The following is a 139,286-nucleotide window of genomic DNA, read 5'->3' as shown; positions in this document are numbered from 1 at the left end:
TATGATCCTCCCGTCGAGGTCAAGAATGTAGACGGACTGCCCTAGCGCCTGCAGCACCCTGGGGTACTGCCTCTCCGGCAGCCCGGAGCTGGTGCCGGCGTCTCCGGCGCCCGTGGCGCGGCCCTCCCGCTGCAGCGGCGACGCGTGCCGGAACGACGCCGACCCACGGGCCCACGCGCGCGGGCCGCCCTCGAAGCCCCCGGACAACCGCCTCACCGGCGGCGTCCCCTTGGCAGGCGGCGGCGGCGGCACCGGCGCGCCGCGCCTCGGCGACACCGACTGCGAACGCCGCCGCTCCCCGACACCTGGTTTGAGCTTGCACATCTCCTGCTTGAGCTGCGCCTGCCCAACTTCCAGCTCCCGGATCTTCTTCAGAAGCTCCTCCCCGCTGGACTCCATCCCCGCCGGCGCCGGCGTCCTCACGACCACAGACGTGGAGTCGTCCTCAAACCGACCCAACCGCCGGCATCACCGCCCTCCCCGAGCGCGCCAGAGCCGCCGCCTCCCCTCTCGCCTTCTCAGAGAATGCTCCTCGGAGCTCGAAAGGCCGCTCCTTTGCCCGTTCCCGAGGCAGATTCTACGCCAAATGCAGCAAAAACCTCGAGCCTCTCGCTTCTCCGAGATCTCCAGCGACGATTTCTCGGACAGAAACTAGCTGAATCGAGGAAAAATACGATCTTTTCAGGGGAGCAGTTCTTGGCCTGTGCTTGGAGGAGGAGATGGAGCAAATTGCTGTGGAATCTATCTCTCTCACAAGTCACACACGCATCCTGATGGAGATTGAATAAAATAATAATCGAAATGGGGAGAATAAATGATAGGGATAGAAAAATAAGGGATATGGAGAGAAATGGTGACTTGGTGAGGAGTTCTCTTGTGATTGGTGTGCTTAGCAATAAAAAACAGTAAGGGATGCTTGCTGGCTTGCCTAATGGCATTTTATGTCTCTGGTCTTAGTTTTTGTTAGGCATTTTGGAATCTTCTCAAAATATTTTCTGCCCATTTTTTGCTTCTGCAATTTTCTTTTTTATATTGTTTATTGGTTACGTGTTGATCCACACAGGGGCTGTCCCTGTCCCTATCCATCTACCTTGCAGCCAGTGGCAACCTGTGTTGTCATCTTGAGGAGGAAAAAATTTGCAATTGGCAAATTGGTTGGTGTGTACATCTAGGTCTATTTATAGGTAATTTGGCTCGAGGTACTTGATCTGATCCGACAAAAAAACCTAATCTGATTAATACATGGGTTAGGTTCGTGCTTCAAAATATAGACCCGTAGTTTCAATATGGCCAAGCTCGGGATTCAAACAAATCCAAATCCTGAAAAACCTAACCCGACAAAAAAAAAACCTAAAAAAATCCAATCTCAGGCCAGGCTCGGGCTTAGCAACCTAGCCCGACGTCGGACTCAGGCTGGGCTCAGCCTGCGGGTTTCCTATCGAACTTTTTAAAATCTGACCTGAAACCCGGTCCGACCTAACGTTTGAACAGACCTACCTATATCACAAGTGCTTTCTATTCTCATCTGTTCAACCGGTGTTGCTACCATTTTGGGATAGGGTTAGTGCTTGGCTTTTTACTGTTGCTACCTTTTGTTTTGGTGCTCATTTAAGTGATTTGTTTGGTTTGTTTTTCTATGGTGTTTTAGGTGTCTTTGATCAGCACTCAAACTGCTTCTGGAGCTGCATGCTTTGCCTGCCACAATTTTGGTCATCTTTTCTCAATTGTGATGTTATTGGTATGCTCTTTTTCATGTGGTGGATATACTTTTGACCAAAAGATCTAGCCATGCCCATGTCTAGCTCTATCAATAGCTAAGCAAGATGTGCCAAGAAAAGGAGATATATGAATATTAGTTCAACTATCATGGGATGGGACAAAGTTCTGATTAGCTACCTCTTTAATACTCCATGTGATCTGGCTTGAATTCTAGTTGATAAACAAAAGTTGATGCTTAATCAGTTAGGCTACCATAGTAAAGTATAAAAAAAGGATCTCCTTTAGAAGAAAAAAAAAAAAACTGTAGCTTGTTACTAATTAACTCCTTGCGTTTTGACAAGCAAACTATCCGCGATATCCTTCTTTAAAATTAGTTATCTCCGGTATTGAACAATAATTCCATGTACATAAATATGCTTTCGGTCTTCGAATTTTCACAAAAATGTCAACCAACTACTCAGCTTTCATTTTGATCAGTGAGCAATAATTTTAAGTCTTGCAGCCAACTTCTAGAAGATTAAAATGCATTTTTGTATCATCTTGCACTGCCGAAAATAATTTATAAATTGCATAGATGGTCATCATCATGAACTGTGGTTATTCGATTAGTCGTTATATAGTAATGATTTTTTTTTTGACAAAATTGTGTTTGTTTTATCCTAGCTAAAATAGTCAAACATCATCTGCAGGTACATTGAACTGTTCCCAAAGCCCTTTTCTCAATCCATATAAACATCTAGCAGTAACAGTTAGAAGAGAGACTTTGTCCAAAAATTAATCAATCTGTGGGACCGATCTCTTTCAGTTGTCAAGTTTGCCATGGATTCCCTAGATTGTCCTCTCACAAGAGCATATTCCCACCCAAAAACATGGGATAGCAAGCGTTAGCTTTGCATCAGTATGAAGCAACCCTTCCTTGGTAGCGTGCTGCTTCCGGACGCAATTCTTTCTTTTGAAATGCATCCATGAAACTTTTGCAGTTCAACTATCTGGATATAGTGTCCAACAATTGATTTATCTAGAAAAAATAAATACTCCATCCGCAAATAGTTTCCACTGTTGACTTTACTATTCAATATTTAACTATCAACTTTAAAATATTTATGTAACGCCCCAAAATTGTAGTCCCAAAATCACTGTATGATGGTATTTTACCGTGTATATTTGCGCATTTTTCCGCATACATACATATATAAAAAAAGAAAAAAGACAGGCGGGCCATTTTCTTTAGGCCGGCCCGAGCCGGCTCAGCCTCCTTCCCTTCTCTGTTCCCTGCCGCGCGGCCCAGACGGCCTCCTTATCCTTGCGCTGCTTGCCCTAGAGGGGAGGTGCCGGCCACTATGCCCCTTTCTTCTCCCTCGCGTGCGCCGCGCGGCCCTCGTGCCACGCCGCTGGCCAAGCTGACTCGCTCCTCTCCCCTCTCCCTCCTTTTCCCCCTCCTCTGCTGCCTGGGCCGGAGTGCCCAAGCGCGTGCCTCGATCGTGCCGCGCTCGAGCCGCTCCCGAGCCACGCCGCCCTCTCTCGTGCGCGCCCATCCTTATCCCCTCTTGATCTTATCTTCTCCTCCCCCAAAAATCCAGAGGCTAGATCCAGTTTCTCCGTAGTAGGAGCCCTTCGCCACCGCTATAAGGCCGGGAGGGAGTGCCCCATGGGGGGCGAGGAGATCGGCGAGAGAGAGAGAAGAGAGAAAGAGAGAGCTCTCGCCGCCTTGATCCACTGCTTTGTCGTCGCCACTTTCGCCTCGCCGAAGCACCATGGCCGTTGCTCTAGCCGGTGGGTCTCTGCAATAGCCCCCTTCCCTCCTTCTTGCTGCTATAGGGGCGTCAGTCAGCCTCCGTGTCGTGCCATGCGATGAGGTGTTATGGCTGGCTGGCCCTCGTGTCGTGTTGTGTGATGGAAGTGCTATTTTTCTATTGCGTGACGTGGTGTTCATAATTGAACTCGGGCGCCGTAGTTCTTTTGCTTGGTGGTTGTTGCCGATGGCGCTTCGTGCCCGTGTCCGTGCAAATAGGTGTGGTCCCGGTCGATTCTTCGTGACCGCGGCCGTGGAGATGGAGGTGCTGTGATTCGGTTTGGTTGTTCTTCATTCTGTGGTATGTGCCGGTCGGCCCTCGTTGTCGCACCGTGGAGATGGAGATGTGTTGTTTTGGATGGTTGTTCTTTTGTTGTGGTGAAATTAGGACGGCCTTTGTGCCATGATCGTCGAGATGTGCTCGGTATCTTTTGGTTGGTTTGTGTTGTGGCTGCTCATTGCCGTGGAAGTGTGTTTGTGCCCGGCTTGATTTCTCCCCCTCTGTCCGAGCTATGATATGTTGCCGCCGACCGGGAGTCGGTACCGCCATGCGTATACCACCAGGTGGGGACCTGAGCGTCGTCGTGCCATGTTCTGGTGTTGTCAATTGAAGCCTTTGCTACACCTTTTTTCTTTCGTGTTGGTTGTCTTAGTGATATGTGGCTCACCGTGTTTAGGAGCCCGGCTGTCAGCCCTTTGATCTCTATTATCATCAGTGTGTGGGTATGTTCATGTTTTGGCTGGCGTGTCTTAATGTCTGGCCATCTCTCTGTGGCTGGCTCGCCACCCTCGCGCTTAGTTATGATCCATCTCATGGTCTAATGATGCCAGCCAGGAAGGATTATGTTGGCCCTTGTGTGTGCTCTGGCCGGTTGTGTGCCGTGGCTGTCGTGTGTGCCTACCGTTGGCTGGGTGGGCCGCGCCGCTGGCTGGGTGAGTCGTCCTGCCTTCGACTGTGTCTAGCCCTTTGCTTTTGATCTGCACAGTTCTGGTGTGCTTGTTGTTTTCCTAGCCATTATGTTTGGTCTGTCGCCGATGTATATTCCGGCAAGTGCATTGTGTTCTGTGGCGTTCTCGGTTGAACTTGACTGATGACGACGCATGTGTTGTTCAGCCATGTGGGTGTTGCAACTACGTTGTGACCTGGTTGGTGCACCATTGCATTCTCTAATCCTCATGGTTCTATGTTGTTTCAGTATTCAGTTGGCATATCCTGTCAGTGCCTTGGTGTTTTCAGTGACTATTTGTTGCCCTGAGGTCTTGAGGCCTGTATAGTTGCTGATCACCGCTGGGATGTCATGTTGCTTGGGCCAATTCTATTGTCAACTGCTACTGTTGTTGGTCCTTTGAGGCTTTTGGTTTCTTCTGTTATCATAATTGGCATCTTTCCAATTGGTTGATTGTTCAAATGATTGACTGTGGGGGTTAACTTTATCAGTTTGCCTCCCCTTTAGTTGATGACTGCTCTAGTGGTGGTTTGATGTTTATCAGCTAGACAGTTATGTCACATTGTTGCTGATTTTGGTCATTATCAAATAGCTGATTAATGATCTTTGATGTATGGTGGTGAGATTGCTAGCTCTGACCATGCGCTATTATCATCCCTTTTTGGCTTTGATGCTCAGCTGATGAGGCCTGTCCATACTTGCCTTGTGCTGACTTATGGCTGATGATGTCCTTGTTATTATCATCAGTGGCTATCATCTGTTGTTGATGCTTGGTGGCTCTGTTGCTATGAGCCCTCTTACTGTCTTATAGCCTTGGTGGCTTGATTCATTTGAGGCTCACTCGTGATCTCCTTGTGTGGCATGTGCCTTTGTGGCTCATTACTTGATGCCTTGGTGGCTCCTGACTTTGTGGCTCTTTTGCCTTTGTGGCACTTTACCGCCTTCGTGGCTTGTCGCCTGTGTGGTTGGGTTGCCTTTTTTGCCTTCGGAGTTGGCCAATAGGACGAATCTGAGGTCCGAGTAAGTTAGTAAGCTAAGAACGGCGTTGGGCTCCTGGTCGCGGCCTCACTGCCGCACTGGTTGTAGCTATGTGTCATGCTGTGCTCCTAGCTCGCCTCGATTACACACTATTCTGAGGCTCTTTAGCCGATGATGACTCGGGACACATAAACAGTCCATAAGGCTCATGCTAGACTAATACCCTATTTCCTCTACTACCGTTTCGATTCCTGACGCAATCACTTTGCTTGGTCTATGTTGTTTGAGACTACAGCCTTGCAGACCCGGAAACGGCATCTATATGACAACCGCCAGCACAGTTTAATTGGAGGTTGCCCGAGAGACGGGGGTAATTAACCGGAGGCTTCACGAGGCCACAGGAACAAGGACGAAGTGATCGCCAGAAGATTTAGTCAGATAGCGTGTGCACATGTGTATAGAGCAAAGTGTCGTAATCGATGAAACTTGTACTTTATGAGTTCAATGATGAATGAATAAAGTTCAGTATTTCCATTATATTGCTCTGATGTTCTTTTGTATACGATGGTATATTGGCACGCCTGTGATTGTTACATTCAAATCAGTATAAATTCGAACGCATGTTTTGAATCCGTTAAACAAAATGGCACACTCGGTGGGACATGGTTCTCCTCCCATCTTTGCTACGCTGTGCTGGTCTTCAGGATGGTCTCCCGAGTCTACAAGTGTTGCTTGCAAAAGAGATCGTTGGGAAAATACTAACCAAGAGATGGTGTGGTTGAAGGTAGATTCATCCATGCCTGCGACTCGGTTCCCATGATCCTGCAGTTCGGGACACTCCCTCCCGTGGCCATCCTCTAGCACGAGGGTGCAATCTACTCCTGGATTACAAAGGAGCCAGCTGAAGGTCCTGTAATGAACAAGGATCAGAAGAGAGCCTTCTCACAGATCAAGGATGAGTTCCACAGCGTCATCGCTGAGGCAAAGGCTGTGTTGGAGGGGTTCTCTCTTGTTAAGAAGTCTGAGGCTGAGCTGCCGTGGCCTTAGACGCAGTTTGTGAAAACTTACGTCGAAGCATCGCCACTGCTTGTTCAAGTGGAAGACTACACGCACGCCGGAACTGCCGGCGGAAGATCATCAAAGCTCATAGACTCCGACAGCGGATCGCCTCTCGTCTTACGCTAGTTGACACTACAAAAGAAGAAGTGGCTTCAAGTGAGGCCATTCCCCGCACATGGACTCATCATGCGTCTCGAGCCAGGCTCCTCGCTCGGAAAGCTATAGTGGAAGAGTTTTTGTCTCAATGCCTTGGAAGGAGGTGTAGGCTCTGCAACCCCAGTCTAGCTGGCTGTCAGCACTGGGTGCCTTGCTTCCACATCGGTATGACGTCCGACCCATCTTCAGCTAAAGACACAAACTAGTTCGTCATGCTTCCAAGTGAAGTGCCGGCGCCTCGCCTAGATGAGCTGCAAAGGCAGCTACAGCAGCTTAGAGACCAAATGAATGATCTCGAGAGATAGTTTCACAGCGCTCCTGCAACAGTGACTCCGCGAACTGGGGGTAATACCCGTCCTGCAAATCATCATGAGCAACAAGACAGGCATGCCGAGGCCACTCGGCTAAGAGGCCCTCCACCTTCATCTTATCAACCACGCTAAATGCGACCGCCTACTAGATGGGACCCAGAGTCACGGCATCAAGAATATGCAAGAAGGCATTTTGGGCGCAATCAGAGGTCCCCCTATGAGGCGGCTTATGCCAGTCATGAGGTCCCTTGGCGTGAGGCTCCTACTCGATCAGTACGTCATCCTACTTCACCTACAAGATACTCTACCCCGTATGCTCTCAATAAGAATCAATGGAGGCGTGAGAGAAGAAAGAGGAACCACGTACATGTCTGTGTCTAGGCAGATGGCCAAGTCCACCCGGAGGATGGGACATTGAGTGTTCGGGTTGTGATTTGGTTTGGTTGTTCTTCATTCTATGGTATGTGCCGGCCAGCCCTCGTTGCCGCGACCGTGGAGATGGAGATGTGTTGTTTTTTTTTTGTTATTCTTTTGTTGTGGTGAAATCCGGCTAGCCTTTGTGTCGTGATCGTCGAGATGTGCTCGGTTTCTTTTGGTTGGTTCGTGCTCTGGCTACTCATTGCCGTGCAAGTGTGTTTGTGCCCAGCTTGATTTCTCCCCCTCTGTCCGGGCTATGATATGTTGCCGCCGGCTGAGAGTCGGTACCGCCGTGCGTATACCACCGGTTGGGGACCTGAGCGTCATCGTTCCACGCTCTGGTGTTGTCAATTGAAGCCTTTGCCACACCTTTCTTTCATGTTGGTTGTCTTAGTGATCTGTGACTCACCGTGTTTAGGAGCATGACTGTCAGCCCTTTGATCTCTATTTATCATCGGTGTGTGGGTATGTTCATGTTTTAGCCGGTGTTTCTTGATGTATGACCATCGCTCTGTGGCTAGCTCGCCACCCTCACGCTTAGTTGTGATCCATTTCATGGTGTAATGATGGCGGCCAGGAAGGATGATGTTGGCCCTTGTGTGTGCTCTGGCCGATTGTGTGTTGTGGCTGTCGTGTTTGCCTATTGCTAGCTGGGTGGGTTGTATCGCCTGCTGGGTGAGCTGTGCCGCCTTCGAGTGTGTCTATCCCTTTGCTTTTGATCTACACAGTTCTAGCGTGCTTGCTATTTTCCTGGCCATTATGTTTGGTCTATCGCCGATGTATATTCTAGCAAGTGCATTGTGTTCTGTGGCGTTCCCGGCTAAACTTGACTAATGATGGCGCATGTGTTGTTCGGCCATGTGGGTGTTGCAGCTACGTTGTTCCCTGGCTGGTGCATCGTTGCATTCTCTGACCCTAACGGTTTTGTGTTGTTTCAGTATTCAGTTGGCATATCCTGTCAGTGCCTTGGTGTTTTTAGTGACTATCTGTTGCCCTGAGGTCCTGAGGCCTATATAGTTGCTGATCACCGTTGGGATGTCATGTTGCTTGGGCCAATTCTATTGTCAGCTATTACTATTGCTGGTCTTTTGAGGCTTTTGGTTTCTTCTATTATCATAATTGGCATCTTTGCAATTGGCTGATTGTTCTAATGATTGACTGTGGGGGTTAACTTTATCAGTTTGCCTCCCCTTTAGTTGACGACTGCTCTGGTGGTGGTTTGATGTTTATCAGCTAGACAGTTATGTCACTTTGTTGCTGATTTTGGTCATTATCAAACAACTGATTAATGATCTTTGATGTATGGTGGTGAGATTGCTAGCCCTGACCATGCACTGTTATCATCCCCTTTTGGCTTTGATGCTCAGCTGATGAGGCTTGTCCTTACTTGCCCTATGTTGACTTATGGCTGACGATGTTCCTGTTATTATCATTAGTGGCTATCATCTGTTGCTGATGCCTGGTGGCTTTGTTGTTATGAGCCCTCTTATTGTCTTATAGCCTTGGTGGCTTGATGCCTTTGAGGCTCACTGGTGATCTCCCTGTGTGGCATGTGCCTTTGTGGCTCGTTACTTGATGCCTTGGTGGCTCCTGCATTTGTGGCTCTGTTGCCTTTGTGGCACTTTACCGCCTCCGTGGCTTGTCGCTTGTGTGGCTGGGTTGCCTTTGTTGCCTTCGAAGTTGGCCGATGAGGACGAAGCCGAGGCCCGAGGAAGTTAGTGAGCTAAGCACGACATTGGGCTCCTGGTCACGGCCTCGCTGCCGCACCGATTGTAGCTATACATCGTGCTATGCTCCTAGCTCACCTCGATTACACACTATTCTGAGGCTCTTTAGCCGATGATGACCCGGGACACATAAACAATCCATAAGGCTCATGCTAGACTGTTATCCCGTTTCCTCTACTGCCATTTCGATTGAGACTACAGCCTTGCAGACCCAGAGACGATATCTATATAACGACCGCCAGCGCAGTTTAATCGGAGGTTGCCCGAGAGACGGGCATAATTAACCGGAGACTTCATGAGGCCACGGGAACCAGGACGAAGTGATCGCCAGAAGATTTAGTCAAATAGCGTGTGCACATGTGTATATAGCAAATTGCCGTAATCGTTGAAACTTGTACTTTATGAGTTCAATGATGAATGAATAAAGTTTAGTATTTCCATTACATTGCTCTTATGTTCTTTTGTATACGACGGTATACTGTCAAGCCTGTGACTGTTATATTCAGATCAATATAAATTCGAGCGCATGTTTCGAATCCGCTAAACAACCACATCAAAGAAATAAATGGGATAAAAATTTTACAAAGAATAAATAAAAAATGCAGAGAAATGAGAAAAAGAAAATGAAATATTAAAAAACTCTCTCAGCCCATCCCCTATCTCCCCCCCCCCAGCTCAGTCCGGCCCGCCCTCAGCTCACCCTAGCTTCCCTCCCCCTACCTATGGCCCACACGCTGAGCCGAACCACTCCCTCGGCCTCTCCTTCCCACGCGCGCACCCTGGGACGCGTCCGCGACGGCCCGCCCTTGCGCCCCACCCCCCTTCTCCCTCGCTACCATGCCGGCCCACCCATCATCTTCACCTTCCTTCTCTCGCCGCCCCTTTCCATTTCTCTGCCCCTATGACCAATTCGAAATCATGTCGATCTCGCGCCCACCAAAGGAAGGACATCGCCATGTGGACCAATGTAGGGAAACCGCGAATGGAGAAAAGAAGCAAGGATCATTTTGCGCGATGAAATCAAGCTCGAAGACCCAGAATCCCTCACAAAAATATCACCCGCAGCTCACACTTAGCCTGACCCCGATTCGTGCTCCCCAGCCTATATAAACCCCCGAGACCCTCCCCTAGAGCATTGCCAGCCCTTCCACTCCATTTCCCCTCGAAAACCAGAGCAAGAGCGCCGCCAAGGAGCCTCGGCAACGAGCTCGAATCGCCATCGAGCCACTTCGTCGTTGCCACGTCTCTACGTGTTGCCCCGACGCCGTCGTGTGTGTCAAACGAGCTCACCGTCGTCTCCTCATCTTCTTCAACCGCTTGCTGAAGCTCCCCAATCACCGCAACATCGTCTCTGCCTTCTTCGACAAGCGTGCCACCACAAAAGTTGTTGGCGTCGACTTCAAATCGCCAAAACACAAGTAGAATCAAACTCCATTGTCTGATCTTGCAGCAATGGCTAGGATTAGATTGCGATAGCAACTCATAATCCCCATGAGCACCCACGCTAGCCGGCCACATGTGCAATTTTGTCCCACATGGTGCCCAGTCAAGCCTCATCAACACACCCAGTCAACTTAGTGACGTCAGCTTGCGTAATGATCACCTTTTTGTATAGGAAAATAATCCATAAAATTAGATAAATCCAAATTAGGGTTTTATTAATAATAAATATTAGGAAAAATCTTTAATAATTATGTTAATTATTTATATATGTTTTACCATAATAAAATAAATTTTTTAACAAATCTGGAATAAGTTTTTAATGTTCAAATAGGTTTTATTTAATGTTTTTAATTCTGGAAAAATAGTAAATAATTAGGTTAAATCATAAAATGGGTTTTATTTAGTAAAATAATTTAATAATCTATTTTAATTTTTAGGGTTTCTTTAATTAAGAATAATCCTTTTTAATTTTAAATAATTGCTAGAAAAATCAAAAAATCTTAGAAAAAATCCTACGCCCTTCTTTTACCCTTCTAAAGCTATATCTTCACCATTGAAACTTTGATCTAATCAATTCCTTCACTAATAATTCACCAAAAATAATAAAAATAATAAATTGAGTTGTCTTGTGTGATTTTGGTTCTTTCTTTGTTCTTGGTGTTTATTGCCTTGTTTTGTTTTTCTATTAGGTGCCGATGTCCAGGAGCAGGAGTTTGCAGGTTTCTAAGACCAAGAGTTTGAGGAGCTAGTTGAGCAATAGGGTGAAGGCAAGTTGTCATTGATGCATTTTGATCCCATGTTTCTAAATGTTTTTCGTTTTGCAAAGTTGCATGCTTATAGTTATCGTTCAGAAACTCAAGATAGGCTTGACTTAGTTTTCTCCATATCTACCTTGTCCTCTCAATTTTGGTGGGATCAAGGGTAGAATTTCTTTGCCATGCTTAGGAATTAGATCATATACTTGGTATAATAATCTTGATAACGGTTCTATGCAACGAGATAAAATTGTGATAATATTTTTAACAACATGAAACTTAGGGTCTAAGTAAGTTTGGCATGTTAGTTGGCCTATGATGTGTTCTAGGAAAATGTGGACTTGTCAGATAATTGATGATTTCCCTAAGTTCGATGACGATGGTCTTGCTCGGACCGATTTATGGTGCGATCGGATCGATACAACCATAGGACTGGTATGAGACGGATCTGGCTAACTAATTAACTTTCTCCCAACATTTTGTAGACCAGAGGGTGGAACAGGGAGCATATGGAATTTTCCTTGAACCGTATGGCACGGGCTTCCGTTGTTGAAGCTGTTGGTCATGTAGCAGTGGAACCTTAGCGGGTAGATACTTGTTGGGAGAAACTTTGTAAACGCCTTGCAGTGATATTCCTAGGTGCACAACTCGAAAGTGTGTAAGTGTTTCGCAAACACGAACATAACGGATAATCATGTCTTGTGGGTAAAGTGTATAATCTTTGTAGAGTCTAAAACTGATTAATCAGTCGTGCTCGTGGTTATGAGCACCGAAGAATACCACACATTATTAGAATTCACTGGAATTGGTTTGGGATGGTTAACTTTGCTTAGTGGTTCATTCATGATTGCGGGAACCATGTTGAGGTGCTTTATGTCAAAAAGGTTAATTCTTGAGGTCGGTTACATTCAGTTATTTACTTTTTTTTATTAAATGGTTTATTAAATTCTACCTTTATGCACATAAGCTCATGTAAGCTTTATTATTGTGGATGCCTTCATTACACCTTTTACCATAACATACGGAGTACAAGACGTACTCACATTTGCTATAACCATAATGTTGAGTCGGGGAAGATTCTGAAGACTTTTCTAAAGATAGAGAATTCTGAGGAAGTGTTCTACATCGACTGCATGCGGGAATAGGAGAATAAGAGACTACGCTAGCTATGGTTTAATTTGCTTTTTCAACCTCGATGGTCACCTTGTAATAATGGATAATTACATTAAGTTGTGACGCTATGGTTTGTTATCATATATGAAGTCATCATATGTTTTTATTCCTGGCTTAATATATAGCATAGGTATTGGTCTATCTTTGGACCGAACCCGACAATTTAGTTGAGTGAAAAATGCATTGTCAAACTTCGATCAAAAATATTTTAAGAATATTGTATAATTATCATTGTTTGCGTACATATTATGTGAAACTAACGTTAAAATTTGAAAATGAAGTCAACAGTGATATATTTGCAAACAAAAGTAGTGAAGATTTAGGCTACAACCGCATACCCAAATCATAAAAATATAATTTCTTAAAAATAAATAAACCAACTAGCAAAACAGATATCAGCAGATAGCAATTGCCATGCTCACCGAATTGCGCAATATGGACCACCAATTCTCTTTTCTTTTTCTCTGGCATGAATTGCCACACTCACCAAATGATTTTTATTTCTTTTGACCGCTCCTCGTGCAACATGTCACTTCAGTGACTGAAAGTATCAAGAATTGGGAAGAAAATTCAGTTATCAGCTCCAATTTTTATTTTTGGCCATTTGCATGGTTGGCAATTGCTATGCAAAAAAGTATCTCATCTCCAGATCCAATTATGCAGTTTGAATCGTGAGGCTTTGGCCACAGCTGCAAATCTGAATCAGCAGAGACCACATTGCACTGCTCTTCGCCACTCTTTTCCGGCCTTTACAGCCCCCCTCAGCCAACCACTTGATCAGCTGCCACACTAAAAGGACTACAACCACAAGCTGCTCCATGGATGGAGAGATCCTCTTTGCATCTTCAGCAAAGCTGGCATTTTTCAAAGCAGCAAAGGCATCACGAGCCAAAGGGAAAAGCAATGGAGGCTGCCTGGAGGTGTCACCATCCATGGGCAGTGTAGCTTTCATCAAACAAACCAAAAGAGGAACAAAATGCCTTATGAGCATCATTGGCTGTCGATAAATAGCAACAAATCATCATCTCAAGAACTGTCTTTTCTTCGCCATCAAGGAAGCAGAGGCACGGGTCGGAGGTCGGCAACAGTTGAGCACCGATTAGAAAAAAAAGAGATTTTTCTCTTGATAAAAGGAGTAGTAAGGCAGGCTGCCAATTTTACAAACATTGCATTTCTGGCTAAAACACTGGGATTAAATAGAGCGAGCTATTCCCTGAACCTATGATACACTACAATCTTCTGAACACAGAAGGTGAACAAACCAAAAGTGAGAAGCTTACAGACCCAACACTACAGGAATGATGAGATGAGACCTAGGGGCTACAATTGCAATGCCTGTAACCTCGGTACCAGATTGGACGGGTTTGCATGCTGTAGTCGCTCGTTGTGAAGGAGGAGGATGTTAATGTTGCCAGACTCTCTCAACCAGGCAGCCACCACAGCACTGGGTGACACAAACCTTCCAATGTTAAAGCGCTCAACCTGAAACGGTGCTCCAATTGAAAGGAGCAATGCCTCAATGACCCGGCGGAGAGTGCTTGAACCAGCTATCTTGCTATGTTTTCCCCATCCTGTCAGAATGCTTTAGAGACAAACAAAACATGGCGTCAGTTCAAGTAAAGCCAAGAGCTCAACATCCTACTATTCCAGATTTGCACAAATGAATGATCAATGGAAGTGAAACAGACAAAGCAGAAAAGAAAATGTTATAGCATCAAGTGCTAGATATCAAGGATCAAGTACCTTAAAAATTCAGGCATGGCTCTTCCTTCCAAGACAATAGAGCGCACATTCAAGAGCCATGAATGAACCATTGCTTGAGCTGCCCCACATGACATAAGGTGCAGGTCCAAGCAGAACTCACTCCATGTGTTGTCCCAAACACGACGGTTTACACCTTCAAGCACAACTTGCTGAGCTCCTTGCCTCTGAAAATGGTCAGGAACACAAATATGTCACTAAAGACCACTAGGCCAGATTATACCAAAAAATGTACTTATTTGGGAAGTATTTAAATAATTCATGCAATGAAAAGGGAGACTGGAAGGATGGGAGGTGACATAATTGAAGCCATCAAAAGCTAAATCAAATATTAAAAATTCTTTTAAAATATAATTTATCAGTCGAAAATAAGATTACAACTGAACATTAGTGAACTTCTAATATTTTAATCTCTTGAACAACAACAGTAATTGAACAGATATACACTAAGCAGCGAACATACCTGGCCAAAATGCCATAGAACATCAGTAAGAGCATTGTAAAAGGCAGAAGATGCTGGAGAATCTATGCGTTCCAGCTGATTAAAGAGGGACCGTGCTTGAGTCCAAACTTCTCGATGGCCCATCAGAAGCCCATACGCAACCCCATATACAAAGTTATCAAACAAGCGAAGCTGTTCCAGTAAAAGTGCTGCATCTTCAAAACTATTACAGTGACTGCAAGAACAAGATTAAAGCAAATAGTTAGAAACCACATAGAACTTCGGAGGCACACATATATAAAAGGTGATTTCCTAGAAAAAATTGCAGGCCCGTCTTTCAGCTTCGTGTCATTTTTGTTTTGAATAACACAAGGATACATTTAGCAAATTAGTATAGCCTCTTTTCTAGCATAATAAAATGATAGGTTGTAAAAGGAAAAAGTCTACATAACCCTCTGAACTATCGACTGGTAGTATACTTAAAACCTCAAACTATAAAACTAGGTATTGTGGCCCTTAAACTTTGCAAAACCGTTTACTTAACCACCTAACCTGGTTTCTGAGGTTGTTTTCGCCTCGTTGGCGTCCACGCTGGCACTGGTTTTGCCACACAGGCGGGGATGGGCACTGGGACTTCGTGTCAGTGGCCGTTGGGTCCACTGACGAGGCTAGTGGCGCGGATGGCGAGAGAGAGACACAGAGAGAGGGGCGGAGGGAAGTGACCAGGGAGGAGGTCAAAGGGCGCCGGGGTGAAGAGGGGCACGCCGGAGAGGAGTAGCTCGCCGGTGAAGGCTCTTCGCGTTAGGGAGAGAGGGGTGGCTAGGAGAGGGGGCTCACCGGGTTAGTCTTCCGGCTGAGCGGCTAGCTGCACGAGCCAGCTGCACAGTGCCGCCATGGCCGACCGGCATGGCCAGCTCTCGCCGACCCAATCGGCCCAGCCGAGGGCACGAATAGCTAGAGCATGCCGTGGGGAAACTGTCTTGGTGGGTTATGGCTGGCGGGTCTTGCCGGAGGGTGGCCGACGATGAGCACGATGATGGTGGTGGCTCGGTCATCAACGGAGAAGATGAAGGAGAGGGAGATTTGGCCGGCTAAGGGCGGGGGAAGCTCCAGCGCACTAAGGGGAAGCCAGTCAAGGGGTTCTCGAGCTGAGGGCCTAGCCGTGGCCCGGCCGACGGCGTGCTGCTGAGCCGCGGCAGCACTGGGTCACAACGGAGAGGCGCGCCATTGTCGGGCCTAAGGGAAAGAGACGAGCGCAAAAGAAGGAGAGCGAGGGGAAGCTCAGCGTGTGCTTGTTTGGCCGAAAGAAGCGCGGCACCGGCGGCTCGACATGCGACCAATCGGGTGGTGGCCAGAGTTGGGGAAGAGGCTTGGTCTGGTGGAGAAGAGGACGAAATCGGGCCGGGGAAACGATGCAGAGTGTTGATCCCCTTGGTTTCACATAGTGGGGCTACAGAGGAACAGGGCTCAGGTGCGGCGGATTTGGCTCGGAGGCATGGGATTTAGCCGGCGGTGGTGCGTGCTGCTCTAGACGCTAGTGTTTGCTTTATTCGGCTGTGGAGACCGGGGCGGCCACTGACATGCGATCCCAATGCACATCCTCACCTGTGTGGCAAAACCAGTGTCAGTGTGGATGCGAGCGAGGCGACAACCTCAAAAACCAGATTAGGGGGTTAAGTACACAGTTTTGCAAAGTTTAAGGTCCACAATACCTGGTTTTGTAGTCCTGGGTTTTAAGTATGCACCAGTCGATAGTTCAGGGGCTATGTAGACTATTTCGGTTTTAAAATAAAGAGTAATTTTGTATATCCATGAAACACAGGAAGGCTGAAGTTTAACCAGTGCAAAAGTAAATCCATATTGAAGGTATGTAGTTTAAGTTGTCAAAAAAAAAGTTTCAGCATAATGTAGCACCAAATATTGAATTTTTGACTAGTGTATTGCCACGAGGGTGTATTGTTATGAGCAGAAAATGGCTAGAAAACTGGCAGATGCAAAGCTAGAACCACATTATTATTAGAAGGCTCAAACGAAACAATGAAGATGTACCTGCAAGCATTCAGGATGGCAGAAAATGTTACAATATTTGGCCGTACGCCCTGCTGGACCATCTTCTGAAATAATTCTAGAATGAAAAATAATTCCTGGGACCTCCTCATCCGAACATCCGTGGCAAAGCGCCCTCCTCTTGTCGCTAGATTAGCAGCCCTTACAATCTGGCCACCATAAACCCCAACAATCTCAGGATCCTCCTCAGTAAGAATCTTAGACTTTCCAAATGCATCGATAATTGTGTTGTAGGTTACAACATTTGGCTTGATACCCATCTTCGTCATCTCATCAAGCAAGGACAAGGCACACTCTACCAAACCATTCTTGGCCAACGTATCAATAAAAGAGCTGAACAGAACAACATCTGCCTTTAGGCCAGACTCCTTAAAGTCTAAGTAGACATTAAATGCATCTCCATGCATTCCTGCCTTTGAATAGATATCTATCAAAGTTGAGTATGTCAGTATACTAGGAGCTACGCCTTGAGCCCGCATATCTTGAACAAGGAAAGAGACCATGTCCAAGCGTCCCTGCTTTCCGTATCCATTAATCAAAGAATTGTAAGTAACAGTGTCCTTTTCAATACCCAAATTCTCCATCTCTTCGCACACAGTAGCAATTTCGTCATACTTCCCTGTCTTCAAATATATAGCCAACAAGCTGTTGTAGCAAACTCGGTCCAATCGAATTCCCAGAGACTTCATCTTCTTGCGCAACTTGAGTGCTTCATCATACTTCTCCAGCTTGGAGTATCCATCCATCAATGTACTGTATGTAACAACATTTGGCTTGACATTGTTCACTTCCATATCCAAGACAACCTGCATAGCCAGCTCCATGTTGCCACACTTGCAAATTGCATCGACAAATGTGTTGTACGTGTAAATGTCACGCCCACTGCCAAGATGGATCATTTCATCAAAGACAGCACGAGCATCCTCCAAATGCCCAGCGCGGCTACATGCTGCAAGAATTGAATTAAACGTCTTGCGGTCTGGACAGAGCCCATCCTGCAGCATCTGACGGAAATATCCCAGTGTGAAACTAAGGTCAACACCGCCTTTCCCGCATGCATCGATCACCGCATTGTATGACACCGTGGTAGGCCGCAAGCCTGCACCCTTCATCGACTCAAGCACCCCCATGGCCTCAGTTGCAAGCCCACTTCTCGCATAAGCTGAGATGAGTGCCGAGTGGGCGAACACCGTGTTGCCATAGCCCCCCGCAATGCCAGTATCAAAAGCCCTCCTTGCAAGGTCTGGCCGGCCCATCTTTCCTAGTGCACCAATGGTGGCAGTCAGAAGCTTGCCTTTGTCGACAGCACCACCACCAACAAGGGATAATGCAGCGTAGAACACTTCAAACGCGCGGAGTGCGGATTTGTCCCTGTCACCAAGCTCCCGCAAGATCTGGCAGTAGTCCTCAGGAGCAACTAGCTCACCCCGGAAGGACGAAAGGGCCGCACCGAGTGCTCGCCGGTCTTCAGGAGCCACACGGAGCAGCTTGTCCACACAGCGCCCCGCGGCGGCCGACGACGCGCGCCCACGGTCCTGGGCACCAGGGCCGCGGCTGCGTTTGGAGATGGTCTTCGTGGTCCGCGCGCGCCGGAAGTCCGGGCCGAGCGCGGCCGCCGCGGCGCGCTGTGGCTGCACCCACGGCGCACCGGGGCCGACGAAGATAGGATTCTGGACGGGTGGGCACGCCGCGGAGGGTGACGCCGCGGCGAGGAAGGGCGGCGGGCACAGCGCCGCCGCCGCGGCCGACGCCGAGGGCGGCGGCGCCGATGCGTGCAGCCGCGCGGTGGCCGTGGCCGTGGCCGTGGCGGCCGCGGCAGCAGAGTGGTGCGCCGGGTGGTGCGACGCCGCGTGCGCCTGCGACGGCGTGAAGTGCGTCGCCATCCCGGCACCAGCAGCCTCCCAGCAAACCACGCAAGAATCACCTCCTCCTTACCTCTCCTCCTCAACCCGATCAAAATCCAACCAAGCTCCAATTTATTTTCTCCACAAATCACCAATTCCACAACTCCTAATGCCCCCCCCCCCCCCTAAATCCTAATCCAATCGAACCAAGCTAAACTGGAATCGAATCTCCGGATTCTCGGGCTGGAGACAGTACCCCACACACAAAGCTCCAAAAAGGCGGGATTTTTACGGCTAAAACAGGGCCCTTCCCCTTCGGAACGACTGCGGGGAGGACGACGATTGGGTCATCATGCCGGTGGCGATCGATTTCGCGATAAGATTAGGAGATTTGGCGACGGATTTCGCGAGGCGGGGATTGGGTGGCTGGGAAGGACGCGCGCGTGGCGGGGGTGGGTGGGGAACAGGGAAAGGCAGGAAGGAAAGAGATAAGAGCATCTCCAAGGTTTTATATATCTCTATATAGTTAAATTTAGATATTTAAAAGAAAAAAATAGCTCTAACAGACTTTATATTTGCTTAAAATTTACCGAACTCTATCCAGCTTTTCTCTCGCTATTTTTATGAGTGGACGTCAACTCCCTATATACGTCATCTCCCTCTCCCGTTCGCTCTCGCGTGCTCACCGTGTTGCGTGGTACGTTGACTCCATCTTCCTCAATTTTAGTGAAATCCACCGTCGCACACCACCTTCATCACCGGCATCATAAGCCCCATGGGCTCCGTCGTGAGTTTGTTTGTCGATCCTCACTGCTTTCTTGTCCTCTCCTCATAGAAAAAAGTTGAGCTACACTCATCTTCCTCGACTCTAACTGTGGACCTCTCTTCATTATCATCGTCGAATCCTCCTCATCTTGTGAGCCATTGGTTGACTGCTTCCACCCATGGCTTGCTCAGGTCCATGCACACCCACTTGACTCCCTCTTATTGTGGATCCGCAGCCGATACCGGTAGATTTGAAGTTTCCCTAGCCGTCGATCTCTACCACTGCCATTGAAGTTATCACCGTCGACCGATCACTCCGAAGCTTTTCCATGGCAACTGAGCTCGTGGTGAGCTCAACTAAGCCTCTCTAAAGCTCTCCAACCACCTTTCCAGTTTCCCCAAAGCTCATTTTCTTTCCGCGATCTGCGCCAAGCGTCGTGGTTGCTCTCGCTCGCCGCCGAGCAAGCTCCAAGCTCCGGCCACCGGGTTGTCCTCCCAGATATCCCATATGCCGATAAAAAAGAAAAGGAGAGAGGAGATATATGAGAGCTAGGACTCTGATACGTTGAAATATAGAAAATAAGATATCGAGAGAGGAAAAAAAATTTAAAAAAGAAAAGCGAGCAAAAATTGGACTGGAGTGTGGGACCCACACCTCGGAAGATTTCCTTCCCAAGCTACACGTTTCGTGCTGCTTGTTTCAGAGGTTGAGTCCCTCTGGTCATCGTGGCCCAGTTGCCGTGGGAGATTGAGGGTGTTGACGTCTCGTGAGGACCGAGGAGGCGTGTTGCTTCGGGGACGCCGAGGAGAGAGAGGCGGAGGTGGAGGTCAGGGAATGACATGTGGGGCCGGAGATGCAGGGCAGGCGAGCTGCCGGGCCTCGTAGGCGGGCGATTGGGTGACTGCGGCGGCTGCTGGGCTGGCAAAGTGCTACGGCCACTCGTCTTTCTGCTCACTGCTGTTTGGGCTTACTTGGCAAATCCAGGGCGAAGCTAGAATAAAATTGGTGACGGTGCACAACATTGCCATACATATAGAATAATATCTAATTTTAAAGAAATACTATCAATTTTAATTGCTTTATATGTACTACTCTTTTCTTAACCTGGTGCTTGTGCATCATCTAACATCAATGTGGCGTCACTGTGGATAAATCCTGTAAGAAATTGTATAAGCTCCATTTGATTTCCTTGAAATTCCATAACTCAAGAAGCTCTCGATGGTGCAACGGTAGGGGTGCACCGTTGCACCCTACCGGCTAGCATTAGAGTGCCTCACTCGCTTAATGAAATCCTAGTAGGCGTCCTCCTCCCTCGATGCTTTTTTTCTTTTAAAGAGTCTTTATTCCAAATAGTCTATTGTTTTGGTACATCTCCAAATCTTGATACCAAATTAATTACTCGAAAGAGATGGTGTTTGTGAACATGAAGAATGCAAATGGTTATGTCTAATTCCGACTGTCTGTACTTTGATAGCATGGACAAGGACAAGAGACATGAAGCGTACGCTCTAGAGTGCTAAGATACAGGGATACTCTTGTGTTTAATGTTCCTGCAACATGTTAGTTAGCGTCACAAAGCATGTACATATATTTCGCCTAGCTTATCATAGACTTGGATAAATAACCATGAAGACACGACAATTAATTAGTTTAACCGTATGTCCAATAATTTCAGTTTTGAAAGATAAGCGACTTTAGCTTAATCATTTTCGGAACCGTAGCATCGAATAGCATGGCCAATGGAATGGTTAATTAGCTGTGATCCTGGAGTACATATGCCCCTTTTGACAGTGACAAGTACAAGATTATGAGAAAACTTATGTACCAGATGTGAGCATGCTCTTTAATTAAATATATAATTTGTCTTAGGTCTTATTTGTTTAAACTCGCATACCGTGGATTATGATCATAATCTGTAAACTGAAGTAAACAGTTATGTAATCCGGTTTTTAACAATACAGCCCTTAGATTGTAATAATACATCAATCTAACTTCTACCAGCTTATATAGATTATGTAATCCAGCTTTTTCAATTCAGCTCTTTATTATCCACTATCTATATACTGCTTTTCATAATCTCCAGTTGAAACGGAGAGAACCTTAGACATTTTTGCAACCTTATTTTTTAGAATCCAATGGTATGCAAAAAGTGAGGCATTATCTATATAGTTCGCCTAGTTTACCCCATATATATATATATATATATATATATATATATATATATATATATATATATATATTAAATGAAGCCATAGACTTATATAAGCAGAACCGTGAATGACATTATTGTTCAGCTAGCGAATTTGCTTGTTCATGCACAATATTGCAAGCTTACAATAGAGTTACTATTTCATATTGTAATTTTTGTCTGTTGCAGCCCCTTCGTGATTTTGACGGTTCAAACCATGCACAACTTTTGTAAAAAAATTGTCTCTACAGACTACAGTTCATCGTCCGCGTCAGTTGAGAGCCGGTTTATTAGTTAACTAAACGAGGGATAGAACTACATAGCAACAGCACACTTGCAAAAAAGCCTGAGTTCTTCAAAATCACAATGGCAAATGGATCTTTTCATGTCCAGCAACAACGGTGGAAAAATACACCGTTCTTGTAAATTTATATTTATCTATACTCCTATAAAATACACAGATTATGGCAAATTCAATCGATCTCCATCGTCTATCCAAGTTAATCAAATGGTTACCGTGCAAAGTTAGTCCCGTTCTTCCTTCTAGAAATATATGTAATCTCCTATTATTTGTAAATCATATTTAGACGTCCAATATTTATTTTTCATATATTCTAAAAATATATTTAATCTCTATTATTTGCTTTTCATATCTAGACATTCAATATTTATCTTTCATATATTCACCGTCGAATTTCTCTAAAGGGTGTATCGTTTCTCACACTTTACCTATATTGCTAGCTTTCTGGAGAGGATGCGTCGCCAGCTTAATCCTCCTAACAACATTGCTACGTACGAACAACTCTAGATAATATGATCTCCTCCACCCTCCTATTTAGTACTCATCATTCTAATCTCTCTTGAAATTAATGATTTGTGAATTTTGTGTATACAAATATCTCTTTTATTATACTATATTATTTATTTTTTTAATTTATTATATCTTAAATTGATTCTACTTATGTGAATATGTAGAGGTTGCTAGTAACATCTAGATGTCAAGTTTTGAGGATATTTAGAAGCTTCCACGGTTGATTTCCCGAAAAACGATATATTCGTGCGGTGCCAATGGATCTAGATCGATGACGGTGACCATGAGTTGGTGAAGTGACTTCACACGACGTGAAGAGACAAGAAAGAGCAGCCGCTGACCTCTTCACACGTGTTCCAGAAAGGCACACGTTTGAGGTGCAGGCTTGCACCTGACAAACTTTACTCGGTCACATCCATGCACGAATTCCACGAAAAAAAAGATGAAGTTCGCAACGCTGGAGAGGGGGAGAAAAATTGCGCCGTCACCCAACGCCTATGGCATCGACGAGGACACCTGATTCGGTATAGGCTACGAGGATATACTCTCCCCGTCGTAAAAACATGACGTTTTGCACGAGGTATAATTTTGAGTAATACTTAGTAGCTTTTAAAATAACAGAGCTTGGAAACGTTACAATTATATGTGTAAATTTGTTTTAAAATATATTTTCATAATATAAAAAATTATTAGATTTTATAAACATATCTTGACAGAAAATAATAATAAAGCTATGTATTGGAAAATATGTCTTATCTAAATGCCATACATTTATGGTTGAATGGAGTATATAATTTGTTAGGTTGTTACCTCCTAAAGAATGAAAGATAAATGAATCAGCAGCATCAAAGAGAACAAGACCTTAGTTGTAGGTTTAGAAGAAATACACATGTTGATGGAAACTCTTGTGAGAATTTCCATATACAACAAGAATGGTTTCTGTCCTATAACATCCCATGGAGTTCCCCCAGTTCCAGATGACATTTTCTTAACTGTTGCAACAGCATTTCTTGCTCTAATTCTTCTTTTTGGCACAATATCCTAGCTCTAATTCTGGGTTTCCCTCTTATCACAAAACAATAGAAAATCTTCATCCGTCCGATCTACATCAGATGGCTGATAGAGCCGCTCATATCTCCTCTCCTTCCCCTCCCTCTGTCTCTGCTCCATTCCAGCAGCTGGAGTTGGCAGCTTGCCGCCTCCTCAGTCCTCACTCTTTCCCCTGGTTTCCCCTCCTCAGGCTCTGGCCCTGCGCCCCCGCCTCCGCCTCATCAAGATAAGGCTACAAGCCCATGCGTCAAGAAGCTTCCAGAACCTTCCGCTGAGCCCGAATCCACTGCCGGGGCCCGATACTACGGAGGCTGCATGAGTAGTCGCGCCGCCGCCGTCGCAGCAGCAGCAGAGGAGCCATGGGGATGGTCACCGTCGCTGCCTTCCTCGCCTCGCCGCAGACGACCCTCGGCCGCCGGCCCCTCGCCGGCGCGTGGAGTCTGCGCCTGAGGCCCGCGTCCCCCGGCGTCGCCGCGCTCAGGTGAGTCGCTGCTTGCTGCTTGCCGGGTCGCGCTCGCGCCGCAAAGGCGGCTCCTTTGGGTGCTCTGGTGCGCGAGGAGTTGGTAAATGGTAAAATTCCTTCTTTCTCGCAGAGACCAGGAGTAGTTTGCTAGCATGAGAAATCCAGGGCGGAGAGATAGATGTGCAAGTTTGGTTGTTGGGATTAGGGGAAGTTGCTTCCTTGGGATTTGGTGACATAAACCTTGTTAGGTTCTTGGCATGGGAAGGATGAGAATTTGATCAATTACTTTTGCCCATTTGGATGTTGGTGTGGGAATTCGGAGGTGAAGAGGTGATGGGCCTGAACGCCTGATGGGTGATGGCTACACTGATATGTAGGATGCAATTTGAGGTAGTGATCATCTAAGCATGTTCCTTGTTGATCAATTTTTGTTGTGGATGCTGGGCTGCTGGCTCTTTGTACCTTTTTTGCTTGGCCTTTGTGTCGGGGTGCTAGCCGGCTAGTTATGGAAAAAACTAAACTTAGTTGCCTTGCATGCGTGTTAATATGTTCGTTTGTGGACATAAATGTGTTGAACAGCGAGTTCGATCGAGTCATGAGAGAGGTTAATTGAATTGCAAAACCTGTATAGCATTGGGTGTCCAGCTGATCGAGCTCATGACTTTGTTGTTTATTTTCTTGTGTTAGAGAATGATATGAGGAACCAAAGAATTGATTTGCTCTTGAAATGTCTATTGAGTTAAGATTTTGTAGATCATTTACGAGCTGTGTATTTTTTTGCCAGGCTACACAGTTTTTTCCCAAAGTGTTACGTTACAAACATTGAGGTTGATGTTAGTAATGTAAATAAACAATTTACGAGCTGTGTAATGTAAACATTGAGGTTGATGTTACACAATTTACGAGCTGTGTAATTTTTTTGCCAGGCTACACAATTTTGTCCCGAAGTGTTACGTTACAAACATTGAGGTTGATGTTAGTAATGTAATTAAAGAAGAGGCTTCCGATGATCACCCATCATTGCCACCGGGATTGTCCATTCCAGTTGTTAATCTTCGAGGAGATGTTCTAGATTCTAGTCCTTTTCCGCTGCATGATAGGGCTTCCTGTCCTTCTGATTTTGAAGAGTTGCCAGTATGAACCTTCTTCCCTTTCCAATGTTCTTTGTCGAATATCTTCTTTTGTCCTCGTCTAAAAATCACTGTTTATAAATGTAGGTCTTATCTGAAGGAGAGCAACATACATTGGCATCAACTCCAGCTCATCCTGCTGGATTATATGGTAAGGAAGTTTTTTCAAAATCATGTTATTGGATAATCTTTATTATTTGCTACACATTTTTTGGACGAAAGTAGATTCATATTATGGGTACCTGATTACTATTTTCAAGGCCTAGTATGTGACTAGCAGGAGCAATCACCGTGTCTGACCCCTAAGGATTCATTTTTACTTTTAAGATCTATCTGTTGTGGCACTTAAAACACTCTTTAAATATCATATGACATCGGTGCAGCTCTATATGCTAGTTACTTATTTGGTAACTTGGTGGAACAACTGTGGAATTTCGCTTGGCCTGCTGCCCTGTCAATTCTTCATCCAAGCCTATTGCCTGTGGCTATTGTCGGTTTCTTCACAAAGGTACGGCCATTGTACTAAATTTAAGGGATACCTTTCATATCAATAATCTAATTAATTTTATGATGTCCAGCTCTCAGTCTTTATTGGGGCACCAATAGTTGGCAAACTCATGGATCATTTCCCTCGAATACCCATGTACACAGCACTGAATGCTGTGCAGGTATTTGTCTTTATCTTCTCTAGTTTCTTATATCATGGCCAAAAGCCAAAAAAAAAAAAAAGACATGTTGTTATGTAGCCATGCACAACACAGTAAAAACACTTTAATTGTTGCCAATTCTTTGAACTGGATCTGCCAGGTAGCTACTCAGTTGATATCAGCTGCAATGGTTATCTATGCTCTCAAAAACCTGAGCCATGCTTCTACAACAGCTGTGGTTATGAGACCTTGGTTCATTGCACTAGTGGCAGCCGGAGCTATCGAAAGGCTTGCAGGATTGGCACTAGGAGTTGCCATGGAGCGGGACTGGGTTGTGTTGGTAGGGTTGCTAATCCTCATACTACCTTTCTAGACTGCTTCTCTGTTTGACCGAACTATTGTATATTCCTTGAGATGGAACTAAAAAATTTGCAACGGTTACAAATGGAAAACTTGTTGTCACAAAATGCATTTGAGATTTCAGAATAGCTTGCATCTTGTTGGCTTTGATCAACTTCTTCCTTACTGGCCCTTTTCTCTGTGAAGTTAGCAGGAACAAACAGGCCCGTTGCATTAGCTCAAGCTAATGCTGTGCTTAATCGACTTGATCTTCTTTGCGAGGTGAGTTTTTCTCACACTCTCAAGCTTGCATATCAGCATCTTCTTTGATTGATGGAGACTTCAGCACACAATAAGGCTGATCATTTGGACGGCCTTGTTTTCTTAAAATTTGTCTGTTCGCAAATCTCTGCACACAGTATATTGTTTTGAGTGGACAAGTTATAGTTGATAACCATTCGGGTTGATTGCAGACAGTTGGTGCTGCAGTTTTTGGCCTTCTGCTGTCCAAATACAATCCTGTGACCTGTTTGAAGATCGCTTGTGGTCTAATGATATGCAGTTTCCCTGTTCTGGTATAGCACATTTATCTTCTGTACTCTTGAAACTTGAATAGCCAGGCGTAGCGTATTCACAGGGTGCTATATGGACTTTTCAGGTTATGTTGGGTCAACTAATTAACAGCGTCTCCTGCCATACACTTGATTCCTCTAGAACTGCCACTGATGAATCTATTTGTGTTGATCTATTGGATGTCCGCAAGATAGGTGAGGAACTTTCATATGATTCACTATTTAATTTCACCTCTGTAGATGGTCTAACATTCTCTTTAACCTTCAGTTCAAAATAGCTTGAGTGCTATCAGACATGGCTGGAACGAGTATAAGCAGCAGACAGTTCTACCTGCAAGTGCAGCTACCGTGTTCCTAAATTTAAATGTAGCACTTGCTCCCGGTGCCATAATGACTGCATTATTGATGCATCGTGGTAGGTTTCGCTTCTCCGGTTCAAATCTATATAACTCCCAGGAAAGTACCTTTAACATATTTATCAATTTTGAACAGGTATTAGTCCGTCCATTGTTGGTGCTTTCAGTGGATTGTGTTCTATCATGGGCCTTGTTGCGACATTCATCTCCTCAAGCCTGGTGAAAAGAGTTGGAATTCTAAAGGTTTGACCTATACTTTGTTGGTTCCATTTTTATTATTTCCTTGACAGTTGATGTGAATGGCTAATGTTATACCAGGCGGGAGCTGCTGGATTGATATTTCAAGCTTCACTCCTGTCAGTTGCTCTCACAGTGTATTGGGCTGGTTCAATTTCACAACGGACACCTCTACTTATCTTCCTCACTTCCATTGTAAGGATGAAATCTTAATTACACATCCCCCTTTTGATAGAATTTAGTCAAACACTACATACTAATCCTTGTGCCTGTTCTGTGTCAATTTGCAGGCGTTATCTCGGTTGGGGCACATGTCTTATGATGTTGTGGGGACACAGATCGTCCAAACAGGTGTCCCTGCTTCGAAAGCAAATCTTATCGGAGGAATGGAGGTTTCGATTGCAAGCCTTGCAGAGTTAGTCATGCTTGCAATGGCTATAATCGCAAACGATGTCTCCCATTTTGGCTTCTTGGCGATCCTGTCCGTGTCATCTGTTGCTGGGGCAGCTTGGATGTTCTGTCGGTGGTTAGCAAATCCCACAGATGAGCAGAGGGAACTCTTTATGATCGATCCCCTTTACCAAGTTCAAGCAATGTAACTATTAATTTTCTGTATTTTCCATTACTTTATTAGGATATCAGGGTTCAAAAGTATTTGACCTTCATACTAGAGTTACTTGACAAGTGATAAATATGTCTATGAATCTCATTCTCTGGTAAGATATTTGCATCACTGTTTTTTCACTTGTCTATTTATCTAAAACTGAAACTACAAATATAAAGGTCCAAAGAAAGTATTATAATCAGTCCTAATAAGATGTTTCATCATCATTGTACAAGCAATTATGCATAATTCGACCTTCAGACCTCCTATGACTTAGTGACATATAATTCTGATCTTATCTTGCAGATAGTAGATGAAGCAGGATGCTCCAACACAGCCAGGAAAACGGTTGGCACCTAGTTGGCTGCTGGTGCTTTTCGGGTCTGCAATACCCTTAAGATGATGTGAAGATATGTTGTGACATTTAGGTTCAATACGACATACACTTAGGACAGAAGCATTTGCTACTCTTAGTCTCAGCCATGCACAATATTCAATTGTATACTCATTTATCTCCCCACCTGTACAGTACATCTACTATCAGTTTAATCGTTGCTTGTTATAGCTGATGTAGAACAACATTAACAGCCAATTTTAGTAACAAAATCAATAAAATTTGACACACCCCTCCTTTCCTCTATTGCTCTGTTACTACAAATGTGTAACTGTATATTTTAGTGAATTTTCTGTCTTCTTTCTTTTGTCCTTGTTGTTGCATTGCTCGTGGAGTGGTTAATCTAAACACTGTCTGGTTGCTTGTGTAATTAACCTAGGTAATCACTGTCAAGCTGGTGCTGTGGTGTAGTCGGTTATCACGTTAGTCTTACACACTAAAGGTCCCCAGTTCGAGCCTGGGCAGCACCAACTGATTCTTATTGTTTTTTCCCTCTGAGCAGCTCCTTCTACAATGTAATTCAATTGTAGCTTGGTCATTTCTGATGAGTATGAACCTGCTACCATTTCAATTTTCGACTCAGTTCCTCTTTGCGTAAACACATGAAATAGAAACCTGGCCTTGTGGAGTAGGCTACTGTTTTTTTTTATTATGCAGTAAGCCAAATTTTCCCCTTTTTTTGCAAGTTGGTACCTGTGTCGGACCCCTCCTTTGGGGTCATCTCGTGTAGTTTATATCAGTCCCTGGATCAGTAGTTGGTACGCACGAACTTCAATAGAAATAGATATTATAGACATACATCGAATAAATACGATAATAGAGTATAACACAGAGTTCATTACAACAGAGGTCCGAAGGCATAACAAACCCTCAAAGCACAGCGGAAACACATAAAAACGACCCATGCCCTACAGGCAGCTTGAGGGCAGACGAAACCAGCTTCTCTAATCTTCATCTTCTCTTTCGACGAAGTTGGCCTCTGGATCATCTGGATCCACAATTAGCAAGTGTGAGTACATAAGGTACTCAGCAAATCCTACCTCAAAGGGGGAAAATTAGATGCTTAAGGGTAGATCAAGGATAAGGCTGTAGAGTCTTTTAGGTTTTGCGGAAAGCTAGTTTTGTTGATGCAAGGTTTATTTTTGCAAAGGCTAACTTTAATAAAAACACTTCCAAAGAGAACACGTAAGTTGAGCTTATAGGGGGCTTATAGGGGGGTTGACGGCCCTAGGGGAGATACATCCGTCCCGCCAGTTCCTACAAGTTTTTTTGCCAGCGGACACACAGTCCAGGAGGCTTAGGGCACAAAGCTAAAACCCTTCTTTTCGAAAACACGGGCACACAGCCCACTCACACACCAAGAAGATACTCACGCTGGAAAGCTAATCATTGTGACCAAACCATAGCATGTCCTTTACCAAGGACACGGCTATCCGGATAGGTTTAACACTCTGCAGATGTTGTACACTTTACCTACAAGATATGCACAGGCTCCCACCTTAGCAACTGGTGAAGCTGTCATAACGAGACGCAACGACCTCACAACGAAGCCACAATATCCACCCATGGGGCACTAAGATACCAAGGGCCTTAGAAGATTCACGGGAAGGACCACTTAGCAATCCCAAGGCTTTGACATAGCCTCAACAATATCACCAGCCGGACCTTGGGCTACGCACCACCCAAGTCTTCTCATGGTCCCCATTGCCACTACCGGCCTCCGGGTGGGTACCGCACTAAGTCAGAGGGGTTTGGTCAAGTCCTGCCCATACAGGCTATGTGGTTGTACGAGTTGATACTAGGTGAGATGTCACAGCGAACCGGTCCTTATACGACCGAGGCAAGAGTCTCCCAGCAAGAACACTACAAAGACGAACCTTGCTCCAAAGTAGTTCCCACCTTTATGGGGCACCTTACTCACCCTCGTCAACACTACTCTAGAGTTTTCCCAAGAACACAAGTTTTACACGCACACGCACCAAGCACACATCACTTCACATTGAAAAGCATGATTATCATATGTAAATAATCTAGTTCTTTCTTTTGAGCAAAACAATCCTAAGCATACTAGTAAACAAGTATTCATCTGAACAATTATTATAGTTGATGTTGGGAACCTTCTAGGATTTCAAAGGAATAAAGGTAACAATGACAAGGCATGGGATAAACAAGCTGGGTCATAACTATTCTAGCATTTCTTTAAAATCACAACTACTAATCTAATCATGCATACTCCTATTGTTTGAAACAACGGCTCTACGGGTTGTATTTAAAAACATAGGATCAACATGATCAACGATTGTAGGACTTGCCTTCGTTGAAATCCTCGCCTGCTCCTTCTTCAAACTCCAGGTCCTCGGGGTCTTCCTCGAATGCTCCTTCCTCTAATAATCGCAACAACGACAAAGGCATACACGATCAATCAAATGATTAAAACAATAACCAAACAATTTACAAAAATTATGAAATTGACATGATTGGGTAGATCTCGAATTTAGATGAATATCGGTGGAAGAATCGTTGAAAACGGAGTTAGGACGGAGGAGAAACGGGCTCAGGCTCAGCGGAGTCGGCTCAGCTCAGCTGTCGGTGGGCTCGACGGCTCGGCTCAGCTCGGCTAAAAAGGGCCCACCTGTCGGTTGCAGAGAGAGAGAGAGAGAGATATAAGAGAGAGCAGAGAGAGGAGGGGGCCGGCTCGGGCAGCTGAGAGCACGAGGGGGAGAGAGAAGGAGGGGCGACGAGGCGGCGGAGGCGCGGCGGCGGCGCATCAATGGCGGAGCCTCACCGGTGGAGGGCGGTGGCGGAGCACACCGTCGGCGGATTTGGCTAGCGGGCGGGGAAACGGCTTCGGCCCGGCGACGGGAAAGCGGCGGCGGCCGGCCACGGGAGGGCGGCGGGAGCGGCGACGGAGGCCCAGGTACGCCCAAGGGGAGGGAAAGGAGGGAGAGGGAAAGAGAGAAGGGGGCCGGGGAGGGGCTCACCGGCGGCAGCGCTCGGAGTGAAGCGGCAAGGCGGCGGAGGGGCTCGGAGAGAGAGAGAGAGGGTGTGAGGTGGGGGAGGGGTGACACTGTTCACCCCTTTATATAGGCCGACGACCGGCGGGTGCGCGGGGCGAGGGGCTGCGCGGCGTGGGGCGCGAGGCGGCACGGGGCGTGAGGACTGCCGGTCGGCGACGCGACAGCACGGCGCGGCAAGAGGGTCACAGGGAGGGACGGGAGAGATGGAAGAGAGAGAGAGAGAAGAGAGAGAAAGAGGGAGATGGGGAAATAAATTTTAGAGATTTGACAACCTGAATCTGAACTGTTTGTCTCATAAGCTATTAGTTTCTGAAAGTAATGCCTGGCATGTTCTGTTCCCCAGTACATTCTGATTATATGTTGTCTTCCTTCTAGAACAGAGTATGCATTGTAGTTGTATGCATGATAAGGTGCTTTTAGTCCCCGGTATCGGGATGTTGTGTAACCTAATGTAATTTTGTTTCTTTCCTCCGTCTTAATACAAAGATGCGCAGCTCTCCTGCGTATTCGAAAAAAAAGATATAGAATTTATTTTGCATTTGGACAAAGTTAAGCTTGGAACATTTGGTCCAAAGTTCTGTTATCTTTTTTTCTTGCAGAGATATGCAGTTATGCACCAGCAGAAATAATCATTTTTATAGAACACGCAAGAGAGCTGCGTATTATTGCATTAAGAGAGAAAAAACAAAAGATAGTCTTACAAACCACACACACTTACAAAACACACCCGAAATGATATGGAAACAGCGCGCCTTCAACCAAAAGAAATAAAACAACCCTTAAAAAACTGAGAAAGATGAACCGAGCTACAACTGCGCTAAACCCTTAGCACCAGCATCAGCCCACATTATGGCCTCCTCACCAGCCTTCTGGAGGACAACAAACAAACTTGGAGCCGCACCATTAAACACACAATCGTTGCGGTGCTGCCAAATCAGCCAAGCTCCCAAAATTACCAAGGAATTGAAACCATTTCGCAATGGCTTCGAGATCCTTGCGCTTGCTTGCATCCACCAAGAACAGAATCTATTGTCATTGGCCTGTGGAGAAACATCAAGCACGCTGAAACGTCTAAACAGGGGAAACCACACCTGTCTAGTAAAGACACAATCCGTTAGGAGATGCTGAATTGTTTCATCCTCTTGATCACAAAGCGGGCAGGACGCCGGATGTGGAAATCCCCTCCGCGCCAAACGATCTGAAGTCCAACATGTATCATGCACCACCAGCCACAAGAAAAATTTGCAACGCGCCGGAGACCAAGAATTCCATATGAGTTTCCAAGGTTCAAAAAGAGTAGCACCATGGAAATAAGCAATATATGTTGACTTGGACGAGTACTGACTCGACTCAGAATGTCACCATTGATGCACATCAGGGACACCCGGCATCAAAGTGATGTTAGAAACCAAATCCCAGACATCAAGGTACTCAGAGATGGTAGCAACAAAAGGAGCACCTTGAATGTCAAGAACCCAACATAAATCAGTTAAAACATCCTTCACAGTGCGCGAATTTTTTATCCGCTTGGGCACAAGGGCTGAAACTTTAGGAGCCAGGTCACAAATTGCCTTTCCATCCACCCATCTATCAGTCCAAAACATAGTATTATTCCCTTCTCCAACAAAGGTTATCACCGAAATAGCAAATAAGGCATGAACATTGGGGTGCAGGGACAACTTGAAACCAGCCCACGGCTTGTCCGGCTGTGTGTTTTGCAACCACAACCATCTCATACGTAAAGCCCAGCTCAAAGAAAAAAGATCATGTATACCAAGACCCCCCAAGATTGCGTGGGCGACAAACCTTCCGCCAGGCGATCAAACAGTGCCCCCCTTTAACCTCCTTCCTGCCCTTCCATAAGAAAGTTGATCGCCTAGGGAGGGAGATCCAAAGCTATGGCATGATATATAGGGACCGAGGTCATGACCACCTGGACAAGAACCGAGCGGCCAGCCCAAGTCATCAGCGCCGCCTTCCAACCAGGAAGCTTATCTGCAATCTTTTCAATAAGCGGTTGGAGTTGTGCTTTTGTTAGTTTCTTGAGAGAGAGGGGCAGCCCCAAATAAGAGCAGGGGAAAACCTTCATGACACAAGGAAGATGCTCTTGAACCACTGACAGTTGATCTCAGTACATTGAATTGGCGACACACAACTCTTCTGAAAGTTTGTCTTGAGAGTTTGTCTTGAGGCCCGAGGCTGTACCAAAGAGATGCAAAATGACCTTTATCATTTCCAAATCACTGATAACCGACTGCAAGAACAACACTACATCATCAGCGTATAGAGACACACGGTGCTGTAGATTTCTTGAAGAAAGTGGCTGCAATAGTCCCTCAATGCTAGCTTGATGAATCAAAACACCTATCACATCCATAACCAATATAAACAACATTGGAGACAATGGATCACCCTGCCGCAAACCTCGTTGATGAAAAAACATGTCCCTGGGAACACCATTTAACAACACACTAGTAGAAGAACTTGATAAGAAATTGCAAATCAAATTGCACCATACCGGTCCAAAACCAAGATGACGAAGAACCTCCAATAAGAATGGCCAAGAGACCGAATCAAAAGCATTTGAGATATCAAGTTTTAGGAGGATCCTTGGATTTTTTTTGTTGATGCAAGAACCTTGCCGTTTGTTGAACAAGCAAAAAATTATCCTGAATACATCTACCCTTCACAAATGCACTTTGGTTCAAGGACACCATCTGTTGTAATCTGCTTGCAAGGCGATTAGCCATTAGTTTGGTTACCAATTTTGCAAAACTATGGATAAGACTAATAGGGCAAAAATCATGAACACGAACTGCCTCATCTTTCTTTGGCAAGAGTGTGATGTAGGCCGAGTTCAACAGATTCAAATTCTTAGTATTTCCAAGCTGAACAGCCCTTATTGCAGCCAAAAGATCAAATTTAATGACATGCTAGCAAGACTTGTAAAAGTGCCCGGTAAAACCATCCGGGCCCGGAGCTTTATCCGAAGGCAACTGCTTAATTGTTGCCCAAACTTCCTCCTCCAGGAAGGGGATGATGGTTGATGCATGTGTTTCTGACAGGGTTTGCCACTGCAACCATGGCCTATACTAGATGCCTGGTTGAAGTTTCTGCTGCTTTCAGAGCTGTAGAGGGGGAGCAAGAATTAGCTGAACATACTTCCTTTTAGTCGCTTGGATCGCACCGTCGAAACAGGTCCCGATTGGTGCTCATTAAATTTTTCTCGGTTAAGAGTGTACTCTTCTTGAAAATCATCTATGCCCAAGTAGCCAGGGTTATTCTCTATCGGTGGTAAGTTCACATCATGCAGGCAAATTCTGAATGAAGTGCTTTCTGCTGTGCAATCAATCCTTTTCAGTTACAATGCAAGTACAACTAGAAGTACAAGCACCTCATGTAACTTTGGTTGCATGAGCTTCACACTGAAGTTTTTCTGAGACCGGAAGGATGATCACGTGGAGCTATCAAAGTCACAAAGCTGCACGGCAAAATAATAATAATAATAATAAAAGTGGCCTTGCATTCTACACTACTTCAGCAAAATCTGGAATGGAAATATTGCATGGTTTTCGACACAGAAAGAACACTTCTTGAACATTGAAACACAGAGATGTTTGGCCAATTACACTGTGATTACATTCCTCGCAGGTGGTCTCAACTCGCAAGAAGTTTTTCAAAGTTCAGAAAAGGATAAAAGTGTCAACTGAAGTCAATGTACCACAACAGAAGGCGAAGCAATCTGAGCCTTGAATGTGCATTTCTAACGAATACTAAAGCTAAATAAGCGATCGTTATCCAATTCACCGCAATATTCTCTGTAAGCATTTTATTCAAATGTTACTAATACAAATTTTACATACTGAATTATGAGACTAGAATAAAGTTCTCAGCAACGAAGTGCGGGTTCGGTGGTTTGGACCTCACCTTACAAATATGCATTTGGATAATACTAGGCTATGTACATCCAAATTAAAGATTACCAATAATGTTTGATAAGGCTAGGTGCCTAGGTTATGCATATTCAAATCATAATGTAGAACTATGAAAATGGATTTTTTTTAAAGAAAGGCAAAGGGATCAGAGGGACGACTAATAGGATGATGGGATAAATTACTCTCAGTATCAGACCGAGTAAGATGATGCTGTAATGGTGTGGTATCATTCAAATCCCCCCCCCCCCTCCAATGGACCGAACACCATCTAAGATTACAAGCTAATTCATGAGATGATACAACAACCCATCATGATTTTTTTTTCTCGAATACGCAGGAGAGCTGCGTATCATTGTATTAAGAAGAAGAAGTAAACGAATACAAACAGTTATTGGTACGACACGAAGGGTCGCAAGTGCTGCTCAGTACTGCCGACAAATGAAATATTTAAGAGGTTTACATGATTAGATATCAGCCAACACTAAAACTAATAGGCAGCAGGCATTATAGGACAGAACAGAAGATATGCAGCCTAACCATGGTGATCGCTAAGTGCTTTGCTCCGGCCTCGCACCAACGAGCAATGTCTTCTCTGATGATAGCGATCAAGGTGTCTGAAGAGAGGCAACGATTGTTGAAGGTGATGCCATTGCGTGATAACTACAGCCTCCAACAAGTCAGGAGGATTAGCGAGTCCAACCTCATACAAAATTCAGCAGCGACGCGTCCCCGTAACTCAGACCACCAAGCAAAGAGTGTGATCTCGACCACCGGCGTTTGAACTCTCAGGATCCGCCACCACGCTTCTCTAGCCGTATTACAATGAAGAAGCAAATGATCAGTAGTCTCCGGTAGCTGCGAACAATGAGTACAAGAATCATCCACCTGAAGCCCATGACGATGTGTGCGCGCAGCTATCCAGAGCCGATTATGGAGTCCAAGCCAAACAAAGAATTTGACCTTTGCAGGGGCCAGGCTTTCCATACCAAAGAAGCTCCCTCAAGGCGAACAGAGCCCTGAAACATGGCTATGTATGCTGATTTGGTAGTATAAATCCCAGACAACCCATCATGATTGAGTTTTGTTATTCTTGGTTATGATATTTTGTTCGATGCTACCGAACTAAATCAATGCAACTGTTGAGATACTAATTTGTTAACTTCCTTGCCTTTTTTCCTTCCTTTTCTTTTTTAGACTACAAGATAAACGTACAAGTATAGGAGAAGACTTACGGTGGCCAGGATTAAATCCGCAACTTCATATAGCATGGGCACACACGCTTTTGCATCAAGGCACGCTAGGGTGTGCCTAAAGATGAACACCTGAATTTAAACTCTAATACATAGTTCGGTCGAAAAAAGTAATTTTTAAAAAAAAGATATTAACGGATAGAGTGGTAGTTGTATGGATACATCGGCCTCCAGATAACTCTTTTTTACAAACACCAGAATCATTTCATGGTACTGTTCACTTTGCCGTCTTCTAGGACTACAATCACCTGCCTTCTTCCCAAATGTCCTATAAAGTTTGCATTGAAAACTTCAAAGCTGAATCAATCACATTGTCCTCTTAATTCTCTCCCCTCCATGTGGCAAATCAAACCTTCACAATTTCCTCTAGTCATCAAGAAATTCCATGTCAATTCACACTGACCATAGATCCATTCATTTCGTTTCCTCTCCTCTCCTTTGTAATTCTCTCATCTTTTTATAATTTTTAAGCTCCGAAAAAACGACGAAATCTAGCGGTACATGATCACCATTCACCATTTGCTATTTTTTCACCACTGGCCACCGTTGCCCCCAATTTTCCCGGGAAAATGCAACCAGCCAATCCCCTCCTTTCCCTCCCATTCAAATAAATAATTTAATAAATCATCGCGATTAAATAATAAATAATTGTTAATTAACCACGTCTCCTCCTATTTACTTGACTCTAATCAACTCTAACCTCCATTTCTCCCCCTTTCGCCATGCACGCCATGAGCCCGCCGCAGCTTCTCGCTTGCCTCCTCCTCCTTGCCACCGCGGTGGCGCCGCCGGCCGCGGCTGTCTGCGTTCCGCGCAAACCCGGAGCGCCCGGGAAGCCCGGGCGCCCTGCCGGCCCCAGCCCGGTGCCGGCCAAGCCGCCTCCACCGAAGCCGAAGCCGACGCCGCCCGCACCGGCGCCGCCGAAGCCGACGCCGATCATCCCGGGCGCCGACATCGTGAAGAGCCTGTGCCTCAAGACGGACTACCCCGACGTGTGCCTGTCGTCCATTGCGAAGCAGCCGCAGCCGCCGGTGGCTGGTGGGAAGCGTCTGGACGCCGCGGGCTTGCTGCGGATGGCGATGGGCGCCGTGCGCGGCAAGGCCGCCGAGGCCAAGAAGGCGGCGGCCGCGCTCGACGCCGACCCCAAGACGCAGCCGCTGGCGCGGGGCCCGCTCCAGGACTGCGTGGAGTCGTACGACGACATCGCGTACAGCCTGGACCAGGCCGAGAAGGCCATCGCCGGCGGCGACAGGGACACCACGGGCACCATGCTCGACACCGTGCGCACCGACGTGGACACCTGCGACCAGGGCTTCGAGGAGCGCGAGGAGCTCACGCCGCTCATGGCCAAGCAGGACGCCGAGCTCGCCAAGCTCGCCAGCAACTGCCTCGCCATCGCCACCGCCGCCGGCCTGCGCTAGACGGACAGATCGATCGTTCATCCATAGCTGCGCTAGCACCTAGAAACAACTACACCGTATACGCGTACACCTTCGTCATCGCAAGCTTCACTAATGCAAGAAGCTTTTGTATCCATCCATCCGGGAAGAACATGTAGTTAGTGAAGCCTTTCGATTTGTGTCCGATTGTAATGCTGCAACTGCAACCTTAATTCTTGATTTTCTTTTCCATTTCATTCCATATATCTCCATCAAGATTTGATTGTTGAGTGATGGCAACTGTTGTGAATGACGGCGAATAAACGACGAAGAACACAAGATCAAATCACAGCGGAGACACAAGATTTAACGTGGAAAACCCCTCCAATTCGAAGGGGAAAAACCACGGGCGCCAGCCAGCAAACACTCCTCACTATTATCAAGAGTCGGGTTACAACGCCGTGCGGCGGCTTACAAGAGAATGAATGAATCGGTCGCAGTGGAACCCTAGCGACGGGTATATGTACCGTACCGCGGGGGGCCAGCCCCCCCGCACCCCCCCGAGTGAAGGAGGGCGCACCCCAATGGGCCGACTTCAGACTCCGCTTTGCTCCGGCCCAAGCCTCCCGGCGACGGGCCTCCGCTTCGCTCCGTCAGAAGTCGGCCTTTGTCTTGGGCAATGAATTTGGAACATCTTCAACAGCTACATGGATGGAAAAAAATGACATGTTATTGACAGCAAATGCAACTGTGTATGCCCTTATATATTCATCTCTTTTACGTGATACTTATGTGATGATTCTTTTATTTATCTTATAGTTTTTTCATATATCCTTTTTAGCACGAATTTTAATATAAATAAATGATTATGATAAATCATACATCGGTATAATCTAATAGAATTTTCGTGTTTGGAGGATTTTAGCGTGAACAATACGTGCTCTCCTGTTCTCAGGAAATATCGGTAACGTACCTAAGGCGATGTAGTATCACGATTGAGTTGTGAGCCTTCTAATCAAGAGAAATGTGCTGCATGTGACTCGAGAAATTCTAATGTCATGTAAATAAATTTGCCGTCTACCACTGTGGAAGACAGCCAAGTCCTTCCTCACGAAGCAAGACAAAGTCACATGTCTTTCGAAGCATGCATGATGTTTTGCCATTTTCTGAAGAGCCATACCTTTTTATTTTAACTGAAGTGCCATACATTTGCATGCAACCATTTTTTTTTTGTTCCAAGAAAAAATGAAACCAGCTTTGTTAAGTTGCGAATCATCTCACAAGACAGTGGTGTTACTAAGATCTTAGCAAAATAGTCGGAAAAAAAAAAGATCTTAGCAAAATTGGCTAATTTTCTCTTTGGGTCGGAGTAAGATTGGCTGGATTGAACCAATTGGCTGGACCGAGCCAGTTCTCCTCCACCATCTATCCTTTCCCCTCCACTGTCCAGGCACAAGTGTGCGCCTTGCCCCCACTCCACTCCGTCGTACGCCCCCGCTCACCCTTGCTCCTCACCCCCGCTTTCCCCCACTCGTCCTCACCTAATTTATGATATTTTTTCTTTTAGTTGGTAAGAAACTGTAACTAGATGTATATTTTTCCTTTTTTTTCTATAACTTATTTGTTCTCGAAGATAAATATCTTACTTGCTTCTATGAGCAATCAAATCTAAATTTTTCAAAAAGAAAAAAAATGTGTGTTCAACTAAACACCAATGCTCAATCCACATCTGCACGAAAGTAGATGACTTGACTCTGATTTCCTTAAGACGTTTAATACTGGAGCTAAGTGTTGGAGAGGTTATATGGTCCCGTGTGGCCTGTGCAAAGCTCCGCCATTGGCAGGGACAGAGACAGGGGGCGGCAAGGGGCTAGGCCCCTATGCTGTACGTAGGGTTTTTTTTTTTTTTTGCATGACTGAATTACATAGAACAAAATGCACATCTCAGCCGTCATCGAGTAGTTGCTCACCATTTCAAATTCAGGCATATTTCTTGCTTACAGAGACAGTGATCCGAAGTTCGATTAGGCCCGTGCATAATTGCTAGTTCACGAAAGAAAGGCGCGCAGCGTTGCCAGAGCCTATTCAATCTCACACGTAAACATTGAATCTTCAGTCAAGTATTAGAAAAGTTCTCAGCTTAATATACAAATTACCTATTTGCTAGGAGGTTTCTCTTGTAGGATATGTTGCGAGCCCAAAAATTTCAGTTGCGCTTATATTCGTTACTGTAGGACTTGGATTCAAGCTTCCCGTGCTGCAATGCTATCTATCCTATAGTTTTTTTTATCTACTTCTCCATGTGTGCGTATACACATATGAAAATTTTCTTAAATGAAGCCTCGGTGGCCAGGAGATTCACGGCACCAGCAAAAGCAGGGTAATCTGGTAAGTGCCTAACAGAATGTGTTTATTTTGTAGGTTTCTTGCACCTGCACCTAATTGATGCATAATTTGATTCGAAAGAAGACTAGCCGGCTTCTGAAATCATGCTCTGTAATGGAAAAGTAGCCGATTTTGCTAAGACTTGAACATACTTACAGAGACGTGTGCACACTGCACATGCAGTAAAAAAAAAAAAAAAGACGTGTGCACATGCAGTTTAAACTGAGATATTGGTTTTAACTCGGCATCTAGGTTTAGCGCTTGTTCTAACTACTCTTTTCGAAGTTATCGCCTTATTTGACTCCTTTGTTTACCTCCCTTTCTTTACTCCAAGTGCTACCTGGGATTGATAACTGATTCAAAAAGATGAATTACCTGTAGACTGAAGGTACAAAAGATTTCGGTAGGTCAAACTCGTCGCGAGACAAGAAAACCAGAAAGGAGAGATCAACTGAAGAAACATTGGCTCGGGAACAACCAGCCAAAGTGCAGAGAGAACCGTCTTCAGAACCGGTCCGGAAGAGTAGGAGGCTTGCTAAGAAATCCATCTTGGACAGTGAGTTAGACAAGGACTATGATACAAGTAATCTTGAAAATCTTGGAACTCCAGGAGAGACATGGAGGATCGCACTCGTGAGCCTAAAAGCAAAGGAGGAAGTAGCTCTAAGAAGAATGCCTTGAAGAGCGTGAAAAGTATGAGCAAGGTGTCTGAGGTCGATAATGATTTTGTTACTTCCCGATCTAGTAGTAATGGCAAGAAAAGTTCAAGAGAATCAATGGATGGTGATGATACTGAAGAGGAAGCTACCTCTGACAGTGAACTTGATGACGAAAACAAGAAGCAAAAATCAGTCAATGAATCACCTGCCAATGTTAGAAGTGAACCTCTCAAGCTCTCACAACACGTCGCCGTGCCCTTCAATCATGGATGGATGGGTGCAGCAAAAATACTGTCGAGTTTCCTGATGGTTTACCTCCAGCTCCTTCCAGAAGTACATACTATCCTCCAGCTCCTTCTTGCGGAACCAGGCAAGAAGGACAACGCTTTCTGAAGAGGAGATGCTCGCGAAGAAGGCTGAGGCTGCTCTGCTCAGCGACGCAGGATGCAAGTGGAAAAGGCCACTAAAGAAAGCAAGGTTAGAGAAATATTTGCTTACTTTTTAATCTTCTTAGAAAAGTGCTTGATTTCCTGGAGTTTTGAATTACGATAAGTCGATACCCTCCGCAGGTTGAAGCTGTAAGGAAAAATACTGGGCCTGGACTCTGAAAAGAAGAAAGAAGAAAGAAGAGAGGAAGCAAAAGGAGTGAGAAGAGAATCAAGGCTCGTTGCATCATTTGATCTTGCTCAACTCCAAGCTGAACCTCTGCAGCCTGAAGTGCTACAAAGCTGTCCATGGGAACGCCTGACGGGACTCTGGAAACATGACGATTTCACCGGGTTTCTGGCCCATGGATGGTTGAAATAAGGCATGGGTGATTTTTCCTGGCGGTGCACATTTGTGCTTGTAAAAGATGCAATGAGTGCCTGTATAAGTGGATAGCTACATATAGATTTGTGTGTAGAGCTGTAGAAGATTTTATGCCAAGGTTATGATGAGACGTACTGGATGTTATCCCACGATGCTTATGTTGCAGATATTAGACATATTTTCATGAAATGAAAGAGCAGAAAAGGTTTTCTCTTCAGGTGTCCATTCTGTCTCGTAAGGTGAAAAAAAATCTACTGCTCTTGGATCGGCAAGGTTTAGAAGGAACTTTCATTGTAGCGTGAGTCATAGACTACCTGTTGAACCTGCAAAAAGAAAAAAAATTGGGGCATTCCGAGAATTGAACTCGGGACCTCTCGCACCCTAAGCGAGAATCATACCACTAGACCAAATGCCCTTGTGCATTTAGGGCTATTAAATAATTATATTATCTTATGATTCCTACAGTAAGCAGGGACAAGATGCAGCTCTTGAGCGGCCGTTGCAACCATGCACACTTGCACTCAGAGGTTTCGATTTTATTTTACAATTTTTTCATTAACAAGTGAGAAGACTGAAATTCGTAAAACTTTGATCATTTTTCATCCTTCATTCCATGAATCCCATATATCAGGAAACAAAATTCCAAAATTAAATATTTCATTCTCGGCAAAATTTTAATCCTACTTAGTCACAGGGAACAGGTCAACCAAGCAAATAGAGTCTATTTACGTAAGCCGACCACAGAAAATATAACCTCTTAGACGCGAATACGTAAGCTGTGAATCGAATACGTAAAGCCCCGTGGGAGCCAGCCAGCGCCACTCGCTCGCAGGGAAAAATTGATGATATGTCACTAAAACTTTGGTTGTTTTGATTATAACGTCATCCAAGTCGATGACATATAAAAACGTTCAGAGTCTATAATTATGGATTAAATGGTAAATAAGTGAAGTTTATTTTTAACCGTGGAAAATCATCAATGGCCTGAATAGGTAGTAATTTCAGAATATAACACTCAATTGGTGTGTCTTTGTTGAAGATCATAATGACAGGTGGAGTGTCAAATTCTGAAAGCTAGGCGAATTTGGTGTTATATTCTGAAATCTCTCATAGATAATAAGAGTCTTTAAAGGGCCTCTCCGCAAAAACGTCAGCCCACACGGATCGAACAGAAGGCCCGGTTCCTCTCGCGGCGGCGGCGTCTCCCCCTCCATCTCCGGCAAGGTGAGCTCCTCGGATCCTTCCTTTCCCAGCGCCCGATCCAATCGCCACGCGGTTGCTCGCGGGCCTTATTTCTTTCTATGCTTGATGGAAAATTTTCCCCTTGGTTCCATTGACCGTCTGGATCCGGCTCCTTCTCGGTGCCGGCGTGCTGGGTTCGTGCGGCGGATCCGTTTCGATTGGGGTTTCGGAGGCGTACAAGGCGAGGGGCTTAGGTTGTCTCATGGATTAGGTGGGGTGCGGTGCGGTGCGGATAGGGCTGGCGTCTTTGGTTTGGTTCGTGGGGGAAGGATGCGAGGGTCGTCTGCCATGGCGTGATGGGGGTGTATCCATCCATTTAGTGCGAATAAGTTCGTCTTTTTATTCATGTGCACCCGTATCTAGTGGCCTGCGATGCAGGGGCTATGCGGTTGATATTCGGGTACTGATGGTGAAAAAAAATGGTGGTTCATTGCAACGAAAATGCTGAGTGAGTGCATATGCAAAGGGATTTCTTTTGACGTGTTGTATCCTTGTCGATTCCGTGTTTGTGGTTGTCCCACAATCCGAATGCAGCAGGGCTGGGCTACTTCACGCATAGGAATATAGCTCTGTTAGACAATCTTAAGGGCATGTTAGATTAACTTCATTGGCACACAGCTTTCACTAAACTAGTAAATTGGATCGGGGATCTGGCTGCATTTACCGTTGTCTCTGGATGATGCATAAGCATATCCTATGTCTTTGCCTGATGGGAGCTATCGCTTTAGGGTTCTCGGGTCTAGCGTGCTTTCAGGTTGCCGGCGATTCATATTCTGTGCTTTGTTTAATGCTTTGCATCATGGATCTTCATGTTTGCTCTTCTTAGGCAATGTCCAGTGTGTGGATGCTAGCTATCCTCTAAGCCAGGGCCTGAGGCCTACTGGACTCTAAACTAGCACAAGTTTCTCCAATATGTAGAGGCTGTTTCAGTTTCAACATGAAGGCATTTGGTCTTACCATCTTAGCTGATCTTGTAGCTTCTAGGATTCATAACATTCAGGAAGGGTGTAATCTTTAAACTAAGCATTTGGTCCACGAGTACATCACATCACATCCTATCACTGTGATTGCACCATATACACCATGATTGCCCTTAGAGTACCCCCTTCATTTTCTCTTACAATAAGGTGCATCTAGCATCCCTGTAATTGCACTATATATACACCCGTACTTGTATGTGTAATATCTGAGCGATCAGGTGACATTATATGTTCGTTGTGGTTCTTGCATCATTGGTTGTGTCAGGCAACATATAGTTAGGTTACTAGGGCTTGTAGCTGTAGATTAATTGAGTTTAGTTTCGCTATAATCATATCATAGCTACCTTCCAGTCTTTTCCTATCCCAAAGAATAAACTCCTCCTAGTGCAACCTCACCAAAGTCTCAAGTATACCTCATTTTCTGAAGCTTTGGGGTTTTCTTCGTTAGCAGTCTGTGATTTATTTTTTATTTCACAAATAAGGCAATCTGCTGTCTATTTTTACTGCAGCTCATTGAATTTAAGTGATCAGCTTATCATTCTTTCTTGGATTTTCTATGATACATTGAACTTGAGTGCTCACACTCGTTGGTCTTTGTTGGACCTTGTCTATAACTGATTGAATCAAAGTGAGCTTGCCTGTTGTTCCATTTGGAATTTATCTTTAATATTGAGTTTAAGTGAGCTTGCTCGTTGGTCTTTGTTGAGCGTGTCCGTGATACCTAATATTTACATCAAGTTGTAGAAAAAGGCTCATTGAAACTCAGTATGGTGACCTGATAGCTTTTGAATACATTTGTTGTTTTTTAGATGATTAGTCGATGATGCAGGCATGCAGCCTTGCACAAGTCTGATATTATTATGTGTCTGGTTTGATTATATGCTTGTTAGGTAGTGGATGGTTTGAGCTCCCGCTGTTGCATAGGCTAGGATGTTAATATTGTTACCTTGATTTGACGTTGGTTGATAAGGAAATTCCAACTAATTTGCTTTGCAGCATTTGTGGCTTTATTTGGCCACGATGGCTGTGTTTTTGAGCATTAGTGGCAGGTTAGGTGAAGGGTACTTAGTGTACATTTGTTTTTGTTTTTTTTGTCGAAGAAGCAATGATTGATACCAATCTTGGAAGTGTTTCTTGTGTACAGTCAAACCCTCTACTGTTTTTGAATACGCTGTTGGTTTTGCTTAGCTTTATATACCACTTTGCATATTTCGGTGCTATTCCATATTGATTCTTAATTCTTATGTAATCTCTTCCATTTTGACCTCATTAGTCATTACCATATTTGGGTCCATTTTTTATATGTATAAATCACCTCACCCTCCTTTTTAGGTGTGACTAATCGTATAATGTGGATGAGCCAAAATGTGTTATGCTGTATGCACATGTCTGCATTTATTAAGAGTATCTTTCTACCTTAGTGAAGATATGTTGTCTGCCTGTTGCTCCCACGAATCAGCTGACAGAATCTTCTCCATTTCTTTCAGGCACTTCACGTCTGACCCCAACAGCAGGCAAATGGCAGGTGGCAGGGTTGCACATGCTACCCTCAAGGGCCCGAGCGTGGTGAAGGAGATTTTCATTGGAGTCACCCTTGGGCTGATCGCTGGTGGCATGTGGAAGATGCACCACTGGAACGAGCAGAGGAAGACTAGATCCTTCTACGACATGCTCGACAAGGGCCAGATCAGCGTCGTCGTTGAGGAGTAGTTTTCATGTATCAAATCTGAAGTTTGTCTCGTCTTTGTTTTTGCCAGTTACTTCCAAAACTCTCTGGAGAGCATGACGAAGTGAATGCTGTGGAGATTTGTCATGAAAATAAGCATAACCATTTGAGACCATCAGAATTTCCTTCTTTATCATGGATATTTCAAACGTGTCCATTCCTTTTCAAACAATTTGGTATTGTATTGCTTCCAGCTGACATGAATATAATTGAGTTCACGTAAGTTTGTGTCGTCATTTTGAGATTCACCCCTTTTTGTATGAATGGATCGGTGGGAAGACTAACAAGTCATTTCTAAGTCTATGTTTGACAGAAGCACATTTGGTGCCCTTTATTTGGTGATGTCACTGGTTCGCGCAAGATAAGTTTTTACGGTTTTCTTGTGCCTTTCACCGTCGATGTGGTGACTTCATTGTTTGATGCTAGTTTCATTTTGCTTTGATCACCTAGCAGGTGTTAAATAATTGCTTGTTCATTATGCCGATGCAGTAACAAGTAATACATCTTGTCATGTGTTTGTTTGTTCCGATAATAAAAAAGAGAGGTGTTTGTTTGTCCCTGCTTCGATGCCAAGCAAGAAATCAAAGTAACATAGGAGAGGGAGCTGTCAGCAGACAGAATCCAGTGGACAATTTCGAAACAGAAGATTGCCCTTCTTTCATTTGATCACTTTGCACTCAAGTTGATCGATGTCTTTCTCCTTGCTCTGAGATTTGATTTGAGCTCACAGGTCACAGCCTTTGTGTTTCACATGAACTCTCAGTTTCTGGGATTTGAGAAGTGATACATAATCATGTGAAGCTAGCATATCTGACCAAGCCAGAAAAATCTACTGCCAAGATCCATGAGGAAAGATATTCATCCACCAAACCAAAAATTAAAATTCAGACACCAGCAGATCTGATTGATAGGTTGGAACAGGAAATTACATAACACTTATTCATCACAGTACAAGACAAAACGCACAACCAAACACAAAATTAAGCCTTACATAAGCATCATCTCTTACACACAAGACATACAACAGCAACAATAATTGAAGCAACCAGAAGATAGATTTGACACAGCAGCAGTAGATAAAGATGTGACCATGTGAGCAAACAATTCGTCTTGTCTTCTCCTTGCCAACCACAACCAAGCTCCAACTGCCTCCATGGCCGGTACAGGCATCGTCAGTACTGGAGCATGTGTGCGGCGGTGGCGCCGATGGGCATGGTGGCGGCGAGGCAGGGGAGCTGCCACGGCCGGAGCAGTGGGTCGTCGGCCGGCAGCTCCTCCTGGATGTCCATGGCGACGCCGCTGAACTCCTCGACGACGCGGAGCACCTCGTTGACGGACCGCAGCCGGTCGCCGAGCTCGGCCGCGCGCGCGCGGAGAATCGCGTTCTCCTGCTCGACGCGCGCGTACTGCGCAGCGATGTCGGCTGCGCGCCCGGCCACGCGCGCGTTCTCGGCCTGCAGCCGCGCCGCCTCCTGCACCAGCTCGTCCAGGTGCTGCTGCTTCCGCAGCCGCGACCGCCGCGCCGACTCGCGGTTCGACAGCCGCCGCTTCTCCCGGCGGTGCGTGTCCGCCGCCGAGTCGCCGTCCGACCCGGACATCCTCCCTGTCCCCGCCGGCGACAGCGACGACGACGACATCAAGACACAATCTTTTCGCAAGAAACCGGCCTAGCTTACCTCCAAACTCGCAACCGCTGCTACTGCTATTATTCACTGACGCTTCAAGAAACAAAGAAAGGACGAAGAAACAAGAGACGGGGAGAGGACTAGCAATGGCGGATCCGGGCGAATTATGAGATCACATAAAACCAGTAGAGGAAGACAACCGAGAAGGAGTGGAGGAAGCAGGAGCGGCGCAGGTGAGTGGCGATCTTCATAAAGCCCAGAGACTTTGCATCAAGATGCTGCTTTCCAGCCAAACCATGGCCAGCGAGAACGAAACCTCCCTCCAGCGCAAGAAACCCCGGAAATCCCAGCACAAAAGTTGGATCTTTGGCCAAGATCCACCAATAACAGCGATTCTTGGACGAGGAAACCGGGGGGCGAGGCGGAGCTTCGATCGGGGGAGGCTGATCTGCTCGAAACGAAGGGAATCGAGCGGAAATCTGGGCTGATGGAGGAGGGATCAGGGGAACAAGGTGAACCACTCGATCGAGGAAGAGAGGAAGGAAGGGGGAGGGATCAGGCGAGGTGGGGAGGGTTATTTAAGGCCAAGACGAGGGCATTTCGGTAAACTTCCATCCAGGGGTGTTTCGGTAATTCTACCATGGGAGGTTGCGGAATGGCTCTTCGTGAATGAATGATGGGAGAAAGGTGAAGGAATCTCTACCGGGGTCGAAGGCGGCTGTCGATGGAATTGCTAGGTTTACAAGCGGTGGTGTACCAGGGTGCGGTGGGTGAGTGACGTGTCATTAGTTTAGGTGACGTGGCTGGTTGATTTGGAGTGTAACAGTCTAACAGAGCATCTTGTATTTTGCGGCGGCGTGACGTGTTATATGTTGTTTTGAGAGGTATGTAGCCCAGCTATCCCGACCAAAAGTTGGGTCGCTAATTTTTGGCAGAGGAACTGAACGTTCTCATTGTGCACGTGAATTGGCGAGAAATAGAGTAGCGTGGGCTACGAATGGTCTGGACAAGTCAACTGTTAATGTCCATCCAAACAACGGCCAAATAGGTTTACAAGGGTCCAGGGGTGGTGTATCAATGTCGCTAGCTAGTTTAGGTGATGTGGCTGATTGATTTGGAGTGTAACTGTCCAATATAGTATCTTATGCGACGTGTTTTATTATACCAGTAACTATACACGTGTTTTACACGTAAAATTAATTTAGGATACAGTAATTCGAAGAAGTAAAAAAATTAGCATAATAATAGAGATATTTGTATATACGAAATTCACAGCATGATCATGTAATTTCAAGATGGATAGAATTGCGAGTACCTGAACAGCAGGTTGGAGATGATCCTATCGTTTAGAGTTAGTCATCTGTAGCAATATTGTGAGGAGGATGAAAATGGTGCCTAATTTAAGAGGGGTTAGAAAAATCGCGTATAGTATTTTGGTGTAAAGATAGCATGACGGAGACGATCTTCGTGGCAGGCACACTATCTCTAGAAAGCTGGAGATGTAGGCGAAGTGAGGGAGGTGGCACACCCTCTGAAGAAATTCAACGATGAATATATAGAAAGCAAATATTGTATATGTATGTATAGAAATCAAATAATATGATATTTGATATATTTTTATAATATATAGAAGATAAATATTGGATGTCTAGCTATGAAAGTTAAATAATATGAGATTAGATGTATTTTTTGAATGTATAGAAGTCAAATATTATATGTCTAGGTATGAAAGGTAAATAATAAGAGATTAAATATATTTTTGGATGGACAAACAGGTCTAACTTTACACGGTAATCGTTTGATCAACTCGAGTGGACAGTAAAGATCAATTGAATCTACCATAATATATCTATTTTATAGAAGTATAGATAGAAATTATTTTGGGAGTTATATTTTTTAAGATTGGACTTACGCTGAAACCATAATAATACTTTTACATAGAGTTCTTCTTGGGACAGCTTGTCTCATGCTGACCCAATGACCCTTGCCCAGAAATATTAGGTAAAAATATGTAAAATAATAATTTATATATTATGCCTAAAAAGTTAATATTTTTACTCCAGAGTAATAAAATGTATTATTCTTCTATTGTTTAGAAAAATAATAAATACTTTTTTCAAGCTTTACGTCTAGCCTCCGTCGCAGGATTTGTAGGCAATGGGCTAGTATTTCATGGCGTGACCCAGCCCAACATTTAAATACGTGTAAGAAATTATGGCCAAGTAGAGATTACTAGCTTATTTATTTGAGAGACCCTGTTCGTATGCGAGAACACGAATGTGAAGTCATGTCCTATTTTATTCTCTTGCAACTTACTTGGTTACTACATAACTAACTATAGATAACAATTTATCACCGTTGATTGTATAAGAACAACAATACAAATATATCACTATCTATTTTTAATCTTTTGCACCAAATTATAATAGAGCCATTAAGAACCAACACTAATACCGATTCTAGTCACAAACCGTCACTTATAGTTACTACAGTACTAAACCTGACTTTTATTTTCAATGTAACTTTAGCTCTCGTGTCCAGCTTAGCTCACATATACGCTATCTCTCTACCTCATCTCTTCTAGGTGTTCTTTCTCTCTCATTTATCTCTTTCCTCAACAAGTACCTCCTTCTCTCTCTTATCTCTTTTGAGCCTCTCTCACCTATGGACAGGACGCATATGAACAACACTGAGAGGAGGATGAAGAAGAAGCGGCGTGTGCAGGATGCAGGTCAGCCTTCAAACGGCGCACGGCGCAGGCGTGACCTCTGAGCGGCACGAGCACGGGGTGCGACGGCCTCTGAGTGGGCTCCTCCAAGCCGTGTTGGCGAGTCCAGGACGGGTATAAGGCACGAGTGAGGGCGGCCATGTTGGCCTCGTCCTTGTGTTTGAGTTAATTTGTTCTTGTATCCGAGCAATATATGGATGAGATAAGTCGATTTAACTGTGAGATGTGATTCATATGGATGAGATGAGTCGATTTGATTGTGAGATGTGATTCATATGGATGAGATGAGTCGATATGATTACGAGATGCATTCGAGATGAGTCGATTTGAGCATGTGGCAGCGGGATCACCGTGTCGAGCGGCGACGAGATCAACAACTAAGCTGGCTCGATTTAATCATGCCGGCTCGTTTCCTCTTTTGCTCCTGTTCCACCCGTCACTGTCATTTCGTGTCTAGAACTAACACCGATAGTCACTAACTATTAGTGTCGAGTAATCAGTGACGGTTTAATATCCGTCACTGATGACGATTTTGACCGTTACTGATGGCATGTTTTGTAGTAGAGCTTGATGCATATGTTCTCTCAAGTAAAAAACAAATATTAGTGGTTTCATTTCTTTTCCGTTAGCTTTGAGTTCAAAAGTAACTCAGTGCTAATAAATATATATGTGCCTTTTAGCTTGAACAATTATGCAGCTCTCAACAATCTGTATGTAAAATTGTACAATCAACATAAGAAACAGTTCCCCTCAAATTGTTTATCTTAATAACAAGAGATCACTTTTAATATTCACTCGGTTTACACGGAGTCACGGAGCACATGTGTAGACAGACTAACACGAGCTCTAGGTTCCAGTAATGCCCCCTGTAAAGAATCTTGCACTTTTCCAAAAGTGCAATTAGATCGACCTAACCGGGGTCAGGCAAGGATATTTCTTCTGCACGTACTTGATTTATATATTTTTCCTTCTTTCTTTGAGGATATTTCTTCTACACGTTCATTATATTTTTTAAAAGAAATTTAGGTTCATTGTATATTCTAGGTGGTTGAAGAGCTCCAAGCATACAAATTCTAGCAACACATTAAGATAGTGCTTAAGCTTTGTACGATAAGTACCATACTTGTTAAATAATCGAAAGCCATTATAATTTCTTCGAAAACTTATATGGTATTTTGGTGCGAAGGAAAATGAAATATTTCAAGCAGCCATGTTTCTCTACGCATGATGGCACTTGCTAGCACACGAGATTGACGGGATGGAATATTTTCAGCAACAGTAGTCACAGCAAAAGTAAATTTAGAAATCAATGCTAGTATAATATTGGTTATGATGTAATATAAGCGTCGTATATTATTTCAATTGACTTTTTGACATGGTGTCCCTAGTATATATACTAATTTCTAAGGGTATTATTAGTGTTTAAGATCTTAATAAATCTTAAGATGGGTCTTATATGTGCTGATTTAGTTTAAGATCTACTTATGTTACATTTGAGACATAGACTTTAAGGTAGGTCCTACTCGAAAATAAAAATAGCTTCACGAGTGCTCCGGTTGGCGGTAGTTGGCATGTGTGGAGTAGAAATAGGAGAATCAATGTAGAAACGATATTTTATTGTTTGGGATCTGACCTCAGATTTAAAAGAACAATTGTATCAATATAGATCTTAAAATTCCATCTTTTAATGTATAAGGCATTTTAAGACTACTTTTCTTACTTACAACCTCTTTTTGCACACACTACAGGTGCCCTAACCAACCTAGAAAAATTTCTACCAAAGCCCATATAAGAAGAAACAAATCATCGCACTCACTCAAATCCTTTTATATATATATATATATATAATAGTGCGACCCTATCTATATAGTCTTCGTTAGAGGTTTGGAACTGGGTGTGGAACACGCTCCGTGCGTGCACGCATAAATCGGGAAAAACCCAATACATACCGCGCGAGCGCGCTCGAATGCGGCTGGCTCGGGGGCTTGCTCCATGTCTGCATCGTCCTTGCCAACCGAGCTAACCCTCGGATGCAAATCCCAGATATATTAGTTCATATGAGATGAGCTCAAGGAAATAATCTCCCATTGAATTCGTGATCGTTTGGAAAATAAAATGTGGGAGGATGAGTCCAAACTGTACTAGACCATATACAAATATGTGAGGTGGAATTTCCTCCTCTGATTTATTTTTCTTGGAGATAAAACGGAGTGGAAAAAGGAGACAAACATGGCCACCTCAATTATTATTGTCCAGGTTCTTGTATGTTTTGGCCTAACGTCGTGGGCCCCACCTCGCTTGAATGTGATGCCTCCATGATTGCCCGTGAGAATGAACATTTTGTGCATTTCTTGTGTAGGATAGGTTTCTCTGAAGTGAAAAAAAATTAATAGTAGTCTGGAATTTTCGTGAAAAGAAGGAAATCATTCACATAACCTTCTCTATTTATTAAATATGTCAGGTGCACTTTTAATCAAGGAGTGTAATTCTCGAAATTAACACAGTTAAATAATCAATTGTACCTTTTATTGTTAACATAAACCAAAATATTGGATTGCTAGAGAATTATAATATGGCAAAGAAATACATGTGGATGAGAGTGTCATAAGAAAGTTCCAAGCGGCAGCCAAATAAAAATTATAGTGACCTTCTCTACCTAATAAAAAATTATATACATTAATCGAAATTAATAAGTTTTCATGGTCGGTGGGCATCCACAGATACATGTGCATACAACCGTCCACATGATTTCTGTTTAGAAAAAAAAACGTCACAAGATTCTCAGGTACATTCTGAAAATAACATTTCTTTGGTGCGCTTCTCTGGAAAATATGCTTCCTCATGCTTTGGCCAATTGATTGGTCCGCACCGGAATGGAGCATTAAAACCCTAAAAATATATTTTTGATGTTAACTTAGCAACAACAAATTTGCTCCTTTTGGGGTCATATCTTTCAATGGATTTTGTAGCATAATTAGTAAAGATTTATGTAGGTAGTAAAACATATGTTGATAATGCACATAAACACGAAATTTAAACCAGTAAGTTTGTCTATTCATGCTACAAAACCAAACAAGGTTTGGACACTCTTATCGGAAGAATAAGAACCCACCACATTATTGTAGTGGTTATTTGTGAAGTTTTTTATCTTTTCATCCTGTCTGGATATGCCATAATGTCACGAGAGATGATGCTTTGCGGCTTAAAAAAAAACTAAGCAAATACCTTCCAGAAAGTGACTCAGAAAGTGACTCCTACCATTCAGGGCAGGGACTAAGCTAGAAAAGAAAATCAAAAAGGGGAGCCAATTAGGATAAATTGAGTATTAGAGTTGCCAAATAGAGAAATTTTATTATTTTACATAAAAAATGTGTTATATAGAGAAAATCATCGGCTATAAGGGGAGCTAGGGCTCCTGCTAACCCCTCCTTGGCTCCGTCCCTGATTCAAGTTGTTTAGTAGATTGTTGTTTCACCATCCTCAACGTATAGCACGAAATATACTCTATTCTGAATTAACTTCATTATGTACTTTACTTAAAACTAGCTTATTTAAAAAAAAATACATTTCATCCATGATAATTAGTCTACTTGAAGACAAGTCACACATATTTAACCTTGCAATCAAAATGTAAGCCCAGCTCACTAACCCTCACTTTTTTGGGGGAATAATAATATTAGAAGTTCATAGTTAAATGGAAATATATTAGACAGGTAAATCAAGCCAATTTAATTTCTCTTCTGCAACGCGATCCCTTCAGGATCCCTGATGTTCATTCTAAATCTTTTAGCCACTTTGATTTTGAATGTTTGTATGGCGGCTATATGAGTCAACCCCACTAGTTTCATGTTAGAAAGGATAAGTACAAGAAGAAATAAAATTTGTAGACATACAAAGGTAAATCAAAAACTAAGGGAAAAATACACATGAGGAGTATCCTAGTTGACTACCAATTGCCTTGGAATTAAGAGTTCAAAACAACTAGCTGCTGTTCTTCTCTCTTCCTCAAAATTCAAAAACGATGGGAGTATAGATATTGTCTAATGTTGCTTTATAGCACGCCTTTTCCATTGATGCATGCATGGGCCCATAAACAAGTATATACTAACGCTTGAGCTCAAGATCCTTATCCAGCATCAGTTAAATAATTGAAAGGTTAGGCAAACACATTGTGAAATTAGAAATTTCTCGGCAAGCAGAGAGGCCCACAATCTTCTCTCTCTCTGGTGCAAAAGGAGCTTTGCTAAGCAGCCATTTCGGCACTAAGTCCCACAATCTTCTTTCTAAGTGGATCGCGTCTGATCACCAGACAACAAGGAAAACCTAACACAAGGTTTTAAATGACAAGGGAGCAATGGCAATGCTCCATGAACCAAACACAGGGATCACATGTATGCAATAATAAAACAAGATCAAGAAGCTAGTTATTAATTTAGGGCTATCAGCAAACTTGTGATCACAACCTAATAGCAGATCGACTCAAAGAAAACTGTTGTACTCAAAAGGCATGCATTGCTGGTTCTCCTAGTTTGAGAAGACAGAGGACTAAGAGGAGAAGATCAAAGCAGCTAATGAAAGAAACTAAGAAAGTCATGTGGGCCGTGGCTTGTTCCTCAAAAGAGCACCATAAACGTGCTTGAATCCAGTGGCCACCTTGGCATGTTGCTGTGCACTGATTTGCTCAATCTTCTCTCCTTTTCCGGCCACTTGTAAGGTTAGGTCCAGCTTGAGAAAGGGTCCCAATTTCGGAAGCACTAACGAACGTTCCAAATTACAGATTATCAAAAACGAAAACAAAAAAATCTTGAACCATGCCGGTGACAGGCAGAACATGTTTTTCCGTGCCACGTTCGATCGGTCTTTTGAGTTTGAATGGTAAATTTAATTTGACCAATTGCCGACCGAATACCAACCGGATTAATCGGTTCTCAGCTAGAATTATTGTTCATCAAATTGGATTCATGCAAACGGGCTTGTAGCTCAGCGGTAAGGCTCGGTGCCTGCTGCGATGGGTTTGAACCCCGGCATTTGCATGTAAGGGTGTTGCCCTTTCGTGACGCGTCTCTGCTCTTCGTGGGCATCGCTCACCCCCCGAGACATCCTAGCCCTCTGAAGCTGGAGGTGCGGACCTCGTGAAAAAAAAAATTCAAATTGGATTCACAACCAAGTGCGCCACTGCTAGATTGCTCTCCTGGTATCCACAAGGAGTGGCGGTAACTAGCCCATTGCCATCAAGATTTGAACCCTGACCTGCAAAAAACAAAAAAAGAATTGAAACCCCGGTACTAACTGTAACTAGCAGTGCCAGAATCAGTTCCTGCAGGTGGGACTCACGGTTTGAGAAATTTGGGTGTCCAGTGGTGTTCGATTGTGATGGTGGCCTTCCAAGTGCATGCATCCACGTGTGGCATCCTTCTTTGTGTCTCTTTTTTGTGTTGACAAAACCCACCAACCGACCCTCCATGATTTTATTCGATTCCTACATGGATAATCAAGATAGACCAAGAAATGAAGTTGACAAAACTAGGTCTGTGATAAAAAAGTTTTTTCTTTCTATGAGGATATAAGATAGAGTCGTGGAAAACATACATGAACAAAAAATCATTGCAAGTTATGGCCGCCGGCAGATAGGTTGAACTTAGAAACGACTATATTCTCAGCACCAAGTCCCAATTGCAAAGACACTGCCATGCTTATCTTGTCTTGACATTCCAATAGAATTCTAGACAATTATGGTTAACAAATTTGCGATTACTATTTGATAGGAAAATAAAACTCCCTCTATTTCATAATATCTGCCCCTAGTTTCGTGACTCTCATTTTAGAATATCTATTCATCTAAGGAAAAAACAGAAGTGTCGTTATTGTAATATTTCTACTCTCCTTTTAATGATGTGAACGGTTAGCATAATAAATATTTAATATTGGTATTTGTGGCTATTTTTACCTTTTTAGTCTAAAGCTCATGAGTGTCAGTTATAGACGAATACTGTGAAACAGAAAGAGTATTTCTCAAATACCTCCTATAGAGTGTTTGTTTTATAAAAGCTTAAACAACAAGCGCATGCCACTAAAATAGGATGGCCATTTTTTTGCGAGCAGGCGCATATTAGCTTTTAATAAATTTCTTATTTTTATCCAAGAACGTTGCATACAGATATATGAACGACTTATAACGAAGCCGAGAAGTCTACAATACTCTAGTTTTGTGTCTATTGGATGCGGTTTGATTCCCACAAACTTCATGTTAACCGATTTTATAGAGGGTTATGATATGACCATAATCTCTAGGTAGTTGATCTGTATTAGGATTAAAAAAGTTAAACTCGTCAATTTTGATCAACAACTAGTCAAATTATGTGTATGTTTAGTATACAAAAGATATATCAATAGATTCATATTTCACATATCTTTTAATAATTATTGGATTTGCAATAATTGATAATATATTGTGAGAGAAATTAATGATCAATGTATATTTTAAAAGACCTTTTCAAATCCTAATATACCGCGTAAAGAAAATAGAGGGAGTACTTCGTGAGATTATTTTCTTGGGGTAAAGAGATCGCTATTCGGACAGAGAAATACAAAATCACAGGCGGTATATTTAAAAATAAAAAATATTACGTTCCAATACTCAAAATTAAAAATACTATCAAAATAGTCATAAAAAATTATATGATGTAGAGGATGCTACCATCCAGCTCTCCAAAAATGTTCAACTCAAACAACTACTTGTGCAATGAGAAACAAAAAAGACAACTTTCATGATTGTACAAAATGATATTTTTATTTGAATTTTTTTAAGAGCTAGATAATAGCATCCTCTACACTATTTTTTTCTTCAGAATTTTGCATGATCATTTTGATAGTGTTTTGAATTTTAAGAGTATTAGAACACAATATTTTTTATTTTTAAACATATTGCCTCTCCAACAGGCAACAAAAGTCTAGATTTTCAATTTTTCAAAACGGGCGCATAAATTTACAATTTTTTGAATAAAAAAATAAAAATTCTCACTGCTGGGCTACTCGGGCCCAAACATGCAGGGCAAAACAGGTCCATTCTGGCCCACCCGATTCAGCCCACCCGGTCTTCCCGGCCCATCTAAGCTTCCCGCCACGCCACCCCCTCCCTTCCCGCCAAAACCCCTCCTCTTATTCCCCTCTTCCCGCCGTTCTATCAAACCCTTTCCCGCCTCTCTGCCTCCCCGCCGCCGCCGCCGGGATGAAGAACCCCGACTTCGCCGCTGACCGAGGTACGTGCTGCTCTGGGTCGCTCCCTCTCCTGGAATCGTTTCTTGCTGGCGTTTGCGACGCGTTCCCAGAAGGTTCTAGAACATTCGCTGACGGCGCGTTGGTTGTTGGTGCTTGGCTTGTCTCTCTGCAGCGCTCGCCAAGGACTTCCTGACCAACTTCGCTGGCCCGCGGGGCGAGCCCAAGTACCTGAATCTCCTGGTAATGATGAATTGATGATCTCTTCCTCGTGTCATAGGGCCTTAAAGACCCGATTTTGCCTCGTTATCTCACGCTGGTTTCTCTCTCTGGCTCCAGCAAGATGTCGCGAACAGGAAGATCCGGGCGGTCCAGATCGAGCTGGACGACCTGTTCCATGTACCAATCCCTCGCCTCCACGAAATCCACGTTCCTTGCTTTTTCTTGAGCAAATGTGCGGGGTGCAATATGTGATTTTGGGTGCGAAATGGTTTTTGTTGTCGTGCAGTATAAGGATGTGGATGAGGAGTTCTTGCAGCGTGTCACCGAGAACACGCGACGCTACATCGGCATCTTCGCGGAGGCCGTGGACGAGCTCATGCCGGAGCCCACGGAGGCGTTCACCGTCGACGAGGACCGGGACATCCTGATGACGCAGCGTGTGGATGAGGGGGCTGACGGAGGCGCGGACGGTACCGACCCTCTCCAAAGGATGCCACCAGAGATCAAACGGTTCTTGTAAGTACGGTGCCCCTGAAATTTTCTTACTGCACCGGGTTTCAGGTAAATTGGTTAACAAAACTGGCCAGTGTTTATGATTCATATGGAGTGGCAACAGTTTGCATGTTTTGTGAAGATGACAAAGCGAATTAGTGTTGATACTGCAGCATTTAAACTACCTTTTGTCCTCTCATGCAAATTAAAGCTGATGAGGTAAATCTAGGCATATGCTCTGGTTTGATAGGACATGTTCGCAACAGTAGCCTCCAATTGATTCAGATAATATAAAGATGCCTACAAGCTTGTGCTTTTATCGACATTGTGATGTAACAAAATATTTGAGCTAGATATGATCATATGGGTCTTACATTCTTGCTAAAACTTTTTCTGTACTCTTATAGATGCTTGGAGGTACCCAATCCAGTACCTTTCACTGAAACTATGCTCTAATGAATTTTCCTCTATCCTAAAAAAAGATCTTTTCTTTCTATCCAGTTATCAGGTTTTGTTGATCTTTATCTAACATGATTTTGTTTTGGCATTGTAGTGAGGTTTACATCAAGGCATTCTCAAAGGTGACTCCACTCACAATTAGGCAAGTGAAGGCATCCAACATCGGACAGCTTGTGAAAATATCTGGAATTGTGACTCGCTGCTCGGATGTGAAGCCCTTGATGCAGGTTGCTGTTTATACATGTGAAGAATGTGGTTTTGAGATATACCAGGTATTTGGTCTCTTTTCTGGTTTTCTTTTTGTTAATTAGTCATGATGTGTTGACCTTGTATAATAAATCACCTTAGAGTACTGTAGGACATTCTTGAGAACATTTTTTTGCCTTGTACATCGCAGAATGTACTACTGTCTATACTGAGCTGCAGACCTAGCACTGTCTCTGTTCCAAGGTTCTATTTAGAATGAATGTTCAACAACTATTGTTTTGAATTTGACAGGAAGTGACTGCTAGAGTATTTATGCCTCTCTTTGAATGCCCATCTCAACGTTGCAAGCTGAACAAAGCAAAGGGGAATCTAATCCTTCAACTGCGAGCATCAAAATTATTGAAATTTCAGGAGGTAATAACCTTTCTCCACAATCTGGTCAAGCATGGCTATCTTTCTTTAATGGAAAAGATCAGCCCAAATTTTAGGCATATTTTAGATTCCAATTCCATTAAACAATGGCATTGTCTTGTAGGTGAAGCTCCAAGAGTTAGCAGAGCATGTGCCAAAGGGCCACATCCCTCGTTCTCTGACTGTTCATCTAAGAGGAGAGCTGACTAGAAAGGTAAAGGAAAGTGTAACTTTTCTTTCGTTTTGAGCAGTCTACTTTGTGTTGCGTTGCAGCATAATACTCTCTACTTTTCCGTTATAGCAGAGTTGAAAGGAAGTTGCTTTCAGATTTCTGTGTTTGGCTTACTAAATTCGGTAACTGAACACTCTCGTGAGCACCAAAAGCTCACTAGAGATATTCAGTAATATAACCAAGTACTAAACGTTGTCATCATCAGGTTGCACCTGGAGATGTGGTTGAGATGTCAGGCATTTTTCTCCCTATGCCATACTACGGATTTAGAGCGATGCGTGCAGGGCTAGTTGCTGATACTTACTTGGAAGCAATGTCTATCACCCATTTCAAGAAAAAATATGAAGAGTAAGTCATCTAAGACCCATGCTGTGCAACCAACTTGTCTTCAGCAGCTGTCTGATTAGCAATTGTAAACAATTGCAGATATGAACTTAAAGGTGATGAACAAGAACAAATTGACCGATTAGCTGAGGATGGTGACATCTACAGTAAGTTGGCAAAGTCCTTGGCACCTGAAATATTTGGCCATGAAGATGTCAAAAAAGCACTGCTGTTGCTACTTGTTGGCGCACCCCATCGGAAGCTCGCAGATGGCATGAAGGTATGCATGCTGTTAGGAATCAGGATTACTTGCATTTCCCAGTAAAGCTTTGCTCTCTCCAACTGCTCCCATCTCATCATTCACTGTGTAAATATACAGATCAGAGGAGATCTGCACATATGCCTGATGGGAGATCCTGGTGTTGCAAAGAGTCAACTTCTGAAGCATATCATCAATGTTGCTCCAAGAGGAGTGTACACTACTGGACGCGGGAGCAGTGGTGTTGGTCTCACTGCTGCCGTCCAGAAAGATCCAGTTACAAATGAGTTTGTCCTCGAGGGTGGAGCATTGGTAAGACTCATACCTTATGATGGCATCTCTTACTGTAAATCTCTTTTCTGGTGAACTGCAGGCGTGCCTGCTTGTGCTTTCACAAGTGCATACATGAAATTCTGTTGATACTTTTAGTTAACTGAAATCACCAGTTGAGATTCCATACATGTCTTACTGGTAAACATTCCATTTCATTCTTGTGTAGAATTGTCTCCTTAACACTACAAACTGTACTAGCACAACAGAAGCAGTTCATTTGGTGTAAAGCACAGGCATGCAATCCTACTAATGATTGATCTAGTGCAAACTCTCGGGTTTCAGGTGCTGGCAGATATGGGCATTTGTGCAATAGATGAGTTTGACAAGATGGAAGAGTCAGACAGGACAGCGATTCATGAGGTGATGGAACAACAAACAGTTAGCATTGCCAAGGCTGGTATCACCACCTCTCTTAATGCAAGAACTGCAATTCTGTCTGCTGCAAATCCAGCATGGTAAAGTTTGATCTAAACATTGCCTTTTTCCAGAGTATAGAAAGGAAAATTACATTGATCGTGATAATTGCAATTGTTTTTAACCATTCAGGGGAAGGTACGATATGAGGAGGACTCCAGCTGAAAACATAAATCTTCCTCCAGCTCTTCTGTCTCGTTTCGACCTCCTCTGGTTGATCCTGGATCGTGCAGACATGGAAAGTGATCTTGAAATGGCAAGACATGTTGTTCATGTACATCAAAATCTGGAATCACCAGCGCTGGGGTTCACACCACTTGAACCATCCGTTCTTAGGCAAGTACACTATTCCTAGAGTTGCTTTACATGTATTGTCCTAGTTTCATAGTTACATTGCCTACACTTAAGCTTTTATCTTCCTGGAAGTAGAAAGCTATGTAGTATAATTCAGGAAATTATAGAAGGCGGCACACTAAAATAAAAGCATTGTTTACAATATTTGCTAATAGTTACAATTTAACAATCTTGATCTGATCACAGAGCATACATATCTGCTGCAAGAAGAGTCATTCCTTGTGTTCCTCGTGAGCTTGAGGAATACATTGCAACTGCATATTCCAGCATCCGCCAAGAGGAAGCAAAGTCAAATGCACCACACTCCTACACAACCATTAGGACACTCTTGAGCATCCTCCGCATTTCTATTGTAAGTAAACTTCAACTGTGTTCCCTTTTTTTGATAACACGCTATATGAAAATATCTCTTTTTAAACATGGTGTTGCTTTGCTTATTTCAGGCATTGGCAAGGCTTAGATTTTCAGAAACTGTAGCTCAGAGTGACGTCGATGAAGCACTGCGACTGATGCAGATGTCCAAGTACTCGCTATACTCAGATGATCGCCAGCGGTCTGGCCTAGATGCAATTTCTGACATATATTCCATCCTGAGAGATGAAGCGGCAAGGACAAACAGCATGGATGTGAGATATGCTCATGCTCTTAACTTGATCTCCAGAAAGGTATAACTTCTACATACCCATACACCAGTGCTACAACTCATTATGGTCTGATTGCTGACAAATTGATTTGTGCTTATATGTTTCTGAAACACAGGGATATAGCGAGGCTCAATTGAAGGAATGCTTGGAGGAGTATGCGTCCCTGAACGTGTGGCAGATCCATCCGAACACCTTTGACATCCACTTCATCGACGCCTGATGCAGAAGCTGATCTCGATCAACCTTCTAACATTCCATCATGAGCACATGATGCGACATCAAGAGTTTGAAGCTTCATGATTTGCGACCAACGCGAGGAACACCATTGATAGGCCTAACAAGATGGAGAAATACTAGTGATAGCGAACAGAATGTTTCATGTTAATCATTGTATGCTGGGTACAAGCCTGTGAGAATTGTACTAACAGAGCCATCATTATTGGCCACCTTAGGAGCCTTGTTCCTTATTAACAATCTTCTTGTTTGACGCTTGACACTGGAGTGAAGTGTATATGTATTATGTTGTGTTTCCATATTCATTGTTGCCGCATTATTGCATTTCTGCCATTTTCCTTTTCTGGTGTTGAAAAGCAACCCATGACACCATGATCTGGTAGTGAGGGTCCGTGATTTCAGTGAAATAGGAGGATATCTTGATGAGAATACAAATGTGACAAATAAGCATTTAGTTGTAACAAAATATGAAGACATTTGAGCCTATCATAGTCAATAACTTGTTAAATCTAAGTTCGCGAAATGTAAGAATTTATCTATACATAAGCAGAATCTAGGAACATAAAAAAAACAGAAACATATTATGATAGAAGAGATGTATTATTAGATCTTTTGATGTCTTTAGATGATTGCTCATGAAAATTGCGAAAGAAAAGAAGTACATATTGCAATATAGCGGGAGTATTTAACAATTCCAGAGTAGATAGTTTAAAATTCAACAGAATCACCATAACGTTTTCTAGAGGAAATAGCCAGCCAAGTTAGGAAATAGCCAGCCAAGTTGTATTCAGAAGATAAACTTAAGGACAATTAGCTTTCTTGAAAGTCGAAGCATCCTATAGCAGTCACTTACAGAACTTGACAAGTACTCTATAGACAGGAAGTATAAAATGCATATATCAATATAGCATACAACTCTAGATTCTAAACTACATCAACTTCTTACCATTCAAGCACCAGAGCTACATCAGCCACTAATACCTAAGAATTACAGCACAAACAAACATCACATCTTATGCTTGCCATCCTCAGACTCATCATGCTGGTCTGTAGCGCTGCCATTTGGCACGTCACTTCCTCCTTTTCGGCCGAGGTCACTGAAGGGTCTCTTTCTTGATGATGATGGTTCAGATGCATCCATCTCCTTGCTGTTCTCACCTTCATCAACAGTCATGTCGTCTTTCTCCTGATGAGCACCAGCTGCTGAAGGCGGAGGAGGCATTATGTCAATCCCACTGAGCCGGCAGAAGACTTTCTCAACGGTCTTGGTTATCTCTTTCCCTAATCCACCATTGTCAAGTATCAGCTCCCAAACTGCCTTGGAAGCTTTCTCAAGGACTGGAGTTCTGCATCACACAAAAAGTTAGCACTGTGTTCTAGTTTTGGCGTAATATTCTTTCTTCTATAGGCAAAGTTGAAAAAAAAACTGGGAATCTATTAAAATGCAGTTCTAGTGACAAATGTGAAATTTGTCTGTCTTCTGAGACGTGGAGCTGCAAACCATGTGCAGATCAAATGCAGAACATGTAAATCTTAAATCTTCCAGCGCTTCAGCAATACAACTAGTACATCAGAATACTAAGTGCAACCCCTCCATTGCACTATTAATATAATGGGAGCTAGATCATTACTACTTTTCGAACAGGCAGCAATCAGCAAAATATATTCGAGGGAAATAAGCTGTCTTGTAGATTTTTATGTACTCAGAGAGTCAAACTTTTAAAGTTTTTTTTTTTCAAATAATGCTATGTAGTATCAAAAGAATTGATACCATACAGATAAGCTCTCTAGTCTACTGTACAGACCAGAGCCAAACCAAACAATGTCCTGTTATTAGCATAATCTGTTTACTAAATGTGATGCAACATTAGTGAGTTATTCAGAGAAGGTAGGGGCTTACTCCAGTTCCTGCCGAAGTGCATCAAACAACTCCCTCTTGGTCTTTTTCTCCGCACCAGGAGTGTTCAGAACTTTGCTTTGCTCCACCATCATCATAGTGTTTTTCTTCATATCCTCCTGAAATCAAATTTTGAAAGTTTTACGCTACGTTCCCACTACTCCATAAATCAAGTAAATCCAGTAGAGAGTGATGTCAGGACACCATGAACAAAGACATGTATATACAACAAGGCACTGGGGAAAACCATTTTATTCTACGTTGTTAAGAACGACCCTACCACACTTATGTCTACACGCTCAGAAAGGAAAAAATTCAAGCAGATTAGTTATTCAAGTTCTCTAGTGATACCTAATGAAAAATTGGCATTCAAGTTCCAATGGGAGACACATGGCTCGTCCACATGAACTGGAATGACAATGATCTAAGCAACACAAAATTAACTTAGTTACATCAATTTGGTCAGAGTACACAATTCCATCAGTTTTATGCAATGCACTAAACCAGGATAGCAAAGCATGAATCCGACTGCTCCGCAGAGAAACAAAGTTACATAGCAAGATCACCATAATTTGTACAGCAAGAAGTGAATTTGGACGTAAAGCATAGAGGCGAGAAGAGGAGGGGATTGGAAGAGGAAGGGAGGCGTGACGCACGTTGGCCTTGAGCTGGGCGATGATCTTCATGCGGAGCGCGTCGATGGTGCCGTCGTTCTTCAGCGACTCCAGCACCTCCTCCGGCCGCACCACCTTCGCTGACGACCCCATCCTCCTCCTCCCTCAAACCACCCACCTCGCCCCCTCAAACCGCTAACCCAATCGACTTCACTCTCGCGGGAGAGAGGAATCTCTCTATCCACGGCGGCGCGCGCCGGAGATCTGGGATACTCGCCGGCGACGACGGCGGCGGAACCTAAGGTTTGGTTCCTCGTCGGGGAGAAGAGAATGGAAGAGAATAGCACGAGATAGTCACGTGCCCTTGAGTTTTCCTTCTAGGTTGAGGAAATGACGAGACTGGCCCTCCCCCTCCCGAGCCTCACGCCGGCGCCGCCACCCCTCCCCGCGCCCTACTACCGCCAGCGCCCCTGTCAAGACCCAAGCATTCAGAGAAGAAATCCAGAGAAGAGCTTGAAGAAGATCAAATAAGAAAACAGGATAAATCGCCAGAATGGCGATGGGTAACCAGAAGAACACGAAAACCTAGCTACTAGAGATATTTTATGGAATGATTCGTTGATTCCATTCCCACTCCAACCACTCCGTTTAATAGTTACACATGTCTGTAATTGGATCAAATTAACATCAGTAAATTGTAAAAGGAATGGTGAAAACGACTGGATGCGTGGCAGAGCGTTCAAGGGTGTTCCCGCCTCATTGCTGGTCCTTGGATGTAAGATCGACGTCGCACAATTCAGCATACCGCTTCGCCGGACGTCGGAGGAGATAACTGACGAAACTGAAAATTGAAGGACAGAGTTTCTCTGAACTTCTAGTGCCTGACAATTCCCCATCCTTGAGTGAATCCTTGTCCTCAAGGATTAAAGTGTGGAAACACCGATTGGATAAACTTAGCATCTTCCCAGGTTGAGTCATCAGCAGATAGGTTTTCCCATTGAACAAGCCATTGAGCTACAGCCTCATGATTCCTGGGCACAATCCTCCGTTCTAGCACCTTCAGAGGTTCTGTCTTAATCTTGCCTTCAGCTGTCACTAGAGGTAAGTTGGGTAATGGCACAGCTTTAGCCCCCAAATGCTTCTTTAATTGATTTACATGGAAGACTGGATGAATATTCACTCCATCTGGTAGCAAAAGCTTATAAGCCGCCATTCCCACCCTTTTAATCACCCTGAAGGGTCCATAGTATTTAGACCTTAGTTTAATTGAACCTCTTAGTCCAAATGCATTATACCTGTATGGTTGAAGCTTCAAATACACCATATCTCCCTCAGTGAAACTTCTCTCAGTCCTGCCCTTATCAGCAAAATGCTTAGTCCTTTCCTGAGCCTTAGATAAGTTCAGTTTCAATTCCTTCAACATCTTTTCTTTCTCTTCTATAGTGATTCTGGCCTCATCTGAGATGTTACATGGAATGGAAAGTTCTCCAATTTGTGGAGGTGGATAACCATACAGGGCTTGAAAAGGGGTTATTTTCAAAGATGTGTGATATGAAGTATTATACCACCACTCTGCCATTGTGAGCCATTTTAACCAATCTTTGGGTTCTTGGAAGACCATACTCCTCAAATAATTTTCCAAGCATTGGTTAACCCTCTCGGTTTAACCATCCGTTTGTGGGTGATAAGAAGTACTGAATTTGAGATTTACTCCAATAGCTTTGAATATTTCTTGAAACATTTTACTTGTAAATATTCTATCCCTGTCAGTAACTATGACTAAAGGAAATCCATGCAATCTGAAAACTTGATCAACAAACAGCTGTACTACTTGTTGGACAGAGAATGGATGTGACAAGGTGAAAGTGCATCTAGCCCCTATGTGTGGTTTTGGTAATTAATGACAATACATATGGTCTAACAATGTTGTTGAGATTGTTAGTAGGTTGTTCAATAGGTGATTCATGGAGAAGAGACATGCATGAACTCTAGGTGAATGGGAAGATTGAAAGTACATCAAGATGAATGAGCTCTAGGTGATGCTCGGATGTGGTGCATGGAGGAGAAATATGCATCTAAATAAATGAGCTTTTAATGATGCTCATAAGAAGAAGAAGAAGCTCAATAAGATTAGCAATAAGCTTGAATGCTAAGTTACTTGTGGAGATCAAGTAACTAAAAGTATGACTTGTTAATAGAGTTTTATGGACTAACCCGTGTGCTATGTGTTTAAGAATGAGTGGGGTTAGGTTCTATATGAAGATTGATAATATGCATGAAGGTTAATAAGTTACTTGTGGAGATCAAGTAACTTAAGGTATAAATGTTGTCATTTAGGTTTTATGGACTAACCCATGTACTTTGTGCTTGAGAGTGAGTTGTGGTTAGGATCCATAAAAAGGTATAAGTTGAATTGAAATCATATATGCCAAGAGTGAAGAACAAGAGTGGACTCCATATATGAAAAAGTGAATTCCTTGAAGATATCGAATACAAAGTGGTTTTCTATGGCAAGACGGTGAAGGGCAAGCAAGACTCGGCTGCGATGGACCATCCGTGGTGAAGGGCAAGCAAATGGCTTGGCGCCGAAGGACCAAGGCGGTGGTGAAGAGCGAGTGAGTGCTTTGCGCCGATGGACCGTGCGAGGCTATGGAAAGCTATGGATGATTCACATCAATCATATGAAGAATCAAAAAGAGATGGAGTAAAGAATATATGGAAGTTGGCAACCCTCAAGGTTTGAAAGAAAAAGAAGCGGTACTTGAAAGTTTTCAAATGCTCAAAGTGGTTCAAACGAGTTTTATCTTTGAATTTGAGTATAGGTATGCCGCACTATTAAGAGGGATGCAACGTGAGCTAATTATCGCGTCTCAGTGCTCAAGAGTTACCAACCAAACCCAAAGTGAGAGTTTGTTGTTAAGAGTCCGGAGCGGAAAGTGCGGAAGTGTCCAAAATGGGTTTTGGAGTGTTCCTAATTTGATCCTATGTGTTTTAGGTCATGAATTCAGTTGGGATGTGTAGCCCTCTGAATAAGCTTTCCATAGAGTCCAAAATCGTCGAAATCGGACTCCGGAATCAAAAGTTATCGCCGTTTTTCGGAGGTCAGCTGTGCTGTACTCGGAGACTCCGGTGAAGACCGGATTCTCCGGTACCTGGAGTGGCCGGAGACTCCGGTGTAGGCCGGATTCTCCGGTAAGGTTCAGAAAAGAGCCTAACGGCTAGTTTTTTGAAGTGGGCTATTTATACCCCACTCACCCCATCCTTTGGGGCTGCTGCAAGGGCACGAAAGAAACACTTTTTAGAGCCAAAAGAAACTCCATCCCACTCCATTCTAGTGTGTGATTTGAGAAGAAAAGTGAGTTGGGTTGAGAGATTAGAAGATTGAGTGCAAGTGAGCTAAAATCCAATCTTGAGCACTTGAGTTCTTGACAAGAAGTTCTCGAAGCGTTTGTTACTCTTGGAGATGAAGCCTCCTAGCCGGCTAGGTGTCGCCGGTGAGCTCCCGTGCTTGTGGTGAGCCGCGGGAAAGTTTGTGAAGGGCTCGATTTCGCCTCAGCAAGGGAAGAAATCAAGAGTGGATCGAGGAAAGCGGTTGAAAGAGACCCGGCTCGTTGGAGCTTCCTCAACGGAGACGTAGGATTCACGGTGGTGAATCCGAACTTCGGGAAACAAATCTTGTGTCTCCTCTCTTGTTTCTTTACTTTTGAGTTCTTGTTCAAATCTTTGTGCATATTGCTCGATCTACTTGTTTGTGTGTATTTGAGTGTAGGTTCTTCGTGGATCTACTTGGAATCATCTCCGGGAACACACGACATCACTTGGTTTGAGCTAAAACTCTCTACACATCCATTTCATTCAGTTTCGGGCTCTGTTCTGTACAGAACCCGGAGAATCCGGCCTTTACCGGAGTTTCCGGACCTGTACACACCGGAGTATCCGGACTACACCGGAGTCTCCGGTGAACAGTAATTTCAGGCATATGAACAGTATTTTCAGCCTTTTTCAATTTAAGTTTTATTGCATATCTCTTGCTAGAATTGAGTAATTTTTGTCACCTTAGGATTGTAATTTCCACACTTATTTAGGGTGATTGTGCACTAGTTGAGCCTAGCATATTTAGGTTTTTCTCTTGTGAAAAACTCGTTAGTTTATATTCCGCTGCAAGTTTAGGCCAACGGTAGAAAGGGTTGAATTTTTGTAAAAACGCCTATTCACCCCCCCTCTAGGCGACATCATTGTCCTTTCACAAGGCTAGAAAGTGGGCATACTTTGTAAATCTATCAACTACCACCAAGATTACATCTTTACCTTTCACCTTTGGTAATCCCTCCACAAAATCCATACTAATATGTGTCCAAGCCATATCAGGTACGTCCAATGGGTTTAATAATCCTGGAATGTGCAAATTTTCAGACTTTGTGATCTGACATGTTGGGCATTCTTTCACCATTAGATCCACTTCAGACTTAAGTCTTGGCCAATAGAAAACCTTTTTAAGTATTTGATATGTAGCCCTCCTGCCAGAATGTCCACCTATTGGGGATGAGTGGAATAGGTTGATTAGCCTTTCTCTCATGTCATTTCCTTGGCCTACATAAATTCTTCCCTTGAACCTCAACAATTGAGGTGTAAGAGAATAGTATTCCAGAGGATCAGCTTCACCATTCATTCTGTCTAAGACCATTTTGTAATGAGTATCATTAGTATAACTCTCTTGAATATCTTTGATCCATTCTGGTTTCACTATTGAAATTGCCAAGCATTCTTGATGGAGTTCTATTCTGGATATTCTAGACGGTGCATCTGCAGCAAGGTTCTCTCTTCCCTTTCTATACTCCACCTTGTAATCAAACTCCATAAGCTTGAGCAGGAGCTTATGCTGAATACTTTCAGTTAATCTCTGAGTAGAAATATACTTTAAGCTCTCCTGATCAGTTCTGATGATAACTTGATTTCCTAATAAATAATGTCTCCATTTTTTTAAAGCCTCTATGATTGCCATGGCCTCCTTTTCATAAACTGATAAAGCCATTGCCCTGCTACTCAAGGTCTTGCTGAAATATGCAATGGGTCTGCTTGACTGCATCAGGACTGCTCCCAGACCAGCACCACTGGCATCAGTCTCAAGCACAAAAGGTTATGAGAAATCTGGTAATGCCAACACTGGACAAGAAGTCATAATTCTCTTGAGCTCCTCAAAGGTTTCTGTATGATGATCCAGCCATATGAATGCATCCTTTTTCAAGAGATCAAAAAGGGGTCTGCATATCTTGCCATAGTCTTTAACAAATCTTCTATAGTATCCAGTTAAGCCTAAAAATCCCGTAAGCTGAGAGATATTTTCTGGTTTTGGCCAATTCAATACATCACCAATTTTCTTAGGATCAGTAGACACACCATTTACATCAATGACATGCCCAAGATATTCTACTTGGGGTTGAGCAAATGTGCACTTACTCATTTTGGCAAAAAGTCTTTCCTTCCTAAGAATATCCAAGACTGTCTTTAGATGTTCAATTTGTTCCTCCAAAAATTTGCTATACACGAGGATATCATCAAAAAACACCAACATAAATCTGCCTATCTGATTAGTGAATACTTGATTCATGAGTGACTGAAAAGTGGCCGGACCATTAGTTAATCCAAATGGCATTACTAAATATTCATAGTGACCAAGGTGGGTTCTAAAAGCAGTTTTTTGCACATCTTCTTCCATTATCCTTATCTGGTGAAAACACCAGATCTTAGATCAATTTTAGTAAAGATGGCTGCTCCATGAAGTTCATTAAGAATGTCATCAATAACGGACATAGGAAATTTGTTCTTGATGGTGAGAGAGTTCAACTGCCTATAATCAACACACATCCTCCAAGCTCCATCTTTCTTTCTCACCATAATGGCAGGTGAAGCATATGGACTGATACTAGGCCTTATCTCTTCTTTCCTGAGCATTTGCTTGATAGTTTTCTCCATAGCAAGTTTTTGCTGATGAGGTACCCTGTAAGGTCTTAGACTAGGAGGAGTGGAGCCAGGTTTCAAATGAATAGCATGGTCACAAGTCCTCTTCGGTGGTAACCCCTTTGGCTCTTCGAATACATCAGAGTACTGCTTGAGCAATTCTTCAACTAGTGGGTGTATGCCTGGTGTTGGATTCTCTTCATCTTCCTGAATCAATTTCACTTGAATGACAAACCCCAATACCCCCTTCTTGGACATTTTCTGTAATTTCCTCCCATCTATCACACAGCAACTCTCTGAGAAGGTATGATCAGGAAAAATCAAGGTTTTACCTCCCTTTGTAATTGAGAGAGATCTCTTCTGCAAATTAAGTCCAATTGGACTATGCTCAAATATCCAGTCACAACCTAGGATTATGTCATAACTATTTAGCTTAAGGAGTCTAAAGGTGTTACTGAACTTCTCTTCTCCAATTGTATATGGCATTCCTTGTATAACAGCATCAGTGAATAGTTGCCCTCCCCCAGCTACTGTCACTCTCTTAGCTGCAACATAGCCCAATTTAAAGTCATTTTTTAGAGCAAATTCATAATCCATGAAGGAATTAGTACTGCCACTATCTACCAATGCTACAGCACTTTTATCTCCAATCTTCAGTAGTAGGGAAAAAGTCATTGAATCCATAGTTCCATTTACAGCATTCAAGGAGACTTGCATGAGCTGATCATATGTTTCTCCCTTTTCTTGAATTTGTGGGCTACTTGGTGCAGTGGCAAAACCAGCCTCCTGTGCTGGTTCACTACTATCACCCTTTCCATCTTCTCCTACATCTTCTACAGCCAATGCCAACAACTTACACCTTATATTGGATTCATCTTCTTCTTCCAAAGCTAAAGCCATCAATTTTTTTCTCACTTTGCAATTATGCTGTGGAGACCAAGGCTCTTGGCAAAACCAACACTTGTTCTTATCCTTGTTATAATACTGTTTTGTTTTCTCCTTTGCACTGACAGCCCTAGTATCAGTTTTCCCATAGCTACTAGTCTATCCTGTAGGATAAATTTTTTTGACAGCCATAGCTTGCTCTAGATGCTTAGAGTACCAAAATGCTTCCAACAAGCTCCTGGGCTAGTAACATGTTACTTGGTGCTTAATGGATGTTTTCAATCCCCAATGTAACAGCTCAGGAAGAAAGTCTCTTGCAAATATGGGTGATCCCTTTTTAAGAATGCCATACACTCCTCAAACCTGTCAATATAGCTAGTTACAGTGCCCAACTGCTGTAGTTTCTGAAAGTTGGCCACAGCTTCATGTGTGCCTATCTCTGCAAATCTATCAAGCACCATTCTACATAATTGTGTCCAATTTATATGCTGCCAAGGAATACCTATTCCACTGAACCATAATTCGGCTCTTCCCACAAAATGTGTAGTTGCCAAATTAACCCACTGCTGGTGAGGAGTTCCAGAGACTTCAAAGAACTTCTCACAATGCCTCAACCAACTCAAGGGCTGTTCTCCACTAAATAGCTGCAGTTCAAGTTTAGGTCCCCTGATGATAGCTTCAGCATATGGATGAGTGTTTCTGTCAGCATACAAATGTAAACCCTGCTCAACCTGATGTGGAATTGGTAAGACTTGACTTCCCATTCCAATTCCCCTTTCAAATGCCCCTTGGTGGATATTGCTACTCATGGCCATATTTTGATAGATTCCATACGGATCAAAACTGGGTAAGCTACTATTGCCGTTCTGACCCCCAATTCTATTAATCACTCCTGGCATATTGGGTATAGATGGTTCAGCGGGTCCTGTGAATGCATATACAGGTGCAACTCCACCTAGTGCAAAAGCTGTTCTATCTCTAACATCCATTTGGTTCCTGTTTAAGTATTCCTCTTCCACAGTAACAACATCATGGATCTGAGCAGATAATGTCACAGAAGGTACTAGGCTATTGAGATCTACCTGTGAGCTGGTGACTGCATTAGCAGGTGGCGCTCCTGCAGGCAAAGCATTATGTCCCCCTCCTGCTGATCCAACAGGGTTTTCAACCTGACTTCCAGATCCCAAATTAAGTAAGAGCTTCTTGATTTCAGTCAATTCCCCTTTGATTGAGTGTACTTCCCCCTTCAATAACCTGAGCTCGCCAATATCACCCTTGATCTGAAAAATCTCTTGCTTAATCGCTTCTTCCTCACTTGAACCCATCTCAAAATGATGTTTCTGGGCTCTAGTCTTGACCATCCACTAGTCTCCCAAGGTCAGCTCGGATCAGATCCTCGCTTATAGCCCCAGGAAACTCCACCGCCGCCCGAAATCGGAGATCGTCTGAGGGATTTTACACGTGAGCAAGCCACGCAACCCAAGACTGAATCCGATTTCCCATCGTCGCCTCCTGGCTGAGTATTCGTTCCTGGCGTCGGGATTTCACAGAGCGATCTGCAAGCAGATGCTCAAACCTACACCATGAGCGAACTCAGCACCAATCCGAGGATAGAGCTGGGCTCTGATACCCTTGTCAAGACCCAAGCATTCAGAGAAGAAATCCAGAGAAGAGCTTGAAGAAGATCAAACAAGAAAACAGGATAAATCGCCAGAATGGCGATGGGTAACCAGAAGAACACGAAAACCTAGCTACTAGAGATATTTTATGGAATGATTCGTTGATTCCATTCCCACTCCAACCACTCCGTTTAATAGTTACACATGTCTGTAATTGGATCAAATTAACAGCAGTAAATTGTAAAAGGAATGGTGAAAACGACTGGATGCGTGGCAGAGCGTTCAAGGGTGTTCCCGCCTCATTGCTGGTCCTTGGATGTAAGATCGACGTTGCACAATTCAGCATACCGCTTCGCCGGACGCCGGAGGAGATAACTGATGAAACTGAAAATTGAAGGACAAAGTTTCTCTGAACTTCTAATGCCTGACAGCCCCGCCCCGATGCCCGCAGCGAAGAAGGCGCCGGCGAGCAGAGAGTACCCGTCCCCGGTGTCCCCTCCCTACCCGGCTGCCTCGAAGGACGTAGAGCTCCGACGCGCCATGACCGCCTCCGCCTAAGCCGCCGTACCAATTAAACGCATCACCTTCTCTCTATCTATAAAATTTGTTAAAAATCTGCACCAACATAAGAAGATCATCCATACATTACAAGAAAAATTATAGTATCTCGCTTCCAATTGAACGCATCTCACAGTTGTTAAAATGGGGGAGAGGAGTCGCTGGTGACACTTCCAACTGAACGCATCTCATAAACCAGATGGGTGTCATTGGTGACACTTCCAACTGAACGTATCTCATAGTTCCAATTACACTGGCTCAGATAGTACAAAAAGTTGGTGCACGATGGTAGGACGAGAGATCAACATCAATCCATTCGCAAACCATTCGGCAAACACCAGCTGAACCTTTTTACATTCTGATCGTGCTAAACGGCATGCCAAACTAGACGCCATCTGAACTTCCCCATTTTGATGATGCTAGGCAGCCAGGACAAACCAGCAACAGATACCACATCAGCCTACGTTTCGCCAGTGCCTGCATCTGTCCATTACTTCGATATTCGAGGCCTGAAAGGGAGACGATTCGGTCAGCAATCTGCCATGGAAAAACTAAAGATTCAAATGGGAAACTGCACTTTCTGCATTCACTACACAAGCTAAACAGAGGATGGAATCAGATGTTATCAACTATGCTACCTCAGACTCCATTATCATTTGGTTACTAGCACTCACAAGCAATTGGTTTTACAGTGATTGACTTTATCACATCAGAAGTGTAAAGTTCAATTACTGAACACAGCAGTGTGTAACACCCCATCATTTGAATATAGCTTAAGTTGCTGTGTGCTGTTAGCTTTAGTCACTGACCACAAATTAAAATTAGAAGAAATAGTACTATGATGTGCAGGCAACAAAGGAGAGAGCACATTGTATTAAATGAGAGGAGTGGCAAACAACATAGTATATGTGCAGTTTCATAGCATATGTGCATATTTAGATCCTAATCAGAAACAGATCAGTGCTGTCAATTTGCTGCACTGAAATAATGTGAGCATAAACAAAAGGAATACTAGGAATATCTGTGCATCATCGAAAACTGCACAAAATGATGTCTCTGTTGTTGTTAGTACTAGTCCTTGTTCACCTTCAGTTTATGCTTGGTATGAAAATTCTAATTCATTGTAGCACAATGAATTACCTTCAGTTTATGCTTGTAGCACAATCTGTCACAAACTCACAACCATGCAGCCCAGTTCCCCTGCTCGTAAAACCTCTCTTATAAAATAAAAATACAATTCTTGGGGTGAGACACAAGTCAAATAATACAATAAATTCAAATGAAGACTAGCACCTACACCTGATTTAGGGTCTTTTAAAGATCAAGAACCTATTTTCTTCTTTGATCTAACCCACAAGCATTTACCAGAAAAGCCAGTGCATATGTATATACAGGCATAAATCATGCTGAATTGTTGGGCTAATCATGACTGAATGAATGCAGTATGCACACATCAGGTTCATGATACAACCTTATCCTTGTGTTCATGCCCTGTTTCTTTCCTAATTGACATCTCCCTGTTCATCTACAGGTAATGTAACAGCAGCAGAAGTAGTATTACCGTTCCTAGTAGCGCTACTACTTGTCGGCTGCAACTATTCTAGCAGTGGCTGGCCAAAACTGAAATGATGCTCTTTTCCTCATGTAGTCCCGCACAAGCATGCACATGAGAAAGAAAAAATGCTAGAGCTGCTGCTATCCTGCTACCTAGCACGGTATTCACATCAATCCCCAACCCCATGGGAGACATCTTCAGAAATATTTTGACAGTAACAAAGCATCTTCTTCCTCCAAGCACCTTCTTTCTTCAAACCTGCAAAGTTCAAAATTTTGTTTTTGATCAGAACTGTTGAGTCTAAACTCTAAACATGGGCAGAAATTATAGCTATACCAGTAAACAAAGCGTACCTTGTACTACTATCTCAGTTCAAAGCAAAAGCTATAGCTACATGAGCTCAGGCCCATTTCCGAATGCTTGCACCAAGTCCACTAAATCCATAAAATGGACAAAATTACCATAATTTAGGGTAGAGAACTCTGATTGCAAAACATTTAGATTCAGAACAGGGAACAAAATGAAACGAAGAGACTTTATATGCAAGTTCATCAGCTAATAATTTTACTCTACAGGAAAGTGGCAAACTCTGATTACAAATGCAACGCAAACGTGCAAATTGTAAAATAAAACATGTAGTAGCTTACATTTGCTTAAACAACAACAAAGCCTTCTCATTAGCTAAAATATCGGATTAAAACAAGACAGGCAGTAGTAACTCGCACTTACAGGAATACAAGACGGATGCTGCATTTAACAAGTTCTAGAGCACATGTAAACAAGTATATAGCTGACAATCTTCAGAAAAATGTTCGATTGTTGAGTTCTGACTTCGAAACAAATAGTAAATGCTAATCTTATTGTTATTCTCGTCTGCCCAGCACGAGCGAATATGCTACACCTGAGCCCTGACAGCGCGAAATAGTAAACGCCCGCTCGGCAGACGACCGCTAACCCAGAGCGGAGAGCAAATTAAACCGAAAATAACTGCAGCAGATCACCGACGACACCCGGGCCGATCCCCGACCGACGGCGACAGCGCAGGGGCCGACATCCCGCCGACGACGCCTCGATGTCCTCCCCCACGAAGAACTACAAGAAAAAGGTGTGAGGAGAGGAGGAACCTTAGTGGGGCAGCAGAGGGAGATGGGGAGCGGACTCACATCATCGCCAGAGAGGGAGATGCGGAGGTGGAGGCGCTGCTGCGGCTGCGGAGGTGGCGGTGGAGGCGACGGCAGTAGAGGTGGAGATGTCAGCGGCGGGGGCGGTCTCGCTCGCGAGCGTCACAGACGACGGGAGGACTCGAACGAGCCAGACGGGGAGCACTGCCCCGAGAATTATTTATTTTATTTTATTTTATTTTTTAATATTTACAAAAAATATATGCGCATTCAGGCTTGGCAATGGGGTAGGTCGGGGTGCAGCAAGAACATATTTGACCCGTGAGTGTAGACTCGATACTCGAATAGAGAAACCTGACATGTCATTGTAACTTTTAATAGGTGAAAATTCACCCTTTATCTTAAACCCGGCAGGGACCATAGGTGGGAGTGGCGCAAGCGCGGTCAGGGGGCGCAGACAGTGACAGGAGTGGCACGGACGGCGATGGGCGTGGACGGCGGTGGTCGCGGGCGGTGGGTGCAGACGATGGCTAGAGCTACGCGGGAGCTACGACGGGGGCAATGGCGGGCGCAGACGACGGTGCGAGTAGTGATGGGTGGCGGGAGTGTCGCGTGTCATACAATGGGAGGCCGAGAGCCATGGCACTAGGCTAGGCCGCTGGGCCCGGTTGGTGGTTTGGGTTAGGGTAATTTTTAGGTGTCTATGGGCAAATACTTGTCTCCATCCTTGATCCGAACACAATTTAGGCCTCTGACCCACGACTCCTTCGGGGGCAAACTTTGCTCCCGTCACATTAGGAGCTTTATGTATATTTTAAAATATTGTACATCTAAGATAATCATCATTCGTTAAAAGTTTGATAATAATCGACACTTTATATAATCTACAGCGTAACAGTCAGAAATTAAATACCTTAGTCGATATAGAGCTATATCAATATATCACCTAACCAACTAATAACATCTTTACTATCATCTATTGAAAAAATAATATGGCTCTGCTGAAACCTACTTAAAAAAGATGTTACATATTGAACGGACAACACTTTTTTCTACCAGCTTGCAAGTGCTGTTGCATACATGTATGCGATTTTTGCGTGCTCTTGAAGGTGTAGGAAAAGGCCTGGGCTAGCTTTTCCGGGATTTGTGTTGCATACATGCATGTGACTTTATCAGGCCTTGGCTAGCTTTGTATACATGCATGCAACAAAGATCAGGTCTAGCCACGCATGCCAACAGCATTGCAAGCTAAAAAGATGTCGCGCTCAACATACAATATTTTTTTTGACATATTGATGTGTACGTTACATTGATAATGGTATTTAATTTTTGATGGTTGCGCTGTGAGCCTCGTAAAATTATACCCATTGGATGAGTGATATATTATTTTTACTCTTCCAACGAGCGAAAATAGTATAAATATGCAATATTTTAAAATTAACATATATTTTTATAAATATTAAAAAATAAAAATTTATAAATAAAAAAATGATGCCCCGACCTGTCAGTTGGGGCTCGTTTCCCCTGTAGAAAACGAGTGAGTCGGGTCGAAGACGCATGAAGCGGACTTCCAAATATATTGGTTTGTTGGCTAGTGAATATCTTCTGCACAGGCTTCATCTCTGAGGAAAAGATCTGAAACCCGAATAGAGAAATCTGACCTGTCATTGGAACATTTAATAGATAAAAAATCACCATTGGCCCCAAACCCCGCGGGGATCTGCTGGTGGGAGTGGTGCAGGTGCGGTCGGTGGGCGTAGACAGCGGCGGAAGTGGCATGGACGACGATGGGCGCGGACGGCGACAGTTGTGGTCAGCGGGTGTAGACGGTGGCTGGAGTGGTGCAGGAGCTACGACGGGGGTGATAGCGGGCGCAAACGGCGGTAGGAGTGTCAACAGGTGGCGGGTGCGCCACGTGTCATACAGCGAGAGGTCGGCAGCTGTGGCACTAGGCTAAGCCGCTAGGGCGCGGTCGGTGGTTTAGGCTGGTGTAATTTTTGGGTGTCTACGGGTAAATACTTGCCTCCGTCCCCGAGTCGAACACAATTCAGGCTCCCGACCCACGATCCATGCGGGGCAAACTTTGCCTCCGTCACATTACGAGCCTTGTGCACGTTTGAAAATATTACACATCTAGACTACCATCATCTGTTGAAAGAGTGACAACAAGTGACACTTTGTAGGACCCACGACACAACCGTCAGAAATTAAATACCCTAACCGATATAGAGCCGTGTCAATATGTCACCGAACCAACGCACGACACCTTTATTATCGCCCATTAAAAATACGATACGGTCTGCTAGAATCCACTAAAAAGTGTGGTCTGTTCAACGGACATCTTTTTCTATCAGCTTGCAAGTGATGTTGCATAAATGTATTGCATACATGCATGTGACTTTTATTAGGCCTCGGCTAGCTTTGCATGCATGCATGTGACAAAGATTAGGTGTGGTCACGCACGAAATAGTACTGCAAGCTAAATAGGGTGTCGCTCGTTTAACATACCACACATTTTTTATGGGTCAGTAAAAACAGTTGGTATGTTTACGTGAACGTCATATCGATAAAAGTGTTTAATTTTTAAATATTGCACCATGAATCTCGTAAGTTTATACCTGTTAGATGAGTGACATATTGCTATCACCATTCCAACGAGCCACAATAGTATAAATATATAATATTTTAAAATTAACATGTATTTTTATAAATATAAAAAATAAAAATTTATAAATAAAAAAATGATGCCTCGACCTGTCTAGTTGGGGCTCGTTTCCCCGTGGAAAACGAGTGAGGTCGGAGACCTCGTGAAGCGTACTTCCAAATGTACTGGTTTGTTGCCTAGTGAATATTTTCTCCCTGGGAAAAGACCGGGAACCTTGTGCGGTTGTGGGCTTCCAAAAAGGATTTTATGTTCCATGACATTTCGATAACGCGGTCTAAGAATCCTGTTATCCAAATGCCCTTTCTTAGAAACGCAGTAGAAAAAAGTTTGCACGTCGGGTGCAAATGCTCTAGGTTTTGAAAAATTTCCAGATTCACTAGAAAAGTAGAAACCATTCTTACATCTGTTTGATAGAGTTTTTACTAATCTAAATTTTCTGCGGAAAGTGATTCTGTAGCTGAAAATAATTATCTAGTAATTTTATAAAATAAAATATATAGAGAAAGTGATTATGTGTGGAAAGTAAATTAGGAAAAACTGTTTTTTTCAGCTCCCTAATTTCTAGTTTATTTCAAAGAATTATTCATGCGAATTCCACTCAAGAGCTAAAAATTAAAAACTGTTATTTAACAGAGCTCCATTAATTCTAATAAAAAACTACTTAAAAACTACGACAAACATACTTACAACTCCCCAAATTATGAAAAATTCAACGCCACGGGCCTACGTGGACGTATCTACACTCCACGTCGACAGATTGGAGTCCTGGGCCCACGGTATTGTTCCAAACCAACCAACCCCCATCAACACACCTCTGACCGCCGGGCCCCACCGAGCACTCGACCCCACGTGTCATCCTGCAGGAGCCCCTCTCGTATGAAAACCAGCGCAGCGGCGGGGTGGGGTGCACGTCACCATTCGCTCTCTTCTGTGTCGGGTCCTCGTCAGGACCCGTTAAGAGGGTGGCCGCCGTCTTCGTCCCCGGCGAACGGGAGGGAGGTTGCCAGCGGCGGCCGGCGGCCGGTGGGTGGAGATGTTCCTGGTGGACTGGTTCTACGGGGTGCTGGCGTCCCTGGGGCTGTGGCAGAAGGAGGCCAAGATCCTCTTCCTCGGCCTCGACAACGCCGGCAAGACCACGCTCCTCCACATGCTCAAGGACGAGGTCGGAGTCGGACCCCCCAAAAATCGCTTTTTTTCGTTCAACTACTGCTACATGTTTCTTGTTCTCGGGATGGTGGAGTAGGTGATCTTGATGCGGTTACGCTTGGGCTGGATGGGTTTGGCCTATTTATCTGGCAAAACAAAAGTTCATGGCTTTTCTTCGATGCGCTTAAAGGTCCTGCTTCGTGTGAATTTCGAGTTTCTGTTAGATTTGGCATCACTGCAGCTCTGATTTCGTCACAGTGAAATGTTCTGGTGTTGTGTGCGGTGAAGATTGGTGATCTGATGAGTTTGGGGGAGTTGTGCTGATCTGGTGAACGCGGATGGGTTGCGTCCATGCAGTTTCAGGGGCATTGTGTGATTTAAACCTCTTTTGAGTAAAAATTAAAGAGTCTTCCCATTAAGAAAATTGAAGAGCCTTAAGCGCACGTATCAGTGCACGTTTCTTTAGATTCAAGGTTGTTGTTTCCACTCGAAATTTTAGGTTTCTGCCAATAGATGTTCATTTGAAGCGTTGAGTGTTCTTTTTTTTTTGTAGCATTTGGCAAAGTTTCTCTTGTGGAATTCCATAGCACGCGTTGCAAAAAAAAAAAAAAAAAAAAAAGAGGAACTATCTAGATTAAGGGCATGATTGTTTCAGCTTGCAAATTATGATCAATCTGCAAGCTGAAAGCTGAAACAAATATTTCAGATCGAATTGTACAATCCAGCTCCTTGATTGTAACAATCCAGTTTTCATAATCTAACTTTTTATAATCCACAATATATAAGATGTTTTTCACAATCCAGCGCTGAAACAAACATGCCTAAGGAAGCTTCAATCATAATCTCAATTTCTCCCCATTTTTGGTGGAGTTGGTGGACTGGATAAAGTGGTTTCCCTTTGAGGATAACAAGAGTAGCTCCCTTGGTGAGGACTTACAAGCAGTTGGGTTGCCTTGTTTGCTAAGTTGCTATGGAGTGGCCTGGCCTTTTCTCTGATCACTGGATTGATTGCTAGATCTGGAAAAGTACCATGCATGACAGCAGAAAACTTTGGCACTTTGCTTCTTCCGGTTATGTGAGCATAAGATTCCATGACGATTTCTGGGATTGCAGGATGTATTCTGGGGAAAGGTTATTTCACTCTGTTTAGAGCTGGTGCACATGACTGTCTGCTGAATTTACATGTTATTGGAACTTCCGCTTTACAACTGTTGGTTTCAACAACCTCACTGTTAATTCTGGTAGAATCATGCTGAAAAACTTTGTTTTCTGATGTTAAGAAGATAGCAAATGAAAACTCCATGCAGTTTATGTTTGTACTTGTCTTTGCTGAATAAGTTTGTATCTGGGATCTGTGTTCCTCTGGCAGAGATTGGTTCAGCATCAGCCTACACAATATCCGACTTCTGAAGAGCTGAGTATCGGGAAGATCAAGTTCAAGGCATTTGATTTAGGAGGTCATCAGATTGCTCGCCGTGTGTGGAAGGATTACTATGCCAAGGTCTCACCTTCGTCTTCTTTTTCTATTTTTTAATTCATGATTAGTAGTAACTCGGTAGGTAACTGTATCTGCTTAATGTGTTCTTCTCCTATGGGTAGTGATTTCTGGGATATTGTGTTATTGTTTCGTACTTCTTTAGCTCATTCTGAAATTCGGAAGTACTAGTAGTTATGCTTCTTCTCTAGCCATAAATGTTTTAGTTGATGTCATTATCAGAGGACACTAGAATATGTTAGTATTACTTTTGCTCCCACTTGCAATACCAGATGCTTATTACCAAATTTTCATCAAGCTTGTTAGTGGGGTTAGTGTATAGAACTGTGAGTAGCCCACCCCTATATGTTATGCCACCTTGGTGCAGCCATCTAATATACTACTACACATATATAGATACACAGTTTTGCATTCTTTTATACTAACCTAAAATAGGTAAGATGCTTGAGTTTGGTCTGTAGGCACCATGATCTTTTCAAATCAGTGTTCTGGTTTTATCTGTTTTTCTGTGTCCAAGCACATGCCTTCATGCAACTAACGTTTTGTTTTTCTAGTCTATATACCTGTCCCAAAATAGCTTTCTATTGTTTTATGAGGTGGTGGTGTTGGCTTAGTGGATATTCTTCAGTGATGTGAGATATGCTGATTAAAGTGACTGCATGCCAATATAGAGAAACATTTGCACTAGAGTGTGGAGTTTGCTGGAAGCGGGATGAAATCTGTAATTCAGTGGTTCTGGCAAAGGGACTGAAGGATAAAAATGTTTCGTGATGGGCGGAGCTACTGAGAGGGAGCCTAATGAAGGTTAGGGCCCAGAGAAAATCCAAATTAAAACCTGCAAGTGAACTCATAGTCTGCAAATCAGAAACTCAACAGTTATCCTGATAGGAGAAGACTCAGATTAGGAATACCATACAATTAGGAGTATGCCATTACTGCTTTCCATGTCTTACAAATTTACCAGTTTCTAGTACTTCCTCTATTGGGTTAAACATAACCGTTTCCTCCACAAGAAATATGTCATTTTGCCCTTGAACTTCACATTGTGGCTCCAGTGGGTCCAGGGGTTTGAAAGTCTACTTTGCTGCATCATGCATATGCTCCTGCTGCATATACCCATGCAACTTGTATTATTCCTGAAGATCTGATTCTGACTTGCTAATGTACTCTCTGACTGTGAATGCTGGTGGACCAGCAAGTATATGTTATCGACATCAGTTTGCTGAATCTTCCGGTTTTCCTTCTGATCAGGTCGATGCAGTGGTGTACCTCGTGGATGCCTATGACAAGGAACGGTTCGCCGAATCAAAGAAGGAGCTTGACGCCCTCCTCTCGGATGACTCTCTGGCCACCGTCCCGTTCCTGATCCTGGGGAACAAGATCGACATCCCCTACGCCGCGTCCGAGGAGGAGCTCCGCTACCACATGGGACTGAGCAACTTCACGACCGGCAAGGGCAAGGTGAACCTCGGCGAGTCCAATGTCCGCCCCCTCGAGGTCTTTATGTGCAGCATTGTCCGCAAGATGGGGTACGGCGACGGGTTCAAGTGGCTGTCCCAGTACATCAAGTAGGGCTGGTGTATGAGAGAGAGAGGTTTAAGCAGTCCTGATGATACCATGATACTCCTGTTTTTACCTTAGCTTACTATAAGAGAGTTAGGGAGCCAGCTAGCTGGTCATGGTTGTTCATAGTGCCAGCACATATGTGATCATGGAAGTAATGAAAAGTCTGGGATGTTGTGCTACATTTCTGTTCACTTACAATGTGATCTTGAAAAAGGAGCAACCCTTAAACTTGCTGGCTAGAGCTCTTCATTTCGTGCTGTCAGCTTCTTTGTTTTTTTGCCTAGGCTGATTTAGTAATTACTGCTGCTGGCTATTAATTTAGTTCAGCTATGCTACATTGAGCAAAACACCGGTCTGAGGATTTTGCTGGTGCATTTAACTATGATATATGGCTGTGTGCATCTTCCGATGTAGAGGCCGGATATTGTATTTCATTATTAAAAAATCTTACTGTGATATCTCTTCCTGCATGACCCAGTAAATACAGTGTGTTCAGTACGCCCATGCATAAGTCCATAGCATAGGAAGAATAACAAAGAGTTTGAGGGCTTTTCAATATCCAAGCGGATATGAATAATCCGATATCCGACTGGGGTAGATATGGAGTAGGATATGGTTTTAAAAAATCCGTCGGATACAGATTATCCGACTATTAAAATAGGATTATCCGTCTTTTTTTTAAGAGTCATCCTAGTCTCTTCCTTTTAATTAATATGATGAATTGATGGTGATGACTTGGGAGCCGTGGTGTTTAGATGATTAGGTCACTTTAACATTAGGTTAAGTACCGTGCTGCTGCTGCCCTACAATACTGCTGCTAGCTGCCAAGAACAAAGTATTTTGTGTATTGTGTCTTGTGTGTATTTTTGGAATCTTTAATCGACGTATATGTAGAGCGTATAGACGTATTATCTGACTACTGTAAGTCTGTTTCAATCCAAATCCATCCCAATTCCATACATTTCCGATATCCAAAGAATCCATATCTGCATCTGCATATTATCTGCTCGCTCTGAACCTAGAAAAAAAGATGGAGTAGGATATGGGAAATGCATTATCCGCTCCGACCCGATCCATTTTCATATTAGTTTCCTAGATGGTATAATCTAACTTTTTCCAAGAATATTTCAGTTGCGCATGTTTTTACAGAGGGTTGGGGTACCATATGCTTTCGATGTCTACTTTGGGGTAATTCTCTAAGTTTATGGGAAGAATTACAAGTTAAATGTAGTGAAGTGCAGCTGTCAAAAGGAATAGATTCACCTGTATGAAATTTAACTGCAAGTGGGCATTTCACAGTGAAATCCTTCTATCTTGCCCCGAAAACGAATCAAATGTAATTTTCATATAAGTTTTTATGGAAAACAAAACTACCTCTAAAAATAAAAAATCTTTGGTTGGTACTGAAGGACAATATTCTGACTAAAGATAATTTAGTTAAAAGAGGATTGAAGGGAAATCAACAATATCATTTTTGTGGTAGTGATGAACCAATAGATCATTTATTATTTGAGTGCCCAATGTCTAAATTCAGATGGTTTGTGATGCAATGTGCATTTGATTTTGCTAGCACTCCTAATTCTTTGCACTAGTGTTTTGATGGCTGGTTGCAGAATTTCACAAAAAAAAAAACATAAAATGCTCCTGATTGTTGGGTGTGCAACCATATTTCGGTATGTATAGAAAGCCCACAACACAATATTCTTTGAACACAAATTGCCTTAAGATTCAACTGCTATAATCTTTTCAGTTTGTCACTGGATTAATTTCTGGTCAGCTTTGCAAAAGCCAGAGAAACATAAGGCGCTATGTGCTACGTGTTCAGTGGACGCCCAGTTTCAGTTTGGAGCCAACAAATTCATGTATATCCAATCCGGAATGTTTGATTCATGTAGGGTTACAATGGAGTTTGATCCTTACCTTTAATTAGAACAAAAAGATGGCTAGCATGGAGTTTTCTCGTTCTTTTTTCGATTAATACAGGAGTTTCTTGCATTTTACATCTTTGGATTAATTTTGTGGCATCTCATTGACCCACCAATTAATGTGTACATGTAATGTACTAATTCACCACCACAGATCATGCTATCAAAGATGGTCTTTAACGTATATCACATACGAAGAACAAAGCTATTTGTGCGAAAGTGTCTGTGATATCGAGTTTGTCATATATATGTAACCATCCATATGTAATATGACATAGCACATACGGTTTTCAATAAAAACTATCAGTGTATTATTTTTTTTAAAAAAATATTTTTAATGTAGGAAAGATAAAAAAATATTTATTTTTACATCTGAGCAACCTCGTGGGGGTCGCATAATTTTTCGTATGAGATACGCGCTTGTACAGTTTGTAGGCGTTTAATCTGTGACCTCATGTCTCACGCGTAGCTTTCTTACCATCTCACCTGTACATCATTGCTAATAGCAATATGATATTTTATCCTTTTAACTCTTGTTATCTGAAACTTTGGACAATTATTTAAGCCTCTAAATAACTTCAAATGAAAAAGCTATAAACTAACAAGTTGTAATCTTGTCAAAAACTACAATTTTCATATAAAAAGTTTCTTTATTTGATTTCGTATTAATATTTTATGAGTTTTCAAATATATACTATATACGGATATTTATAAAAAAACCGTATGCGTATTGTTGAACGACACAAACGAATATTTATAAAATATTGACGATTTTACTAAATGGTTATCTATGTGTAGACGGCTACTAGCTACAGATGGTCTTTTATACATAGTTATCTGTGTCGTTCAATAACATATATATGGTTTTTTAGTAAAATCGTTTGTATGTTCTAACTCTCCTAAAACGTTGGAAACATCACATATACTTTTTCCAATCAATCGTCTGTGCGTAATTTATCAGTGACGGTTTTAAAGTAATCGCCTGTGATATTATGTATATTATTGTTGTTTTTTAAGTAGTGTAAGTTGGTAGAGCCTCTCATCGAGTCGGCCACCACCCATGTCTTTGAGAAGTAGACCACCACCCATTCTCTGAGAAATCTAGTTTCAGTGTGATTCTGTCCGGCCAGGGTTTGACACCCCTACCAAACAAATCAAAGCCCACGGAACATCTGCACTCCATGGTCCAGAAAAAAAAATAGCACACTAGCTGTAGATTTTTCATCCTTACGCGTGTTCATGTTAAAAGATTTAGATATCTTATACAAACTTTTACAATGCATACATAGGTAGAAGGCTGTTATTTACTGATGTTGTTCCACTAACATGTAAGAAGAAAGAACAAGTCCCGACTCATGTACCAATTGACCAGAACAGATGACAGTTATCTCTGAACAAAAACACCATTACTGAGCCGAAAAAACTAAACTAGTTGATCGATCACTATTTTAACCGTTAACACCGTAATGATCTCAACGTAAACATCATTACGGAGGCAAAAAAGAAAAATAAAACTAGTTCATCGATCACCACAAACCATTGACCTTAACGACCAATATCTATATATTGCCAAAACAGTATATATCAACTAGCTAGCAATAATAATATACCATGACGAACGGAGAAAAACTAGAAAGAATATGATATCATTTGATGCATGGTCACTTTGCTACAAATTGCTTCATGACAAGCTCCATCAGAAGAGATGGGTGGTTGGCTTTGATCTTCTCGAAGCCTTCAGTCTCCATGACCGCCTTCATATTCCCAGGATGAGTCATGAACTCCACACGGGCGGACTTGAGAGCGTGGCGGCCATGCTGCTGTTGCATATATTACTGAAATTTTCAATGTGCTGGAACTCTTTTGGGCTGAATCTTGCAGCTGATATGGGCTTGAGCTCTTGCTTTGGCCCAGCCCATGACTTCTTAGCCTTAAAAGGCAGCCGGCTGCTAGGGCTTGAGAGAGAGAGATGAGGAAAGGGATGGCTGGGCACCTGGGCGTGCGGCGGCGGCAACTGCCGTCTGCACCGTGCGCCTGGGAGCCGGAGGAGCTGCAGTTCGGTTGGGATTTGGATCCGGCCGGCCGGTGCAGGTTCCCCGATATAGATCCTTCTCCTTCCCCTCTCTGGAGAGCAGACCGATGAAGAGGATTCTCTCTGTGAGTTTTTCCCCAATCTCCTCTTCTTCCCAGTGGTCTTTGGCCAGTTGAATCCGAGTCTTCCTCGGCTTGACTTGGCATTCGGAGATTTGGAAGTGAGTGGTGTTGGTCCGGAGTTGCATACGCCGGAAGTTCGCCCACACGTGCCATGTGCAGTGTGGTTTGGGCATTGTATCTCCGTCTTCCTTATTGTCGGCGCTATGGCGGGCAATCGGATTTCTGGGACTGCGACCGACGAGTCGTGCCTTGCCCCGATTATTCAATCTCTTCATCTCCTTTCACTGTGAGTTTTTATCCCCTTTTCACATTCTGTACAGCATGCTGAATACTAGATGCTCTGTGATGATATAATTGATCTTATATTGGGTTATTGCTTAAGAACAATAGCAATAGGATCTTTGGTATTATGGATGTGTGAGCTGTGAACTAGTGGTTGGTCTGTGCGGCAGTTTACTTGTCTCAGGTGTTGATCTGAGTGATATCTTCATCACTGTTGGTGGTCTTCTGGCCACAGATTTCAGTGATGGCTTGTTTCTTTCATATTTGGATATGCTCTGTACTGGGAAACTTCAGTAGGTTTCACCATCTATTTGCTCGTATTACTTTTGTCATGACCAAATACTATTTGTTGGGAAACCTCTGGTTATGTACAGCTCACAATCCAGTGCTCATGCTTGGTATATTGTCCAAAATCCTTTTGTTAGTTGAGATCTTAAGGATAGCCTAATTTTTGATTAGATCAATAGAACAATTTGGGAGCAAGTCTTCAAAGGCTTGGGGCCAATTGTTGAGCTTAATTCTGAGAGCAACATCTTTATTCACTTGCTATCCTAATATTGAGGTATTGTCTCTTATAATTCATGTTGTTATTCGGCTATTGAAGTTACACATGGAGGGTTGCTTTGTTTTTGCTTGTACTCAGCTGTTACCCTGCCTTATCATGTGTTTAGCTAGCTCGAATTTTCATTCTTGTAATTATGCTTGTGGAATATTATATATGCTCTATATATCACAAATTATTCAACAGCTGCTCCGCCACTGCCAAGGTGCCGGCCACCGTGTCCACGCCGATGCGCTCGCGCAGGATCTCCTCGCACATCGGCTTGAGCCTCTCGAGCTTGTACCTGTGCGCCACGGCAAGCAAGCCCTGGGCCATCGCGACGGCGTCTCGCTCCTCCATCCGGGGCAGCGAGTCTGTGTACAAGAAGCGGAGCACCGCCCTGAACACTCTAGGCTCCACACCTTGGATCTCTATGCGACCCTGAACGCCGGGTGCGCCCTCCTCCTTCGTTCCGGCGAGCAGCTCGGCCTCGAAGACCTGAGACCGCGCCGCCAGCAGCCACCTGTGGACGTGGAACGTCTCCCCGCCCACGTCGATCATGACGTCCGCCCCTTGTTTCCTCCAGAGGAGATCGTAAAGGTGCTCGTGCAGGTCGGGTGGCGGCACACTGGCGGCGTCGGCGTCTTCAACCCAATCCTTGATGACGCTGACGTCGCAACGGACGGAGAAGCGGTTGCCAAGAGACACCCCGACTCCTCCAGATCTCTCCACTTGATGAAGTCGTCGAACCCGTGGCACCTCGACTCGCCGCCGAAGACGTACACCCCGGCGACGCGGGTGTACCTGGCCACCGGGCTCCCGGCCCGGTCGAGCAGGCTGAACTTGACCTCGACGGGGTGGTCGGTGCGCTCGTGGGCGCCGTCGAGCTCGAGGTAGAGGGAGATGCAGGGCCTGCTGATCAGCCACCAGGTGCTGCCGCTGCCGGGGTGGTACCTGATCCGCCAGTGGTAGCCCGCCGCCTCGAAGGTCCGCGACGACGAGAACAGGTGCTTGGGGATCTTTGGACGGCGCGCACCCGTCGATGACAAGCGTGTGCTGCCCGCGCACCTCTCGCATGACGATGGTGGAGACGGTGGAGCGCGGGCCCCGGGCGGCGACGGCGGTGGTCGCCATGGCCAGAGCTTATGGGTGTTGGCAGTTGCAGGCAAACAGATCGGCGCGAGCTAGCAGGCCAATAGGAGGACGCTCTGATATATAAACATGCATGGCTTGGGCTCCAACGAAACAGAAAGAATCTGCGGCTAGGACTCCAACTAAAAGACGGGAATTGTTATATCTTTTCACTCTTGAATCTAAATCTAAACTATATCTAAACTATAAAGGAGTGAAACCTGCAACTTTAGTTTCCACCCATCTCACCACTCTTAGATATCTTTCAGTATGTAAACATCTTACAAATCCTAAGCTTCAGATCTAATCGTGTAAACTTGTTTACACATCTAAGGGATGATATTGCTTAGAGTAACTCTCCCTCAAGGCGTTAATCACACTACGGTTTCTACCCATGCCTTCCTAAACCGGCATGAGTGTCAAAGCAAACGACTCAGATTCTGGCGAAGCCTAATGAACAAATAGATGCTACTGGGAGAAGCACCAAAAACATTGTTTATAGAGATGTATTGAAGCAGTGATGGAACTTCCCTCTTCACAGTAAGTTTTGCTCGTTTTTAATAGTTTTTGCTCTTATTTCAGTTGTGAGGCCATATAAATGCTTTCATATTGTTGTTTTCCTATTTATAATATATTGTTTTCCTGATTATATAATCATGCTCATTATACCGATTTAAGTGGCTATATCTCCCTCTGTTATGTTCATATAGAAAGTTCGTGATTACAACAGAAATAGGTGCACGGATGCTCTTTCGGGTGATACAGAGGAAAGAAGACAAAGTTTCTGATGCATATATGATTTCACCATTGGAATATTTTGCGCTTAATTATATCACAATTAAGACACGTACATTGCCCTCAAGCTACGTTTCCAATCATCATGTGGTACTATTCCTTATTTGAAAACAAGTGATACTATTCCTTATTTGATAAATAATTATTTTCTATAGTTTGCATGTCTACTTTAATTTATTCTATGCACCAATTAAGTCACTGTATATATCATAATATGCCTCTTGACAGAATGGTATTGTTTATTTATTATTTGGTTATATTATATGATCTGTAAAGATTTTAGAGACCTTCTAAATGGAAATCCTGATTTTAGAATTTTTGCAATTTTCCAACTTCCAATTAACGCACAATATTACTCCTTCTGATTTTCTGCACATAATCCAACCTGCCAAATGAGCTATCGCAGCCTCCAACAATCCATAAATATATATGTGACTAACACTCAATTAATCCTCATATGGCATGAAATAAATAAGGAAAATATCTGATATCGTGATTGGTTTACTTCTTCATCTACAAGCAAAAATGTGTAGTAGATAGACTCCGTTTCTACCTGATACAGAGACAGATCAGGGCGTGTAAAAATAGCAATGTCAATATGTCACCATGCATGGATTCTCCCATAAACATCTTTTGTTTCCATGCTAAAAGCTTCACGATGAAAATAAATAAACATATTCTCTTTTACCTCCAAAGAAATATGGCGGCTCAGCAGCCTCCTCCAAGAAGATCTAGGCCAAATTGGAGCTCTGGCCTCCCATCGGAGCTCCTCGAGTCCATCGAAAAGTGTCTCACCTCCGGTCACAATGCGGCCTCCTTAAGATCTATCTATGCCCCCTGGTGCGACGCCATGCCGTTCGTGATCTTTGCGCCGCTCTTGCTACTCCCGTTCGGCCCCGACTCGGACAACGTCACCTTCTACAACGTCTTGGAGAAGAAGGTGTTCTCCTTGCCCCTTCTGGATGTGTGCAGGAAGGTGTTGTGTGGCTCATCGTGTGGGTGGCTGACTCTGATGGACGAGTTCGCGTCCGTGATGCTACTGAACCCCTTCACCATCGCGTGCATTGAGCTCCCACTAGTCGACGAGCACGTCGTGATGGCGTCCTCCTTGGTACATGTCTCTAGAGTGGATAGCCGGTGGTTGCTCCATCCCAATAGCCATGGTATAGCGGACACGGCTAGTGCCATCATGCTAGACTTGATGAGGCAGGTCTTCTTCAATAAGATCGTGCTCTCCAGGTCACCTGACTCCAACGACCGCATGTGTGTGGCCATGGCCATGCTCGCAAGGTCCACGGAGGTCGCATTCTACCAGGTTGGGGTCAATAGCGTGTGGAAGTTGTTTGACACTTGCCTTGAATGCTTCGTGGTCTTTGTCGTCCACTACAAAGATATGTTCTTGGCAATCGACAGCACTAGAGAGATCTTCATCTGCAGCAGCATCGCTGCCAGTGCAACCCTGATTGCAAAGCCAATGCCATCACTATCGCCACCTACGTAGCTCTGTCACCGCAGCTAGCTGGAATCAAACAGTGAGCTGCACCTTGTTGGCGCCAGGCTTAAAGTGTCCCACAAGACACGCCGCTTCATTTACAGAATCTTGATCTACAAGTGCAATCTCCTGGACCCAAGGCCAAAGTGGCGCAGGGTGAATGACGTCAGCGACTGGACACTGTTCGTGTCAGAGCATTTCATTGATAGCTTCAGTGGAACAAGCATCTTCAAGTACAAGAGAAACAAAATCTACTTCTCGGAGCCTTTGTATGGGGATGAATACGACTTGTCCTATCGTTTGGAGACCATTGATATTGCCACAGACACATCTAAAGTGACAGCTTTACACCAGAAGTTGCAAGGTTCCCAAGCTCAAGGTTGGTTTCTACCAAATCAATGGCAGCGCGGCGCCACGGAGGCTGAAGCTCTTCTATCGGCAACTTTTGTGACCATTTGAACCTCGTCACCGCCGTTGAACCACCAAACTATCTTTTGAATCTAGCATTTAATTGTTTTTTTTCTTTCAAGTGTGTTAGTTTTGTTTGCTACTAAGTGTATTATTTTGGTCACCAAACTTTCTTTACAAATTTGTGATATCATATTTGAATCTATACTTAATCAAACATTACTTTCTTTATCGTTTTTTGTTTTATCCTTGATGTCGTAAAAAAGATCTCAAGTATATGTTATCATTTTTATTTTTACCCTTAGATAACTGCACGTGCGTGCCACACATGCACAGCTATTAGTACAGATCTAACGACCCGGATCGATAAGCAAATGTGTGTTTATGCATGGAACATGGGCTCTAGGGGCCATGCATGCATGCATGCCATGTTCAAAGCTATTGGCACTTGCATTTGCTACGTACATATGTGTGGATACTTTCCTAATCGTATTAGGTAGTACTCTTAGAACATGAAAGATATAAAAGAAGTTTTAATTTAGTCCAATTCTTTCTATGCACCTACCAAACTTATTGGATTTATAAATATGTTTTAATGGACAATATTGATCAGAGATAAACATTGGAGGCAATATCATATCTAAAACGCCAAGTATATTTTTTTGCTGTAGGGAGTATATAGAATTGTGGTCTCATTTATTTCTATGAATTAAAGGCGGAAATATCGCAAGATTGTATCGGTGTTTATAGGTAAGAGATAAAAATTCGGTACACACAAATGAAATTCAGTACACAATACAAATTGGCCTTAGCGAGGTACTGGATGGATCGCACATATCATGTTGAAGGGGGCAGAACTCCTATAGGTATTTCATCTGAAAAAAGCTTATGGGTAGTGTGCTTTAAGATTGGTGCGTGAACCGAGCCGATGACCAAGATTAAAGCAGGCGTGGGTGAGAGAAATGGGCAGGTTTTAGTGGGTTGGACAGGTATCGTGTTGACTGAGCTCTCTTTAATCGGAAGTCTGTTTTTGAATTCGTTTGAACTTTTGTGTTGTTTAAAACTAATGCAACAAAATAAAATCTAATATGATTTTTTTTGATTTTTTAAAATTCAACATTTTGAAAAACTTCATTCAATATTTTGAATATACTAGTTTGATATTTTTAATCTAGTAGTTAAAACTTTTTGTGTGAAAATATTGAATCAAATTTTGCAAACTGTTGAACTAGGTTTCGCAAAATATTGAATCAAATCTTTCAGAATATTGAGTGCATTCAAAATGTGTTTCAACAAACCACATATAAAATGTTGAACATGTTTACGCACTTTTTAGTTACAGCCTCTCCAACAGAGTTGGGCGTTGGGGCCGTGGTTTGGAGATTGTTGAATTAGATCACACAATATGTTGAAGAAAATCATTTAATTTGTTGATGCATATGAAAGTTCTAAATTTATAAAATGAGTTTTCTAGATGATTTATAAAATGAGTCAATGACAATGATTAAAAAGAAAAAGAAAAAAATAGCAAATAGTGTTGGGCGAGCCCCTCTTGCACGTTGGGCCGTCCTAGTTCAGATTTCTTATTTTGAGGTTACCATCTATCTAGCGGTCAACCTTCTGCACAGGACATGTAGCTATAGCAACCCACAGATGATCGACACATGGGGCGATGCTCTCGTTCCTTTACCTCATCTCTCTCAGCAACCGCACGCACGTCCGCATGCACTCATTTCCCTCTCCTCTCCTCTCAAGTGCGACCACCACCGTGCAAAGGCTTGTGAGCCATGCTTTGCCCACCTCGACAATGCCTTGCCTTCGGCAGACTCCACCTACTCTAGCTCAAGCACCTCGTGCCACACACCTCGATAGTGTCTGGTCCTCGTGGACGGATGGAAGCAAGGAGACTGCAAAAGTAGGGTGCCCTCCTTAAATCAGAAGTGTTTTTGTTGTGAATCCTAAGGTTTTTTTTTTCAAAACAGAAGCTTTTCACCTTGAATTATAAGTTTGTTCTCGCAATTTGAAAGTTTTAGTTGTGAATCCAAAGTATTCCTCACGAATCGAAGGTTTATTTGCTTGAATCAAAAGCTAGCTTTTATCTTCTCAAACCCTTCGGTCTCCATGACTGCCTTTAGATTCCCAGGACGAGCGATGAATTCTGCACACGCGCCCTTTAAGCACTAGAGATAAACGTGTTTGAGTTCGGTTGTGACCGAAACTGATCCGATCACATCGTATCTTGAGTCTGTACTTGTTGCTGCGTTTTCACGGCTCTATAAATACACATGCACAGCCTCGAGGGAGGTGATAACGCTTCCTAATATGGTATCAGAGCCTCTCCTCTAATACTACATCGACTCCACCAAAAATCTTGATGTTTTTCATCTGCCGACTGCTTCTGTTCGTCGCACACCTGACGATTCTTATATGTCATTCCTTTCTGCTCGTCGCTCACCTCTTCCTGGTGTCGTGCGTGTTCAGTTTCTATTGTGCCCACCATCAAGCCAGTAGATCGATCATCGCTCTTGGTCCTTCATGGTGCGCTACTGCTAGCAGATCATCACTACCCTCAAGCCAACAGAATGATCACTGCTCACTCCTTCCTGGTGCGTTACTGCCGCTAATCAAGACATGTCGACCGAAGCTTCTTCTTCCCTCATCGGTTCAAGAGGTGCATCTTCCTTTGCTACTAGCCTGGCAATCCCATCGATGCTTGGTCACCTAGACTCGGAGAAGTTGACGAAAACCAACCATGCGCTCTGGAAAGCATAGATGTTGCTGGCCGTGATAGGTGCTCAGCTCGAGTCTTTCTTGGATGGTATAGAACCATGTCCACCAAAACAACTTGATGTCACAGCAGGCGATGCAATAGTAAAGGCACCCAATCCAGCCTATGCTCAATGGATTTCCTTGGATTAGCAGGTTATGTCCAACTTATCCTCTTTGTCCCATGAGATCCTAACACAAGTTGTTGCTATGAAGTCCTCTGCACATGTGTGGAAGACATGTTTTCCTCGCAGACATGTGCGCAGTCAAAAAACACGTGCATAGCCCTGGCCATAATGCAAAAAGGCACCATGTCAATGACAGAGTTAGTCGGGAAGATGCAAGCGCTTGGAGACGAGATGTCTGCTGCTAGACGTTCGTTAGATGATGAGGAGATGGTCTCGTACATCATCACTGGCCTCGACATTGATTACAATCCAATTGTGCCAACTATCGTCGCACGAGTGGAACCCTTTTCAGTCAACGAGTTGTACGCTCAACTCCTGAGCTTCAAAACTCGAATGAATCTTTTGCAAGGAAATTCTCAGTCTCAGTAGTTCGCCAATATTGCATCTCGTAGCAGTCGAGGTGGTCGTAGCAGTCAGGGCCATGGACAGGACCGTGGCTGCGATAGCTTCTCTAATGGCACCAGATTCAACAACAATAGTAGCAGCAATGATGATGAAAGAAGCGCAGCTGCAATGACCAAATCCTATGGAGTGGATACAAACTGGTACGCCGACACGGGCGCCACAGATCATATCACCAGTGAATTGGACGAGCTAATAGTTCGCGACAAGTACACCGGCAAGGATCAGATCAAAACAGCAAGTTGAGTAGGTATGAATATTAATCACATTGGCCATGCTATAGTTCACACCCCTGTCGTAATCTTTATGTAAAGAATATTCGCCATGTGCCTCAAGCTAGAAAGAACCTTGTTTATGTCCATCATCTTGCTACTAATAATCAAGCCTTCCTTGAATTTCATCTTGATTTTTTCTTGATTAAAGATAAGGCATAAAAAAAATCCTCCTACACGGCAAGTTGAAGGGGGCTTGTACCCTCTCACTACTATTCCAACCAAAACTGGACACCAAGTGCTAAGTGTCATCAAACCATCAGCTGATAGATGGCACAATCGTTTAGGACATCCTTCAATTCCTATTGTTTAGTGAATCATTAGTGAGAATAATCTCCCGTGTTCTGGTGAGAGTAATGAAGGATCTGTGTGTGATGTTTATCAGCAAGCCAAAAGTCATTAGCTACCTTATCCTAAGTCATATAGCAAGTCTAGTGTTCCTTTAGAACTCATTTTGTCAGATGTATGGGGGTCCTGCACCCGATTCGGTTGGAAGAAAAAAGTATTATATTAGCTTCATTGATGATTATAGTAAATTTACCTGGATATATTGCTCAAACACAAATCAGAAGTGTTTCTGAAATTTCTTGATTTTCAAAGCTTAGTAGAGAGCCTTTTTTAGCAGGAAGATCATCTCAATGCAAACATACTGGGAGGTGAGTATGAAAAGCTAAACTCCTCCTTCCAAAAAATTGGGATCACACACTTTGTTTCATATCTTCACTCCCATCAACAAAATGGATCCGCTAAACGAAAGTATCGCCATATAGTTGATGTTGATCTCTCCCTCTTAGCTCATGCATCTATGCCTATAAAATTTTAGGATGAAATGTTTTCTTGCTGCCACATATCTTATAAATCAAACACCTAGTAAAGTCATTCAGTATTACACACTATTAGAACGCTTATTTCATCAAAAACCCGATTATTCATCCCTTCGAATTTTTTAAGTGTGCTTGTTGGCCTAACTTGCGTCTCTACAATTCTTGCAAGCTCCAATTTCGCTCTAAGCAATGTGCATTCCTTAGTTACAGCAATATGCATAAGCAAGGCTCCAGCATTTGGATTCAAATTTGTAAAGGGATAAGTATTATCATCAAAGACAACATCACGTGAGATATAAACTCGATCAAAAGCAATGGTGAAACTAAGGAATGCAAGTAGTAATACTTATCCAAATGATGTTTTAGGCTCCTTAATCTTCAATTAAGAACTTGCTGAGATGTCCAATTGGTTATTGACTGCACTAGATCCTACTGATGGGTGTTCGATCTAATGGTCAATCGATTAATGTTCCTGCAGCAGATGTTGAAAATCCTAACAGTTCTGTTCGGAACAGTGGTGAATTTATGCAGAGTGCAGGTGCAGACTCTTCTGAAAGAATTTCCGCAGGTACGGACGTCGGTGATCGGGTTCAGTTGGGATCGACGCCGGCGCTGCTGTCCTCGGGCAACCCGCTATGCAACAGGAGGCTCTGTCGGGCCCGTTTGGTATTGACGCGCGACGGGAGCTGTCTCCCGTTGGCATTGTTAGGAAACCTAAAAATTTACGGACAGAATTTGGATTTATTTTGATCTCTAAACATTTAATCTTCTAAAATAGATTTTTATTATTTGAAGATTGATACTATCTTTTAGGGATTTTTAGTACTCTATATACAAGGCAACATTCCTTATTATAAATACAGATAAATAAAAAAGAGAAAGTTTTTTTTTTATATTGTGTCTCTTTTTTATAATTGTTTTCTTGAAGGATCTTTAAACTACACTTGGTAGCAAAGATTTTTCGATACGTTATCAGCACGAAACTCTGCCGCAGATCAAGTTAACATAACAGATCTACACTACATCGAGCGGTCAGGTCATGGCGTAGCCTATATGCCCTACGTGGTACGAATCTATTCGCAAGAATTGAAAGCTACGATCGATTCGATACGTATTCTCGCTACTTCTGTTTTTACGTCAAAATAGATATGGAATCGTATAAACAGTAATGGATCGCAAGAAGCAGTAGCGAATCGCACAATATTATCTAAACCTCTTAGGTCTCTTAAAACATGCGGTTCTACATGGCATAATATTTCCTCCAGATTAAAATCAATATCATCATCCATCATAACATCAGTGTCACCTTCGACTCCTCATCAACACCATCCACTTGATCAGCAGTGATGTCATCGTTTTGTTCGCATGTATGTTGTTCCCTGTGATTGGATCAACATGTGTAATCCTCAAAAAAATCTCTCAGGATCAAGTGTGATTTGATTATACTTGATTTGTCCCATAATTTCTGGTTCTTGTAGTCAGAACATGGATAATATATTTCATCTATCTTCTTAGTCAAAGCGTCATTCTCAGCAGCTTAAATAAAAGCAGAAAGTACTTTGATGTATATTTATCTATGTCTTGACGCATCGTACATCTATGCTATATCCATCTTTAATTTCAATCACAAAATTAGATTAATTAATTAATTAATTAGAAAATCAGAATAAAAAAGATTTTTTTTAAAAAAAGAAAAAATATGCTTGTTATGATTATAATATGCCTACACAATTGAATCTACATTAGTATAAATTTATGGCTCAAAATAATATGAATTCATTACTCCCTCTCCCTCTTTCTCTAGATCTATAAAAAAATCTCTATTCATGATAAAACCTCATAGAGGCCAACAAACATCAAATTCTAGCTACACTTTTGAAATATAATACTAGAATCATGTGAATGTACATAATTGAATCAATATTAGTTACAAATATTAGCTAATTCGATGATCTAATTGGCTAGAACTATGAGCATCTCTAAATCACATCTAAACCCTAATTAAATCTTAAATCTAAATCTAAACTTTTAAAAGATACTAGTTAGGGATGAGATACCCTTACCTTAGATGGCTCTCTAAGGAATTTAAAAACAAAATGTTCCCTCTCTGTTTTCAAAATCCATGGTAACCTTTGAACTCTACTGTTCGGACATAGCGAGCTCTCTGTCTGAATGGAGCTTCCTGTTGGGAGGCATTATTTATGGAGTGATTATTACAGACGGTTCACATAAGAAATCACATGTGAAAATGCTTCGTTTTCACAGATAGTTCCTTATGTGAACAGTCTATAGAAATGAAGCTATTTTTACATAAGGAACCGCACATAAAAATTATATGAACCTTCTTGAAAAATAGCTTTTGTAGTAGTGCAAAACAATGCACACAAAATTACAAACATACCAGATACATGATATACAGAGAATGCAAATTAGTTGGTCAAATTATCAAAAAAACTACAGATTAAAGGATATTAATTAGAGAGCTATACATGATATTGCCAATTTCATCACAAAACTACAGATTTTGCAACGTCCCCTTCCCATCTTCATTTGATGTTAACCAGGCATCACTCGTGGTGACACAAAGATGTAGGACATTCATCAGTGAACTAAATTTAGTCTAATTTTATTACAAAGCTATAGATTTAGTTTGGGAGGTGCAAAATCTGTAGTTCAGCCATAGAATTGGCACTAACACCTGTTTGTTTATATTCTGATTATAGATTCTAGCCCCAAAAGCAAAAGGAAAAACACATGATCACAATTTAAAAGTTGATTCTCATAATCTACAAGCTAAGGGTTTATTTGTTTTAGCTTCAAATTCTAAAAAGCAGCCTCTAGATTGTAGATTTTAAAAAGTTGAATTGTAAAAAGCTGAGAGTCCAAAAGAAAAGCTGAGGGTTATTTTGCATCCTGAATAGGGTGGGTTAGATGTTTGCTTCGGTTGTGTAATGTCTATAATACTTCTAGCTTTTCTGAGTGTATATTTATGTCTATTTAACATTTTCTTTCATTGTTTTTCATATTTGATCCTATTTATACGCTAGTTGAGCTGTGAAATATGTATGTATTTGCAATTACAGCATTTTGGACTTGTAGCAAGGTGAGAAATACAAATTTTTGTAATAAAAACCATCTAAAGTAGCAAATATTACAACACGGATCGTCAATCTACACTCTTATAGAAAACAAAGCATTAGCAATATTATCACGAAAGTCATTTATGTCTTCATCTTCATCTCCTAATGCATTGTTTTCACCTCCTTAAGAAGAAGATTGTTGGCCGACATTTGGAATGTAGTTTTCATCTATATTTGGAAGAAGAAAACAGAAGATAGACACATGCCCATATTAACTAGTGCCTATTGCTACCTCAGAATATTTGTTTGTCTCCTACACCACATGCCTTTTCTTAGCATGTACAGCATAGCATACAAGCAATTTAGCAAACTAGTGAGTTTTCATATTACTAATGTTGAGGTCAGTTCAGTATTCCCAATAATAAATTGTGACCTTCACATTCAGTAACCTTCAGGAGATGTATCTTGAGAAGATTCTTACTATGGATGAAGTCAGCAGCTTTGCAAAGGTTCACAAACGAAGGCGCATAAAGGTAATCTCTTGTTGGTAGCACCAGGTTGTCGATTCCATGAGCCTAAAATCAGATATATTATTCTAATTAGTTGTTTCTTATACAATAGCAAACGTAATGACTGCATAGAGCACTGCTGAACCTAAAGAGCACCTCTGTATATGATAATGATAATGATATTCAGCTGACATTTGCTTAAGAAGATAATTTCCCTTTTGCTAGTTGTATGACACAATAAAAACGCTATGAGATCAACTGACACACAGGAAATCCCAGCATGGGTGAACATCAAGGAATCCCAGCATCCTTTTGTAAACCTTGACTGAGGAGAAAATGCTAACACCCAGATGTAGGACCATTGGTCTGGCTCTTGACTTAAATTGGTTTGTTGCAGCGTCTATTCCAATGGAGATATTGATCATAGGCTTGTACTGACAATGGTAACTGAAAGAGATTATAAAGAGTTCCAGCTGAGCCAGAAGTTGATTGCACCGATGAACTTATTCTTGGCAAAAGAGTGAAGTTCAGGATATTGCAATTGCAGGATTGAATCATTCCACAAATCTTCCCAGAAGTTGATTGCATTACAAACATTGTATTCCCTGATGTTCACCCATGCTTCAGATCAGGAGGAGGGGAGAGGGGGCTGGGATATCAGATCGTCACCTGGGAGGGGCTGGCGTTGATGAGGGGCAGCGGGGAGGGGGTGGGCGGAGGGACGCTGGCTGGAGGGGCGCCGGTTGGAGAAGATCGGCTGCTGGAGGAGATCGCTGGCGTCGGTGAGGGGCGACGGGGAGGGGACGGGAAGAGGGCGGCTGAGGAGATCGGGAGAAAGCCGGGCAGTTGGAGACTTGGAGGAGATACCGATTAGAATAGAAGGCTAGGAAAAAAAAAACACTTTGGACAAAATAATAGTATTGATAGGTAATTATAGAATGCTTGTGTGAGCATTTTTATTTTATCTATAATTATAATTTATAAAAAGCTGATGAATGTCAGCTTATAGATTAGGTAGAAAAGAAGACTAAATTTTGAAAAACAGATTATACAGCCTAATTATTTATTTTATTTTTATCTTTTAGAAGCAACTTTTTAGAATCTAATGTTAAAATAAATATACCTAAGTTGTATTATAAAACTCCGTAAAATCTAGATTGTGACAATTAATAGCAAAAACAAACAAGGTGTAATCTTTAGTGCTCTGATCAATGTTCTTAAAATTTATAATTTCTAGATAATTTGATCAATTTTTTTTTTGTAATTTTATGAAATTTACTCAATCTAGACCGGGTGCTATATTTTTTTTGGCAATATCCCTCACACCATTATGAAATTTTGCACTTTGCTAAAATAACACTTTATGAAATTTACTCGATCTAACCCTATCTATGTGTCATACATACATGAGTGCTACATTGGCAAAGTGCAGGAGAGAGTGTGATATGAGAGCAAAAACCCCACGTGTCATAGGCACATCAGTGCTATTTTAGCAAAGCGTAGGGGACAGACTCTGGTATGAGAGCTATTTTGCTTTTTTTTTCCCTACCAACCACTGCCTTAACTATCCTTCTTCTCTCGAGAATTCCCCGACTCCCCGATCCCTTGCTTGCCTCCTCCTCTCTCTACACCGGCGACCGGCAATCGGCGGCGACCGATGGGGTGGGCGACTCGGTTCCTGGCGGCGGTGTGCTTCTTCGCCGCGGGTGTCCTCTTCGTCCCCGACGCCCTCCTTGGCTCCCCCTCCGGCGCCGGCGCCGGCGCCGTCACCGCCGCCAAGCTGGCCCACCTCCTCTCCTTCGCCACCTCCTGGGGCGCCGCCCTCTGGGCCACCTTCATCGGCGGCATCATCATGTTCAAGTAAGCCGCCCCCTCCCCCCTCTCAAAACCCAACCTTTCTCTCCTCTCTCCTCTTCTTGGCCCAATCCAACAACCAAGAATCTTGGCAAAAAATGTCTGCTCCAAGAATCGACTACTCGATCGATCGATTGGACTGATGGCTTTTGTGTTGTGTTGCGTCGAGATGGTATTGAATCTTGGTCTTCGCAGGAACCTGCCGAGGCACCAGTTCGGGAACCTGCAGAGCAAGATGTTCCCGGCCTACTTCACGCTCATCTCCGCCTGCGCCGCCATCTCCGTCGCCGCCTTCGCGTACCTCCACCCGTGGAAGACAGCGTCGGCCGTGGAGCGCTACCAGCTCGGGTTCCTCGTCTCTGCGCTCGGCTGCAACCTCTCTAACCTGCTGGTCTTCACCCCCATGACCATCGAGGTGAGCAATCACCTTTTCCGCCGCCCCGCCCCACTAGGCGACTCCCTGTGGTAGCCTTGATCATGCTATTCATAGACTTGATAGTTGATATAATCGCAGAAGTGTGCATAAGTCAGTACAAGTTGTTCATCGCTATTTATCTGCAGGAATTGTAGGAAATTGATTAACAATTAGCCTGTTGCACAGTTGCTTGAGGAGTAAATAATTTGCAATGTGATATGGCTGTCACTTGAATGCAATAACACATAGTCAATGAACTAATGATGACATTGTTTAGTTCACAAACTCTTGTTAGTTGATTGATTTCTTGTTAGCTAATAGTGGCAAACTAGCTGCGGGAAGGTAATATATCGAGCCGCTGGCTGCTTTGTGCTACCGTATTAGAAAGCTAGTTTTCAGTAGTCTTGGTTGGCAGGCATATTAGGTAATGCCTAATGAACAACACATCCTTCACTGATACAGCAAAGAGCCAATTTTTGACACATATACCTTGTATAATCATATGATGGTATTCACTGCAGCCTGAAGCTGTATCTTTCATGCAAATATGCCTTGTATAGTATGGTGGTTGTTGCTATGATAATTTAAACAACTATTTACCAAAATGCTTACTTGAATATTATGTTTCAATAACTTTCTTCATTGAATGGTGTGCTAGGTTTGTTCTATATTATGGACTTATAAGTGCACATACAGTGTGTCATCAGCTGCACTATTCTGAGAAGCCTATGTTAAGAGTGCCAAAATATCAGAACAATGTGTACTTCAATCAAATTGTAATCTCAATATTCTGGTGAAAAATAGAATTCCGTTTTCATTGTACAATTACTTTACTTTGTGACTGAAACTAGAAATCCTTGATCCAAGCTAAGTATAAGATGATGGAGATTGGCTGCGTGATGTCTCACGCAACATACAGAGTGAGTGTAAGAGTGTTAATTACTCGGTATAAGATAATAAGGTAGTTACTTCACTTATCAATTTTTTCGTTGGTAAAAAATGGTTACCAGCTAGGTGTTGCAAGTAGGATTGGATGTTGCTTGAACCCTGTACTGTCCATATGTAGTTGGCAGGCACATGGTGCCCCGTATCAGGCCGTTGGCTGCTTTCTGCTGCCTTATTCAAAAGCAAATTTTGGGTAGTTTTGTGTTCTGTGAGAAGGCATACTAGGTAAGTGTGTACCGCGTAATGAGCAAAACAGTCTTCACTTTATTGCTCTATTGCTTTTGCTTGTTTGTGTTACTTCTTCAGGCAAACAGGAGTCATAATGTAGTGCTCACTGATATAGCAAAAGGCCAATTTTTTTAATGCAAATTTACCTTGCATAATCATATGATTTTATTTGCTGCAGCCTAAAATCTACATCTTTCACGCAAATATGCCTTTTATAATATAGTGGTGGTTGTTCTGATACACAGCTGTTTACTAAAATGATTGCTCGAATGTGTTTGAATAGCTTTATTTATTATATCTTATTCTAAGTGTGTAATGGTACTTCTATATATGCAGTTATAAGTGTACATATGGTGTGGCATTATATTTTGTTACTATTCTGAGAAGCCAAGATATCAGAAACATGTCTATTTCGATCCAATTGTATTTTAAAATATTTTGGTGAAAAACATACAATTTTAATTTCATCTAAACAGTACGTTTACTTCGTGATTTAAACTAGTATCCAACCTAAGCGTTAAATGGCAGACATCGACAGCACAGTGTCTCACGCGATACACCGAGTGAATGTTAGTTACTAGGTATAAGATAGCTCGCTAGAAAGGAACGGATACTATGGTAATTCAGGATTTGTGATGGCTATAGTGGATGCATGATTTCTAGGGTTGATATGATTGCAGGAGTGTATATGTCATGGCAGCCAACCGGCCGCTCGTATGGGCCCAAGAAGCACCACGGCAGCAGCAGGCCCAAGGAGCACCACGGCCGGCTTGCCTTTTTAATTAGGAGATAAGTTTGTTATGTTAGGATTCGAATTGATTTGTTCATAGATAAGTTAGGAGTCGGATTGAATTAGGACTGTTTAGAGATAAGTTTGGTAGGAGATATGTTAAGAGTTGGAATTGAATTAGGATTGCAATTTCCCCTCTCTATATAAAAGGGCAGCCAGCACATCCTTGTAATCAAGCAAAAGAAGAATTAATCTAAGTGTCCCCAATATTCTAAGTCTCCCCAATCTATAGTCTAATCCTTCCCCTAGCAGCCGACGCTGCCCAGCTATCTTCCTGGCGGATGTTTATCCCCCTAATGATCCTAGGATCATAACAATATATGAGTTAGTGAATAAGTCACTCATTACTAATTATCTAAACTTGTAGGAAATTGAGTAATACTTTATCTGTTGTGCAGTTTATTAGAGAGGAGAAACAAACAATTGGCGTTGTGTTATAATTGCCAGTTGAATGCAGAACCTGCATGTGGTCAGTGAACTAATAACGAGTTGGTTTAGTTCACAAGCTCGTGTTAAGTTAATCGCTTTCTTGTTAGCTAATACTAGCGACCTAGTCGCGAAAGGTAATAATACCGGGCCGTAGGGTTCGTCTTTTTATATCTGGGCTCATTGACTCTTGGAAGGTTACTGTTTTGTGCTACTCTGCCATAAAGCTAATTTTGGGTAATGTCCAATGAGCAAATCAGCCTTCGCTATATTGTTTTTGCTTGTTTGCGTAGCTTCTTCACAGGAGTTATAGCCAATACCCAATTTTTTTCAGGTAAATAGACCTAGTTGATATGGTGTTATTTGTTGCCCTAAAGACTGTTTTCCTTCATGCAAATATTATGATATGGTGGTGGTTGATATGACATACAACTGTTCTCTAAAATGATTGCTCCCATATTGTGGTTGAATAGTTTTCTTCATTTAATGGTATACTAAAGGTGTGATGGTGGTTCTATATCATTGACTTATGATTGCACAGATGGTTTGGGCAACCATCTGAAAAGCACAAGTTAAGGTGCCAATCAGTCGGCACTCAATATTCTGATAAAAAACATTTTTTATTGAATATTTCGTGATTGAAACTAAAATTGAAGCTAAGCTTTAGATGGCTGAGATTGACAGCACAATGTCTCTCACGACCCACAGAGTGAATGTTAGTTGGCATAAGATATTAATGCAGTTACTTACCAAAATTTTTGGGTCAAAAGTGGTTATTTTATGGATCTTGCAAGTGATTGGGGTGTTGTTTGAAGCTGTGGACCATGTGTAAGTTGGCAGGCACAGGGTGCCCTGTACCAGTCAAACTTGTTTATTTTATGAATTTTGAGAATCAACATCTCTGGTTAAACATGCTCGTGCTTCTTTCCCCATTGGTTGTATGGTTACATGATTTAGTAAAAGGCTTCCCCAGTTGCCAGTATAACATTTCCTGGTGTATGAAGATCTCAGTAGTCATTAATCTTGTTTCAAGTAGCAGCAATTTGATTTTTCAATTCCATATCCATCTGTATACTATACGACTACACTTGTGTTCTTTTCCAGTATGAAGCAAAGCCTTTGGGAACTATCTTAGACTAGATAGAACATGCCCGTTTTCGTCCCCTGCATCTTCTGGTGTGCATCTGCTTGATATAGTTGGCTGATTGCTCACTGCAGATGATGATGAAGAGGCACAAGATCGAGCGGGACCTGAATATCGGCGAGGAGGTGGGGTGGTCGAAGAACCAACAGGTGGCCAAGAGCAACCCTACCCTCGCCGCGATGAACAAGAAGTTTGGGATGATCCACGGTCTGTCGTCACTGGCCAACATCATGGCGTTCGGCAGCCTGGCCATGCACTCATGGTACCTCGCCAGCAAGCTCGAGCTGTGAAGGGGAGCGGTGAATCTGGTCGCGACATGGCGTTCGTTCTACACGTCATGTTACGAGATTGCAAACAGAGTACATCGTACTATCACTTCACAGGAGTTCGATTGTAGTTAAAAGAAATCCTATGCTGCTCTCAGACCAGTTAATCAAAATCAAAATAATTTCGTGTCTACCAGTTAACATCATCTGTTCGGTCTTTCTTGTGGACTGGACCTTTGTTGCTGTTTGTCATTGATGGGATGGGTAACATCATCTTTTTCTCAGTCTCAAACCGACAGGTAACTTAGCATACAGAGTCTGAAGCTTGACATGTTTAGTCATGACAATTATACAACTCTCGATCTCTCAGATCATTTTCGCTTGATTTTGTTAACATATCATCTTCGTATGCCTTCTTACACTTTGTTTGATCTTTACGTGTGCAGCTAGGATCATTCTTGACTCCATTCGACCTACTCGATTATCCAGTACCAAACATCTCGCTTAGCCCTAATCATCCTATCGTCGACTGTCAAGTTGTATCAATCATCTATACATCGTAAGATAAGCACAAACGTATCTCTAACTCCATTCTAGATTAGTCAAAATCAAAATCCTCAATAAAAAAGCTTATCTCAGACAAATCATGACCGCTGGATGATCCGACATTTATTGCCCTCTAACCAATGGACCATCCAGCGAGTGTAATTCTGACTCCCCTAAAAACTTTTTGGAAAATCATTCGACGAAGCATCCAGTGTGTACTCCTCCATCGTCAGACCATTCGATGAGTGTAACCCACTAGACAAGTCAGTTTGCAACCTCTTTGGAAAATTAGTTCGGTATGCACTGCTGACCATTGTCGAATTATTTGGCGTATAGAATCACACTAGACACGCTTTGCAACCTCTCTGGAAAAATTAGTTCGACGTGCACTGCTGACCATTATCGGATCATCTAGTGTTGAAATGGATTTTCTCTTCTGAGTCAAAACCCTCCGGCATGTACAAATTTTTCAGTACTGGATCATCCGGCATATACAAATTTTCCTGGTTCAGAGACAAAAACTCCAACTCTACTTTTCTCTGCAACTTTGGTTCGTCGTTATCGTAATTATAATACATAAACATGCTTAAGCAATGCCACAATTCATCAAACCAAATCTTCAACCTTGTCAATCAACCATCACATATAAACCAAGACACATTTAAATTTGGTTTCTCGCAAGCATGACAATATATATATATATGAAAATGAATATGCAATGCAAAGCAAAACTATTCAACTTATACATGCAAAAAACTTCACCTCATTTCTCAAATACATTGCCTTTAAAACTTCCCTATAAGCAAAGCTCTCTTATAAAATATAATATATAGTACAATTTCTCCTCTCAATTGACATTAAAACTAAAATAGAAGAATTTTGGAGGACTTGCCAAATAGAGAGGATTTGTCCACAAAGAAATTCTCCTCCAAACATATTAGCTATATGAAAGTGCACCTAGACCCCCTAAGTGGGTTTTGGCTTATTGATAACAAAACGATTAAGGAACTAATTAGTTTATTCAAGCTATGAACATGTTTTAATTTCATTGGTGAAGTTATACGATGTTGGCGTTCCTCAAAAAGAAAAGAGAAACGGTTTGTAGTACTCAATAGAATTTAATTTGATTTTATCTTTGAAATTGAGTTTAGGAAAGCCGTACTATCAAGAGGGATGCAATTGATAGTTTTGATGGTGTCTCAGTGCTCAAAATAACCTCTTAGAACCAAATGTTGAGAGACACATTCACTCATGGACACCGGAAAATAGGCTAAAGTGTTTTGAGTCCGGAGTCTTCGATGTACACCGGATACTCCGGTACTTAGTGTTTTCGGCCGGAGTCTCCGAGTGAGACTCCGCCAGAGAGTCTCAGTTTCGATTTAATTTTAATTGTCTGGAGTCTCCAGTATTCACCGGATACTTCGGTGCTTGATGTTTTTGGCCAGAGTCTCCGAGAGATACTCCGGTAGAGAGCCTCGGTTTCAATTTAATTTTAAAATGTCCCGAGTCTCCGGTGTTCACCGGATACTCCGGTAGTTAGTGTTTTCGGTCGGAGTCTCCGAGTGAGACTCCGCCAGAGAGTCTCGGTTCGAATTTATTTTAAAAATATCGGAGTCTCCGGGGTTCACCAGATACTCTGGTATCTGGAGAGGCCAGAGAGTCCGGTAAGTCTCCGAGTCTTTTCTGTGTGGCGTCTAAGTGCCACCCGAAGTCTCCGGTGTACACCGGATACTCCGGGTCAATTCAACATAACTGTAACGGCTAGTTCTGACACTGTTCTGAGCCCGTTTTGAAATGATGGCCGGAGTCTCCGGTGTTCATCAGATACTCCGGGTCAGTTCACCAGAACAGTAACGGCTAGTTTTTGAGGGATAGCTATAAATACCTCCCCACCTCTTTGAATTGAATGCTTGCTGTTGCTGCTGAGCTACTCTTTGACAAAGCCTCCCAAAGCATTCAAGAGCACTTCCAAATCTCTCTAGTGCTTAGATTGTTGCAAGAATTGAGAGATAGGGTTTGGAAATGTGATTTGAGTTGTTGAACCAAAATCCAATCTTTGAGCATTGAGTTCGTCGTCAAACGTTCACTTGTGATCTTTTTCTCTCAGAGCCTCGTGCTCCTAGACGGCAAGGCGTCGCCTGTAGAGCACACAAGGATTGTGGAGTGCCACGAGAAGTTTGTAATCACCCGTTGACTTGAGTAAGAAAACCTAGCTTGAGTAAGAAAACCTAGGTTGAATCTATGACATTAAATGTATGAATTAATAATAAATTACCAAGAAAGCATTGAATTGATATAGTATATCATTGTTCATCATTGCTTGACTTTACTTTTATATGACCCTTCATTACGATTCCAATTAAAAATTGAAGTAGAAGATCTTTTTTATAATAGCAATTGAAAGATAAATATATTATTCATGAATTCCAATTGAAATGATCTTGCTATTGTAATGATCTTCATTTTGATTACCCTAAGCATTCAATGCATCTCCATTATACCTTAAACTCATTCAAGTACGATTTGATCTCAAACTCATTTGGTCCTAAGAGATTAGAAAAAATCTCAACACATAGGGTAAACTCTCCTATAAACGGTGAATATTCCAGTGCAGTCTTGCTTTTATGAGAGTGGCGGTCTGACCGGCCCTCTGGGTGGTCTGACCGCTGTATAAAGAATCCCAAAATCCTGAGCAAAACTTAGTCGCGGTCTGACCGTGGGACTTGCCGATCTGACCGAGAATCATACATAGAGTTTTTGCTCTGGCGGTCTGATCGCAGGGTCCGTCGGTGACAGCCCAGAGTATTCCGGTCTCACCGAAAGTGTATGGCGGTCTGACCACCTGGATATGTCAGAATTTAATTCGATCGTTGCTGTAGCCGTTGTACGGTGGTGGTCTAACCGCCTCTTGTTCTGTGGTCTGACCGCCACTTACGCGAAGTTGTCAGCTTGACAGTAACGGCTAGATTTTGTGAATGTGGGTATAAATATGGGATTGGCTGGCTCATTGATTGCAACTCTTGACTCTAACACATAAACACAACTCTTTGAGCTCTAGCCCTCAACTCTCCCTCTCTATTAGCTCGTAATTGCATCCTTGAGAGGTTGAGAGTAATTAGTGCATAATTTCCAAAGGATTTGAGCAATTTGGCACTTGTGATCCTTCAAGCAAGCATCGTCAACTTATTACTCTTAGAGGTTGCCGCCTCCTAGACGGCTTGGAGGTTGTGACACCGACGAGGCCTTCAAAGAAAATTGTGAAGGTGCCGCTGTCGGTGGATGAACACCGCAAGCGGGGATCCTGAGGGACCCCTTTGAGATTCGGCTGGGGGGCTGGTCCTGGATCTACCTCTTACGTGGGGTTAATGTGTGTGGGACTTAGGCGGGATGAATCGTCGTAGGCTAGTAGCAATGAATGCACCAAGGATTTAGACATGTTCAGGCCGTACGGAGGCGTAATACTCTACTCCTATGTGTCTAGTGTGTTATTAATGCTTTTGGAATGCCTTTCTCTGGATCTCTAGCACTCTCGTTTTTCTCTATGTTACAAGCTCTGGCTATCTCAAGTCAGGTTTTTGGTCTATCTATCAAGTCCCCTTTCTACGAAGTGCTCCCCCCTTTATCTATCAGGGGGGGGGGGAGGCCCTCCAGGGAGTACCCAGAACGAGGGCATAAGTCCTGTAAACAATAAATGGAAAACAACCATCATGGGTCTAGAGTTGATATTACATAGGGTTGAAAATGCATCCCTCGGACGGTCCCGTCGGTCTTCACGTCCCAACTTTAGCAGGTGTAGGGGGCCCACCGGCCAGCCTCTGAGTACCCTCTCATGCCTGTCTGGTCAGAGTAGGTCTGACACGGTCTGATGTAACAGGACGATAGGCGGTAAGCCTCAAGCCCATCAAAGATATCTACAAGCCGTCTGTCTCCATGGGCCCCGCGAAGGGACATGCGATGGGACCCGCCACATTAATTGTGCCCACGTCTTCCTGCCAGGCGGTGGCAGGGACTAACGTACTCAGTACGACAGGCGTGGTGGGAGTGGTTGGACGTGACCGGTCACGCTCCCCCTTAAATGCAGCATCGGGCCTCCCACCGATCGACACCTCATCGTGGAGTCCTTGCGGGGTCCACCGGTAAGGGGATTCTCGGGTCCTCGGGGAACTCTGGGTACTCGGGGACTAACTGTTCTTGGTCCCGAGCACCCCCTCCCGGGCCTGGCTCTTCTCGGGTCCTCCGGGAACTCTGGGTACTCAGGGACCAACTGTTCTTGGCCCCGAGCACCCCCTCCTAGACCTGGCTCTTCTCGGGTCCTCGGGGCACTCTGGGTACTCGGGGACCAACTGTTCTTGGCCCCGAGCACTCCCTCCCGGGCCTGGCTCTTCTCGGGTCCTCGGGAAACTCTGGGTACTTGGGGACCAACTGTTCTTGGCCCCGAGCACCCTCTCCCGGACCTGGCTCTTCTCGGGTCCTCAGGGCACTCTGGGTACTCGGGGACCAACTGTTCTTGGCCCCGAGCACCCCCTCCCGGACCTGTCTTTTCTCGGGTCCTCGGGGCACTCTGTGTACTCGGGGGCCAACTGTTCTTGGCCCCGAGCACCCCCTCCCGGACCTGGTTTTTCTCGGGCCCTCAGGGAGATGGTCCCCGAGGGAGGGTGCCATGTGGCACTGCGCTGTCCTGACATCGAGACTCGGGAACCCCTGGTTCCCATATCACCGACAGCCGTAGTGGTTTTTGTGAGAGGTTGAGCACACCTTGCCGGAGTGGTAAAGTGCTTCCCTAGTGAAATCGAGGTTATGAGTAGTTCTTGTTCATTGCCGGCTTAAGGTCAAGTTGCTCAAATGAGCTCTTTCTTGTATGAGAATTGAATACTTGATAGAGAAGCGGTTTGAAGCTTGAACTCACCTCAATATGGATTAGGGGTGATCGACAAATCACCGAGACCATGGGAAAAAATCTCTTGTGTCATCTTTGAGCACTTTATCTTATCATTTACTTTTATGCAATTTACTTTAAGTAATTTATCTTACTAGATTATAAATTGTTGCATGTCACTCTAGGTTTGCAAACCTCAACTTAGGTCTTAGTTGTTCTTTTTATTGCTCTAGTGTTCCCTAGTTTATCCTTGATTGTTTTCTTGTCCGCTTAGCAATTAGTTTTTAAAACCACCTATTCACCCACTCTCTAGTCGGTATCTTTGATCCTATAGTGTGGGAGGCATCCTCGAAGAAGGCGGTGGAGGCGGATCCATCGATCGCGCGGTGCGATGGCGAAGGAGGTGGTGGTGGGTGAGAGCGAGCGAGAGTGAGTTGATCAAGTGTGAGGGCGGTAACATTTAAGGTCGTTGGGAGAAGCCGAATAGCTAAGCGCATGAAGCCGAGTAGGTGTGTGCGTGAAGACGTACGAATTTTTTAGTATCACTACTGGTTCATAAACAAAACAGACAGTGATAGCCATTATCACTGCCGGTTATTAAAAGCACGTCTTTTGATGAGCTAATGTCTTTGTTGATTTGTATTACGAATCATCAGTAATACATCATTGCCGGTTCTTAGCTAGAACCGGTAGTGATACATCACTACCAATTCGTGTTACTGACCGACAATGTTAATCACTATCACTGCTGGTTCTTACTAGCTCGACTTTTTATGTGCGTTTGTTTCAAATCGGCAGTGATATGTTATCACTGTCAGGTTATTTTTAAACTAATAGTGAAGAATGGACATTAATGATATTTTCTGTAGTAGTGTTAGAGCCCTTCTCGACATGGATTTTCTCACCTTTACGCAAGAGGCCTCTTGTATTTCTTTCAAAAAAAACCCTATAGAAGTGACGTAGGCCACCTCAATCCCGTAGATACATCCTTAACATATCTCTCGTAACTTAAAAAAAAACACATCTCCTCGTAAAGTTATTGACACCGCCTTTTTCTTACGAAAGAAATGTAACTCTTTTCACTACGTAAGTAGAGTTCATGTATGAAATATTATATTTAGGCCCCTTTCAAGAAACAAGGATTTATTTGAAATTTACAGGAATCTCGTTGAAATCAATTCGGTTCAATTTTGCATCAATTAGTTACTTTTCCATTTCCAAAATTGGGCCTTTGGCCTTTTGTCTCGCCGAAACAGGCTGGCCCAATAGGCCCAGAACCCAAGCCCAGGCCCAGGCCCTGATGAATCCGGGCCGCTAGCGAACAAAAGGAGAGAGGGCGAGCGCTAGCACAGTTGGCTTGCACGGGAACGGGAAGCGCAGCGTCTTCTCTTCTCCTCTCATCTCCTCTTCCCGGCATCTACTCCTGCTTCCAATCTCCCGCGCCTCTCCATGGCGGAGGAGGGGCGGGCAGCGGCGACCAAGTACGTCCTCATCACCGGCGGCGTCGTCAGCGGGCTCGGAAAGGGCGTCACCGCCAGCAGCGTCGGAGTCGTCCTCAAGTCCTGCGGCCTCCGCGTCACCTGCATCAAGATCGGTACGCGCCTTCCCCCTCTCCTTCCGACGCAACCCTCCGCGGTCCCGCCGCTTCCCTGCCGTGCCGTAGAGGCGTTCTTGCTGGTGCCCCATAAAGCCCTACGAATTCTTGGGGGCGGAGGTGGGCGGAGCGCATTGAATTGTGTTTCTTTTTTGTGGGGTGAAGGTGCCGCGTTTCCGTGGTTAGGTTAGAGTTCGATCTTGTTTTTTCTTAGGTAAATAGTTGCCAAAAGCGTTAGTTTGTTGGTTTCTGCTTGTAGTCAGGGCAGTCAAAGGCGATTCTTTAATGGTTCCTGACTGTAATTTGGGTGGTCCAATGCGATTCTTCACTTCCTGTTTGGAATTCGGGTTGATGAGTACGAGTAAAAGATTGCCTCTTTGGGGTTCCAATTACTTGTCTACTTCGTCTCTGGTGAAAATTATCGGTAGCTCATGAATTCATGAGCTTGTGTACAATCAATGCCAATTTCTAAAGGCTTGCTGTCTCACGAGTGCTAGTTTGTTGTTGGTGCTTTACTTGCTTTAAGGTGGCACCTTTGTGAGTTTTAGGTAAGTTTTTGGTTCCATTGTGAAACTTGTGAAGATCATTAGGGATAAGCATGTGCTTCAATTGTCATTTTTCTGAGGCGGTGCACCCTGCCCAACCTTTTCGGCTTCCAAATGGCCTTTTGTGATTGGCGTTTGGGGGATTTCTGTCTGAAGATGGGCACCTTTTAGGATCTTTTGGTACGAAAAAGGTTAAATCTGCGAGTTATGTTTTGTGTGATTTTGCAATACATATGGTTTCGTTGTTTCGATTGTAACTATTTAGGAGGTGCCTAATCTTTGGTATGGTACTGGTCTGACTGCTGTCAATGTCCTGGTTTTGTAGATCCATATTTGAACACCGATGCTGGTACTATGTCCCCCTTTGAGCATGGTGAGGTGTTTGTCCTTGATGATGGTGGAGAGGTACAACCCCTTCGATGCTTGCATGCAAATACACAGGTTTAAAGTTTACAGTCTCGGTGCTGTCTTATGCTTGACATGTGACATTTGTAGGTTGACTTGGATTTGGGGAACTATGAGCGTTTCATAGATGTTACTCTGACCAGGGACAACAACATTACCACTGGAAAGATATATCAGGTGAGTATCTGTCCCATGAAAATGCTTGCTTGTTCTCACTTGAGCTTGTAAACAGTTAATTTCCGTTTCTTTCAGTCTGTTATTGAGAAGGAGAGAAAGGGTGATTATCTCGGAAAGACAGTCCAGGTAATTCCATTGTGACATTTGTTGCTATACTTGCATCGTGTGGAATGCCCATATGAAAAGATATGAAACGTTTACAGTTGTAAATATCCAGGTCGTTCCTCATGTAACTGATGAAATAAAACAGTGGATACAATCAGTGTCCTCTGTTCCTGTGGATGGGCAGACTCGTCCAGCTGATGTTTGTGTTATTGAATTGGGAGGCACTGTAGGTAGGGTTTTATGACATCTTATGATCTGACACTTTAATAATTATTGATATGGCAGATAAATTGATTTTGCGCTTGTTTCAGGTGATATTGAGTCAATGCCATTCATTGAAGCCTTGCGCCAATTGTCTTTTTCTCTTGGTATAGCTGGACTTTCCATTCTCATTCAATTTCCATATCCTATTGTTGCTGAGATATGTTTTGGTGTTACAACACTTCTAACACTATTATCGTTTCACATGGTCTATTTTTTCTATCTGTTTCTTGGGAATGGTTGGACCATAGATTAGGGTACACTTTCTGCACTGCCATTTTTTTTTTGTGCTAACGTGGTATTCACATGCTTTCATTGATCTGCTATATAGCCATGCAGCATTTTTGGAAAAAAAACTTTTTGCATGTTAGCGATTATCATGAATGTAACTCACTCTTATATATTTTCTAGGCAAGGAGAATTTCTGTCTCATACATGTGAGCCTTGTTCCGGTATTGGGTGTAGTTGGTGAGCAAGTAAATAATTCTTCCTTCAACTACAATGATGAATACCTCTTACAAATCTTCTACTTTGGCATGAGAGAAAAAATTATATTGCACTTTTCAAGTGTTCTATCATGACAGATAGTTGCTGGTACTGGGAGTTTGACATTCTTGTTTCTCTTTTCGTAGAAAACTAAGCCAACACAACACAGTGTACGAGAATTGAGGGCCTTGGGTCTGACACCTGATCTTCTAGCATGCCGGTCAGCACAGGTAATGCAAAAACGTGAAAAAACCATGAATAGTTATTAGCTAGCGCTTTAAAATATGTTGTATTTTCCAGTCATTATAGAGATCGCTGATTTTTTCCCCATGTATTGGATTCTTGTGATAGCACATCTTCTAGTTTGTATATAATTTTCTTATAATGAATTGTGTTCAAGCAGCCATTCTAATCTGTCTTGGATTAGTACATATGCCTTTTGTGTTCATGTGTTTGGTGCTGTAATCCTTTTCTTTTCTTGTCTCAGTTGGACTTACATGCTCCTTTCCTATCTGAGCTATATTTATCTGCTCTTTCAGCCACTAATAGGGTCCGTTAAGGAGAAGCTTTCACAATTTTGCCATGTCCCGGTATGTTTTCATGATTAAATCTGAAAAAGTGTCATTTATCCACATTATTTTCCTACTTACATTCTGTATTCATTCATGTAGGTTGAGAACATACTTAGCATCCATGATGTTCCAAATATATGGCATGTCCCACTTATTCTTAGAGTGAGTTGCAACTTCTGCTAAAAGCTTAGCCTTGACTTTGTGTGACTGCAGTATGAATTTTGACAAGTGTTATTTTGCAGAACCAAAAGGCTCATGAAGCTATAATCAAACAGCTAAACCTTGCTAGGTGAGTCAGATAATTACTAAAAAACAGTGCTTATAAAGCATTCAAAGTATGTGGATATATCTGCACATAAAATATTTTTTAATTTACTCATATCAGTTTTCTAAAAAGCACTAAGCGCGCTGGTTGGGCAGCGAGGTGGCGCCTAGCTCCTAAGCGGTCTAAGTGGCAATTAGGCGTATGCCTAGGATCCGCCTAGGTGGGCTAGGCAGTCTTTTTTTTAAACAGTGACTCACAACTGTTGGAAATCATATGCTGCCAATATTGATTTATGATTGGCTTAAGCTTCCAATTTTGGAGCTATGTTTGAAGTCATCATAATAAATGCAAAAAAAAAGAGGCTTACTCATGCTTGTTTGGTGGTTGTTTTGAGATGGTTACATCGTATTTAGTATATCTGGGAGCAATATCATCTTATCTTTTATTTTATAGGTCTGCTGGACCACCTGAGCTACGAGATTGGACAGAGATGGCTGAGTCATATGACAACCTCAAGAACTCTGTTAGTGTTGTCATATGGTATTTGATTGTTGGTTGGCTCTTCTTTTGGTGCAGAATAAGTCTGAATATCTATATAATGCAGGTTAAAATTGCATTGGTTGGGAAGTATACTAATTTGACAGATTCATACCTATCAGTGGTGAAGGTTGGTCCAGATTCCATTTTCAAATATATACAAATGTAGCTAGATGCTTTACTCTTACAATACAAGATTTGTTGTACTATTTATTAAGTAGCTTGCCAATGGTGAAAATGAGTATCACAAGCACAAGCTTTACTTATATTTGTGTGGTGTACTACTACTTACAGTTACAGTTATCTCCATGGTTGCCTAGAGTAGAAACATTGTTTTCTAATAGTTAAATGACTGAGGTTTAGAACTGCCACACTATTGTGTTTGATTTAGTGTTGATGTAATTTAGGCTTATTTCTAATTCGTTTATGCATGTCTCAATCTGTTCCAGGCTCTCCTACATGCCAGTGTTGCCTGTTCATTAAAGGCATCTATCCAGTGGATTGCCGCTTCAGATCTTGAAGATGCAACTGCAACAACTGTAAGCCACTAGCCGTGTGTTCAATAAGACAGGACAACTGCAGTAATAGCACTTGATCGATCAATGATCTTTTTTTTTGGTGCTGATAATAAGTATTTCCGTACCACATCTATCATTTGTATCTTTGCTGCCTCAACAAATTTTCCGTATTAAGGTTGTTTTGCTTTGAGTTTCACATTTGTGGTTACACTCATTTTCTCTTCCCAATATGTGTTGTTGTCATATGTGTTATTGTACCTCATGATGACAAATTTTCAACAGGCACCAGATACTCATGCAGAAGCCTGGGAAACTCTTAAAGTGAGTACACAAATTGTATTGATCCTATTTTAAATATGTAAAGTTGGTTTTTAAAGTTAATATTCATAAATGCTGAAAATTTCAGGGTTCATCATGCATTTTGATACCAGGAGGATTTGGTGATCGTGGAATCTCGGGGATGATATTGGCTGCAAAATATGCTCGTGAGAACAAAGTTCCATATCTTGGTATTTGCTTGGGCATGCAGATCTCGGTGATTGAGATGTCCAAACATGTGTGTTTGCTTCCCTTTTTTTTCTTTTACTTATGAACCTATCATTGTAGCTTCTCACTTAATTCTGCTTTGCTAGCTTTTGGGCCTGGGAGATGCAGACAGTGAAGAGTTTAACAAGGATACACCAGATCGTGTTGTTATGTACATGCCCGAGGTACTTCTTTTCCTGTTATGTTCATGAAAGGGACAAGACTTTGATCTAATGCCCTGACAATTGACTGTTCAGGTTTCAAAAACACATATGGGAAACACGATGAGATTGGGCTGCCGGAGAACATTCTTTTGCAAACCTGACTGTCTTACATCAAAACTGTACGGACATTAGATTCTTTCTTTGTTAATATCATATTTTCTTTGGTACTCTTGAATTTAGTTTGTTTTAAACTCGACCCATCAGAAATTATCAGATTAATGTCTTACACAGCTGTGTTGTCTGTAGCGTTCCTTACTTGAAAGTGTATATTTTCGCGACATCACATTACAAATTGCAGCTTTAGTGTAGTAGTTGAAAATCAGTTATTGAGCATCTTTAACGTTTGCCTTAAAATTATTATTGCACGTTCTAACTTTGGGCTATAATTGTAAATTTTAGGTACGGAAGTCCTCCACATGTAGATGAGCGTCATCGTCATAGATATGAGGTTACCATAAATCTTAGTTTATAAATGTCCTGTTGTTCTTTGTGTCCATTTTACTCATATCTTGGAAGTGATTATTGCTTTCTTTTGTTTAAATAGGTCAATCCTGCCTTCGTTCCCATGCTTGAAAATGCTGGTCTTCGGTTTGTTGGTTGTGATGAAAGTGGAAATAGGATGGAGGTATTAAACAAACAGCCTATTTCATCATTGTGTCTTGATTTCTTTTTTCCAAAGCCTGAGCCTGGTTGCATCTCTGAGCAGATTGTAGAGCTAGAAGACCACCCCTTCTACGTAGGTGTTCAGTTCCATCCAGAGTTCAAATCAAGGCCTCGAAGACCTTCACCTCCATTTACAGGTCCAAACTTTTTGTTATGTTTGAAATGGTTTGTTATGATCCTAGATCATAACAGGGGTAAACATCCGCCAGAAGGATAGCCGGGCGGCGTCAGCCGCTAGGGATGAGAGACTTAGAATATTGGGAGAGATTTAGATTAATTCTTCTTTGCTTGCTTCCCTAAAGTGGGTGCGACTACTCTTTATATTCAGAGCTTAAACCGACTAGGACTAAACCGACTAGGACTAAACCGACTAGGACTTGAGTCCTAAACAGACCGCATCTCGAGTCTTCCCTGATTACAACTTATCTCTTTCCATCTCAGCCAAACTAACTCTACTAACCTATCATAATCCGATTGACCTTCTAATCCTAATCCTAAATTGACTCATTTATTGTAATCCGACTATGCTATCTGACTCATTTATCTGGTAATACCGCACATAACATCTCTCCCCTCCTTCGAAGACGGCTCGTCCTCGAGCTGTAGTGTGGTGGCCATGGTTGCAGTCCTAACAATCTCCACATCAACAAAAGGTGTATCCCACGTCGTCGTCCGTGCAGATGCCAGCAGCAAGGCTGCAGATGGTGTGGCAGCAATGCGATGGTCGTTGATGAAGTTAGAAACATGGCTAGCTTTGTTGCAGACCTTAGCTTGCTGTAGTTTTTGTCGGAACATCTCATCGAAGAGATGGTGGGTGGCTTGGTGTCGAGGGCGGTGTCCGTGCTTGAAGCAGCAACAATAGCATGCACGTTATGGTCCGCGATGGTGATAACCACTAGTGGCGATGCGGTAGCAGCACTGGTGGTGCCGTTGCCACCACTCGGGTATATTGTCGAACACCTGGCAGCCAGGTCTGTGCCGACGATGGTCTCCGCGCTTGACGCAGTCGCAACAGAGGTCTCACCCATGATCAGCACGCCTTCCACGCCCATGAGCTTCTCGAGTGTCGTTATGCGTACCATGAGTGCGTTCTTGATGTCACTGAAGCCCTCCTAAAATTCCTTTTGCAGCAGATCTTCCTGAGCAGCGAGCAACGCCTTGAACTACTACTGTTCAGCGTCAGAGGACATGGTCTCTGGTACCAATTTGTTATGATCATAAGATCATAACTAAGGTAAACATCCGCCAGAAGGATAGCCGGTCGACGTCAGCTGCTAGGGATGAGAGATTAGATTATAGATGAGAGAAACTTAGAATATTGGGGAAGACTTAGAATAATTCTTCTTTGCTTGCTTCCCTGAAGGGGGGTGCGGTTGCTCTTTATATCCAGAGCTTGGCCGACTCTAAACCGACTAGAACTTGAGTCCTAAACAAACTCCATATTGAGTCCCCTCAGATTACAACTTATCTTTTTCCATCTACTGACTCTACTTCTCCTAACTGAGTTCAATTCTGCTAACATATCTAACTCTATCTTCTCAGCCGAACTAACTCTACTAACCTATCCTAATCCGACTGACCTTTTGATCCTAATCCTAAACTCACTCATTTATTGGAATCCGGCTATGCTAACTTATCTGGTAATACCGCACATAACACGTTTACTGCCAAATCTAAAATTTGAAAATTGTTAAATGCTCCCCTAAAACTGTTCTGAGAAAAATTCGCATTGTTTGGTTCTTCTATGAACTGCACTAGTATGAATGCTGCAGCAGCACCATGATCTCTCTGCCAAATTATTTTTTTCCCTGCATGGCATAGTCTACAATTTGCTATACAGGTCTAATATTATCTTTTTTTTTTTGGGAGAACTACACAGGTCTAATATTGGCGGCCACGAAGCAACTGGGAACAATTTCGAATAACTCAAATAGCTACGTTGGAGCTTCCGAGTAATGCCATTCTAACAGTGTCAGGTAAAAGGGTTCTCAAACCTGGTTATTCCTCGAAGCCATTTTCTCAGCCTATGTAACCGCGTATTTCTGAACATCCAGTTCGAGTGGAACTCTTGTTTTACTTTCCCAGATGGAGATCTCCCTTTGGGCGGGGAGTTCAAGCATTGTGCTCGTTGCTGCTGAGACTCAAGCTATTTCCTTGTACACGATAAATGTACCAGAGATAAAACTGAGCTTGAAGAGAATTTTGGTTGTCCTAGAGGCCACTTGAGTGTCGTAGCTGATCATCATAGTGTACCGGGTCGTAACCCCATGATTTTGTTTGCTGTTCTAAGCTTATTGCCTGATCCTCGCGACAACAGCTAAAGCTGCCATGTTTAACCCTTACCAACGTGGTATACTGGTATCCCCTCTCGATGTCGTGTGGAATCCAAATGAATTGTGGATACTTTGAAACGGAAGATGCCTTGCTAAAAAATGTTACATTTACAGCAAAATTTGTTCCTTTTCAGTGGACGTGCTCGAGCTCCGTCTCGCGTACCCCTCTTGACCCCTCTCGTGTACCCTGTAGTGGTCTCCAACGAAGATCGGGTAAGGGGGGCTTTAGTCTTAAAAAAAATTGTTCCTTTTCTTTTTCTGAGTTTCCACCTGAAGTGTATTACAGTTATATACTCGCTAGCATACCAAACTTATCCACATATATACAGGTAGTAGAGGTTTGCATCAATTTAACACCAGTACAAAGCCTAAAGCTGGATCACACACCCAAGTACAGATTCTACATTACAAGAACAAGAGAACATAATTATACACGCCGTGGCATTACATTTTGTGGTAACTGTTGCTGCCGCTGCTGGGACGTGATCCTGGGATCGTCAGAGTGACCTGTTCCATGACATGTTCCATTGCTGTTGGGGGAGAGTCCGGTAAGCAGAAGTCGATGCCTCCAAGGCGCCATTGCTGGGGGGCAACGGAGCTTGCATCTGGCTCTGCATGCTCCCTTGTGCTAATCCTGGAGCACCTGTATCAGACCAAAGCAAACAAGAGGATTAGCTGCTTGGAAAGTACTGGAAGATACACTCAACATCGTGTGCACTTTCATCTCTATTTCAATATTCTTCATTATTTTCACAAAAATATTAGAATGAAAATTCAATTTGAATTTAAAATTTCTTGGAGATCACCAGAAATCCCCTTCGCCCCTTTCCATTTTTCCCCAGACCAACAAATTTATACTTGGAGCTGCCTTAGTTCGTGAGATTTTGTTGATTGGGAGAGGCGTCGAAGAAGATGCACATACCAGTGACTGTACGAAGATACAAAGCAGAAGCCGATGCCTCCGTGGCGCCATTGTTGGGGGGCAAGGGAACTTGCAGCTGGCTCTGCATGCTACCTTGAGCTGATCCTGGAGCAAAAATGGAACAAATTAAACAAGAGGATTAGCTGGCTGCAAGGTACTGGAGCCTCCCAAGGAAAATTTCTATTGGCCCTTAACTGGCCCACACTCCACATTTAGGTTTGGTTCTTGAAGATACGCTCAGTATCATCTGCAGTTTCATTGCTATTTCAATCTCAAACATTTTTATAAAAGATCGCTCTATGAAAATTCATATACTCTGATATGGTTATCCGGAATACCCTCCCCCACCCCGTGGCTCAAACCGAGAAATTCATCCTGGAGCTGCCCTGGTAGCTTGTCGTGTATTTTGTCGCGATTGAGAGAGGTGTCGAAGAAGATACACATACCAGTCGTTGCAAGTTGCTGTGGTGCTAATGTCATATTTCTGTGAGCAGAAGTTGATGCTTCAAAGGTGTCAATGCCTTGCCACAAGAACCCCACCTGGGTTTCGAGATGATCCAATCCTGGTGCTACAGCAACAAGAGGGGAAGTAATCAAAGTGATGATCAGCTGCAAGGAAGTTCAGGGCTAGGTGTTTGCTCCAAACAATGATAATCGCTGGTTGGGTGCTGTTCTGTGTCGTTACCGCATAAAATAGGCGCGCCATAGTCGGTATGGTATTCTTGAAAGCATAATTCCTGCACAGGACATACAATGCAGTCACATTCGACTCTCATCAGACCAGTCATGGCATTCTGTTTGTTCTCTACAGTACTCATGCAATAGTTCCACACGAGTTTCACAAGAAACAATTCAACTCACTTTACTCACCTCAGATGTCCCAATAGAAGAGTTCGTTCCTCCAAGAGGGCCCTGACACCAACCATTTAGGGAAGCCAAGGACAAATGTTCTTGAACTAGTAGCCGAGCCCCTTGACCTGCCAAGTTTCAAAAACAAAACATCGTAACTTTCTGCGAAGGAATGAAGATTTTGCGAGCACAGAGGGGTACCCCCCAGTGCAATGTGATCTGCGAAGTAATGAAGATTTTGCAAACAGTGCAATGTGATCTGCGAAAGGCAGATTGTGCAGAAATGAAAACAGTTACAAGGCTGTAACAAGTACCTTGATCAGGAATGGAGAAGCTGGGACCAGGATCATTGTTCGCGTCCGCACAGGATGACTCAATCTCAGCATGGCTCAAATCTTCGACTGCAGGAATACCCCCAACTGAAAGACAATTATCCAGTATCAGGGTATTGTATGCTGCATATTTTGAAGACAAGCAGACAAGTAACTGGTATCTCTAACCTTGATGAGCTGCAAGGTGACCAGGACAATTTGGCTGTGTTGCATTTGGCATGTAGGATGGGCCAGCACCAAAACCCACATATGTATCCATATGAATTGGCTCAGAAAAGTTGTCTGCCATTACATGATCCTCCGGAAGAACATCTAGTTCAGCGTACGCGTCTTCTTTCAACTCAGCCACTGACTCCTGCAGCCAAACACCCACTATTCACTTTCATGAAGAAAGGGATGAACAAGGCCAATATGTTGACATGAAAATATGTACCTGTTCAGCCTGATTAAACTTGTCAGCCGGAGTGTAACGACCACCAGAAAATGCTGCGCCAACAAGACGGTGCACGCAATTGAAGAAAAGCTTCACGTTTTTCTCTGCGCATGTATACGATTTCAGCTTGTGCTTGCCTTCGAGACAGCAGTTGCTAGCATGCCCGATCATCTTCTCCCAGGCCTCGTGTTCCTTATTTATCTTGAGAATCTACACATGGAGAAATGGCGATGATGTGACTCAAATTAACTGACAGAGGCTGTGCAAGAATATGTTTGAGAGAGATTTACTTTGGCAAGGTTATCAGGGTCCTTATTTAATGCCTTTAAAAAGTCCTCCACAGTATGGATATTCTTCTTCGCCAGTCTCTCGAAGTACTTTCCATCTTTGGCAATCTTCTCCAAACGATGCACTCTATCATTCAGCTTTGGAGGATGACTCTTTTCATTTGCTGCAAAAATGAAAATGGGAAAACAAGTAAGGAGTGACTCACTGTCACACATCACCAGAAGAACAATTCACATGATATGAATCCTGGACTATCTTTGCATATCATAAATGGTCGCTAATCTTTACCAAAGCAATAAGATACGATACGGATGACAAGAAACCTACATTTGTTTCTGCGATCCTGCACGACCACAGGCGTCATGACGGCTTGCTGAACCCGGACACCAGTTGGTTGACCCTCACAGACTCTTGCTCCGATGAAGAACATCCCGTTGCGAGCCTTGCATGACCCTTCTCTGAATTTGATGCTACCAAGATCCCGCTCTCCGTTGATCAGCCGGGCAGTTGTTCCTTTACCCACCAACACATTTCCTTTTCCATCCCGGCCCCTGGCTATATGTTCATTGAACTCCTTATCAGTCCAACTGTCCAGGGCATCATAAGGAAAGTTGCCCTCAAGAGCCAAGATCTCAACTTTCGCCTTCGAAAGCGGGCCTGATTTGATCATCTTGTCTCCATCAAATATGCCAATCTTTATGGCCCCATCGCTCTCAGGTTTTATCTTGTCGTCGTGGTAAACAGGAGTCTTGATTCCGTTGAGGAAACGCAGCCGAATGTTTGAGCTTTTGCCCTCGCCTTGGTTTGTAGCCAACACATCAGATTGAACACTGATCCTTTCCTGATTTGCCTCTTGTCTGCAGTACAAACAAGACAGCATAGTAAATTGTGGCTTACTTACTCAAAATCTTTCAACTTTTGTTCCGTTACGACAAAACGAAGATCCCTTACGTGAGCTGCTCATGATTGTGGTGGTTAGGAGAGGACCGTGTCATGTTGTCCTGCAATTGGTGCAAGAAGAAGGAACAATAAACCAAGAGTATTTCTCAAAGGAAAAAAATCGTACATTTTATTTTGACCCTTGCAAGCAACAGCAAACCGAGATTTTCGCCAGAAATATTTAGCATGTAAGAAGGATTTGATCAAATCTAACCACTTTCTGTGTGAGATCCTGAATCAACTCCGTGATGATTTCCTGTTGGCTGCATCCAAATTCCGAACAAGGGATTACAAAACTCGGAAAATGAAAATGACATCCCTAACCCCTGTAATAGAATAGAAATACACTGCAGCGGTGGTTGTTAATTGCTTGAGAAAGGACGATCGAATCATTTAACAGTTGAGGATAATCTTGACTGGAAACAACTTAGTACAAGTACTGAGGTGTTACTGCTTTGCACTCATGCATATGAAATTTTGCATGAAGCAGATGGATTTATTTTTTGACTGGAGACATAGATGATTATTACTCCCTCCATCCTAAAATATAGGGCGTATTAGGATTTGGAAACATTAAACTTTATAAATTTTGACCAACAATTAATCAAATTATAAGCATATTTTAATGTACAAAAGTTATATCAATAGATACATATTTTATAGATATTTTAATATGATGTTAATTTTGTAGTAATTAATATATTGTAAAATAAATTAAGGGTTAAAATATTCATTCAAAGACTTTCCAAATCTTAAAACGTCCTATATTTTAGGACAGAGGGAGTAAGTAAGTAGGGGACAAAGTTATTGACATGGATATACTACATTTTTGTAAAAGAAATTCTCAAAACTGACACTACAGGAACATGAAGAAATTAGTATTAGATGCGATTAACAGGTAAAAAGATACGTTACCGAGCGATGGTATTAAAGCAACGACGAACTTGCCCAAGTTCCGACACCTATCCAAGCACGTACCAAATAATCATCAGTCGAAGACAACGACGAGAAATTATTAAATGCAACAGACGCATGGCAAAAAATTATACGAGCCTCGCATTAGATACTGGAATTTTTCTCGATTGCTACGGGATGAAGCTTCTTCATGTGACATTCCTATGTTCAAAGGGAGGATCCAAACAGGGCGTAAAAGTGCCTAAACTGTGAGAAGATATTCTTCCCTAAAATTATGAAACTTCGAGCTACACCCAAACCTTGGAAACTACATAGTCAGAAAGAAACTATCCATGAAGAAAAACTCTGCCGGAATCATGGATCGGCTTGAACCGATGCAATTTCTCGAAAAATGCCAATTTGAGCCCAATTCAAAGGGACTAATTTACAGCTACACCGAAGCAAACAGGGGAAGATTTTCCTTTGCGTAATGCAAGAAAAAGGATTTGTCTTGGTTATTTTGTTAATGGCCTCACCAGGCGACCGATCTGCGAAGGGACATCCAGGCACCGACCCTTCCTGCACGAGCACGAGAAAAGCACGGCGTCAAGAGAGAGAGAGAGAGAGAGAGAGAGAGAGAGAGAGAGAGAGAGAGAGAGAGAGAGAGAGAGAGAGAGACGTACGGTCGTTTGAAGAAGAGGATGACGAGCACGATGGCGAGAAAGCTCTTCCGCGGCGACGATGACGGCGTCCCGAGGCTGCTGCCGGTAGCCGGCGTCACCCGCAGGCGCTTCCCCGGAGTCAGCACCGCGCCATCGCCGCCGGCCGCCACGAGCAGCTGCCTCTTGGGAGCCATCCTCTCTCTTTGGTTGTAGAGATGCTTTCCTCGTTTTGTCAACAAGTGAACTGCGGTTCTGCTTACTAAAAATGGGATGCGGGATCTCCGAGTGAGGGTGCGAGTGCGACTCGTCTTATCGCACGCACGCACGCACGCCATCACGCGGTTTGACCGTGCCGCGGCGCCAGATGGGCGCACGGCTTTTTTAAACCCCAATACATACAATACTGTGAGAATCGGTAAAGTTTTAAGAGAGATTAAATTAGGATATTTAAAAATTTAAATAAAAATGTATTTATAAATTTTATAAGATAAATTTATATTAATTTTTATCTAAATATGTTCTTATATTTATCTATTGTGCCTATTCTATCGTTTAAAGGATTGCAACCTTCTCTAAATGCGGAAACGTAAATATGGTAGAGAGACAAACTCGGCATAAGAGTTTTTTATCCCACGATATCGATGATATGAATGACACCCTTAGTTCACGTTAGAGCTACACAAAAGATATGCTCGTAGTCGGCACGACTCTTTCGGTCACAGTTCTTAAGCTACTAGGTCAATAAGACAAGATCTCAAACACGATGAGCCACTAAGCCATTAAGATAAAGTCTCACCACTAGCTTCTCTTTCGGTCACTTGCAATCGTGATCACTTCAGAACTTAAGCCACCACGGTAAGGATCTCCGCGTTCCCGTACACTTGTCTTACCGTCTCTTCACATCAAGTCAGAGGGTCAATAAGCTTAAGTTACCAATATCCAAGATGATGATAAGTCACCAAGACTCCAAGGCGCCGTTGTACCACTCGTTACAAGCTAGGATCACTCATTGATCATTTCTTCAAGCTACAGCATCTAGCTACAACTTACTCTAGACCTATAAGCACTAAACACTCTCTAATCTTATTCTTAATTGCCTTAGATAATCACTTTAAGCACTTTGATGGCTTGGATGTCTTCTCAAGTGTATATGAGCTTTTTCTAGACTTCAGCAGTATGCCACACCTTCAAATGACTGAGTGTAGGTGTATTTATAGTCTCAAACCCGCAAAATAGCTATTTTCTCAACGGCTCAGAAAAAGCTGTTAACACCGAATGATCCTATGAGAACAGTAGTACTAACACCGTATCATCCAGTGAGTACAACCTCAGAAACTAGTCGTTGGACTTCCACTTAAAGTCTCTATGAACATCAGACACTCGGTGTGCTTTTAAATTCATCATCGGACCTTCCGATGAGTTATCTTTAGCCATCCGAGTCTTTGCAGTCTCTCTTTGTAAAATGCTCTAGTGCATTTATCCGGTATTCATTCTATTCACACCGTATTATCTGGTGAGTTAAACCTTCTATTCTTTTCCCTAGAAATGCTCCGGTGCAACCATCTTTGTGATCACCAGATTATGCAGTGAGTTGATTTTCATTCTTCAGCACTTGCAATCGTCTCTGCAAGAAATGCTCCGGTGCTATACTTCCGTGTGCACAAACCAAGCATTAGACTTTTTGATGGGTTGATCTTTAGTTTTTTGCATTTGCATTATTCTTTGTAAGAAATGCTCATGTGTTACCCTATGTAGATCGTCGGACTATCTAGTGAGATTCTCAATATTCTCCTCGTTTGTCAGAAATACTCCGGTGAGTTCATGTCCTATTCACCAGACTATCCGGTGAGGTTATTAGCATCTGTGCATAATGCTTCGGTGAGTACAAACTCCTCTGCACCAGACCTTCCAGTGGGGAAAATCTTCCTGAAATTTTTTCAATTCAATCAATATTTGTCCTGACTGTGATGGCTTATTGATACATTGCATCCATAAGACCTACTAACATATTGTCATACCCGTGTTCTCCCAAAAAAGAAAATCATGAGAACTCATCTCTCTCACATCCCCGTGACTCAGCACCGCTCACTGCCACACGCGCTAGAGCTCTGCATCGCGTCGCCTGTCCCATCGTCGTGCGTCACAGCCATCCTTGCGCCCCGCACCGCTTCCTCACGCACCAAGCCCCACCTCATGCCCCGCACTGCCGCCGTGCCCATATCGTTGCCCCCTATAAAGAGGAATGATGCCCTTTTTCTTGCTCTCCTTCACACCGCCCAGCACCACCTCTCTCTCTCTCTAACTCACCTCTACCCGAGCAAAGCACCACTGCCATCACCACACGGAAGCTCACCACGGGTGAGCTCCACCACCCTTCTCCTCTTCCTCTCTTCCACAAATCAGAAGCCCCAAAATCCTCAAATCCAGCCCCATACCTTAGTCTCGCTGCGAGCCGCTTACATCATGGTGTAGATCCGACCATCCTCATTCCATTTTGCCGGTCACCAAAGCTTCTCCCGCCCCGATTCATCGCTGGCCCTCGCCCTCACCATCCAGATCCGCCCCCGCCCGGGCCAGATTCGGCCACTGCCACCTTACCCTGTCGCTCGTCGGAGCCGGCTACCGCTCTCTGTCGCTGGCATGCCGCCGTCCGCTGCCCCCATCGCCTCTCCCTCTTGCTTTCTCTGTTCGATCCACCCAAGCCAGCCGCCTCTCCCTCTCCCTTATCCTCTCCTCCCTTCACTGATAGGTGGGCCTTCCCTTTAGCTAAACCGAGCCACCCGGCTGAGCCGATCCGTCCTGAGCCGAGCCGAGCAATATTATGAGAATATTCCTTTTCCTTTTTCTGATTTTTCCCTCCCGATAAAACTTCTAAATCCCGTTTCTCCTCCGTTCTAACTCTGTTTTTGACGATTCTTCCACCGATATTCATCTAAATTCGAGATCTACCCAATCATGTAAATTTCATAATTTTTGTAATTTAATTAGTTTTTAATATAATCATTTGATTGATTGCTTGTATGAGTGCTTTTGTTGTTTGTTGCGTTTGTTAGGGGAAGGCACGTTCGAGGAAGACCCAGAGGATTCGTAGTTTGACAAAGGAGTGGACGAGGACTTCAACGAAGCAAGTCTTACATTGTTGATCCTATATTTTCAAACACAACCCGTAGAGCCATTGTTTCAAATTATAGAGATATGCATGCTTAAGTTAATAACTATGATTTAAAAAAAATACTAATGTAGTTATGACCTAGCTTGTTTATGCCACGTTTTGATATTATCACCTTTATTCTGTTGAAACCCTAGAAGGTCCTTAACATCAACTATAATAATTGTTTGGATAAATGCTTGTTTACTAGCATGCTTAGGATTTATTTGCTCAAATAAAAGAACCAGGATAATTACATATGTTAACCATGCCTTTTCAAAAAAGTATGAAGTGTTATGTGCTTGGTGTGTGTAAGATGTGTTCTTGGAAACTCTAGTGTGTTTTTGACGAGGGTGAGTAAGGTACCCCACAAAGGTGGGAATTACCTTAGAGCAAGGTTCGTCTGTGTGGTGTTCTTGCTGGGAGACACTTGTCTCGGTCGTATGAGAACCGGTTCGTTGTGACATCCTACCTAGTATTCAATCGTACAACCACATGACCTGCATGGGCAGGACTTGATCCAACCCCTTTAACTTAGTTCGGTACCCACTCGGAGGCCGGTAGTGGCAAAGGGGGGCAAGAGAAGACTTGGGTAGTGCGTAACCCAAGGTTCGGTTGGTGATCTTATTAAGCCTATGTGAGAGCCTTGGGATTGCTAAGTGATCCTTCTTGTTGATATTCTAAGGTCTCTGGTATCTTAGTGCCCCATGGATCGATATTGTGACTATGTTGTGAGGATATTGCATCTCGTTATGATAGTTCCACCAGTTGCTAAGGTTGGAGTTTGTGCATATCTTATGGGTAAAATGTACAATCTCTGCAGAGTGTTAAACCTATCTGAATAAGCGTGTCCTCGATCAAGGATATGCTATGGTTCGATCACAATGATTAACTTTCTGACGTGAGTACCTACTTGGCATGTGAGTGGACAGTGTGCCCGTGCTTTCAAAAAGTGTTGGCTATGTGCCTAGAGTATCCTGGACTGTGTGTCCACCGGTAAAAGAAGTGTGAGAACTGGCGGGATGGAAGTATCTTCCCTAGGGCCAACAAACCCATAAACTCAACTTATATATTCCCTCAAAAATGTTTTAAGATAGTCTTTGCAAATTGAACCTTGTATCGAAAACTAGCTTTCTACAAAACCTAAAGATTCCACAGCCTTATGCTTGATCTACCTTTATGCATCTAATGTCTCCCCTCGAGGTGGGGCTTGCTGAGTACCTTATTTACTCACTTTTGATATATATAGATTCAGATGATCCAGAGGCCGACTTCATCGAAGGTGAAGATAAAAAATAGAAAAGTTGGGTTTTGTCCACACTCAAGTTGTTTGTAGGGCTTAGGTCGCTTTTGCGTTATTTCCGTTGTGCTATGAGGCTTTGTTTAATTATACATACGGGTTTTTATTGTAATGAACTCTATATTGTACTATAATATCGTACTTTAATTGATGTATGCCTGTGATGTCTATTTTTGTTGGAAATATGTGCGCACTGGCTACTGATCTAGAGACTGATATGAGTTGCACAAGGTGACCCGAAGGAGGGATCCGACACATATATTCTTGATAAACATATTAGTCTCAATGACTATGTTGTCATTAATAATCAAAATCACAATTATGACCTAATAGGACCATTTTCGCTACAATCTCCCCCTTTTGGTGATAGGCTTAATATCTTAGAATTGTGATGTCTGGGGTTGGGATGAATACCTATAGCACTCCACGTTTCGATATCACAAATTTTCTCCATTAGAAAATTATAATGCCTTGTTATTTGCAAGCCAAGGGTCTAGATGTTTGTATAGTCATGGAGGAAGGGATGAGATCTCGCATCACCAACAAGGAGAGACAATTAGATGTATTGGCAAAGAGTATCCTTTTATCATCTTTAATTATTGATGTATTTAATCGTATATATTCTCTCACCAATACACATGATATTTGAAATAATATCATTGAAATACATGAAGGTACAAATGATGTGCGCATTGAGAAATATCATATGCTTGTTACTAAGCTCAATAGCATCAAACAATTTTTCTATGAAAGTGCTAATGACATATACTCATGTTTGAATATTCTTGTCGATGAGATAAATAGGTTAGGTTTAACGCAAATTGACGATGATCAAGTGGTGAGAAGAATACTTCAAGCTCTTCTTTTAAAGTACAAATTGATAGTCTCCATCATCTACAACAACAACAACATCAAGAAGATGACTCCAAGTCAAATGCTCGACAAGATCACCGCCCATGAGATGACCATGAATATGGGGGGTTGGAGCTTCTACCTCATCCAACGATAAGAACCTTGCTCTCACAAGCAAGCAAACACCATGCCCATACATGAAGGCAAATATGAGAAGACAAAAGCAAGAGTAAAGCTCAAGTGAAGATGATGGAGATGAAGATGAAGATGAAGAGAGCAATGAATATGATGAGGAAAGCACATCAAGTGATGAAAAAAATGGACTCCGAAGTCGTCAATCTCATCTCTCAAGTGGAGAAGAATATAAAAAAGATCAATACCAAGATTGATCATCGCATCTCCATGAAAGACTTGGTCAAAATTATTGATCCTATCAAAAAGGAAATGAAGACCAAGAGCAAGAGGGAGACAAGGGAAGAGCCAAAGTATTTGCAAGCATGAGAAGATGAGTAAGTGAAGATGAAAATTCAAGCTCAAGTGATGAGAGCTTTTCCATCCACTTCTCCAAGAGAAGCTCTTCCTCAAGGTCATCATCACGCAAGTCGTCATCGCAGAAGTCATCATCGCAGAAGTCATCACACAAGTCCTTATAGCTAAAGGTATGGATAGCGATGTAAGTGATAATGAATATTATGAGGATTTTCCTTCATATGATGAACTATTTCATTTGATCAATGAGTAACAAATGATCTTTAAGAAATAATCAAAATAGCTTAAGAAATTCAATGCACTTAAGGACAAGCTACCTTTGTTTCTAATTATTAATAATTATTGGGTAAATTCAATTTGCTAAACAAGTAGCATGAAGAGCTTAATGAAAAATTTGAGTGCATTGAATCTCAAACTAAGTTCTTTTGGAGCAATCTACATCTCTATTTAATTTCAATTCTAATGTAGATGCTTGCACTTCTTGTGATGATCTATCTAGCTCACCCCCACACCCCACTGCCCAGGCTATAAAAGGCTGAAATTCAACAAAAATAGCTATTTTAATCTATAAATAAGAAAGAGAGGGGAGGGGGGGGGGGAGATGATAGGGAGGAAGAGAGGGGGAGGAGAGGAGAGGGAGGCAGTGCGGCAAAACTCTACTATTTTTTGTGTACGAATTTTGGATATCGGTTTCCAATAATTTTTCTAGACTTATGTTTTAGTAATTAAAATACCACTAGATCTTGGGTTTAGCGACATAACAGTAGTTATATTATATAGGACCTAAGGTTTAGCAAGGTAATAAAAAAAATGAGGTTTTTATGTTTTTTTTAGTATATTGTAAAGATCTAGTTCAACATAGTAGGATAGTCATCAGATATATAATTGTATTTAGAGTATGGTAGTTTCGATTATCTAGATTTTACAAAATAGTGATGTAAGTAATAATTATAGATAATTAGAAATTTTATTAAGTAGGCGGGGGTTTAATTATTTTAAATTGGTTAGATTGTTTAGGAATAATATTGATTGTAGTGAACTAAACGTATTGTTAGGTGACCATCAGTTCTAATAATTTTGTTAGAATTTTGATAATCAGAAGTATAGTTTTCGGGTATTAACGTTGGATATATTTTCAAATGTTTCCAGGTATGTCCGATAAGCTATACTTTCATATATATTACGGTCAAGGTTAGATTGGTTACGGCCCTAGTGGTGTAGATCTCTCTAGATTTCAGCATGTCATTAACGATCTTAGTTGAGCCAATGAGAGGACCATAGTGAGTGTGTGCAAGTGGCTGATGCACCATTTTCAACTAGATCCCTAATAACATGAGCTTAAGCTGAGAGCTGTGCTAAGCCGTGACACTCAGGTGTACTTTGAGGAGCTCGTCTGAGGAACCGTCCAAATAGTATTCCAATTAATCATCATTTGCTTAATCACAATCTCAATGATTAACTAGAATACCATCTCGGTAGTCTCGACAAGAGTTTTGTGCCTAAGATTGGAAAATATGCATTTCCAACATATAACATCACAACAAAGCTTAACAAAGAGTGAGTAATGAACATTAGATTATAAGTTCTTAAGCATTCAACCATTTACAACAATTTATATAAAAGATTAGATCAACTACGTAGCAGAAACAAAACTATAGACAAAAAAGAATAGTAGAGCAACATGCCCTTAGGCTCCACCCTAAAAGCTTCGTCACTCGAGAGTAGTTGCCTACTCAGGCTCGCCACCAACATCGGCGGGCATGAAGTAGCCAAACACCGCCTCTTCCTCACTAGTAGAACCTAAAAAAGCAGCGTGAGTACGAAGGTATTCGCAAGACTTAATCCATATATGGCACATATAAATAGCCCGATTCCAAGGATCATGCATTGAGCTATTAGCAAGAAAATGCAACAAGGTTATGTAAATTCATATGCATAAGCAGCCTAGAGACATATGTGTGAGGACCTACACTTAATCAAACAAACATTTCCAAACCTGTAAACAATATGAACATAAATGTAAATGGAACTAGCTCATGTAATCAATGACCATATACAACCATGCCCCACAAAACCATATCAATCATCCCACATTTATGACTCTACGATCGATGAAAATATATAGGAGCATACTCATGACTGAGAGCGTGGCGGTTCAAATTATTTTTACACTCTATAGGGGGATACAACTTTACTCACATGACACGAGGAGCATACGGCTTGAATGACAACACAGGCTCACCCAAGGGGTACCCATGTCAACCTTTCTCATACCTGGAACCACCCACTTGCAATGCCCCTATGGCACCGGGGTTACCGCGAGCGTGTCCCGGACACCTCCGGCTTCCCGTCACTTTACTTCTCCTTTTCTTTTTCTCTTACGCGTTATAGGGCTGCAAGGCAAGTGACGACACGACGTATGATATTCGGCTTACCTTACCATTAATTAGCATGTGGTTAGTACAAAAAGTGCTAGAGCCAACTGCACCAACGGACGATAAACGATGCAAGCGGTCTATGGTGCCTGGCCTCCTCTCTTGAACTACCCTGAAGAACTCCTCCGAGGCAGAAGACACCCCTAGCACCGCCCACATCTCACCTCAACTGATGTAGCATGATCCATGCTTGAATAATACTAGAGCGCTATGCTTTGAAGAAATTTACAAAGGATCACTAAGTCATTAGAGTCTCGAAGTTTGAAACCCCGGACAAAATAACTGTCGGTGACACAGGAACCAGGGGTCCCCGAGTCCTGAGGCCAGATCAGCAGTTTGCCACGTGGCGCCCTCCCGCGGGGATCATCTCCGCGAGGTACGAGAAGACTAAGTCCCGGGAGAGGGAGCTCAGGGCCATGAACAGTGGTCCCCGAGCACTCGGTTCCCCGAGGACCAAGAAAGGGCATATCCGGGAGAGAGTGCTCGGGGCTGTGAACAGTGACCCAGGAGCACTCGGTTCCCCGACGGCCTCCGAAGTTCTTCGCCAGTGCCCCCCACAGAGGTCCAGCGGTGAGGTGTCAACCAGTGAAAGGCCTGATGCCGTATTTAAGAGGGCGCGTGGCTTATCATTTCCAACTGCTCCTGCCACGCTTGCTGTCAGTCCCTGCCACGGCTTGACAGGGAGACGTGAGGACATTTAATGCACGGGTCCTATCCCGCGTCATTCGGCGTGCCTCGGGATAACATCGCGAAGCCCAAAGCGCCTCACCTGCCACCCTACTGTGTCAGACCCGCTCTGATCGAACGGGCACACTGGGCTGCTTGGTGGTTGCCCGGTGGGCCCTCTTCACGGCGCCCGTTGCAGAACGGCATCATGACGAATGAGACCGGACGGGGGCGCGTATTCAACCCTCCCCGTCACTTCGCGCAGTAGCCCATGATGGTTGCTTTCCATTTATGGCACCTCGGAACTCGTGCCCTCCCTTTCTGGGCACGCTACCGCCACGTGAGTATTTAAGGAAGGGTCGGTAGACACATAAAAAGGACTCTTGGACAAGGAGGAAGCCGAGGAAGAAGACAGGTTCAGTACTAGCACAGAAGCGGAGATCACCGAAGAACAAGGAGCCTGAAGCTCTAGGATAGACAAATATTCTTGTAACCAGCAACATCTCTGAGAGACATTATCAGAGCATTTATAGCATTACACACAGGAGTAGGGTATTACGCTCAGTGCGGCCCGAACCTGTCTAAAAATCCCTCCTGTGCATTTACTGCATTCTGCATTCGATCCTTCCATCCCACCTGTATCGCATTTACGTCCATTTATTTTACCCGCAAAACAGATTCATAATCATCCCCCCGGCTGAATCTCAAAGGGGGTCCCTCCGGATCCTTGCTAGAGGAGTTCACCCTCCGACACTAACCTAAGTCCATCTAGCTTTCAGAGGCAGCCGGTCAGACCGACATTGAAATAGTGGTCAGACCGCCAACGTGTAGAAGGTTTTGGCCTTTGGTGGCTAGACCACAAGCATGCTGGCAGTCAAACCGCTATATGGCGGTCAGACCAGCCCTAATGGTGGTCTGACCCCTATATAGGGTTTTCAACTCAGATTCTACGATGAAACCTTCGACGACGAAGGGTACCAAAGTGCTTTATGGGACTAGTGGAGTACTTTTAAAATGACTTGGACAACATTCACCAAACTAAACTCAAAATACCCCATGGATTGGATCTGGGTTAGGTTGAACTTGGGTTTAAACGATATGAGGGTCAAATTGAGCTTGGAAACAATAGGGAAATGATAGGGGATGCCTCACCTTAGTGTATGGCAGCTTCCTAGTGGATCAATCCACTTCAGAAAAGCTCTAATTTGGAGATCGAGTTCCGAGGTGGCGTGCGAGCGTGCCTCCTGTGAGGGAGAAGAGGGGGGGGGAGCTTGGGGAAGTCCTCTGGAAGCTTGGGGAGGTTTCCACCGTCGATCTTCTATTGTTGTGGATGTCGAGGTGGAGCTTTCCTTCTCTCTCTAAGGTGGAGTGGGGAAGAGAGTGAGGGAGTGCGTGTGAGAAAGATAGCAACAAAGAGTGATCGATTCACTTAAGTCGAGCATCTGCGCACTGGCGGTCAGACCGCCAATGCTCCTAGTCAGATCGCGGTAAGTCCACGTGGCAAGCCCACGTGGATGCACATTTCACGGTTAGACTGCAGGTAAACCCGGTCAGACCACGAGGGCGATTTTTGCTAAATTTTTCTAAGTGTCCCCTTATCTTCACTCTCCACCTTTTTTCTAAGTATTTAGAGCTTCTCCAAAGTGCTGTAAACCATCTCTAAAGTACTTGAAACACATTTCAATTCAACTCGATAAACAAATACGTATAATTACAGGCGATGATGATCATGGATGGTTAATTACGTAATTAGCATTTTGGGACATGACAGCTCATCTCGATTAATGTGACATCTACTTGGAAGCAATACGTAGATATAGCATGTGAACATGGTCTCCCTTTTGTGATGCTAGCTGAGGCATACCAGAAGGTCCAACAAAGACAAAAGTTGGGGAAGTAGTAGCAGGAACAAGTCAGACAGTGGTGGATGAAGCAGACTCATCAACTTCTTGTCTGCAATTCACCAGACTGAGTTAGGAGTTTTTCAACCACGTGGCCCCAACAAGCTACTTACGATCGATGATCGTTGGAAGCACTGGTATGTCGCGAGTTAGCTGCGTATATTCCTAAGTATTTATTTGTCGCATGTTGCACATTCACCTAAAATTCCATGTTATAGATTGGCAGCATCTGGACTCCTACCGTTGTGTCCTTTGGTGGAGGCTCGAGTGACAGAGAACCTTGAGGCAGCTATGAGGTGATTCTATTTTGACTGCTCACTGATCGCAGCACTGGTCGACCGATGGAAGCCTTAGACCCACACTTTCCACCTCCCTTGCGACGAGATGGCTCCGACATTGTAGGATGTAACATACCTGTTAGTCTTACCTTGCGCCAGAGCCACTGTTGGAGTCATCAACCTGGATGTAGACTGGATGAACATCATGCTCACGCGGTTCGACCCCGTTCAGCAGAAGTACGACGCACCCGCCTACGTGCCCGAGTTTCTATCGGGCCCGCACGGATCCACAAAGAAGTGGATCCTCTAGTTCCAGGTACCTTGCAATTTACCTTCCCATTTTCTTTACGATTTCTAATATATTTTACTCGTCATGATTTGCATTACTTCAAGCCTGCATACATCCACTTGGACACCGGTGTGTACTCGGTCGCGAGGTACTTGGAGTGCTACCTGCATTGGTTGTTCAGCTGGGTTATGTTCGCCAGCGGCCAAGGCCACCTGATCTCGAGGACCCTTCTTTCATACAGGAAGGGGGTCGCAGATGCGGAGCCCGATGTGGTCCCCCATTTAGTTAGGCCTCCGCTATCATGGCGGCGATGTATTGGGCCCTGTGCGACGCGTGCATGATGAACGAGCCAGTACCCACATTTGCTGGGTGCCCACTTCTGCTGCAGTTGTGGTCATACGAGTGGTTCATGATCGTCTAGCCCGTTGTGGACCAGTCCCCGTACCTTGAGGAATGGTACGAGAAACCCGAGGAGGATGGGCCCACCATGGGCTCATTGTGGTTTTGAGGTCGGGTACGTAGGAAACATAGCTCTAATTTACTTGCCATATGTTTTTAGTCTGGTTTCTTACTATTTTTCTCCACGAGCAGGTCCACAATGTGTACGAGCTCTTTAGGTCACAGTTCGACCATTTGCGTTCAGAGGACGTGGTCTGGACCCCCTACAGCCACTCGAAGATACAAGATAGTGTGCCTATCGATTTGTCTCCGTTGTGCGGCCTGGATGAGGACTACTGGCTTTTGAAGAAGCTGCTCATCATTGACATCTAGGTCGAGGAGTACTCACCCCATCGTGTGATGAGGCAGTTCGGATGCTTCCAGGTGTTCCCCCTCATCAACGTTCGAATCGTTCTGCCTCACGTTCACAGGTAACTAATATCAAATATATAATCCATAACATTCGTCTCATTTATAGTCTATCTAATGTGGTTGACCTGCAGGTATACACGTAAGGGCCAACAATAGTAGGAATTTATCTTTGCTTTCGTAACTTAGATGTTTACTTTTTATGTATTACATGTCTACTTTCTATGTATTACATGTTCAAATGTTACTACTTACCATGTCATTAATGTATTTCTTAATCCCATGTGACATCATGCTACTAGCTTCTCAGAGTGAAATCACCTCTCGCTGCCACCTTTTTAAGGAGATGCAACACCTCAATGTCAGCATTTCAGAATGACGTAACCGCTTGCTGTCACCTTTTCAGGGAGATGCGACCCTCGCTATCAATGTTTCAGAATGACGTAACCGCTTGCTGCCACCTTTTCAAAGCGATGTGACCGCACACTACTGACTACTCAGAGTCCCGTGACCGCTTGGTGCAGGAAGGCATCTAATGCATGCACTATCTCTAAATTACATACCTACACCTGGTCCATACACCATTAGACCCTGCATATAAAATGTGAGGCTGAGGCAACGAGAAGGTCATGACATCGCAGTTTTCCAAAACAGCACTAGCATCTGATAACTAATACCACACCATGGCTGCTTCCTCAAGTAGACATTTCTCATGGACATCCAAATTCTCAATGATAGCCCTACATATTATGAGGGAGACCCAGGAAAAAGGTGATGATATATTCAAGGATGAGAACATGAACAAAGTGCTATCAAAATGGCACACCATGCCCCGCTGCCCCTTTTTCACCACAGAGGAATGGCGGCGAATGGTAAGCTCTATGACCTCTATGGATCTTAAGACACACTTGTTAGAGTACCGTCAGAGATATATCAGGGTGTGCAAACTAGCCGACATAGCAAAGTGGTTTAGCAAGTGAGCACACACTATATTTATGCACCTCAGCAGTACGAGGAGCACATTAAGGTATGTTCATCGTTATTACATGTCTCAGTTATTTGTTAGGTTGCACTTCTAAGACACGTTTATATTTTCATATGCTCTTTTTATATACTAGGTATTCCCTCATGATGAAGTGTTGCTGAACAAACCCATCAAGAACTTTTTAGGGCTGCATCTGCTCTTCGGTGATGGCTGCCTACCCGGACATAACTAGAGGCGCATATATGGTCATTCGAGACCTTCACCCTGTTGCGAAAGAGGTGGTGATTCGAGCCACCATGAAAGAGGTGGTCATTCGACAACCACCACAAGAGGACATGCTTCTACCACTTCCACCACAACTGAATGGGTTGATTCCGATGACGATGACTTCGTGCTTACTCCTCAGAGAACTTCACGCCGTGGTGAATTCTCTGATGATGGATCAAATGATTACGATCCTAACTTTGATTATTTTCTATATATACCGGCACCACGCAGACCAAAACCCCCCAAATACAATTACCATTTGATGGCCCCAGAGATAAGGCACAAACAACTTCAAGGTCCATGTCGTTCATAATGTTT

At 43.2% G+C, this 139,286-nt stretch overlaps 15 protein-coding genes, 1 long non-coding RNA gene, 3 other non-coding genes and 1 pseudogene across 29 annotated transcripts in view; 11 read left to right on the top strand and 9 right to left on the bottom strand.

Moving 5' to 3' along the window:
* The window catches only part of LOC133906148 (uncharacterized), a 7,266-nt gene extending 6,355 nt beyond the window's left edge, over positions 1-911 (bottom strand). The window contains exon 1 of the mRNA XM_062347944.1: positions 1-911. This exon is cut by the window's left edge and continues 5 nt beyond it. Coding sequence (XP_062203928.1) covers positions 1-399 — 399 coding nt within the window. The 5' untranslated portion in view covers positions 400-911.
* A 12,665-nt stretch (positions 912-13,576) lies between these two features.
* Positions 13,577-19,079, bottom strand: LOC133905834 (pentatricopeptide repeat-containing protein GUN1, chloroplastic-like). The gene is made up of 4 exons (XM_062347608.1): positions 16,730-19,079; positions 14,702-14,915; positions 14,221-14,405; positions 13,577-14,059 (listed from the first exon to the last, which is right to left on the bottom strand). Exons 1-4 carry the CDS (start codon positions 18,628-18,630, stop codon positions 13,798-13,800), a joined length of 2,562 nt encoding a protein of 853 aa, XP_062203592.1. The 5' UTR covers positions 18,631-19,079; the 3' UTR covers positions 13,577-13,797.
* Positions 19,080-23,509: 4,430 nt separating this feature from the next.
* Positions 23,510-28,518, top strand: LOC133906414 (solute carrier family 40 member 2, chloroplastic-like). 2 transcript variants are annotated; one of them, XR_009907771.1, is made up of 14 exons: positions 23,510-23,887; positions 24,796-25,003; positions 25,087-25,150; positions 25,383-25,507; positions 25,578-25,667; positions 25,807-25,986; positions 26,193-26,267; positions 26,459-26,560; positions 26,644-26,752; positions 26,826-26,972; positions 27,050-27,156; positions 27,232-27,345; positions 27,441-27,866; positions 28,061-28,518. XR_009907771.1 is itself a non-coding variant. In XM_062348304.1 (14 exons), the coding sequence occupies exons 1-14, from the start codon at positions 23,766-23,768 to the stop codon at positions 28,062-28,064; spliced, it is 1,752 nt and encodes a 583-aa protein (XP_062204288.1). In that variant the 5' UTR covers positions 23,510-23,765; the 3' UTR covers positions 28,065-28,518. The 2 variants fall into 2 exon arrangements, 1 of the variants encoding a protein (XP_062204288.1); XM_062348304.1 differs by having other exon boundaries at positions 27,441-27,745.
* A 26-nt stretch (positions 28,519-28,544) lies between these two features.
* TRNAV-UAC (transfer RNA valine (anticodon UAC)) lies at positions 28,545-28,618 on the top strand. The gene has a single exon. It is a non-coding gene; the product is annotated as a tRNA-Val (tRNA).
* Positions 28,619-37,072: 8,454 nt separating this feature from the next.
* LOC133906045 (pectinesterase inhibitor 28-like) lies at positions 37,073-38,024 on the top strand. Its single transcript, XM_062347838.1, has one exon. The coding sequence runs from the start codon at positions 37,073-37,075 to the stop codon at positions 37,769-37,771; it is 699 nt and encodes a 232-aa protein (XP_062203822.1). The 3' UTR covers positions 37,772-38,024.
* A 2,039-nt stretch (positions 38,025-40,063) lies between these two features.
* LOC133906044 (uncharacterized) lies at positions 40,064-41,240 on the top strand (annotated as a pseudogene).
* A 686-nt stretch (positions 41,241-41,926) lies between these two features.
* Positions 41,927-41,998, bottom strand: TRNAP-AGG (transfer RNA proline (anticodon AGG)). Its single transcript has one exon. It is a non-coding gene; the product is annotated as a tRNA-Pro (tRNA).
* A 661-nt stretch (positions 41,999-42,659) lies between these two features.
* On the top strand, positions 42,660-45,646 carry LOC133905889 (cytochrome c oxidase subunit 5C-like). Its single transcript, XM_062347678.1, has 2 exons — positions 42,660-42,807; positions 45,293-45,646. Exon 2 carries the CDS (start codon positions 45,324-45,326, stop codon positions 45,513-45,515), a length of 192 nt encoding a protein of 63 aa, XP_062203662.1. The 5' UTR covers positions 42,660-42,807; positions 45,293-45,323; the 3' UTR covers positions 45,516-45,646.
* Positions 45,647-46,408: 762 nt separating this feature from the next.
* LOC133905888 (ocs element-binding factor 1-like) lies at positions 46,409-47,730 on the bottom strand. The gene has a single exon (XM_062347677.1). It carries the CDS (start codon positions 47,166-47,168, stop codon positions 46,704-46,706), a length of 465 nt encoding a protein of 154 aa, XP_062203661.1. The 5' UTR covers positions 47,169-47,730; the 3' UTR covers positions 46,409-46,703.
* A 9,333-nt stretch (positions 47,731-57,063) lies between these two features.
* On the top strand, positions 57,064-61,949 carry LOC133905721 (DNA replication licensing factor MCM7). The gene is made up of 15 exons (XM_062347482.1): positions 57,064-57,143; positions 57,275-57,342; positions 57,439-57,498; positions 57,608-57,837; positions 58,367-58,544; positions 58,771-58,893; positions 59,015-59,104; positions 59,328-59,470; positions 59,549-59,726; positions 59,826-60,017; positions 60,321-60,493; positions 60,585-60,788; positions 60,993-61,158; positions 61,250-61,471; positions 61,566-61,949. The coding sequence occupies exons 1-15, from the start codon at positions 57,113-57,115 to the stop codon at positions 61,668-61,670; spliced, it is 2,163 nt and encodes a 720-aa protein (XP_062203466.1). The 5' UTR covers positions 57,064-57,112; the 3' UTR covers positions 61,671-61,949.
* A 530-nt stretch (positions 61,950-62,479) lies between these two features.
* Positions 62,480-64,658, bottom strand: LOC133905731 (uncharacterized). The gene is made up of 3 exons (XM_062347493.1): positions 64,238-64,658; positions 63,585-63,700; positions 62,480-63,030 (listed from the first exon to the last, which is right to left on the bottom strand). The coding sequence occupies exons 1-3, from the start codon at positions 64,346-64,348 to the stop codon at positions 62,691-62,693; spliced, it is 567 nt and encodes a 188-aa protein (XP_062203477.1). The 5' UTR covers positions 64,349-64,658; the 3' UTR covers positions 62,480-62,690.
* Positions 64,659-65,111: 453 nt separating this feature from the next.
* LOC133906043 (uncharacterized) lies at positions 65,112-65,774 on the bottom strand. The gene has a single exon (XM_062347836.1). It carries the CDS (start codon positions 65,772-65,774, stop codon positions 65,112-65,114), a length of 663 nt encoding a protein of 220 aa, XP_062203820.1.
* Positions 65,775-73,177: 7,403 nt separating this feature from the next.
* On the bottom strand, positions 73,178-76,178 carry LOC133906490 (uncharacterized). 2 transcript variants are annotated; one of them, XR_009907779.1, is made up of 4 exons: positions 75,934-76,178; positions 75,124-75,862; positions 74,356-75,028; positions 73,178-73,724 (listed from the first exon to the last, which is right to left on the bottom strand). It is a non-coding gene; the product is annotated as an uncharacterized LOC133906490 (long non-coding RNA). The 2 variants fall into 2 exon arrangements; XR_009907780.1 differs by having other exon boundaries at positions 73,187-73,724; positions 74,923-75,028; positions 75,934-76,170.
* Positions 76,179-79,468: 3,290 nt separating this feature from the next.
* On the top strand, positions 79,469-83,012 carry LOC133906299 (GTP-binding protein SAR1A-like). The gene is made up of 3 exons (XM_062348163.1): positions 79,469-79,718; positions 81,072-81,203; positions 82,449-83,012. The coding sequence occupies exons 1-3, from the start codon at positions 79,590-79,592 to the stop codon at positions 82,767-82,769; spliced, it is 582 nt and encodes a 193-aa protein (XP_062204147.1). The 5' UTR covers positions 79,469-79,589; the 3' UTR covers positions 82,770-83,012.
* Positions 83,013-87,854: 4,842 nt separating this feature from the next.
* LOC133906042 (BTB/POZ and MATH domain-containing protein 1-like) lies at positions 87,855-88,799 on the bottom strand. Its single transcript, XM_062347835.1, has one exon. It carries the CDS (start codon positions 88,797-88,799, stop codon positions 87,855-87,857), a length of 945 nt encoding a protein of 314 aa, XP_062203819.1.
* Positions 88,800-90,441: 1,642 nt separating this feature from the next.
* LOC133906041 (uncharacterized) lies at positions 90,442-91,542 on the top strand. The gene is made up of 2 exons (XM_062347834.1): positions 90,442-91,088; positions 91,149-91,542. The coding sequence occupies exons 1-2, from the start codon at positions 90,442-90,444 to the stop codon at positions 91,540-91,542; spliced, it is 1,041 nt and encodes a 346-aa protein (XP_062203818.1).
* A 3,092-nt stretch (positions 91,543-94,634) lies between these two features.
* On the top strand, positions 94,635-94,773 carry LOC133906836 (small nucleolar RNA Z247). Its single transcript, XR_009907847.1, has one exon. It is a non-coding gene; the product is annotated as a small nucleolar RNA Z247 (small nucleolar RNA).
* A 6,278-nt stretch (positions 94,774-101,051) lies between these two features.
* LOC133906405 (uncharacterized) lies at positions 101,052-105,791 on the top strand. The gene is made up of 3 exons (XM_062348295.1): positions 101,052-101,392; positions 101,582-101,801; positions 105,409-105,791. The coding sequence occupies exons 1-3, from the start codon at positions 101,190-101,192 to the stop codon at positions 105,622-105,624; spliced, it is 639 nt and encodes a 212-aa protein (XP_062204279.1). The 5' UTR covers positions 101,052-101,189; the 3' UTR covers positions 105,625-105,791.
* A 6,595-nt stretch (positions 105,792-112,386) lies between these two features.
* Positions 112,387-120,315, top strand: LOC133906533 (uncharacterized). 7 transcript variants are annotated; one of them, XM_062348476.1, is made up of 23 exons: positions 112,387-112,616; positions 113,487-113,566; positions 113,657-113,743; positions 113,819-113,869; positions 113,961-114,078; positions 114,160-114,216; positions 114,521-114,585; positions 114,742-114,825; positions 115,135-115,185; positions 115,267-115,329; positions 115,410-115,456; positions 115,886-115,955; positions 116,037-116,099; positions 116,419-116,508; positions 116,770-116,808; positions 116,894-117,043; positions 117,120-117,197; positions 117,270-117,355; positions 117,636-117,684; positions 117,781-117,861; positions 117,943-118,036; positions 119,779-119,875; positions 119,954-120,315. In XM_062348476.1, exons 1-22 carry the CDS (start codon positions 112,472-112,474, stop codon positions 119,853-119,855), a joined length of 1,725 nt encoding a protein of 574 aa, XP_062204460.1. In that variant the 5' UTR covers positions 112,387-112,471; the 3' UTR covers positions 119,856-119,875; positions 119,954-120,315. The 7 variants fall into 7 exon arrangements, 5 of the variants coding, with proteins under 5 accessions (XP_062204460.1, XP_062204459.1, XP_062204456.1 ...); XM_062348475.1 differs by having other exon boundaries at positions 115,886-116,099; XR_009907800.1 differs by lacking the exon at positions 117,943-118,036 and having other exon boundaries at positions 112,388-112,616; positions 119,985-120,315.
* A 220-nt stretch (positions 120,316-120,535) lies between these two features.
* Positions 120,536-125,822, bottom strand: LOC133906531 (calmodulin-binding protein 60 B-like). 3 transcript variants are annotated; one of them, XM_062348468.1, is made up of 15 exons: positions 125,573-125,822; positions 125,426-125,468; positions 124,911-124,957; positions 124,210-124,258; positions 124,008-124,057; positions 123,384-123,913; positions 123,059-123,219; positions 122,769-122,978; positions 122,504-122,690; positions 122,318-122,422; positions 122,025-122,131; positions 121,840-121,891; positions 121,601-121,723; positions 121,155-121,259; positions 120,536-120,875 (listed from the first exon to the last, which is right to left on the bottom strand). In XM_062348468.1, the coding sequence occupies exons 1-15, from the start codon at positions 125,743-125,745 to the stop codon at positions 120,730-120,732; spliced, it is 2,088 nt and encodes a 695-aa protein (XP_062204452.1). In that variant the 5' UTR covers positions 125,746-125,822; the 3' UTR covers positions 120,536-120,729. The 3 variants fall into 3 exon arrangements, with proteins under 3 accessions (XP_062204452.1, XP_062204453.1, XP_062204454.1); XM_062348469.1 differs by having other exon boundaries at positions 121,601-121,717; XM_062348470.1 differs by lacking the exon at positions 125,426-125,468 and having other exon boundaries at positions 124,210-124,957; positions 125,573-125,678.
* Positions 125,823-139,286: the final 13,464 nt, after the last annotated feature.

This window comes from Phragmites australis, chromosome 23 (genome assembly GCF_958298935.1).
Source record: "Phragmites australis chromosome 23, lpPhrAust1.1, whole genome shotgun sequence".
In the NCBI taxonomy this organism is placed as follows: domain Eukaryota; kingdom Viridiplantae; phylum Streptophyta; class Magnoliopsida; order Poales; family Poaceae; genus Phragmites; species Phragmites australis.
Note: the sequence above shows the minus strand (reverse complement) of the source record. Positions and strands in the feature narration are given on the sequence as shown.

Bases quoted from the DNA above. Each gene is read 5' to 3' on its own strand.
- LOC133906043 (XM_062347836.1), bottom strand. From the start codon at position 65,774: ATGGCAGAGTGGTGGTATAATACTTCATATCACACATCTTTGAAAATA.
- LOC133906041 (XM_062347834.1), top strand. From the start codon at position 90,442: ATGCCGTTCGTGATCTTTGCGCCGCTCTTGCTACTCCCGTTCGGCCCC. The intron at 91,089-91,148 runs GTAGCTCTGTCA...TGTTGGCGCCAG, and splicing joins CCATCACTATCGCCACCTAC to GCTTAAAGTGTCCCACAAGA.
- LOC133906045 (XM_062347838.1), top strand. From the start codon at position 37,073: ATGCACGCCATGAGCCCGCCGCAGCTTCTCGCTTGCCTCCTCCTCCTT.
- LOC133905731 (XM_062347493.1), bottom strand. From the start codon at position 64,348: ATGGGGTCGTCAGCGAAGGTGGTGCGGCCGGAGGAGGTGCTGGAGTCG. The intron at 63,701-64,237 runs GTGCGTCACGCC...ATTTGATTTCAG, and splicing joins TCGCCCAGCTCAAGGCCAAC to GAGGATATGAAGAAAAACAC. The intron at 63,031-63,584 runs GTAAGCCCCTAC...TGTGTGATGCAG, and splicing joins GCACTTCGGCAGGAACTGGA to AACTCCAGTCCTTGAGAAAG.
- LOC133905889 (XM_062347678.1), top strand. From the start codon at position 45,324: ATGGCAGGTGGCAGGGTTGCACATGCTACCCTCAAGGGCCCGAGCGTG.
- LOC133906533 (XM_062348475.1), top strand. From the start codon at position 112,472: ATGGCGGAGGAGGGGCGGGCAGCGGCGACCAAGTACGTCCTCATCACC. The intron at 115,330-115,409 runs GTGAGTTGCAAC...GTTATTTTGCAG, and splicing joins ATGTCCCACTTATTCTTAGA to AACCAAAAGGCTCATGAAGC. The intron at 115,457-115,885 runs GTGAGTCAGATA...TTTATTTTATAG, and splicing joins AAACAGCTAAACCTTGCTAG to GTCTGCTGGACCACCTGAGC.
- LOC133905721 (XM_062347482.1), top strand. From the start codon at position 57,113: ATGAAGAACCCCGACTTCGCCGCTGACCGAG. The intron at 57,144-57,274 runs GTACGTGCTGCT...GTCTCTCTGCAG, and splicing joins CGACTTCGCCGCTGACCGAG to CGCTCGCCAAGGACTTCCTG. The intron at 57,838-58,366 runs GTAAGTACGGTG...TTGGCATTGTAG, and splicing joins CCAGAGATCAAACGGTTCTT to TGAGGTTTACATCAAGGCAT.
- LOC133906405 (XM_062348295.1), top strand. From the start codon at position 101,190: ATGGGGTGGGCGACTCGGTTCCTGGCGGCGGTGTGCTTCTTCGCCGCG. The intron at 101,393-101,581 runs GTAAGCCGCCCC...TGGTCTTCGCAG, and splicing joins GGCGGCATCATCATGTTCAA to GAACCTGCCGAGGCACCAGT. The intron at 101,802-105,408 runs GTGAGCAATCAC...TGCTCACTGCAG, and splicing joins TCACCCCCATGACCATCGAG to ATGATGATGAAGAGGCACAA.
- LOC133906414 (XM_062348304.1), top strand. From the start codon at position 23,766: ATGGGGATGGTCACCGTCGCTGCCTTCCTCGCCTCGCCGCAGACGACC. The intron at 25,004-25,086 runs GTATGAACCTTC...TTATAAATGTAG, and splicing joins CTGATTTTGAAGAGTTGCCA to GTCTTATCTGAAGGAGAGCA. The intron at 26,973-27,049 runs GTAGGTTTCGCT...AATTTTGAACAG, and splicing joins TGCATTATTGATGCATCGTG to GTATTAGTCCGTCCATTGTT.
- LOC133906299 (XM_062348163.1), top strand. From the start codon at position 79,590: ATGTTCCTGGTGGACTGGTTCTACGGGGTGCTGGCGTCCCTGGGGCTG. The intron at 79,719-81,071 runs GTCGGAGTCGGA...TTCCTCTGGCAG, and splicing joins TCCACATGCTCAAGGACGAG to AGATTGGTTCAGCATCAGCC. The intron at 81,204-82,448 runs GTCTCACCTTCG...CCTTCTGATCAG, and splicing joins GGAAGGATTACTATGCCAAG to GTCGATGCAGTGGTGTACCT.
- LOC133906042 (XM_062347835.1), bottom strand. From the start codon at position 88,799: ATGGCGACCACCGCCGTCGCCGCCCGGGGCCCGCGCTCCACCGTCTCC.
- LOC133905834 (XM_062347608.1), bottom strand. From the start codon at position 18,630: ATGGCGACGCACTTCACGCCGTCGCAGGCGCACGCGGCGTCGCACCAC. The intron at 14,916-16,729 runs GTACATCTTCAT...TTGTTCTTGCAG, and splicing joins GCCATCCTGAATGCTTGCAG to TCACTGTAATAGTTTTGAAG. The intron at 14,060-14,220 runs GTACTTGATCCT...TTGTCTCTAAAG, and splicing joins GCCATGCCTGAATTTTTAAG to CATTCTGACAGGATGGGGAA.
- LOC133906531 (XM_062348468.1), bottom strand. From the start codon at position 125,745: ATGGCTCCCAAGAGGCAGCTGCTCGTGGCGGCCGGCGGCGATGGCGCG. The intron at 122,423-122,503 runs GTTAGAGATACC...ATTGTCTTTCAG, and splicing joins TCACCTTGCAGCTCATCAAG to TTGGGGGTATTCCTGCAGTC. The intron at 121,892-122,024 runs GTGAGTAAAGTG...TGTCCTGTGCAG, and splicing joins CTTCTATTGGGACATCTGAG to GAATTATGCTTTCAAGAATA.
- LOC133905888 (XM_062347677.1), bottom strand. From the start codon at position 47,168: ATGTCGTCGTCGTCGCTGTCGCCGGCGGGGACAGGGAGGATGTCCGGG.